General features: G+C 35.0%; 8 protein-coding genes and 1 long non-coding RNA gene across 20 annotated transcripts; 5 read left to right on the top strand and 4 right to left on the bottom strand.

Moving 5' to 3' along the window:
* Window positions 1-924: 924 nt before the first annotated feature.
* Window positions 925-2,228, top strand: LOC127798003 (probable aquaporin TIP5-1). The gene is made up of 3 exons (XM_052331270.1): window positions 925-1,180; window positions 1,267-1,517; window positions 1,803-2,228. Exons 1-3 carry the CDS (start codon window positions 1,003-1,005, stop codon window positions 2,175-2,177), a joined length of 804 nt encoding a protein of 267 aa, XP_052187230.1. The 5' UTR covers window positions 925-1,002; the 3' UTR covers window positions 2,178-2,228.
* Window positions 2,229-3,499: 1,271 nt separating this feature from the next.
* LOC127798506 (structural maintenance of chromosomes protein 2-1-like) lies at window positions 3,500-19,922 on the top strand. Of its 2 annotated transcripts, none has more exons than XM_052332116.1 (21): window positions 3,500-4,102; window positions 7,112-7,792; window positions 7,954-8,097; window positions 8,182-8,472; window positions 8,561-8,746; window positions 8,864-9,028; window positions 9,130-9,189; window positions 9,886-9,948; window positions 10,582-10,673; window positions 10,968-11,064; window positions 11,541-11,657; window positions 11,782-12,000; window positions 15,172-15,312; window positions 15,406-15,573; window positions 15,651-15,835; window positions 15,980-16,073; window positions 16,146-16,234; window positions 16,353-16,578; window positions 17,452-17,526; window positions 18,784-18,911; window positions 19,572-19,922. In XM_052332116.1, the coding sequence occupies exons 1-20, from the start codon at window positions 3,785-3,787 to the stop codon at window positions 18,901-18,903; spliced, it is 3,531 nt and encodes a 1,176-aa protein (XP_052188076.1). In that variant the 5' UTR covers window positions 3,500-3,784; the 3' UTR covers window positions 18,904-18,911; window positions 19,572-19,922. The 2 variants fall into 2 exon arrangements, with proteins under 2 accessions (XP_052188076.1, XP_052188077.1); XM_052332117.1 differs by having other exon boundaries at window positions 18,784-18,932.
* Window positions 19,923-22,587: 2,665 nt separating this feature from the next.
* On the top strand, window positions 22,588-24,237 carry LOC127797452 (NADPH-dependent aldo-keto reductase, chloroplastic-like). The gene is made up of 5 exons (XM_052330369.1): window positions 22,588-22,730; window positions 22,935-23,122; window positions 23,229-23,472; window positions 23,599-23,778; window positions 23,951-24,237. The coding sequence occupies exons 1-5, from the start codon at window positions 22,605-22,607 to the stop codon at window positions 24,179-24,181; spliced, it is 969 nt and encodes a 322-aa protein (XP_052186329.1). The 5' UTR covers window positions 22,588-22,604; the 3' UTR covers window positions 24,182-24,237.
* Window positions 24,238-26,748: 2,511 nt separating this feature from the next.
* On the bottom strand, window positions 26,749-44,289 carry LOC127797451 (uncharacterized). The gene is made up of 17 exons (XM_052330368.1): window positions 44,026-44,289; window positions 43,838-43,921; window positions 42,632-42,705; window positions 42,500-42,533; window positions 39,964-40,022; window positions 39,285-39,399; window positions 39,158-39,195; window positions 36,655-36,752; window positions 36,520-36,575; window positions 34,447-34,717; window positions 34,164-34,279; window positions 33,325-33,381; window positions 31,539-31,604; window positions 29,823-29,872; window positions 28,746-28,811; window positions 27,453-27,493; window positions 26,749-27,208 (listed from the first exon to the last, which is right to left on the bottom strand). Exons 1-17 carry the CDS (start codon window positions 44,173-44,175, stop codon window positions 27,165-27,167), a joined length of 1,419 nt encoding a protein of 472 aa, XP_052186328.1. The 5' UTR covers window positions 44,176-44,289; the 3' UTR covers window positions 26,749-27,164.
* Window positions 44,290-47,051: 2,762 nt separating this feature from the next.
* Window positions 47,052-49,715, bottom strand: LOC127796375 (F-box protein At5g51370-like). Its single transcript, XM_052328473.1, has 3 exons — window positions 49,026-49,715; window positions 48,160-48,904; window positions 47,052-47,599 (listed from the first exon to the last, which is right to left on the bottom strand). The coding sequence occupies exons 1-3, from the start codon at window positions 49,435-49,437 to the stop codon at window positions 47,332-47,334; spliced, it is 1,425 nt and encodes a 474-aa protein (XP_052184433.1). The 5' UTR covers window positions 49,438-49,715; the 3' UTR covers window positions 47,052-47,331.
* A 2,557-nt stretch (window positions 49,716-52,272) lies between these two features.
* Window positions 52,273-54,628, bottom strand: LOC127798531 (60S ribosomal protein L15-like). The gene is made up of 4 exons (XM_052332156.1): window positions 54,461-54,628; window positions 53,922-54,088; window positions 53,149-53,346; window positions 52,273-52,737 (listed from the first exon to the last, which is right to left on the bottom strand). Exons 1-4 carry the CDS (start codon window positions 54,462-54,464, stop codon window positions 52,492-52,494), a joined length of 615 nt encoding a protein of 204 aa, XP_052188116.1. The 5' UTR covers window positions 54,465-54,628; the 3' UTR covers window positions 52,273-52,491.
* A 4,642-nt stretch (window positions 54,629-59,270) lies between these two features.
* LOC127796781 (splicing factor-like protein 1) lies at window positions 59,271-65,738 on the top strand. 3 transcript variants are annotated; one of them, XR_008022097.1, is made up of 2 exons: window positions 59,271-62,682; window positions 63,214-65,738. XR_008022097.1 is itself a non-coding variant. In XM_052329163.1 (2 exons), the coding sequence occupies exon 1, from the start codon at window positions 59,518-59,520 to the stop codon at window positions 61,909-61,911; it is 2,394 nt and encodes a 797-aa protein (XP_052185123.1). In that variant the 5' UTR covers window positions 59,271-59,517; the 3' UTR covers window positions 61,912-61,945; window positions 63,214-65,738. The 3 variants fall into 3 exon arrangements, 2 of the variants coding, with proteins under 2 accessions (XP_052185123.1, XP_052185124.1); XM_052329163.1 differs by having other exon boundaries at window positions 59,271-61,945; XM_052329164.1 differs by having other exon boundaries at window positions 59,271-61,945; window positions 62,456-65,738.
* A 3,393-nt stretch (window positions 65,739-69,131) lies between these two features.
* Window positions 69,132-73,676, bottom strand: LOC127796452 (uncharacterized). Of its 2 annotated transcripts, none has more exons than XM_052328605.1 (4): window positions 73,162-73,676; window positions 70,694-70,895; window positions 69,774-69,867; window positions 69,132-69,624 (listed from the first exon to the last, which is right to left on the bottom strand). In XM_052328605.1, exons 1-4 carry the CDS (start codon window positions 73,578-73,580, stop codon window positions 69,344-69,346), a joined length of 996 nt encoding a protein of 331 aa, XP_052184565.1. In that variant the 5' UTR covers window positions 73,581-73,676; the 3' UTR covers window positions 69,132-69,343. The 2 variants fall into 2 exon arrangements, with proteins under 2 accessions (XP_052184565.1, XP_052184566.1); XM_052328606.1 differs by having other exon boundaries at window positions 70,694-70,829; window positions 73,162-73,675.
* A 9,629-nt stretch (window positions 73,677-83,305) lies between these two features.
* Window positions 83,306-101,778, top strand: LOC127796760 (uncharacterized). 8 transcript variants are annotated; one of them, XR_008022085.1, is made up of 3 exons: window positions 83,306-83,560; window positions 91,201-92,827; window positions 100,679-101,778. It is a non-coding gene; the product is annotated as an uncharacterized LOC127796760 (long non-coding RNA). The 8 variants fall into 8 exon arrangements; XR_008022086.1 differs by having other exon boundaries at window positions 92,081-92,827; window positions 100,679-101,777; XR_008022091.1 differs by having other exon boundaries at window positions 92,611-92,827; window positions 100,679-101,773.
* The last annotated feature ends 7,682 nt before the right edge of the window (window positions 101,779-109,460 follow it).

The following is a 109,460-nucleotide window of genomic DNA, read 5'->3' as shown; positions in this document are numbered from 1 at the left end:
TTTTTGTACCCACTTTTAATTTAAATTTAATTTAATTTTTACATGAGTAAAAAATACATTTATATCATAAAAATATAATTTTTATAATAAAAAATGCATTTACTTACCTTTGAACTTAACAATCTTCCCATTTTTTATGATGACAAAAATTTCATATTTTACCATATATAAACATAACTCCCCCTAAGGATATGTTCCCCTGAATTTATGCATAATTTTTTTGATAAAATAGTTGATTAATAAAATATTTTATATAAAGGAACATATTAAACTTATCAAATATAAGGTAATTATATTCATTTTGCATAAAATAGACAAATCTAAGAATACATAAGATGAAGATAAAAAATAAAATATGAGGTCCTTTCTTTATTTTTTTATTATAATCAAACTAAGATTCACTCTTGAGATGGAGGAGGGGGAAAGTAACTTTAGAGTTTTGTAAGTCGATTTATTGGAGCTAAAATTATGAATTTGGCTCCTTATAGACAATTTTGACAAAGAAAATGGTTGCTCGTTGGATATGGCCTAATGAAATTTAAGTTAGAGCCTCAAATTAGTTATTATTTTAAATTTTTTAGAATTAAATTAATTTTATATTCTTGGAAATATTTAATAAATTGTTATAATTTAAGACTTAAAATCAAATTAATTCAGCAGTACGTACGTACGTAGGACTCTTAGAGCCCACGGGGAGGCCCAATCTCAGAGATTATTAATTCAGCAGGCCCAAAAGAAAATGACGGGGGCCCAAATGGACAATCCATGGCCTACACTAACCGCCCTGAAAACCGCTAATCCCAAAATCCTCCAACCAGAAACAGCCACGTCTCGATTGACAGTTATGATATGAAATTCCATTCCGTTTGCCGAGACGCTGCGACCCCTCCTTCCTAACTCAGCATATATTAAAACACACTGAGCCGCCATCTCTCTCTCTCTCTCTCTCTCTCTCATCTCCGTTCTGAATTCGAATCCGAAACTCGCCACTGGAACCATCCGATGAACAGATTATCCGATAAGTTCGACGCACTGTCTTCTTCTTCTTACTCGGCAATGGCGTCGCTGACTTCTCGACTAGAGCACGCGGTTAAGCCCGACGCTCTCCGAGCCTACCTCGCCGAGTTCATCTCCACTTTCCTCTTCGTGTTCGCCGCCGTCGGCGCAGCCATGGCTTCAAGTAAGTCCTCTTTAGTTTTCTTGGTTTCGAATCACATCTAAAAAATTTAATAAAATTGAAATTATCTATACATTCTTCTTTTGCAGGGAAGATGATGCCGGATGCGGTAGCAGATCCATCGAGTCTGGTCGCTCTTGCAATGGCAAACGCCTTCGCGTTGACCGTGGCGGTTCACGTCGCCGCCAACATTTCCGGCGGCCATGTGAACCCGGCGGTGACGTTTGGGATGGCGGTTGGAGGTCACATTAGCATCCCCATGGCTATCTTCTACTGGATTTCGCAGTTGCTTGGCTCTGTCATGGCTTGCCTTCTCTTGAAATTCACCACCGTCTCACAGGTGCCCCATAAAATTTCAACGTCACGGTGAATCACAATTAATCTGTGATCAATAGTATTTAATTTTTCTTTATAGTTCCAATTTTGGTAATTCGTTTAGACAGAATATTTAATATATCCCTCCGTTAATTTTGAATTATTTTTAAATCTAATTTCACCAATTTAACCCGACGATAAGGACTAAATATTATTGTCCTCGATGGATCATGGCAATTTCATATATAAATATTTATAAATAGATTGAACCTTCAATTTTATGAAGCAAATATTTGGATACATATTGCAGCATGTTCCCACCCACGGTATCCCTCAAGAAATGACTGGGTTTGGAGCGTCCATCTTGGAAGGGGTCATGACTTTCGGGTTGGTCTACACTGTCTACGCGGCCGGGGACCCGAGACGCGGCCCATTTGGATGCATCGGGCCGTTGGCAATCGGGTTCGTTGTAGGAGCAAATGTACTGGCATCTGGGCCATTCACGGGTGGGTCGATGAACCCCGCTTACTCATTCGGGTCTGCTCTTGTTAGCGGGCATTTCAAGAACCAAGCGGTTTATTGGATCGGGCCCTTGATCGGGGCATCTTTGGCGGGTGTGCTATATGATAATGTTGTTTTTCCTGCCCAAGTACCCGGAATTGCGGATGGACCAATTGGGGTTTAAGCGAAGCATTGGCCACTAATATTGAATTGTGTATTATTCCCTTTTTTTGGTGCTTATTTGCTACTAAATTCGGTGATTATATGAATTGGATTCTTATTCTTGCCGGTAGTAATTTTACTTTCATTTTTAAATTTCAATGACAGCCTTTTATTCACATTTTACGTTGAATTCGTTTTCTTTTTATTTATTTTTTCAATTGTTTTGCTTTAAAAAGTGACACATCCATTACTATGGAATATAACAGAGCAAAAAAATAAATAAAAATATGGTTTTGAAAATTTATAAATTATTTTATCACCCAATACTTGTTAATAAGTAATTCAAACCAGAATGTTACGAGTTAGCAATTTTTCTATGTATATATACTATAATTGAACCAGATTACAATTTTTCTAACAGGTATTATTGAGAGTAAATTGCCCTATATCTCGTGTAAACTGGGGGAAATTCCTCTAGAAGATTTTATGATTTTTTAAAAATTCAATTTAACTATATTTCATTTGATTTTTATAGAAAAAATAACTCACTATGGACAACTTACCTTATAAAAATATACTAAAATGGATGAAGACTAACGGTTGTAATCTATACAAGAACAGTAGTTAAATCATATTAAAATAGTTTTAGGACCCTTAAGTTAAAATTTGAAATTAATTAGTTAATATTTTAATTTGTAAACCTTATAATATCATTTTTAACAAGAGTAATGTTAGAAATTATGATTGATAATTATTTCATTAATTATGTGTCGGATATTAATTATATGAGATGTTAGACAGATAAGATAATGTTACGTAGTCTCTTTAGTCTCTTTCAATTAAAATGTGTCACATAACTGATGACATCATTATCAATCACGACTCATAATATTATTTTTTTTAGCAATAATGCTAAAAATTGATGGCACATGAGGATTTTGGAATAATTATTTTTAAGAATTATTCCATCACTCTATTTGTCATTGTTTGGAGAATATTTAATCACCTTTGTATACCTACACAGTGGCTAATTCTCATTGTTTATTTTGGTAATTTTTTTTTTCTTCTCAATTTTTTATGGGTTATGGTGACTAGAACTATAACGGTGATGGGTTAACGTATGATTTATTTTTTAAATTTTAAATTTTTGTCACTATATTTTTCATTAAATTCATATAATTTAACTTAATTATTATGTTTAAGTAACACCGTGTATGATAAAAAGAGATGTTTGAGTAATAAAATTAAACTACAAAAATCTCTAAAACAAGGAGAAATCTATCGATAAATAATCCAAATGGCATTGGAGATAAGTGGAATTTACAGACAAATTTTTTTTTATTGAGAAACAGGAATCCATCGTCACCATCGCCAAAGGAAGCATTTCCCGCCTCATTGTTCCCAATGTCTCTTCAAATTTTCGGAACCCACAAACGACCAGCTGCCTGTGGACACGAGATCAAGCTCTGACCCTCTTTCCATTTCAGCAAATCACTTCCGGGGTTCCCCAGTCCTTCCGTCCAATTCTCTTTCCAGTGATTTCCCGGTTCGCCGAAACCCTAGCGCCAGTTTCTGGTTCTACTATCGTCTTGCTCAGTCCACGGCTTACGGTTTTGAATTGAAGTCGAAATGCACATCAAAGAAATATGCTTGGAGGGCTTCAAGTCTTACGCGACGAGGACGGTGGTGTCCGGCTTCGATCCTTACTTCAACGCCATCACCGGCCTTAACGGCTCCGGCAAATCCAACATCCTCGATTCCATTTGCTTCGTTTTGGGCATCACGAACTTGCAGCAGGTTCGGGCCTCGAACCTTCAGGAGCTTGTCTATAAGCAAGGCCAAGCCGGGATTACCAAGGCCACTGTCTCGATTGTGTTTGACAATTCGGATAGAAGTCGAAGTCCTCTTGGGTACGAGGACTGCCCTGAATTCACGGTGACCCGTCAGGTGCGCTCGTTTTGGTGTCTCGTTTTGTATTTGAAAGACGTATTGGCTTGAAAATGACTTTGAATTGCAAAGTTTGTTGTTTTTCCCATTTCGTCATGACCTAGTCGAGTGACTATTTCTTTCTACCTTGGTAAATCAGGGTTAAAATATAGGAAAGGCCTCTCTTGTTAGGATGGGGATATTGACACACCTATTCTGATACCAACGCACCAATATTTGTGAAAGACAGAATCTATCCTTACAATTTGTATTATAAATAATCTTTTAAATAATGAAAAAGCATTCGCTTATTTTGGTTTCAACATGTGTCATATACCCCTAATTCCAGACAGGGCCATGGGTATTGACATTCAATTGATACTAAAATCCGTCATTAAATTTTTCCTGCCTAGAAGTACAATGTCTTGAGATTTTTCTATATGGTCAAGAAATAGTGAATTAGGCAGCATTAGTTTGCTGCTGCATTGATGAAAAACATTTCAATCGTTGGCCTTCTCGTTGAGGGGAAAAACCAAGAGAAATAAATATAGTTAAATGTAGTCATTGATGATTTAGCTGGTACAGAGATTGTTACTATTGGGCCAAATCAGCATTCATGATGGAATTAACAATAAATTGATCAATAAAAATTACAACACTAACAACATATCAAGTCGTATTCCCTAGGTGGGGATGGCTACATGAAATTTAGTTTGCAAGTCCTTTCTATTTATGACCATATATTCTGTACTTCCCTTAGAACTCATTTATTCTTTGTTAGTATTGGATTGTGCGAGTAACACACAAATCAAGAGAAAAACATGTTGCTCAGTTAATAAGCTTGGGGGGGGTGTTGAATTGGCCTTTTTCAACAAAAGGTCAATTTAAGATTGAGATGAAATATTGGTCAATTTTGTCCTTCTTAAAAATCAATTAAATTTTGAGAAGAGGAGATATAAGGAAGCAAGTAAAACACATAAGCTTGAAGGTTTCACTATACTGCTGAAAAATCCTTAGCTTTTTTGATGGGAGCTAGTAACCTTAATACATCCCTAGCTTTCATAAGGAGCTAGCAGCCTGATACAACCCCTTGTCTAACAAGAACCAAACTTGGAGCAAGTAAAAACTCCCTCACAATAAATGTGAGAACCCTCTTAACTATAATGGTGAGTAAATACAACAATGAATGACTTACAACACTTCTCCAACCCCTGAATTTAAAAGTTTTGAATTGTCATAGCATCTCTTCCCTCTTCTTTAACACTTGAACAAGCTTGGAAATCAAGAACTTTTATATTTTTTGTTCATTCCAACTTCTCACATTTAAAACCCTTCTCGCTCAACAGCCATTGGACAGGAAAAAAAATTCAGAAGAAGGGTTTTCATAAGCTTGAGCATGCTTTTTCATGCTGATTTTTCAGGAGGAAAAAAGAGGCTGCAGAGAACTCAGAACTCTCTAAGCCTAATAAGAAGAGAGCACACCAGAGACAACATGTAAAATCAATTATGATAACACTCAAAATAGCCATCTAAGGTCAACTATGTAAAAAGAGAGAGACTTTAGTGATATAGACAATTCTGAGACATAAAGAGAGTTTATCTCGTTTGGGAAATCTGAAACTTCATCTTTAATAAGAAAATAATCAGAGAAAAACAGCCTTTCACAGAAATGAGTGCGAACTTAAAATCATTTTGAAGAATGGTCAGTTACAGCCAAACTCAGAGATGAAGGCTTATGAAGTATTCTCAAGTTAGCATTGACATTCAAACGTCTAAAGATATAGGCAGTTGTCTGAATTGTAACTCGCCTTTCCTTTCAAATCTTATTGCCCTGATTTAGACGTCTGATAGTTTCTCTTCTGTTGTCTGAGGTGGCCAGGGTCTTTGTTCAAACATTTCATCTCTGTTTAGACATTTGAGATTGTTGAGCTAGAAATGACAAAAGCTTTTGCCTTGGTTGTTCTTTTGAGAGGCTTCTTTAGACATTTAAAGTGAAGTAGCAGTTTTGGAAAGGAGAGAAGAAAATAGGGGAGGAAGAAGGAGAAGTGGAGAGGGAAAAAGAGGTTTAGCAAGGAAGCATGGGAAGAAATTTAATTGTATATTCCAAGTTGATCACCCCTTAATCACATCTATATTGGATATTTATGAGTTAAAGGTAACTCGATGTCCCAAACTAATGATACTAAAAATAAAGCAAAAATCTAATCAATCTTACCATAAATAGAAGAATAAAATCTACAATCTAAAATCCAAAATTTAAATGAAACCTAAATCATAATATCAGAAATTAAAACTTTACTTCCATGTATCAGGACATGGGGGAGATTTTGAGGCTTTTCGAATTATAATTGAATTACATCAATGATTTACTCAAGTCTTATCTCTTTGCCCTAGTAATGGATGAAGTCACTAAACATATCTAGGTAGAGGTGCCTTGTTGCATGCTATTTGCTGATCATATTGTTTGTGGACAAGACAAAAGATTGCATTCAGAAAAAATCAGTTCAAATATCTTGGATTAATCATCCAAAAAGATAGAGAGATTTGTGAGTTTGTTTCCTATAGAATTAAATTTAAGGCAAAATTGTTGAGACAGAAAAGTGCATCAGATGTTTAAGATTTTGTTAGAGTTAAAAGCAAAACTTTATAAAACAGTTATAAGGACAACTTTTTTGTATGGCATATCATGTTGGGCAGTAAAGCACCATGGACATGGCATGAGCATAGTGGAGATGAGGGTGTTACACATACAAGAAAAGATAGAATTAGAGATGAGGTTATTCATGATAAGGTTGGAGTAGCTTCTATCAAAGGTAAGATGTGTGAGATATAGTTTAATATGGTTTGGTCATGTGTGAAGAAGACCAATAAAGGCTTCTTGTGAGAAGCCCACTACAGTCATATGGGGCTGGACTTCACATCGGGTAAAGCCCACTACAGTCACTATGCATTTTCTCCATTGACAAATCCATTTTCCTAGGGGAATTTTTTACTTGAGAAGTATTGATAATTTGTTTGCTAATTTTGTAGATTGTGGTTGGTGGAAGGAACAAATACTTAATAAATGGGCATCTTGCGCAGCCTAGTCGAGTTCAGAATCTTTTCCATTCTGTGCAGCTTAATGTCAATAACCCACATTTTCTCATAATGCAAGGTCGCATTACCAAGGTCCTTAATATGAAACCCCCTGAAATCTTATCCATGCTTGAAGAGGCTGCTGGGACAAGAATGTATGAAACAAAGAAAGAAGCTGCTTTAAAAACGCTTGAGAAAAAACAGAGCAAGGTGGATGAGATCGATAAACTTCTTGACCAGGAAATTCTTCCAGCTTTGGAGAAGTTGAGGAAGGAGCGGATGCAATACATGCAATGGGCTAATGGAAATGCAGAACTGGATCGACTGAATAGATTTTGTGTTGCTTATGCATATGTTCAGGCAGAGAAGATTAGGGACACTGCAATTCACAGTGTACAGGAAATAAAGGGCAAGATATCTGAGATTGATGATAACACAGAAAGGATGTGCACAGAAGCAAAGGAGATGGAAACTAAAGTCTCAAAATTGACAGCTGAAAAAGAAGCAAGCATGGGTGGTGAAGTAAAAATTTTATCAGAAAAAGTAGATGCTCTTTCTCATGATCTTGTGAAGGAATCTTCTGTACTGAAAAATCAAGAGGAAAGTTTGAACACTGAGAAAGAAAATGCTGAAAAGGTATGAAGGTGTAGTAAGTTGACAACTTCTTCATTCTAAAGAAGAATTTGCATAGATCCCCATGCCTGGTGCAGCCTTTTATTTTGATTTTGTAGTTGTTGTCTCTCTGCTTTTTATTTTTTATTTTTCTCACATCTGCATTTCGTGTCCTGGGTTGCAAGATTGCAAGAAGCATTGAAGAATTAAAGCATTCTGTAGAAGAGAAGGCCCATGCAGTAAAAAATGCCGAAGATGGTGCAGCTGACTTGAAAAACAGAGTTGAAGAACTTCATAAGAATTTAGAAGAAGATGAAAAGGATTATCAGGTAATGGTTACTATACTTTTTAAGAATTTTGTCTTGATGTTGCGTGTGTTCATATCCTTGACTGTTATGTATTTTGGGGGGTAGGGTGTCCTAGCTGGAAAGAGCAGCGGAAATGAGGATAAATGTCTTGAAGATCAACTAGGTGATGCCAAAGTTGCAGTTGGAAATGCTGAAACAGAATTGAAACAACTGAAAACAAAAATTAACCATGCTGAGAAAGAGCTGAAAGAGAAGACACAACAGTTATTATCAAAGCGTGAAGAAGCTGTTGCTGTAGAACATGAGTTCAATGTGAGGAGAAAAGAAGTAGAAACTATTAAATTGGCTTTGGAATCTCTTGCATATGAAGAGGGGCAAATGGAAGCTTTACAAAAGGTGTGCTCTTACAAAGTCCTTAATTTGGTACAAATTGTTCTGTTTATTGCAAAGTTTAGGTTGTAAAGCATGTATATTGTTTGGGCAGGATCATGCAGCTGAGCTAGAGATGGTGCAGAAATTAAAAGAGGAAACTCGAATTCTCTCAGCACAATTGGCAAATGTGGATTTCACATACCGTGATCCTGTGAGCAATTTTGATAGGTCAAGGGTGAAAGGTGTTGTTGCTAAACTTATTAAAGTGAAGGATGGCTCTGCTATGACTGCCCTAGAGGTTGGCATTTACATGATTCTGTATACTTGCTTTACTTCAGAAGTTATATTTTGTTGCAAATTCCTGACATGTTCTAAACATAAATATTCAGACTGATTTTTTGCTGCATCCATTCAGGTTACTGCAGGTGGAAAGTTGTTTAATATTGTAGTCGACACAGAAAATACTGGAAAACAACTGCTTCAAAATGGGAATCTCCGAAGAAGAGTTACAATTATACCTCTGAACAAAATTCAATCCCATCCTATTGCTCCTAGATTGCAAAATGCTGCTGCTAGATTGGTTTGTCTCTGTAATTTCTGGTTCTTTTTTTTTTTGGCTTAAATTTCTCTATTTCCCCTTACTGTTTGTATTTCACTGAAGCTTATTGTGCTACTTTCCAGGTCGGCAAGGGAAATGCAGAAGTTGCACTCACTTTGATTGGATATGACCAGGAACTGAAGGTATCAATTCTCTCTTGTTATGCAGAAGTTTCCATCTTTTTTGTTGCTGACTGGATTGTTGATGCGCCATGACCCAATCCCACATCGGTAGTCTACTATGGAGGTTTTGGGTATATTACTTTGCCCTATGAGCCCATAAGTTACCTTCACTTAGCACTTTTGGGAGAGGACCAGTGGTATAAATGGTTTGAAAGCCAACCCAGGATTGCTACCGTGTGGGTGCTTGCCAAGAAAGAATTCTGAATTTGACTTCGGTTAGATTGATCAATGTGGGATTTTTGGCTTGGCTTGGATGCCAAGTATTAAAGGAGGGGGTGGGGGTTTGTCATGACCCAATTCTACATCAATAGCCTACTAGGGAGGTTGTGGATATATTACTTGGTCTGATGAGCCCATACTTTACCTTTAGCTAATACTTTTGGGTGAGGACTTGTGGTGTTACATGATGTGTTTGGTAATGCTGAAGAATGTAATTGTTGCTTTATTATGGAGTGTACTGTTATTTTCTGATAAAGTGTCTTTCCTAATTTTATGCCATCATAGACCATGTTTATTTGGCTGATAACTATAGGAATGGATGTGCCTGAAGTCTAACTAGTATATGTGCTTTTATTTTTGCTTCTGTAAGAGAATTTGGTCTTAGGTTAGTTGCTTCTTGTTTACAACCAACATAAAGAGGACTCTTGTGTGTTGCAGAGTGCTATGGAATATGTATTTGGTTCAACCTTTGTTTGCAAAAATGTTGACGCAGCAAGAGAGGTAATCTTTTCAGTAACCCATTTGCCTGATATGCTTTTATAGATGATAATCTGCAAGGATAATTGTTTCACAAGATGTCATTTTGTTTTTTTGTGTGTATTTGTTCCTGTTATGTTTATGGCAAGTTATATTTATTGTTGTTGGAAATCTTGCTTTCAAGTTTAGTTATACATGAATTCTTGTTAACTAGACAACAAAGCTCAAAGGAGCAGAGAAAATGCTGTGTTTGGTTTCTTACTTGGAAGTGTGAAATTACTTTTTGCTGCATAGCTCAGGATGACTACCTTTTGCTGTTGACCTCTCTTTTTTTTTCCTAGTTTTTTCTGGAGTTAAACATGCTATTACTTTTATGTTATGTTATAAAATATGTTCTACTTCATGTGAAATATATTTCACTCTTTGAACTTTTCCTTTCTTGGCATTTGTACTCGTATGAAACTTATTTAATGTTTTTGCCTTATTGCATTGACACTGCTATTGTGTTGACCATGCTTTGGGTTAATCTAGCCATACAGTTTGGGATTATTCACGTGGAACATTATTCATTTTCAAACTTCATCCATGGAATACTATTTTTTTGGTTGGTTTTTGGTTCATTTTGATCTCATTTTCACCTCAATGGCTGGTCCTTAGGTTGCTTTTAATAGGGAAATTGGCACCCCAAGTGTGACTCTTGAGGGTGATATATTTCAGCCGAGTGGACTCCTGACTGGTGGAAGTCGCAAGTAAGAATTAATGTCCTTGATCTTCAGTTAACAGTTTGGACGATGATGGTTTTGCCCAATCTTGAGAATGCAAATAATTTATAATGTCATTTAAGTGTTACTTCACAGGACTTTGCAGAAACATTATCACACTGACATGGAAACTAAGTTACATTTTGCTGCTCACTTGTATCTGTTTTTTAAGATTGCTAATGAGCATAATCATAGTCTCTGTTATTTTTACACAAGGAGATGCTTTGGTTTAGTTTATTCTCTTCTGGTATACCAACATTCTAAGGCAACTAATTTTTGCAGGGGTGGTGGTGATCTGTTAAAGCAACTTCATGCTTTGGCAGAGGCTGAATCTGAACTGTCTATTCATCACAAGAAGTTATCTGAAATTGAAGCCAAGGTGAATGTTTGATTATCCCTGTCTTTTGTGGCCCAAAATAAAATGAAATGAGCGAGAATAAAAGAAGAAATCTTTGGAGCTTTAAAATTAGTTTTTTTCTTTTCAGTTGGTGTATCAGAGTTTTTAATAATCTCAACCATGTTCTTTTATTGTCCATATTTGTAGCTGTTCTTTTCCTCTTTTTCCTAACTAGTTATGGTCCTTCAAAAAGCCACGTGAAGTAGAATTCTTTTCTGTCTCTTTTTTCCTCTTAATGCTAGGGGTGTGTGGCGATTGTAAACTATTACTGTCACTTGAATCTTTATTCCCAGGTAGTGATGGTGGCATTTCTGTATTTGATATATTACTTCTGATAGTCATTGTGAATTTTGCAATTGAACTTGACTATTGTAATCAATTTTAACAAGAAGCAATCCTGTCATATTTGCTAAAATTCTGATTTTGTTTTGTTGTCTTCTTCTTGCCTTGACATTCAGATCTCTAAGCTTCTTCCTGTTCAAAAAAAGTTTGGAGACCTTAAGGGACAGTTGGAGCTGAAGTCTTATGATCTTTCGTTATTCCAAAGTAGAGCTGAGCAGAATGAACATCACAAGGTTGTTTGACTTAGCCTCTAATTAGCAGTCTGAAGTGAGAGTTTAGCTTAATTTATTAGTTGGCATAATGACTCATTTTATGTTTACTGGTACGTTATTTTGATTTTCTTATTTTCTGGTGTAGCTAAGTGAGCTTGTAAAGAGGATTGAGCAGGAACTTCTAGAAGCAAAAGCTGCTGCCCACGAAAAGCAACATCTGTATGAAAAATGTGTCACTGCAGTGTCATTGCTTGAAGAATCAATCCATGATCATGCTAATAATCGAGGCAAGAGGCTTAAAGATCTAGAGAAAAAGATCAAGACAATAAAAGCTCAATTGCAGTCAGCATCCAAGGAACTCAAGGTAGGCACTGAAATTCCTTGGATTTATCATAAGTATCCAAGTAAACCCTGTGCAAGTATTTTTATTCAACTTCCTCCAGTCACTAAATTGGTTCATGACTTCTTGTTTACGCGAAGGTAGCTATGAAGAAATTCTTTTTCAGCATAATTTACAGCTAGATTTCACTTCAATAGAACATCTATATAGCCACCTCCCAACCCTGGTTCATTGTAATGTGTTCCACACAAGGCAGATAGGGTACTTTGTTGGTTCTGCTAGTGACATTGTTCAGTTACTGAAATTGCTACTATGAGATGAGAAGATGAGAATTCTGAGTATATGCCAGTACTATGACTTAAAGACATTGTTATTCTGGGAAGCATTCATATCAGGAGGGTGCTTAATCTCATGGAAATCTGCTGGGTATTATTCTATGAAGAAGTAACATAAGGAGGTATCTGTCTTTCAGGAGTTAGTAGTTAGGATTTGGGGTTCAGGGTATTATTCTATGAAAGAAGTAACATGAGGTATCCATCTTTAGGAGTTAGGGTTTACTATTTGTCCAAATTATGTTCAACAAGATTTAATTTTCTTGATGATATCCCCAGTACTTGGATCTAGAGGGGTTTTAAGGGTTATCTTTTAAGAAGATTAAACTCTGGAATGATTTTATAATAGTTTTCATCATGGGAGGATATATATGCATTTGAAAATACCAAGGCAGTCTGCTTTTGCTGGCAGTATTTTGGTGCCAAGCAAATCCTTCTATTTATGTGATTTGGAAGAGTGCCTATAGATCATGCCTTCCTGTAGAGATACCTAAGAAAAATAAACTTTGCTCTGATCCAATCATACATAGGTTATAGGACTGCATTGTCTGCTGGGCCCTGCAACCATGCACCAAGCGTGGGGATGTGACTGCACCAGTGAACAGGTCTAAGAAAATGACTTATGATGTAGGTCTGAGAACCAGATACCTCACAAGAGAAATTTGAAATTTCTAAGATTTTCAGCAAATGGCTATTTCTAGGCATGAGCATATTTATGCAAAAATTTAACTTCTACATTGTGTGAAAAACAGGTAGTATAAAGTGACTCGATTTATCCTTAAAAGTGCCATATTACAATACAACACCATGTAAACATACATTACTATGTCTTAAACAGTAAGCTCACAGCTTGGTAGCATGTAACCTTTTTGCCTTCGTGTTTCTTTGGTTTCAGCCGGATGGAGACAAGTTCCATTAAGGCAGGTTCTTGGCAAAACATTTAAATGGGTTGAGCTAATGCTTAGTAAGGAAAAGTACCATGCATACATAAAATACAAATGCTGCATCTTGAACCTGTAAGGACCCTGGAGCTTTTCATACAGATAAAAGGTCATAGGGATGGCCAAACAAATAGGGGACCATTAGGATGTCCAACATACAGATTACCATGCAAGTGTGCAAAACATGGAGAATTTCTGTACAAAATGTGCCGTACATACCACAATATCCATGCATCATCTGATTCATGAATGCATGAGGACTGTAGGGACTTTCGTACAGATAAAGGACTGGTGATGCCCAAACAAATATGGGACCTTGGTGATGTCCAACTTACAGATAACTATGGAAGTACGACGAATATGTGTGCAAAATACTGGAAATTTCTTTGCCTGAACTTGTGATGTGATGGTTTGTTCCTTGTGGTTTGAGGAGGACTCACTCAGAGTTCATCTTGTCCCTTGTTTCCGTTTTTTTGTTATTTGCAACTACCAGTTGACCTGTTAGAAGTGTGAGGTGACCAGCAGGTTGCCCATGTTGGCCACCTTTTCCTGGGGTGAAAGCAAGCAAGGATGCAACTAATTCAATTTCCAATTGGCCATCTGGCCATGTCTTGGAGCGTACAAATTGTACTCCTAACTTTTGGAGAATTTTGGGTGTAAAGAGGCATCACTGATAGTTCCAAACTAAAGCTGCCTATTGGTAGCTTGTCTGTCTAGGGGGTTTCAAATTGGATTTTCTCTTGAAGTACCTTGAATTTCTTCAAGACCTTGCCAGAATGTGTTTGTTGGTTGTTTTGCTGTGTGAACTTGGTAGATACAGTCTAGTTGCACAGCCTAAAGTCTTCAACATATCAATTTCATGCATTCTACTTGACCTTGTTGTCAAATATTAGTTTTTAGTTAACTGTGTTGGAAACTACCTGATACTTTAGCTTAGGTTGGGGTGGTATTGTACAGTAAGAAGTGTTTCTGATGCAGAACAGCCAGAAAAGAGAGATTGAAGAAGAAGAATAAGTAGAAGAAGCAAGGTTGAGAAGGAGAGAAATAAAATCAATAACTCTGTGTTGAGTATTTGAATAATCAAAATGTGAATTCTCTGAATACATCATATGCTTATTTATAGGCAAAATCCAATCCTAACTGTAACATAATTATAAAATCTTATTCAAACTATGATCATCTCAACAAAATAAAATAAAAAAAGAAAAGTCTAAAATCTAGAATTTAAATAAAATAAGAGAAATAACTAAACATCCTATCATAATTACACTACCTATAATTATTTTAACAAAATAAACAAAAATCATAAAAACCTTAAAGTAAATCCATATTCAAATAAAGTCTAAATCTTAATAGCAAACATTAAAATTCAATAATACTAACTTATCATTAGTTTCCTATGCTATGAATTATTATAGAACTGAATGCTCTTTAAGGTACCATAGTATTATATATAGAGGTTACAGATATGCTCAAACAGTAGGTTCAGGTAATGTTTGCTTCAAATTGAAGTTCTTTACTTTTATGGCATAATTACAGGTGGAAGTTCATTAAATATGGACAGAAAAAATGAGCCAATAGTCTTCAATTAGTTTTTTGATTTGTCTATAGTTATAAGGTCATGTGCATTAATGCAATGAATTTCTTGAGAATATTTTGTATGGACTTTCGATTCCTGCAAGTTTTGTGTAATGACTGAAGCAATTTTCTTCCTTATGTACTGTAATTGAGTTTCCTAGAATAATGATATGGCGTTTAAGACTGCTGTTAACAAGTTGTAATTTTTTAATACATTATAGAAGTATGAACTTTCATCACGTGTTATTTGGATAAGTGTTTCTCTTCTATGCCAACTTTACTTTCTAGTACAAAAATCTCAATTGAATTTCAATTTCTTTTGACTTTATTATGCATGTGATTAGGGTCATGAAAATGAGAAGGAGAGGCTGTTAATGGAAATGGAAGCTGTCAAACAGGAGTGTGCAGCCTTGGAGGTTCAATTAGTTTCTGTGCAGACACATATTAACAGTCTTACTTCAGAAGTAGATGGACATAGAACCAAGGTAAACTGCAAAATCTTGTTTTTTGGTTAGTGCTCACCCCAATCTCTTCCAGCCTGAAAATTGTTAAAAATGATTCTCCATTTTCTCTCCCAGATTGCTTCCATAAGAAATGCTCATGACCAGGCAGAGTCTGAACTTGATCTATTTCGTTCAAAGATCAAGGAGTGTGATACAAAGATTAGTTGCATTATTGTGGAGCAGCAGGTGTTGCAACGAAAAATTACTGAAACTAACATTGAGAGGAAGAAAATGGAAAATGAGGTAATGTGTCTGGTGCCTTGTATGTAAGCCCTGCACTTTTTGGCTCATAACCCATCATTTGCTTGTTTTTCTGGCAGGTAAAACGGGTGGAGCTGGAACAGAAAGATTGCTCCTCAAAGGTTGAAAAACTAATAGAAAAACATGCTTGGATAGCATCTGAGAAACATCTCTTTGGATGTAGTGGGACAGATTATGACTTTGAATCCTGTGATCCTCGTAAATCCAGGGAAGATTTTGAAAAATTACAAGCTGAACAATCAAGGTATGCATGAGACTGCTAAGCATAGCCTTTATATGAACACACCTATGTTTTATTAAGAATGTTTACATTTACCAAGTGGTTTCATAGTCATTTTCAGCCATTGATTATTTAGGAATTCTTCACACTTTTTCCTCATGTGTTTAGCCTTGAGAAGCGAGTTAACAAGAAAGTCACAGCAATGTTTGAGAAAGCAGAAGATGAGTACAATGATTTAATATCCAAGAAGAACATAATCGAGGTTTGTAGCTGACAACCTGCTGTATGTTAATTACAAAATTATCTTTACTTATTTGTGGTTTGTCTTGCATAGAATGATAAATCAAAAATCAAGATGGTGATTGAAGAGCTCGACGAGAAAAAGAAAGAAACACTGAAAGTTACTTGGACTAAGGTTAACAAGTAAGTTGGTTGGATTGAGATTGAGTTTAGCAAGTATTCATTTAATTCATTTTTGGTATGTTTCTACCATTTTTTGTCCCTAAAGAAGATCACACTCACTTTTATATTTTATACTTAGTGATTTTGGATCCATATTTTCTACCCTATTACCTGGGACAATGGCGAAACTAGAACCTCATGAGGGAAGTAGCTTCTTGGATGGCCTTGAGGTTCGTGTTGCATTCGGGGGTGTTTGGAAACAGTCCTTATCAGAACTTAGTGGTGGACAAAGATCTTTACTTGCACTTTCTCTCATCCTGGCATTGCTTCTCTTCAAACCAGCTCCACTTTATATACTGGATGAGGTGAACTTGTTTATTTCCTTGAAATAGAGCCTTTGACATGTCTAATCTCTTATTTTTAATTCCATTGCATGCACGTTAGAAGGATTCATGGCATTTCATTTCCAATTATCTAATTAGTGAAAGCATGTAAGAAACTTAGAAGATAAGGCATGCTGTCAAATAAATTTCATGATATGAACTTTCAGGAGCTTCACATTAGTAGGGTTATTAGGTTCTTTTTGTACACTGTTTTGGAATAGGCTCACCTCAATAATTTTGGTGTGGTTCATCATCTGCTTTCTTTATGACATGGCTGTGCTGTGAATCTATGTTATCAACGTGTAGCTCCTAAAGCCTACCATGTTCAACAAAAATAGTCTACCAGCAACATTTTTCTAGTATTATAAAATGGAAATATTCATTTCTCGGGATTATATTCTATGCTTTTGTTCCCTTAAAATAACAAAAGTTTTGCAAGACTAGTTTAAATGCTTTTTACCGTCAACTGGTCTTCAACCTGCTGAAAAACTTGGAAAAATCAACCTGATTTTTGCATTAGAATAACTTCAAAATATGAATTTGGATTGCAGAAATTCACACTTATTTTTGACATAAAGAAATGGATACAATGGAAACATCACCAAGACAGGCAAAACCAAAACCACATAAACGACAAACTAAAACAGTTCATCATGGCTTGTGGATATTCACAGTTTGGTTTTGTATTTTCAGTTATCCTAGAAATACGCATATAATCTTCTGTTTTAGTTTGATTTGTAAACAATTTTCTTCAATGGTGTTGTATGTTTGATTTGTTCTTCTTCATAATATTGTTTTTGGGATTTTACCGTGTAGCACTTCTAGTCTCCAATTATGTTGTTTCTACTGATATAGGTTGATGCAGCTCTTGATCTAAGCCACACACAGAACATTGGAAGAATGATCAAAACCCACTTTCCACATTCACAGGTTTGATGCTCTTTCATGTGGTCAGTGATGTTTTTCTGCTTTATTTTCTAACTTCTTTGAGAAAGACTACCAGTTAGTTCTCAAGCAGTTCAAATTTTAATTGTTCTTTTCAAAAGGTTTAGAAGAAGTTTGATTTTGTTTCCTTTTAATTCCAGCTTTTGTTTTCAACATTTTGAGAAAAAAAAAGAAAAGAAACCACTGTTTGGTAATCTGTTATTTTTTCCAGAAGCATGGGGACTGTTTCACTTTTCAGACCAAGGCCAACAAGCCAAATTGGCGTGTTAGCCTTATTATGTTTTTTTCCAAAATGGCTAACCCAGAACGATCAAAATCAAGCCGTCATGCATTCAGCTTTCACTCTCCCACTGCCTTCTACTCTTCTTCTGTTGTTACCCCTCCTTCCTCCTCCTCCCATTATGTAGGCCATTCTTCTTTCTCTTCTCTCCAGTCATTGCCTGCAAGTTTTTTGTGAATCCTTGCTGGCCATGAAGAAGAAAAATTAGAATGGTTGGCAAACCCCCAAACCTTTGCCAGCAGAGAATGGCCAGCAGCCAGCAACCTCACCTGATGGAAAAGAAGTAGAAAGAGAATAAAGTCAGATCCTTTTAGGTTGAATTATTACATTAATTTATTTTGTAATTTATTTTGTATCAGATGACTTATTACTTTAATTTACTTCTCAGATAAAGTAAGCAACATTTTGTCACACAACATGTTCACTTATTTTTTGGATTTTGAGAATAGTTAGCTTAACCAAAATAACAGGTACTTTCATTTCTTCAACTGCAAAAAATTGAAATAAATACATTAAAACTGTCAGCAAATTCAAATTGTCCCTTGGTTACTTTTGTTACACCTAATCATACAAGGACATGTTTGGATAAAATATAATTTACAGCTCTGTTGATGTAGTAATGTTCTATTAAATGACATTTAAGCAGTGCTCACCATCTGTTCCCTTTTATCAAAAATAGAACTGAGGTACTTTTTTCAAAAATGTTAGTGCTCCTGATGGATAGCTTTACTTGTTTCTTTATGATCATAGAAAGCAATGGAAATATTCTCTAGTAGCTGCACAGTTTGGGTCCTCAAAATAAATAAGATGGTTCTTGTAATTAACTAATTGTTGCAAGGGATAACTTTGATACTGATTCACATTAATATTTGGCACTTTGTATGTTTCAGTTGGCAAATTTCGTTACATCTTTTTGTTTTGTTTTTTTTTTTTTTTCATTTTATATTCTTTTTGTTCTGCAGTTTATTGTGGTTTCTTTGAAAGAAGGCATGTTCAATAATGCTAATGTTCTTTTCCGGACCAAGTTTGTGGATGGTGTTTCAACCGTGCAGAGAACAGTGGCATCTAAGTCAACTAAGTGATTGATTATGTAAGGATAATTCTTAAACTGGTATATTCTTCTATATGGCGCTCTCTTCTGCTGAACTCCTTTCAAGTTAGTTTTGTTTTGGTTTGCTTATGTTTGTTAACTCCATTTATGCTATTATATATACATTTATTACATCACATTCGGTTCTCTTTGTTGATGCTGGCTTGCATTTTGTTTTTCTTGAGACCTATTATATGTACATTTTATTTTTTCAAGTTAGTTTTGTTTTAGATTTTTGTCATAAAGTTTTGGTTGCCAGGTAGCTGGTATTTAGATCTGGAAACCTATTAATGCACACAAATGGTGGTCCCAAGACATTGCACCTTCAATCTTTGACCTGCTATTCCCGCAATCAGATCTGGTGCTCCATAACAAAACAAAAAAATCGAGGGTTACTATCTCATTGATTTAGCTAAAGAAAAGAACACTGACATTTAGTTTCTTCTGCTAATAATGCATGTCTAATGTAACTATAGTAGTTCTTGAGATTAATATTTACTTGTCTTTATTTTGTTTTCTTGTATAAAAAATACATCGCCTATTGGGATTCAGGTTTGAGATTGTCATTGTTGTCACATTAAAGTTTTCCTGTAAGAACATAGTCACAAAGAGGAGGGAGACCGGAGCTTTTCTGATTAAAGTGGTTTAATGTCTTTGCAGATTGTAGCATTTCATCTTCATTGATTCAGAGCTTCAGGCGCCTCTGCATTGATTCTAAGCTGCTGGCGTCAATCAATTCCTGGGTAACCATTGGCCTCTTGTTATATGTATATTGTGTGTGCATGTACATGTATGTATTAGTAGGCATTTTAAATATCAGGATCTTCTTCTATGTATTCTCATTCTGTGATTTAATGTCTGTCCTAATGATGTAATTTGCGCCCAGTATTTGTGGTCGCTCTGCAGCTTCCCCATCATCTACTCCATGTAGATCTCTTCCGGGAAAGCACTTTAGGCAATGTTGTTGGCTTAAACTTAAAAATCATATATTACTACAAGCTCTGAACTGTCATGGTGAATTATCTCTAGTATTTTTTTTTTTTGTCTTCTGAGCTGGGTTGGTTTCAAAGCCCAAAATGATGGATTTTGATCATTAAAAAAGAAATCAGGGAAATCCAAAAACAAGTGGATAAAATCAAAGTTGCCCAGTTTCAAGGTAGTGTTTGCAGGCGAATTTGGTAACAAATCTGACAAATATATTACCTGAAAGTATGCAAATCGTTAGATAGGCGCGAAGACAGCATACAAAATCTAAAATCTTTTCGGGAGAGGAAGTGTTTGTGAAGTAATTTACATGAACATGATATACAATCTTATTACAGCAGAGCGTACGGATACGTAGCATTGGAACAGCTAAAAACAAATGAATAAAAGGGGGTGGCGGTGGATACGGCTGTGCTCCAAAATCTCAAAACATCACATGCCTTGCCTTGACGTTACTTCCAACATGTACGGTCCCAATATAAAGGATCTTTTGCCTATCCAAGGATTCTTCTCCACATGCAATAAGATCTATTTTTCTTTCTTTCCCCTTTCTCCAAGATATTCTAGCCTCTATTTGTAGATACCATTTATCTATCTGTCTTATGAGATGGTGGTTTGGTTCTTAATCTTGTTAATATTTAGATTTGTTGTATGATTTTATATAAAAAGAACTCTGAATTTACATAGTGAAATTAATGATATTATTGATAAAATATAAGATTCATTAAGCATTTTAATTTGCTAATAAGACGATTTTGTGTAAGTCCTCTACTCCTATCATGATAAAGGAGAATAAATTACTTTTAAATAGATTATCTATATATATATATATATCTTGGTTAATACAAATGAAATTGGTTGTCATAATTATTTATATATTATATTAAAATTTTGGGCAAACAAACATACTATTGTTATACTTATTTGGACATTCAATTTTAATATTTATAATAATAATTTGTATTGATATTTTATATTAATATAAATGTATAAGATATTAAGATAAAGTATAATTAAAATATCAAAGTTGACTTTTTAAATAACATTTTTGTTTTTATAGTGACACAAACTGTGAATTTTGGAGGTTGAAGTCAACCATGACATAATATAATATATATATATATATATATTTTCTCTGTTTCTTGAAGGGAACAAAGTCAACTGGGTAGCGTGGCACACACAGGGAGCCTCACCCACAATACCCATTGATAAATACTGCTGAGGGAATTCTCCATTGAATCCAAAAAATAAATAAGCAAATAAATTTGTATTTTCTAAAATAAGAGTGATATATAAATTTTTTATACAAATGATGTCAACTGTTTGACTTTTATAAAATAAATATAAATGAAAACCTCCCCATTGCATAGTACACACCAAGTGTCCTCTGCAGGTTGGGAGATCTCTGTCTCTGTACTAAGGCATCATCCTCTCCACTCGAATGTCAATGTTGTGTGCATCATATTTGGCAATCACTTTAGTAATTTAGGAGAAGGAGAAAACATAAAAAAATATTAAACTATTGTTCATCTCAAAATTCTTCTTTTCTTAATTTTAAGCATTAACTCTTGTTAGAATATTGCCGCATTAAAATAGTTAATTAGTATTTATTGCAATTCATATTACAAATAAATAATGTATGTATACATATTAAAGCAAATGAGCAATTTAATTACCCATAGTATATTTATTTAATGATTATAAACCAAAGGTAATCAACTCAAAACATATATAAAAATAGTTTATGTAAGTAAAATACTAAAGATTTTACAGAAAATGACGTGAGCCATTTTTATTATACATTATAAAGAATGAAAATAATTAAAAAAAAAAAAAAAAAAACTTACCATGTAAATGGTAATTGTAAAGAATAATGCTAAAACGTCACTATCCGTCACGTCACTGTGGGCAGCACCAGCACCCCTATTTAACTTAGTTTATTAGCAAAATACATATTTTAACAGTTGGACTTGCCATTTTTTAATAAATATTTAAATTTTTTATTATTTTAAATATACCATTGGACCTATAATTTTAAATTAACTATATCTTTAAATTTTTTATTATTTCAATCACACTGCTGAATTTATTGTTTTTAATAAATTTGTTGAGATATGTAATTTATTTAAAATTATATAATTAAGAATGTACTTGAAATAATAAAAAATTAAAAGACGCAATTGATTTAAAATTGCATTATTAAGGAATGTTTTTAAAATAATAAAATATTTAAATAAAAAAACATAAAATTACAAGGGCTAAATATGTATTTGGCCAAGTTTATTTATTAATTAATTAATTGAGTGAACAAAGTAACTGTCCGAATACACAAACATAACCTGGCAGGCATATACTTGAGGGGATTCTTTCTTTTAATTAATGAAGGATTGTTGAAATCCCCCCAGACATGGAAGATCCCATTGCTTTGATCTGTTCACCTCTTGATTTAACTAATTCCTCCATTATTAACTCCAAAGTCCAAACTAGCACAGGATTGCACCAGTATGTTCTACTGTTTATAACTCATCCAGTATTTTATATATATATATATACATATTTATTTATTTTATAGGCGTGCAGTATCTTCAAGAAACAGTTAAAACCAGTTGACTTTTGTGTGTATATATATAGAGAGAGAGAGACACCAAGTGATCATCATCATCTGCATTGCGGAAGAAGATAGAAAGAAATATATCTAGAGAGAGAGAGATGAAGTTCAATAACGATCAAGGGAGGTTGAACTGTGGAGCAACCATTCCCGTCATGGGCTTGGGCACTTACTCCTCTCAAAATGACTGGGAGGAAACCAAGCACGCAGTTCATATGGCTCTCCAGGTATGGACAGACTACGTACACAGACATATTATATATTATATATATGCATGTAAATAAGGTTATTAATCTCGTGGGTACAAAAATATGGCGTGAATGCTAGATTTCATATAGCCGAGCGATATGACGTAAGAAGATAAAAAGACTTTGATCATGTAATGTTTTTCCAGGAAAATTAATTAATTGTTACAATATGCATGCGCGCAGATGGGTTACAGGCATTTTGACACAGCCAAAATTTATGGGTCGGAGCCAGCAGTGGGAGAGGCTTTAAGAGAAGCGATTAATGCTGCTGATGAGAGGATTAGGATTGAGAGAGAAGACATCTTCCTCACTTCCAAACTTTGGGGGAGTGATCACACTGATCCTGTCTCTGCACTCCACACAACTTTAAAGTTCGTTCTTGACAGTTATACTATTTTTATATTATAATCCATCATTTTCGTTTATGTACGTTGTTATATTAAAAATAACTAATTTATTATATATATATATATATAGGAATTTGGGGATGGAATATGTGGACTTGTACCTGGTGCACTGGCCAGTGAGCTTGAAGCCATGGGCGAATTATGCAGTGCCGAAGGAAGAAGACTTTGAAAGAGTGGACATGGAAGCTACTTGGGCTGGCATGGAGAGGTGCTTGGACTTGGGATTGTGCAGGTGCATTGGCGTTAGCAATTTCTCCCCCAAGAAGCTCCACCACCTCTTGGATTTTGCTTCTGTCCCTCCCTCTGTCAATCAAGTAATTAAGTAGTATTGATTTGTATATATGTCGACGAAAACTCACAATTACTACCATTCATTCATTCGAACCAGTTTTGAGTACTGGGTATATAAATTCATGAATTATGATTATGATATTTTGTAGGTAGAAATGCATCCGATGTTTAGGCAAAGAAAGGTGAGAGAGTTCTGTAGGGAGAACAAGATCCACGTCAGTGCATATTCACCTCTTGGTGGGCCCGGGAATGCATGGGGATCGACGGCTGTGGTCAGTCACCCCATCATCCAATCCATTGCCCTCAAACACAAAGCCACCCCTCCTCAGGTGATTTTCTTTTCTACAGAAATAATTATATTTTTATAATTGTTTTCTGAAAAAATGCATTCAAAAATGAATATGTAAACATAATAATTTAATTTATATTTATACTTAAGAGAGTGTTTTTCTTTTATATATATATAAATATAATAATTAATGTTTGTACATGATAAAATAGGTTGCATTAAGGTGGGGATTATTAAAGGGGGCAAGTATGATAGTGAAGAGCTTCAACGAAGGGAGGCTGAAGGAGAACATGGGAGCCCTTGATCTAAGATTGGACGATCAGGATTTACGTGACATTGAGAAGATGGAGGAGAGAAAGATCATGAGAGGCGAGGTCTACGTTAACAAAACCACAAGCCCCTACAAGACCCTTCAAGATCTATGGGATGATGATCACATTTGATATATCAACCGCTTTTTATATAAAAATTGTTATTCATAAACGTATTTTTATTTTAAAAAAATGGAAGAAAAAGACCAATTTAGCCTCTAATTTTTTTTTTGGGGATTAATTTTGTTTTTACTTAAATTTGCCCGTCAACTTATTGAAAAATGATTTAATTCATAGGTATATTTTAGCTAAAAATAAATTAATATTCCAACAGTATGAAGATAAATTTGAGTTTAAAATAATTCAAGACGATAAAAATAAAAAAACTTAAAAGTGTTCAATTTACTCTAAATCCTAAACTCTTGGATTTAAATATTTATTTGATCGACTATATTCTTAAAGTTTAATTTAGATAAAACTTGATAAAAAAAGGTTTAAAAGTAAATGAAATTAAAAAATCTAAACTAAAACAATTCAATTAAGTTAATTTAAATTAATTCCTAAAAATTTAAGCGAAACGTGCGCATGCATTGATCATGAAAATTAAGTATAGCTGAAATCTAGGTTGACTGTGCAAACAAATTTGTTTGACCCTCTGGAATTTAATTAAATTAAAGAAAAGAGATGAAGTCAACTGTTTGACCTGTGATTCCCCCCCTGAATTTATGTTGAGGCAACCGCCCAGAATTTAAGGGCACCCCTCCTCCCTCCAGCCACGTTCAATCCTAATCCGTTGACTCCTTTAAATTAGTTGTACTTAAGGAGTACAACTAATTAAAGTATTAAAATACTTAATTATTAAGTTATAAATTAACCAAATATAATATAAATATAAAGTATAAGAGGTTAGAAAAAAAATTGAACATAAGACCTAAAAGTTTTAAGGACTTTTTTGTTTTATTATTTGTATATTGATAGATTGATAATGAGTAAATTGTAATAATTATAGATGAGATTAGTCAACTTACAAAATAGCCTCAATATTTAGAAAATAGTAATGAGTTTCCACAGTTACAAAAAAAAAAAAAAAAAAAGTTCATTTTACCCATTATTTGTTTCTCGTCTTTTTTTTTTTAATTAGTGATCAATGAAAAATTTTAATATGCTAAAAGCCTTTATTAACTGTCCTCTGGGTTGTTTCACCAATGAAAATAAATCATCTCATCAAATTTTTATATATCATCAAACAGTAATTATTCTAAATTAATGACGAAAAACTTAAAGTTATTCTTTTTAAAATCAATTCTATAATTAATAAAAAAAAATTTATATCTCTCAGATGAGAAGAGGTGAGTTTTTTTTAAATATAATATTTTCAAATCAAATAAATAAGTTCTTTCCTTTAAAAGAGATAAATATTTTTTTATTAATTCAAAAATAAATTTTAAAAGAAAAATATTAATTTTTTTCTCCTTAATTTAAGATAATAACTGTCAACCAAAAGAATAGGAAGAGATGACAGCAGATTTGGACTCACATGTTAGGGAGAGAGGTGTCAACCAAAAGAAGAATAGGAAGAGGAGACAGCAGATTTGGACTCACATGTTGGGGGGTTGGAGGGGTTACCTCTCAAATCAAATCCTTTGAATCACCCAAATGTAGTGAATCCCTAGAATCAAAAGACACCTTATCAATGGGTTTAGATCGAAGCGGACACAATGGATAAAGGAGATGAGAGATACAGAAAGGGAAATCAAGAGAGAATATATGTGTGTTGGAAGATTGATATAAAATTAAAAAAAAAAAGAAATAAGAAATAAAGTGGTGAAATTATTATAAACAAAAAGGAAGGAAGGTGTGTGTTAAAATAGTACATTGTCAAAGATAGTCATTGCAATAAAAAAGAAGGCAAGACTCAATTAACATTAGCTAAAAAGTAATACGATCTTTCAAAACACATCATTTAATTAAGAATAACATGTCATAAATTAATGAGTTTTTTTGACAATAAATTGGTAACAGTATATATTTAATCTAAATTGAAAGTTTGAATTTAAATTAAAATCTCGCACATAATTAAAAATACAATAAAAGGGTAGAATTAACCCTAAAGCTAATTTGAAAATAACCTAACAATGTGCGTGAATCAGCTAGAATTATTTATAATGACATATAAAATTGCGAATTTAAAACTAACCTACTCACAAAAGAAAATAAAACTCTGATTGAATCTTAATTTCAAAATTTAAACTCCCATATAAAAATTTTATAATCTAAAGTCATATGGTACATCAATAGCACTATAACTTATATTTTACATGAATTTTGTAAAAAGATAACGTGCAACCATCGAATGAATAATATGTCAATGTTAATCTAGTGAATTGCGAATCCGATTTTCTCTACGCAAGAACTAAAAGTTAATTTGTAATTTATCTTCCCTAACATAATCGAATACACGAATATCGAAAACCACGCAAACACGGTCATCCCAAAATTAATTCTGAAATTAACATTCCAACAAATATGATTCAACACTTGAAAAGTACCCCCCCAAAAATTAACTACTCTTTGTCTCCAACAACAGTGTAGTTTGTTGTTTCAAAAAAATGTTTGCCTTTGGACGCAAACGCAATAGTCTAATTTAGACCTAACATATCGAGTCTAAAGAGATAGATCCAGATCACCAAATTGAAAAATACCATAAACCAAACCAAACCAAGCCAACCCATCACATTAAATTCAAATTAGTAAATACCCATGAGGGCCAAAATTCTATTGATTCATCAAAAATAGAAAAAATCCCTCAATAGTAAATACCGATAAATCGTTGCCATATTATTCTGATCAAACTTTCTACATAACAAATTATCTGGAGATATCAGTTTCTATCTAAACAAGAGATACACCAGCAAATTTCCCTCTAATAATCACCCAACCATTTCATGTGGCCTCTCTATTTCTGTAAGCGCAGCTGAGACTTCTTTTATTCTATTAAGTCCTAAACCTTACTGCAGCCTCCAGCCCGTCCTAGTGAACATTTTGATGCTCGGTCATGGCTTTTGCAGCATCAGCATTGCGAGTCTTTGTTGTTTAGTGCAGCACCACTGCAACTTTATTTCCTCATCTGCTCAAGACAAGTAACTTCTGAGGAGCTATCTACACCAGGGAACTATACAAGCAGTTAGAACGCCAAGAAAAAAACATTAAAATACCAACTGCTTATGCTAGGTGGGTATGACATGACACCACCAGGCACATATGCTAGGTGGGTATGACATGACATTAACACACCAACACTCAAGTCTCCCAAGAGGGTTTATGACTAGTAAATGAAATGAAAGGGCGAATTTGGACTCATGTAGGCATTGCATGTGCCGAATCTAATGTCAACAGGAAGCACCTAACATGCGCCTGTGGTTCTCAGCCTCATATTCTTTCCCTCTGCATTCACACAAAAGGAAATAACAGACATATAAAGGTTGTTTATGCAGATGGATCCAGTGATGATGGTACATTCTATCAGATCATATTCAGTTATTGCCAAATTTTAGTTCAAATTCAAAATCAAAAGCAATGCCACAATATCCATGGCAGGCAATTCTCAATTTCTGACAAATATTCTCCTGTTCACTTTACTAGCCCCGTTTCCTTCCTCTATCCTCTTTCCATCTCTTTTCTGGTCTCTTTGCTTTTTAGATAGGTCATTAAAAGGTTGTTTAGTTGTGGAAAATGTTCTCCAATTTTCTATCTCTAGTTATGTATAAAATCTATAATTTTCATTTCCAATAAAAAACTTGAAAAACACATTCAAATGTTAGCATTACAGAAAACTAATTTCCAATATAGAAAATTGGATCATACAGATAGAATTTTTTTTTTTTTAGTAAATTACCAATAAACTGCCAATAAAGAATTTTTAATTTTTTTTCCAATAGGCATACCAACCTTATCTTTTAGTTTCAATTATAGAGCATCATTACATTCCATTAAATGCTGGCATGACTCTCCTATCTCCCTCTCTTTCTTTCTCCTCTCTCTTGATATTTTAATAATAGAAATAATTTTTTAAGTAAATAAAAAAATAGTGGTGGGTTGGCGATGGCCAACCATCATGGCTCACCGCCACCACCATGACCCCTCCCCCCCTCTCGACAGTATCAAAATTGTTGCAGATGGATTGATGAAGAAAACTGAAGAAGAGAAGATCAGAGAGCGATAGGGGTTTCCCATTGCTGGGGGTTGAGGGTTGCACAAAGAACCCCTGGCCATAGGTTCTCCCATCGCTGGGGGTTAAGGGTTGCACAGAGAACCCCCAGCAATGGAGGTTCTCTGCAAGGAGTTGGGGGGGGGCAGCCAGGGTGGTGGCGGCAGCTGGTCGCCACCATTGTTTTTATAATTAGTTAAAAAATTATTTCTATTACTAAAATACTTAAGAGAGAGGAAAAAATTATTTCTATTTCTATTGCCACCTCATTGTCCAAGTCAGTTGGTGCCACATCAACATTTAACAGCAAAATTCAAGAGTACAATATGACTCTACTGATGAGATGTTAGATTGCATGAATGAGTTATAGTCATGCAATCTAACATCTCATCAGCATAATCTGACTCTTCAGAAAGGACAATCTGATTTCAGTGGGGAAATATGGGTATGTAATCATGGCTACAAGATGGAGAAGAGTGCTTTTGATACCTGTTATACCTCAGCTGGCCGTTTGGCACTTTCATTGGAGGCAGATGATATACCTTGCTCAATACACTGAGAGAGAAAGCAATGTCAAAGAGAGTATAAGCTAGCAGAAATGGATTTATAACATGACACAGCTTACAATAAGAACCAAAAAAGACATCCTTAAATGCCAATATTATGCTTCATGTTGATTGGAAAACACTTAGGGTCATGATTGAAACAAGGGTTTTTAAATGGAAAGGAAGATAAAAGAATATAAAATTACTTGCTGCCTGCTTGATTTGACTGCTGTCTCTAGTTTTCTATTTTTGTCTTCAATTTTTCTAAAAAAAGAAAAAAAGAAAAGGCTGTTTGCCACATCGTTTTTGCTTCCAAAGATAATGAACGAAGTTTTCATTTCACCAATTAGTCACCCCAACATCAACCTAACTTCTAATGACTGAGCAACCATTTTTAGTTGGAATGCTATTTTTTTAATATAAAATATTTTTTTTAAAAATTGAGTATTTTAAAAATTATGAAAAACAACATTATCAAATGCAATATTTAGTTTCTGCTTTAAACAAAGAACAACACATGAAAACCAAAAGTAAAATCAAGCCAACCCCGGTAAAGAAGCACCTTACAAGTATATAAGGACACATTAATTTTGTCTTCCTTTCATTTCTTCAACAGAATTTGAGTTACAAACATAGCATTGGAGAATAAGGTCCCAGGGAAACATCAGGTATCTCATATGTAATATCAGAGTAATGAAAATGAGCTCACTCTAGCAGTTTACAGATTTTATAAGGATTATATACAGAATAGACCTACCAGTCCCTTTAACCTATTAAACAACCTCTAAGTGACATATGATAAAAGAAAACATTCATTTGCAGAGGGTGAGATGACCAAAATTCGATATTTAACCTTATTTTCCTCCCACAGCAGCTTTTGTTATTGCTAATGACTTAAAAACAGTATTGCAGTCTTAACTGCAACTGCTGATGCTTCGATTAAAATCTTTTAGGTTAGAGAAATGCATTCATGGCCTAAACAGTTTAGGTGATTCAGAAGAGGGTTGGAATATAAACTTACCTGAAGAAGATAACTATGTAGCCAATCCAATGTTTGGGGGAATGTTGTTGCTGATATATTGACGACTGTTAGACCCTGTTCATGATATTAAGAAAAACACAAAAGAAAAAAAAATAGAATAACTAACAAGTTAATCATTACTTTCATATTTTTCATTGCCCTTCAGAAATTGCAAAAATGTTAACTAAAAAATCATGAGAATTCTGGGATTCTCTGGACCAGCAATTATGATGTGTAATACTCACACAGATTCAATAGAAAATAGGGGGTCAGGTAATGCAAAATTCCAAATAACAGCAAGGAGACAAAAATTACATGCCTTTTAGTATTTGCACAAAATTTAGGGGATAAGGATAAAAGTAAGTAAGAAGATCCCTCCTTACCATTCAATTGTTACAGATTTCAACCCAGAGAGGTCAAATATTTTGTCAAATAGACAGCTTATGTAAATCTTTACGGCCAAATGTGTTACATGTTAAAGTAGACCAATATCACGAGACAATTTTAAACATCTAGACAAATAGTTCAACAATTGTGCCTGTTAGATAACTCGTGAAATTTATATTTCATGGAGACTGAATCTCTCAGATGAAACTGATCTGAGTGTGAATCGGAGATAGAGATACAGATAGGTATAGGAGACTTAATTATGACTTAATTATGTGTTGTTCTCTATAAGTAGGCACCCCTAATTCAATTGTAAACGGACCACACCAGTAATCTCTTAAGGTATAGCCAGGTTACTGTGCTCGTGTGCCTCAAGTGTTTGCCTACAACTAGATAAGTAGAGTCCCTAGAGTATGTGTGACTAGTAATCTGAAGTAGTTGGGATTGAAATAATTTCCAGTTTTGTCCATGCAAAAACTCTATGGGAGGGTTTGTAGTTTCTTCATACAAAAACCAATTAGTGGATTGATTTCTGTGCATGCTGTGGCTATCCAGTCCAACAGAGCACCAAGGCATGCATGTACTTCTTTTTGTTGGTCCTTGGTTCAATTTCACTCTTCCAAAATGTTACTTTTGGAGCCATGGTCAAGGATAAGATATCCAGCAACCAGTGGCAGCACAAGCAATTGTGGAAACTTGAATAGAACCCTATATCCCATCGGCAAGTAGAGAAATGATAATAGTGAGAGAAAATTTCTACATCCCATCGGCAAGTAGAGAAATGATAACAGTGACAGAAACTTTTAGATTCATTTTCTGTACCTTATGACAAAGTATTGCCACAAGATAAACAAAAGAAAAAGATATGTATATTGAGGTATTTGAGTCAATTTGCTGTTTTCCTATTAAAGTTTGTTTTTTTTAATTCTCTGCCATTATTCAGTAGACTAACTAGGTCAGAGACATCTTGAAATAGACGTCATTCTCTTTTTGGGTTTTCCATTACTGCTTTCTCATATATAAGCTTCACTTAAAAATATAATGAAGGAACCTAATGCAATCATCCATGAAATGATTTTCTTACAGCAGCCTCCTAAACTTTACAAAAGATAAAACTAAGAAAAAAACAAATAAAGTAATAAATGCATCAAGCTCAGTTTCAACCATGTTTCCTTCAGATATTAATTAAGAATTGAGTACTTTGGTTGACTAAATGTAGCAAACTTGCACCTATTCAGACAACTTTGAACAAGAAACCAGTAGAACTTGATTCCGAAGTGCCCTCGGAATACTACTTAGTCATTAGGAAACAAATCAGAATGGCCATACCTGAGAATTAAAAGAGCAGAGATAGTCCTGAATTGTTTTTAAGTTGTTTATTAGTTTATCTTTGTCCTGCAAGTAAAAGAAAGAGAGACAAAAACAGAAAACATCAGAAGTGAAATTTGATATTGATTCCAGTCCATGGGCTTTATATATATTCACTGGCACTAGAAATAAATGAAACATAAGTCCTAATTGCAAAAGATTATAAAGGTGCAGATTCCATAAGCCACCATGAAAATAAGAGAGTTTACTGTGTTAGTCAAGTATGCCCCCAGCTAATGAGAGTCGTGATTGCCATTATTCATGTTTTAATGCAGACATCAGATACTAAATGTATCAACTCCAGTAACAAAACACAAAGTGTGACGTCTGTACAATGTCTAGGCCTCAGCAATGTTGCAAGGTTTAGGGTCTAGGGATTCAACACTCCATGCCTCAATCAACTGAGACAGCTTCTCCAAGTGCAAGAGAATGGGTGTTTCATTCAGTAAGAGTTGTGCTAAGATGTGATAGCCAAAATGAACTGGAAAAACATGTCATTTCTTGGTTCTCAAGGAAACAAACAGATGCAGAAAACTGCACAAAGTAATTAGAAAGTAAAATAAGAATTCATTGAAAATTGAAAATTAATAAGCATAAGAAAATATAAATAAAGAAATCCCATTTGAAGTGGACTAGGATGATTTGATGTGGAAACAGTATCATTGCAAAAAAGTAAGGTGAAGGCCATGTTCAAAGTGGGAAGCATCGTGCATTAGGGATTCCCTTTTCATCCAATTGCTCACAAAAAAAGGGAGCACTGGTAGCAACAGCAACGTTGCTCCTTTGTGAATACAAAGCTGCTGAAACAACCTTTTTTCCAAAAAAGCAAGGGCATGGCTGCATATAAAAACAACTCTCACAAAGTGGAGAGCATCATGAATTGGGGATGCCCTTTATTACAATTGCCCACAAGTCATGTAGACATTTCAAACTTTGAAACTAAAATGAGAAAATTCAAAGCCCAAAAACCATGAAACACGTTCAATCTAGAGTTTAAATACATCTCTCCACTCACCATGTGACATCTCCTGCTTTCAAACAAGGATTTCTTTACTAGCCCTTGGGTCCTAGTGAGGTCACACTTGGGCCAAATATTGTCAAGCTAAATTTAGCCCAAAAAGGTGACACCTGGAAAATTGATTGACAAGTGGTTAGTGCCTCACACCAAGAATGGCTCGAGTATTATCCTGCCTCGGCAGGGGGATCCCAGCTCAAGCCATTAACCTCCTAGAATGTGGTACCCTCAACCTTTGGAGCTTTGAAGGATGAGAAATTAACAGAGGAATATTTGTGTTGGCTAGTTAGTAGAGAGGAAGATTGCCTTAATGCCAGACTGCTGAAGGTCACCTCTGAATGACTATCAGCCATAATGTCACACGGCTCTATCACTTCAATAAGATATCATGCCATTAGAAGTGACTTGTTACAGTTCATCTGTCCATGCCCCATGATTTAATCCATTGCCCTAGACAGGATTTGGAAGCCTATAACGGGAAAGAAATTTTCTCCAGAGAGGAAACTCTCCTAGACGCATGCAGTCTCAGACACATCTGCTCTCTTTCTCTACCCTACCAACTGTCGATGATCCCCATCTCCACCTTTCTTTTGTTGGCCCTAGATCTGTCCAGCGACCATCAAGATAACCCAAAAGCTTCAACAGGCCACATCAAAAAGTTCAAAGAGATATGAAAACTGCAGTATGTAGAATCAAATCTTTACAGATGTAGAATCAAAAACTTCTGGATACCTGATTTAGCCATTTTTTGCTGAATGTACGAGTAGATATCCACTCCTCTAGTAATGCCTGCACATAAGAGGAACCAATAAATAATACATTGCAACAACAGCATATCAAGCCTTTATCCTCAGTATGTGGGGACAGCTACATGAATTCAAGCTCATAAGTCATTTCTATGGATGGCCTTGTCTTCTATGAAGCTAGAAAGATATCAAGACAAGAAATTTCTCTTTAAAAAAAAAAACAAGGACTATGTCAAGAAGTAGGTATCTTTGTAACACAAATAAAAAAAAGATAAGACAATGTCACCCCCTTTCCACCCAGGTTTTCCTCTCCTATGTTTGCAGCAGAACCAAAGGTAATTCAGTTCATTTTTTTCAAATAATTCTCCCCTTGTTTGAACATGAATAAAAGGAAATTCACCCAGCCACTTCAAAACATGCCGCTAGAAGCTACTACCCAAAAGATACAAATTCAGAAAATAAAAAGAAAACAAAAGTGACCCTGACTGCAGGCAATTTTATTGATCAAATCATTATAAATACTTTTGATAATGATACCAAACATAACAAAATACCTTTAATGATAATAATGCAGTAACATTTATTTATTTCTAATGATAGCAAGAATTGGAAGGGTATGCCAAAAGCAATTATGGTAATTCCGAATCCCCTCTTTACTGGTTTTATCTCTTGCCTTTATCTTTTCCTGCCATCAGGTCTATGCTGCGATAGCAACTACAAAATGCTAAAACAAAGGATGAAAAATAATATGATAGAGGTTTAAAATTTCAGTTCATTTGAAGATATATCAACAGCAATAGCAAATAAAAAAGGGTTTGTTCTTACCTTATGGTCAAACTCAGCCATCTTTAGAACAATAGGTATAATTATTGGTTCAGAACCAGACTTTTCTTTCTGAACAGGAGGTTTTCTGTCTGTCACTAGGTCTTTGATTGTTTCACCTACATGGCCAAAAAAGATTTAACAGTTCAATCCACCTAAGTTGCACGTTCAAGTCATTCTTGCCAAAGAAGTGAATAACTGAAAAATGAGAAAAACATGGTACCAGAAAGCCTAACACCCAACAGAAAACTAAATAAATTTTGCAGAAGATAGAGTTTGAATAAACCTTTGTCATCAGAAACACTTGCAGCAATGTCAACTGACTCTAGGCCAACAGAAACCTTGTGTAACATGTCCCCCTCCAGCGACCTGCAGTTCTGAGGAGAAAAGTCTGTATTCTCACTCTGATCGCCACAAGCAATAGAAGCGCTTTCTCTTTGTGTTGCACTTTTTTCATCTGATGCCACAGACTTTGGATCCTCAACTTTTGCTTGCATGTCAGTTGGCAATTTATTCTCATCATCCATGAGGTAAATACTTGGATCCAAATGTATCCCCTGCCATTTCATTAACAAACCAAGCAAATTAGAGAAACCATGCATGAAACCCTGGGGAAAGCATAACCAAGTAATGCCACTCTTCAATCAATAAACACTAAAGCAGAAGCTTTTGTTTTTTGTTTTTTGTTTTTTATTTTTTCTCTTTTCTTTTTATTTTTTCAGTATTTGCCGCACTGAGAAATATCAAGTTCCACCCTCCATGGTCTTTATACAACACTCTGTTTCTAGCCCTTTTTCTTCTACGTCTTCATTTTTTGTGATTGTTGCAGAGAAATCATCTTATTCCTTCTTGTAACTTCCTTTTTTCCATTGGCATATAGTACAGGGGGAAAACTGACCTTTTGGCCTCAACAAAATGAATAAAAGGAAGGTGGGTCCTCTTTCACCCGATAAAAAGGGGAAATGAGAATGATTCGTTTAAGGCAAGAAATATGCCTCTCTATACTCTGAAAAGCTCTAAAATTCCTTTCCTGCCAAATATATCACATAAAGCATAAAGGAATATACTGTGCAAAAACTCCATCACACAAATGGCATTAATCAACAAACACCAAAAAGAAAAAAGAAAAAAGAAGCACGCTCCAAATGTCCACATGGCAGTGAAGAAGGTCTACCAACTTCTCCCCCTGTGGTTTTTCTACAATGAAGCACCACTCAATCAAAAGCCTTACATCATCAAGACTCTTAATAAAAAGAGGTTCACTACAGCTAGGCCTCTGAAGTTCAGACCCACTACCTTTCAGGAACATACAAAAACACCCCTACTGTTATAAAGTTATGTTCACCAAATGAATTTCTAAAAAGGCAATAATGTCGTCATTAAATTAAAAGAAAATAAATTTCAAAGAAGATGTCCAACAATGTCATAATCCCTTTCACGATCCAACCCCGTGGGGAGAGGGATAACACCCTGCAGAGATATTGAAAAAAAAACAATAGAAAAGCCTATGCATCAAAAGGCACAATACAGATCATCAGTAAAATTAGCATAAGACCTGGGATAGGTAGGACTCTCCTCCCTCATCCAAGAAAAAAGAAAACAATAAAAAACCTTTCATATTGGGGGTGGAAGGAAGTTGTATGTTCTATCCAATTAAAACACTTTGTTGCACTCCCTCCACAGAGCCCACAAAACACAAAGAAGCGTGACACACCAGCCCCAGGTAATCCTTCTATCTGCACATCCCCTACTCTAAGCTTGCATAATGTTAACTTCCAAATCAATTGGAAATGGAATGTTACATGTGTATGCAAGGTCTTGAGTAAGCCACATCTAACAACAATTGTTGCTAAGATGTGAGCTTGTGACAAAATGGTATCAACGTTCGACACAAGTGTGTCATTCCTTTACTATCATTATGGGCCTATTGGAGACACCAAACTTGAGGTTTACTAAGGCCAAGGTGGGCCCCTCCACCCCTTAGGCCTTGGGAAAGTGGTAATTAACGTGATGAGGGTGTCACATAATTGAGTGTAGGAAAATGTTACATTCCACAAAAAATTGGAGATTGAATGCCAAATGAGCATATAAGATCCTAAGTAAGCCACGCCTAACAACAATTGATTTAGGATGTAAGCCCATGACAATAATGTCCAAAATAGCTAGGCGCCATCAAATGAATCTCAAAAGAGATAAAACCATGCTCAAAATCCCAGGAGCCACCAAGCAGTGAAGAAGATGTGCGACTCCCCATTCCTACACGTGAGGAGCCAATCCAATACGATCTGCTCCTCTTCCTCAAGTAATCCATACTGAGGTCTACAATGTATTTAAGAAGAAGATAAAATGTCGACTTTACCTCAATAATAATAGGTTTTCCATCTTTCATAGCTTTCTTCAGGTCACCAGCCAAACCTAAAAGGAATATCATATTTCTTAAAACCTCCAAAAAAAAGTTACAAGTATTTTGATTGTATACACGTAGTTTCATTACCTTTTCGAACTATTCTGCATTCTCTACAAAATTCAGTAATTAGTTCCTCAGAAGAGCTGAAATCTCGTGCCCAAACAGGGGAAGACGTCAAAGGGGCACTGAATATCAGATGAAAGCACCATAAGCATGCTGGATCGAGAAAAATAAAATTGCCTTATAATTAAAAAAAGAAGCATGCATAGGAATTATAAGGCACTGTAACTGAGTAATTCTATTTTAGTACTCAAAATGTAAAGCCAAAATATTTGTCATTATGAAATCAGCTTGAAAATTTTTCTAGAATATGTATCAACTAAGTGAACTAATTAAACCAACATATCCATATGGGAACAAAAGAATTATACAACAGTAAAGAATCAAACAATAGCAACAATTAGAAAAAACATTGGTATATAGTTTTAACCCCTTTAACTCAACATAGAATAACATATCTTAATGCCCAAGGATTGTGAATTCTAAGGAGGATGAGACATACGTAGCCTCAGTTCACATGCAAAATGGCTATTTACATGGTTTTAACCCCTTAACTCTAGGTCAAAATAGAACAACTATTATTCGGCTCCAGGTCCGCCCTCCTGTATGTACGCAATATATCAAGAAGAATTGGTATTCAATGCATTCAATAAATCAATCAAGAAACCATATGCTCAGAAAATGAACATCTAAAATATGAAACAATACGCTCAGGAAATGAACATCCAGATCATGCAATGGATCCACCTGAATTACCTTTAACTATATAGGCATTACCCTTGTTCAAACATAAAGCCAAAGAATTGCAAACTTTAAATGACACAGGAAACTTATTTTCAGATGTAAAATGCACAGAGAGAGAGAGAATAATGAAAAGAAACAAAGAAAATCATTTTCTTCCATAGTTTTCCAGTCAAAAACACTAGTATCATCGGCATCTTCTTCTTCTTCTTTTTTTTTTTTTTTTGGGTGGGGTGGGGGGGGGGGGGGGTAAATTTCATAGACCGCGGACCATCCTTGAGGCTTCTCTAAACTGTACTAACCACCCTTGTGTTTTTAAAATGGCACAAACTCCCATGATTCTTAAGAGATTCTATGAATTCCCTATTTTCTCCTTATATTTAAATTACCTATTTCTATTTCTCCTCTCTCCTTTCTCTCTCCTCTGCCCTTCCCCTAATCTCTCTCTCATCCCTAGAAACATCAATGATTTGGCAACAACCACCAATCACTCTACTGTATCTTTATCTCTCCTCCCCTCCCCTTCTCTTTTTCTCCCCTTTCCAACTCTTTGCCTGATTGGAAACTGTAGAAAAAGACGAACAAGCTGAAAGAACTATAGATGCTTGCTTGATATATTTTACATAACACCTAGGTTATCTCCTACATTCTAGGAACATATTTGAATATGTTTAGAGGATAAAATACAACAATAAAAATTTTAAAAACTGCTGAGATATCTTGAATTATCTGTTGCCTTATCCCTTTATTCTTGGAGTTTTCTATTCTCCAAACCACCTTATCACTTTATCCCTTTATCTCCTATTTTTCCAGCCATAAGATTAGGAGACAAATCCATCTGTTACTCGAGTTATCCCTCAAGTAAACTGTGATATTTCCAACAGAAACCATCTACACTTCCAACCAAAAACCCTTATGGTTCAACAGACCAACTAGGTTCCAATCAGACACCTAGATGGTTTGATCGGAAACAAGGGGGCGATAGATCTGGGTTTAGTGTTTCAATTGGCCAATGTTTAGGGTTTAGATCGATGGTAAGGATGCAATAGAGGGAATGGTGACCAGACCAGTGCTAAGTCATGAAGGATGGCAATAGATCTGCTGAAGATGATAAGTTCCCCACCTCCACCTCATCGAACAATGAGGATAGATCTGGGTTTGTCAAACGGCAACAATAGATCTCTAGGTTCGTCAAGCAGCAGTGGGGAATCGAGGTTCAAACGAACCCTAAATTCAAACATCTAGGTCCATTTGAACCTAGATTCTCGAACCCAAGTCATCTAAACCTAAGTGTTTTAGGTTTGAACCCAAATGTTTCAATCAGTTTGGGTTCGTTCAAACCAGACTGAATTTTGGGTCCCAAATTCACAAGTGGCCGGTAAAGGCATTTTTTCATTCTAACTTAACTTTTTTTTCTTTTTAATATTAATAGTGAAGACAATGGTATTTTGGAAATCTTAAAAAATTAACAGCCCTTTGTTAATGACAAAAGGGCAAGTGATCCACGTTTAAAGAACTCAAGAGACGTATGTGCCATTTTAAAAAACACAAGGGTGGTTGGCGTAATTTTGGCAAACCTCAAGGGTTGCTTGTGAAATTTACCCCCCTTTTGTGTGAATAAAGTATCCCATCAACCAAAAGTCCCACCAAAAGCATTTATAAATAAGCTGAAATGCAGAAAATATGCATCATTATTATTCATACCCATTGAGCTACTTATGTGCACAAAAAGCTTCTTAATGTCGTAGACATCTTGTAATTAGAAGAAAAAGTTAAACTAGTTACATACTCTGTTGCCGTTCGTAGCAACTCATAAACCATATCTGTCTGCAACATTAACAAAGAAAAAAATAAGCGCATACTTCTGTGTATATGTGCAAAAACAGCCTTACAGAAATATGATAAGACAGGTTTACCTGCAAGACATTTGGCAAGTTCAGCCTTTGTGCAAGTTGGGTAGCAATTGTAGACTTCCCAACACAAGCAGTACCACATACAAGAATGACCAAAGGTACTCTTTGATGGTGAAATCTAGAAAAAGGGCAATGTGAAGAAACAACATTAGAATGCGATGCAGGTTTTTTTTCCCTGCAGTATTTAGCCAACAAAAAGTAATTTTCACAATAGAAGAATATAAGGACTTATGTTTGCACATCCTATTTTCATGCATTACCGTGATTAAAAGAAATAAAAACTAAACTTCAGCTATGGAATTTACTTCCAAACAAGGTGCACATACCATGTCCTAGATTTTCAAAAAATTATAAGCAAATAAAAATTCACTTGGTTATCTTTTTTGCCTTTTTGTTTAGAGAATTTATGAGGCAAAATTGAAAAACTAAATTCGGAATTTGCTTCAAGATTACTGATAGCAACAACAATGAGATCCACACCAATGCATCAGCAGCAGTGAGCTTTTTCTGAGCAAAAAGATGGAAATCCATCGGTCTCTTCATAGACTTCGTATGTTTTTTGTTTATTTTATTTTATTTTGGGGGTGTCAAAGAATCAAATAGGAGGTCAAGGAGTAATAAAGAATCTGAAAACCAATGGTAACTACAAGATAGACATCAAGCAAGGAGAAAACTTACTGACCTTGTCATCATCTTGTAACGATTTATATACTCTTCTCCATAACCTCGTCTTTCCATGAGCTGCAAATAAAGTCCAACAATAAGACTTTGATCAAAATACAACTGCTATCTATAAATTTAGACAAGAGGTGTGGCCTGTGTTATGCACGTGCAAGTAAAAGAATGCACTCAACAGTTGAAGTTTAGTTTTCTAGTTTTTTTGGGCAATATTTAAGTCAAGATGAGTTTAAATATAGTGGCACAACTATTTCAAGTTAATCTATATTTGATATTAGAAGTCATGAGTTCAAACCAAGTTTACATAACTAGTTTTTGTTTTGTTAAGTAAAATGTACAAAGGGTATTTGAAAAATCACTTTATTGGCATGGCTTCATAACACCAAAATGAGGTGGTTGAATATATAATAGAATAGATAGATAAATGCTCTAGCACATATTATGGAATGTGCATAAAGACATCCAGATCAACCTTGTACTGCTAAAGAAATCTCTCTCCAAATCTCATCCACATCAAACTCGGAGACATTAGTGAGCATGATGGCAAGTTGCTTTCTGAATGAAACTGCATATGCTGGGAAGAAGTGCTAGTATCGAAACTGTGAAATGTTGGTACCATGGAAACCATGGAATGCCATCTTTTCAGAAATAGTAAAATAAGAGTCCCTCCAAGTCTAGGTCCTTCTCAATCTAAGGGTGGTAAAGTATATAACCATCTTAAGGTTTTGCCTGTTCATATTAGAATAAAAAAATGTTCATACTTTAGAAATAGTAAAATTTCAAGGTAACCTTTTCACTAGTTAATCAGCCACAAGTGTCATATTATCCACAACCTCATTTAAGAAATTTTCAGTATTAAAAGGGCTGTGAAATCTATCTCCTTTTGAAATTGCTTTAACCATCCCAACACTCGCAAAGCAAAACCTCATGCGCTCTTCAACCATCCCAACCCCTGCAAAGCAAAACCTCATGCACTGGGGGCACCCCTTTATCATAAAGGAAATGGTTAAGGCTTGAGTTTCAGCTTCAAGACATAATATAACTGATATGATTCCAAGTGAACACAAGCTTTTTTTTCTTAGATGTTCTATTAATCCTTTTCAGTCTCCTTTTTTTCCCTCACAAGTATGATCACATCCAATGTTTCATGATAGTCATAAATCTACGAAATACTAGCATGAGACATGTTCAATTGGAAATACTTTCAATAAGTATGCTAAAATGAAAATTATGTATAAAAGGTTCTATGACAGTTTGTTATAGTTAACATTATTATACATTACACATATCCACCCAACACTCAATAAATGGGATGGCAAGGGGTCAATCAATGGGTCCCATTTACCCATTTAAAGTCAAAATGTTTATGAAAAATTCATATTTGAGTCATAGAGATAAAATTTATTTGAACATTTACTAAATTAAGCCCTAATTTAAAATTGAAATAAGTTTGAAAAATTCATATTTGGAGGATATAGACATAAGACATTTCAGACATTCACTAAATGTGTATCTAAATGGGTAAATGGGTGACCCCTTGCCATCCCTACTCAAGCCCAAGTCTGGTCCATGTGGCATAGATAAAGTTTCAAGATTTGAAAGCTAGTAACTCCCCTTTACCATTAAAGCTACAAAAGCTAGTGGTCTTTAAATTGCTATTTTTTTCCTACAAATAATTTACTTTCACACACCAACAAAATTTTTGGAGAACATCAAGCAACATCTAGTCCAAGCTTCCATGGCATGGAAGCTCAACAATGGGTAATTAACCAAGTCTGAAAAGAGAATATCAGATAAGTTAGATCTCAATCTAAGATAGACCACCCAAAATGAAGCAGCATGAGACTTGGTTTGATTCATGTCCTTTGCAGCCTATATCATCCCACACCAAAGGCCCTAGGACTTGATGTGTGTCATGGATAAAGATGGTGCTACTAGAGATGTAAATGAATGGGCATCAAAGGAAACTTTTGGTCAAGGGGAAAAGAATTTAACCAAATCAAAATAAGATTTGCTCCAATGATGGAAATATAAACCCTCTCCAAGCCATCATGTGCAGCATATATTCTTGCCAATTTAAAATGTCACCAAGCAACAAGATAAACTCCTATTTATAAAAATTATCAACAATTCATATGCATCAATAGGAGGTTAAAAAATATACGGTCATGCAAAGTTGTAAAATTTACAAATATAAGTGAGTGAATGCCATATAAATGCACATGATATACGAAGTAATTAATAAACTTGATTCTCAAAACCAACAGAGCACGTCTATAGATTGAATACAATAAAGGTTGTATATCTTTTGATTTTTCAATATTAATCTTAGGTAATCAACAGTTTAATCGTTGCTCGGGTTTAAAGTGGTTTACATTTTTTTTTCCTTTGGGTGCTTAATTTAGCTCTAACTTCCTTATTAGTTAAATTTTAATTCATATGCATTCCCATCATTCAGCTTTAGAATCCAAGAAAATAAGACATATTCAATGACAAAAAGTTCAGAGAGAGAGAGAGAGGAAACAAGGGAATGGGTATACCTTAAACAAATTTGCTTCAAGATCAGATTGAGAGCTGCGGAGCATTCAATTAAATTTGTTGCCACTGAGAACATGGTAAATGAACTTAAAAGTAGTACAAACAATAAGAACGGATGCAACATGATGACTTACACGTCCAGCAGACTATTGTCTACGAGCAACTTCTTGAGTTCAAGAGCAATTTTAATGGCCACATGATTAGGTATCTGGAATGGAATAGACAATGATTCATGATTCCAAAGACTTCTGCACAAGAACTGATGATAAAGATGGAATCTTACAATTCCAAAGGCAAACTGTGAATAACAAAGACATCCATCTATACATCTAAAAAGTAAACCCATGAAACCAATGGGTTGAGACACTGCAATTCACAGGAACATGGATGGACAGGCACAACGTCAATCTTTCTCATTCCAAAAGTTGTCTCCCCTTTTATTCATTTTCATTCCTCAACTATTAAAACCCCTCCAATTCCCAAATAAAAGTGCAGTGAACTAGAGAAACACATAAAGTTTAAAAGATATATATAAAGTTATAAACCAATTAGCTGCATATGACACATTTCCCACCTAGTGGAATTAAGGCTTCTGATCATTGTTGTTGTTGCTGTTGTTGCATGACAACATTCACTACATAACATTCTTATAGCAGCCTACTGACTCATGGTACTCAGGTAGCAACCTAGGTCACCAGTCTTTTAAAGGAAGGAATGCCTTCGACCACAATTTAAAGCTTATAATGACAATATAATTCAATATAGCACGTAAATCAAGAAGGTAAATGAGAATCATCTCACCAACAACCAATACCCATCCACACTGCAAACATGTACATACAAACTAAAATCTCTCCAGGAAACAGGCTTTCAGATGTTTATCTCAAAAGCACCCAGAGAATCAAAGATATATTGAGATTCAGGAACTGGAGGTGGTTTCCTCTCAGAAACGAGCACAGGTAATCCAGAGAATAAGTTGGATAGTTCAAATGAAGACCGAAAAGGGGTCTCACATTTTACCTTGTTCTTTTAACCCAAACGGAACCTATATATACAAGGAAAATGACTTATATGAAGGTATCAACGTCCTGTATATATAATGACTTTTCCCCCTTTTTAGTGGGATGAGTACAGCCTTGCCTAATATGAAGGTGGGTATACAGTAAACGTATACCCAAAATTTGGGCGTGTGCGAATAACCAAAAACTAGTCTAACATGATAAAAGAAGAACTTAAAAAGTTGGTAATTGAAACGAACTGGGGAATAAAACGAAATCTCAATAATTAAGAAAATGAACAAGACACGATTAAGATGAGCAAAGAGGAAGGCTGCTGCAGACCTTAGTGACAGTCAACATTCTGCTGAGCAAGAATCTGGAGAGGACGTAGTAGTGATCCGCATTGTCGCCCAACCACACCTTCACCTGAGAACACAAAACCAAGGGACTGCATAAATGACCCACAAAAAACCTAAAATAGCATTTTAGGGTCAGGGTTTTGGCGAAGGGCGAGGACGGAGAACGGGAACCTTGACGAAATCGTATTTGGAGGAAGCGTTTCGGGTGGAGAATTTGGCCGTAGCCGGAGGGAAATCCGCCTGATTGTCTTCGACTTCGTATTCTTCGTCTGCATAGGCTTCGTCATGATTTGCTACTACCACTCCCTTGCCCTTCTTCATCTTCCTCGCTTTTCTGTTCTGTCCCTCCAATCCTTCCGCCTTCTGAAAGCGCAGGGGCAGGGCATCGCTTTCACTGGTGAAAGAAGGCGAGCGTTTTGGGGAATAAGCGAAAAAGCAAAGCCCTTTTCTGCAATTATCTCTAACGTAGACCCTTTCTTAAATAGTATTTGTTAATTAATATATAGATAAAAAAGATAAATATAAAAATCATTTTATACTTTTAAAGATTATTCTTTTTGTGATTTAATTTTTAATTTTAAGTTTTAAATTCATTTTCAATTTTGAATATCCCTTTTGAAATTGTTAAAAATATTTTTTTTTCTATAGCATTTTTCACATTTTAAAAATTTTAAACATATTTGTAATGAAAACAGTTAAAATGAATTTTTGTTGTTTTGAATTTTTTTTATAAAAAAATTTATTATTTTTGAAAATATGTTTTTAAAAATATAAAATTAAATATATTATATTATTTTAAAAAACTAAAAACGGGTTAAAAATAGCAAAAAGGGTAGGGCTTTACTTTTTTTAATATATTTGTTAAACTTATTTAGTAACATTTAAAAAATAAGTCACGTGATTTTTTATCTAATATTTTTTAAACATGATTATCTCTTTCTTTTTTCCGATAAATATATTTTAGACATTATATATAAAAAATAGAATGACTCATATGTCCTTCAATAAATTTTAAATAATTTAATTTTTTTTTTTTTTTGAATGTTTCACAATCAAGTGGGTGATAATCATATTGGTATTATGTGGTTCTAAATAAAATAAATGTTATCCAAGTAAATTATATTATATCTGCAAAATATCAGTATTTTTTCATAAAAAATTTAGTTGCTAGGGCACAACATTTTAGTTGTTTAAGGGCAGGGGGTGCCAACTTCCTAATGCCAGGGCACTTGGCTTTGAGCAGTAGTTTGCATTTAAAGTATTAAGCTTTTTTATTTATTTTTAATGACATTGTTTAGTTATTAATGAAAAATTGACCACTCTTTGAAATAAACTTCAATAGTAATGTATGCTCAAAGTGCTTTTTTACAAGCTAACTAGGTTCATTGTTTTGGTATTTATGTTGTGACAAAATGATTACAGTTAAGAGGATTTAATCTAGCAAAAACAAGAAGATTTGTCTACTTGGACATTGCATCAACCTCAAAAAACTGTTTAATAAGAATATTTTGTAAACAATAAATTGCACCTAAATCCCTTATTATTTGAATCATTTGCACATAAACCCCCTTCTAGTTTAGAATTGGCTCTAGAAATTCACGTGGTTTGCATTTTTAGCAGACACCTAATTTTCGTTACAAATGACATTATCTAAGTTTTATTTAAGTGGAAATTAAAAAAAATAAATATTATTTGAGTTAAAATTAACTATTGTGCCATAAAAAATAAGTTGAAAAAAAATAAGAATTTTGATAGAAAAAATAAAAAGGCTCGCGGCAGTGTGCCACAAGCCGACTTTCGGCAAAGGGTTTGTCACAAGTGTCTTGCGACAGTGTGCCGTGGGCCCCCTTTATGATAGCGACTTTGCAGTAGTGTGCCACGAGCTCCCTTTGCAAAAACGACCTTGCGACAATATGCCACGAGCCCCTTTTTGCGAAAGCGGTCTTGCGATAAGTCTTGTGGCAAAATCTTGCAGCAGTGTGCCACAAGGCCTTGCGACAAAAACTTGATTGTAGCCACACATATCGAACATGGTTCATTCAACAAACGACACATGTCAGCACCAATCATCATTAAGAATTTTGCCCTATAAATACCCATATACAAGACATTGAAAATGGCTTCCAATTTCAGTAAAATTTATACTCATTAACTGCATCTTTATTGTTTTCGTGAATAGTTATCTAGATCCAATATTGACTTAAGCATCGAAGAGTCTTCGTGAACCAGGATTCTCGCGAACCTTCTAACCAATTTTTGAGCATCAACAAGGCGAAATCCTTGTGGCAAGACCTTGTAGTAGGACAAATCCTTGCGACAATACCTTATAGAGAAGGCAAAACCTTAAGGTGAAACCTTGTGGTGGAGGAAAAACCTTGTGGTAAAGACAAAACCTTGTGACTATCCTTGTGGCAAAAACAAAACCTTATGGTGAAACCTTGTGGCGAAGACAAAGCCCCACGGCGATACCTTGTGGCTAAGACAAAACTTTGCGGCGAGACATTGTGGTGAAGACAAAACCTTACGGCTAGACCTTGTGATTGAGGTAAATTCTTATGGTGAAGGTAAAATCTTGCGACGAAAATAAATCCTTGTGGTGAAGGCAAAATTTTGCGTCAAGACCTTGTGGTAGAGGTAAATCTTTGCAACGAGACATTGTGGCGAAAGCAAAACCTTAAGACGAGACCTTGTGGTGAAAGCAAAACCTTAAGATGAGACATTGTGGCGAAGACAAAACCTTGAGACAATACCTTATGGCGAAGACAAAACCTTGTGGCGAAGACCAAGCCTTGCGGCGAGACCTTATGGAGAAGATAAAACCTTGTGGTGAAGGCAAAGCTTTGCAGTAAGACCTTGTGGCGGAGGTAAATCCTTATGGCGAGATCTTATGGCGAAAGCAAAACCTTGAGGTGAAATATTGTGGTGAAGGTAAATCCTTGCGACGAAACCTTGTGGCGATGAAAAATCCTTGTGGCAATCTTTGCGGCGAGGAAGATTCTTGTGGCGAAATCCTTGCAATAAAACAAACCCTAACCGCAAAACCTTTACGGCAAGTATTTTTGTGGCAAGCTCCCTTGAGGCAACTTCTCTCACGACAACCACATCGAGCTCACGTGAACTCCACATCATAAATTTTAATTGTATTTTTAGAACAACATTAATCAAAAAAACTTAGTTAGAACCCATGGACAATGGGTCATGAATAGTGACTGTAAATGCTATAGTTTATTCTTTTCATTCTTCCTTGTTTATTCTCCATCATTTATCTCTCTCCCTTCCTTGTTTGGGCAGTGTCATTGACATCATTAAAAAAGTTGCAATACCCAACTTGAACGAAGTAAAATCTTCACTGCTTAAGCACATGTTATCGTCTTCCAACGAGGATATACTACTATAATGGCTATGATGTCAGAGTACACATAATTAGTAGCATTTCAAGAGATTTCAAGCATCATCGGTTGGCACGGACTCCGAGTCTCAAGCCTTCTTGAAGAATCTCCCACCTTTCTTTCCCATGCCAGTCCCCACGAGGCTTGACAAAAGAAGAGATTTGGTATCTGGTCTCCACGTCAATTCTTTCAGATCAGAAAACAAAGTGGAAAGTGCAGGACTTGCTTCACTGTCCTTTATGTTGTTACATGACACAACTCGAAGTCTCTGAAGCTCCTTCCACGAAAGAATCACAGATTCCAGGCCATGAGTTGTTAGTACAGCACAGCCTTCCACAGATAGGAACTTCACCCTCCTGCAAAACATTCAAGATATTGCAATCGCAACTTAACTTCCCCATCAATCAAAGAACCTTTTAAATGAATTGCCTATTAAGATACCATTTCATTTGATCAATTGTAACAAAACACTGAAAATGGCATACGTTGACTAGTTTTCTAAGTTAATCGGCTAGGAGAAGAACATTTGTTGGGATTTGATCACACTCCCCACTCAGAAATCAAGAGAGAAGGACACGAAAATAGAAATGTGATTTATTCTCAATAGACCAAAATAGAGTTTTTGCACGAACAAGGCTGTAAACTTTCACAATTGTCACAACTTTTAGATAATTGGTCGCTCACACAATCCAAAAACTGTACTTATCGAGTCCTGGCACACTATTTGTCTAACCCTACTTGATCTCATATCTCTACTCAACATGGGATTATTGAAAAGCTTCTTCTCAATCGGACCAAGTTTACCAAAGGAGCTAACCCCTAATCTACATCTAGTTAACACAATTAGAAACTGCTAAAGCCCGAATCAAGAATCCAAACCAATTAGTGGAAGTCAACTGCAAAGAAAGTCTCAAACCTGCAGATGCCTGCGATTCCAAACATGTCATTGTCCAGCCCCCAACAGTTCTGGAGAACAATCTCCCTTGCAGCTTCACAGACAAGAAACAAAGCTCTCAGACTCCGCTTGTCCCGCAATTGGCACCTCTCCAAATGCAGGCGCTCGAGCGTCGGGCAAGAACCCAAATACTCATCCGCCCCGGGAGATGAATCAATCCTCTTGCAAGATTGAAACTTCAAAGTCTTCAGATTGTCACAATAGGAAAGAGCACACAACCACCCACCATCTATTCTGTGATCTGTCAGAGTCATTTCTTCGAGCATCTGGCAACACTGCCCAATTGCCTTGATCCCATCGTAGCTTCCCTCGCATCCACTCAGCTCGAGCTTCACCAATCTCCGGCAACCCTGCGCCAGTATCGTCAACCCAATGTCCGAAACCAGAGACCCGAAAAACCCGTCTAAATTCCCGACCAATTTCAGAATCTGAAGATTCTGGCACGCCGCGATTCCGCGAAGAACCTGATCGTTGCATTTATGCAGCTCAAGTTCTTGCAATGTGGGGCACTCTTCGGCCACACAGAGCAACCCGATTTCGCTACAATTAAGAACCATGAGCCTTCTCAAATTTGGGTACCCATTGGCTAAAAGTTTCAAGGCGGAATCGACTTCGGCAACTGACAAAACGTGATTCTCGACGAACCCATTTCGGGGGAGATTTGAATCGAGATGGAAAGAGCCAAGTTTGTGATTCAATGTAATACCTGTTCAAGAGTAAAAATTAATGCTATAAAAGATAAAATTAACCTTTTATCAATCAGTTTAAGCTTTTAGAATTTAACATACTACCAAAGCAGGCAAAGTTTATCAGTTCAGACCTCATACCTGTGCTCTTAGGCGAAGCGACACATCCGCGGACTAGATCGACGTGAATTAGGTTTGGGAATCGGACGAATATGCGGCCGGAGACAATGAACTTCCAGTCGAGGACCTTGAGGGAGCGGACGAGGCGGCCTTGGAGGTTCAGCCAGCGTTTGGAGACGAGGAAGTTGGAGTTCCGTTGGGATTGGGGGAGCTTCGAGAGGATTTGGAGGAGAAGCTCGTCGGAGAGGAGCGAGGTTGGGTCAAGGACGAGCTTGGAGCGGTCGAAAAGCTGGGTTTTGGCCGAATCGGCGGCGGATTGGAGTTTCATGGCGAAGAGTGCTTGGTTGAGAGCCTTCTTGTTCTTGAGCCAGAGCTCCGACCAGCCGGGCTTCAATGGCGAGCCGGGCTCTGGCTTCACCGACGGAAACGACATCCTGTGCTCTGCTTCTTCTTCTTCTTCTTCTGCTACTCTGCATCGGCTGTTTCTCAGTCTAGATTGTCGTCTCTCCGCATCGCTGAAAACTCCGTTGCTTTCTTCTTTCTCTCCGGTGAACAAAAGTTGTTCTTGCCGTTATGGGAAGATTTTGGTTGTCGTTTGGACTGGGTCTGTCTGAGTTCTCTCTGCAACTGCAAGGATTTCTCTCTCTAACTCTCTCTCTCTCTCTCTCTCTCAGCTCCCAACGCCAACGGGCTTCTACTGGTGATTTGTAATTATTTACTTGTTGCTGCCACTTTTTGTTCCTTTCTGCGAATTTGAATTCTCCACGCAGACCTCACACGAGGGAAAGTCTTACAGTGCCCTGCATGATGTTGTAATTTTATAAAAGTTACTTTTCCCAATTTGGGAAATTAACGTTCTCAAAATGTATAAATTGAGATTTTGGCAAGGTTTAGAGACTATTATGGTTAGTGGTTACATTTTTTCAGTTTTTCTCTTCTCTTTTTTTTTCTCTCAAATCATCAATTAACCTCACTTTTCTTTACTTAAAATAAAATTTGGTATTTTTATTTTTAATTTATTTATAATAATAAAATAATACGTAATTATTTTAGAATAACTAGAGCATTGCGGTCTTTTTCTTAACATATAAATTTAATTTTTAACCAAAATATTATCTTAAATAAGGCCTTTCGTCAAAAATAAAATTATAAAAAAATAAGTATTTTCAAATTACAAAATTTAAAGAAATTTAGTAAATTTTAGTCAAGTAACCTAACGTCACTGCTTAGTGCTAGAATTGTTGGGTTAATTCATCCAAAACCCAATGTGATTTTGATCTTAATTGTGAACAATGTAACTAAAAACTTACTTGTGAGACATCACACCATGTAGCGTAATTTTTGTTCTTTTATTATTGTTAATTGTTTTAAATTAATTTCACACGTCAAACCATTTACTAATAAAAAAAATCTGATTTTAACGTGAGATTTTGATCTCCACGTGGCTTTCATTATGGTCACGTGAATACTAATTATTTTAATTAAAAAATATCAAAGGAAGTCAAAATCAAATTGATTATGGGGTAGTGTACCATTTTCAGCATAAATTACAAAGTTGCTATCAAAAGTTGAGGCACAAGCCTTGCAAAGCAGGGAAGGTTCCTTGTTTTGAGAGAAGATGAGAGTGGAATTCCTAAAACTGGACTTGGAAGCATCAAAACCAAACACGGACTTGACATGTGGTGTGCTCACTATCATTTTCTAGTGTCTTACTTATTTTTTTGTTTTGTTTTCTTTTTTTTTATAATTTTTTTATATTATTTTATGACGTACATGACGTGCAGGCAGGCAGACATGTCTTTGACTGGATAATTTTAGGTGCAACTTGCATTTAAAGATTCGATGACTCGCCGGATTCTGTAATTTACATTCTTTTTTTAATAATGAATAGTGGTTATAATTTATAATTATGATTATATGTCATTTAATTATATAAAATAAAAACTCAGAAAAATAATTAATTTTAAATAATAATATATCAAATTTTAATCTCCAGTAGATTAGATGAATTTTAAATTATAATCATTTTTATGTGTAGTTATATATTTGATATAAGATGCTTATAATTGAAATTATACTTAAAAAATAAGTCTTTCTCTACTCCTTTTGTTAAATTTTGTATGTTAGTCTTAAATTTTGATGTTGGCAAACAAAATCAAGCTTCATCAAGTCATCAACCCACAATATCTGTTTACTCGAAGAATGGGCGGATTAGATTGGAGAGCAACAATGCAGTGGCATAGTTTAAGATGCTAAGGTGATTACTTGACTACATAATATCTCTCTCTTTTCAATTAAAATTAACCTACAATCCCATTAGCTTAATGATTGCTCAAGTCTTGATATCTAGTAACCGTTCATAAGATTATTCTAGATTATTCTTTTGTGACGAGAATGAATGGCTTATAAACTAATAACCTCTCTGCATTTGTGTTCAAAGCCTTCAAGAGATGGATTTGAATTCATCTACTTATTTTCATCTCAGACCTAACTTTATGGCTATTAATATTGTGTCAAGACTTTTAAGAGTACGGCCGTGGGAGTCTTGGACGGTATTGAAGCAGCTGCCATTTAAGTTTCTTATTAGTGTCAAATTCCAAGGATTTCTATTGTTGTGTGAGAGCCTTAGAAATGAGTACAAATGTAAGACCAAGCGTCCAGGTTCTGGCTGTTTTGTTTGAGAAACTGTTATTTTAGGGTTCTGCCTAGGCACATGAGAGAACCTGAGAGTACATCTAGCTCAAGGAGGAAAACCAAATCATTCAGATGATACTTCAAGAGAGTCGAGATCTGCTGTACTCAATTGGCTATCCCTTTCCTAGGCCAACGAAAATCGGTAACATCAGCCATTATTAAATAATAATTTTTTAAAAAAAATTATAAATGACATATATGTTAATTATATATATTATAATTTGATTTTATAACTTTTTTGTTTGATTTTATAATTTCTTTTAAAAAATTACTATTTAATAATGGGTAATAATGGGTGATATAACTGATTTTCAAGCTGGACAGGAAAGGGACAGCCAATTGGGGACAGCAGATCTCAGCTCTGCTTCCAGAATATGAACAATCATGAATGAACATAGAACTTTCTGTAACCCCCCTTCATGTGTCTGCGTTTACAGATTAATCCTCTACGCTCCTCGTCTTCATAAAGCGTCAAAACATAGAACGTTCCCACCAGATGAAGCACTGAGAAGCAGCATATTAGATTAAACAAACTGGATATAAGCCCTCCAAATGAACAAACAAAAGCCGCATCTCAAAATAATCAAACAAAAATCCAATAACAATGGCGAAAAGGTAGTCAAACGTGACCCAAGAATCCCATATTACAACTATGGCAATTGATATTGTTAAACCAAGTTCAACCAAGAAATATGAAACTGCTGGTCTTAAAGCAAGAACAAGAAATCCAGGAAAAAGAAGACCCAAAACTAGGATGATAATAATAATAATAATAACTCCAACATGACAAAAATCAGCGGTAGCGGCGGAGAGAGAGCGTGTTGTTCCTCTTCCAAGTAGCCCTCCTTGATGGTCTTGCCTTGTGGTGCAAATGTCCCTTTCCACGAAGGCCTCTGTATTTCTTACCAGCAGAGGTGAGTCCACGAAGCTCTCTGTGCTTGTGAACTGGCTTGCAGATCCATTGGATCCTCGGGTCATTACGGATTGCATTATGGGCGGCATCAACCAAGATTACCTCGTAATATTTGTAAGTGGAATCCTGGAAAAACAGATATATGGAAAAATACATGAGGAAAAAAATAAAAAGGGACTTCCATATTATACAGGTAACAATCCAAGTGGCTAACACTGACCAATTGTGACAATCAACACATGCTTATCAGTAAGGACAGATAAATGAAACAAATAGAAAGCAATGGTCAATCATTTTCGAAAGCACTAGCAAAAATTCCCAAAAATTTCAAGATGCAGCCATGACATAACATTTACTATAAAAGAATTCCCAGGTCACCATCTCCAATGTTCTCCATTGATAAATTGAAATATCTATCTATGGTGAAAAGATCATATTGGCCTGAGCAATCATGCCACGGATTTCTGCAACAAAACTAAAACGAGGAAGATGGTTCAAGGGACTGAAAGGACAAGTAATTATTCACACAAACCTCACCTCATTGATCCAGTATGAGTTGAGAACCTTCAGCCCACCTAACTTCCGACCAGCACGTTCCTCCGCAACTGAGCGCTTGCTGCGTTGGAATTTCAGCTGAGTGACACCTTGATTTGTGGGTTTACCGTATACGATACCCTTAGGAACAGGTCGCTTTCTCCCACCACGTCTTACACGAACACGATAAATCACATAACCCTGTGGAAATAATTAACTCAGTTAACATGCACAAACAGTAGCCATGGTCTTAAAGTAATCAGATATACTTCAAGGCTTCAAGCAAACCACCAATATTCGCAAAAAAACACAACACTGCCCATTCCCACTTGAAAAGGGCTAGAGGAAAATAAAAAAAGTTCAAAAATAAAAAGGCAAAAACACTTTAGGTCATCTATGCGTGTCTCATGTCCCACAACTGGTACAAATTTGAAATCAGCATTCCTTAAAAATGATCAAATGCACTTTAGATCTATTGTTCCATGCAACCAAATATCTGACGCAAAAATGCATATCAAAATTAATCATACAAAAGGGAAGGTTGAAGCGCAAACCCAACTACAGAATGATAAAAAGCAATTAAGTAAACCACATTTGACGTGATAGCTAGTATAGACAAAGCACCATTATAGTTATCGACCATCCAATCATGTAAATTGACAATGAAGGCAAAGTCTCAGGCACAACCTAATAGTTCTCAGATAAGTTATGGTAAATTACTCATCTATAAGACTCAAACAAACATCAAAGAAATACATACACACTCGTATAAATACCTGCTTGGCCTTGTAACCCAATCGACGAGCCTTGTCAGGGCGAGTGGGGTGAGTGACACGCACAATCGAAGAATGCTGGCGATACTCCCAGCACCTCACCCTCAGCAAAAACCTCATCACATCCGACTGCTTCTTCCTCCATAGCTCCGACACGTAAGTGTATGCGCCTAACATTATTACCCCATTCAAACGCCATATTCACAAATCAGAACAAAGCCAAATGACAAGCCCCGTACAAATCGACGTCCGACACAGATAAAATTCTTCTTAAACATAAAAAATCTCTATTCCGAAAAGTGATAATTAAATCGACAACGACTGGCACATAGATTAAACAAAAAAACACAAAGAGAACAGAAACATAAAAGAGAATATCCAAACTTCATGCCAAATGCGAAACACAGAAAGACCGATGAGGAGAGGGTTTACAGAAAACCCATCAGAATCGGCGGAAAATAGGGTTATAATCAAAAAGCATCGCGAAAGATAATGAATATAGAGTTGCAGAGAAGGGGCGAAACAATTTGGGATATGCGTACCCATCCTTGACCCTCTGGAGCACGCTCTCTCTCCCCCCTCGCTGTGTCTCCGCTGCTGCTTCGGGCAGAGAATCTGTCATATATGAGACTGCAGTATAAATTAGGGTTTTTGAAGATGGAGGTGAGTTCTATAAAAGGACCAAAACAACCCCATGCTACCTACATATTCTGCGAATTGCCCTTGCCAGGTCTTTTAATTACAGGTGGGCTTGGACTTGGGCTTGAACTGAAAGCTATCGAGTCCACTCACGAGACCGCTGGGTCTCTATTCATCTAAATTTCCAAATTACGATTAGTTTAAAATGTAAAGCTGGGGTTGTGGGAAATTTCCGTTTTATTTTGATTTTTTATTTCACTTCATTTGTTTTGTTTGAGTTAAAAATATAAAATAGTAAATAATATTTGATTTTACTGCTAATTATCAATGTCATAATGAGATTAAAGGTACACATGGAAAGGGTTTTGATATATTTCACTTTCTTATTTCTTTTAATTTTGTTAGGTCTTGTTATATGTGTCTACAAAATTAAATAATAATTCATTATGTGACCATTAGAGTTTACTCTTTAATTTTTATGTAAATTTTAAAATAAAGTATGTGTTTACCGTAATGAAAAGTCATTTAATAAATTAATTATTATTTAATATTTGATTTGAGGGTCATTTATTATCTATTTGGGCTGGTTTTTTTGTAAGTGAACAAAGGACATTTAGGACTTCAAATTGGACGGTCAGATCATTTATTTAAGTTTTACAATTATAGTTTTGTATTTTGTAACAGCAAGTTAATTTTGATGATAACTTTCTAGCCTCTCATTTGTATTATTTTTTAAGTTATTCTTGATAGAGAGCTGATATGAGATTGTGTAGCTGTTGTTACTATTGCTAAATAATCATTTGTGGCTGTTTATTATTTATAGTGGAGTTTTGGAGTAGACCACTAAATCCCATGATTTTTACCCTTTCATATTAGAAGAAGTTTTTCACGTTAAAAATTATTTATCTCATGTATTGATTGTTTTATTATTGCTTAACTTATTTTTGTGCTCTATATATTAGCGTGTTTATTGTGTTTGTTCATCACATATTTAATTAAATAGAGGGAGTATGTGAATATTTGATTATTCTCTCTCTTCCATCATTTTTAATTTTGTTAGTTCATATTATATTGGTATAAAAAATAAATAATCATTCATTATGTTACAAGAGTTTACTTTTTAATTATATTATTTAAATTTTTAAATAATATAATTATTTTTAATTTTTATGTAATTTTTTAAATAATCATTCATTATGTTAGCTCATATGGTATTTACTTGTATAATTGTAATACCCCAAGAGTCTAAAAAAGAGTAGTATATATCGAGGATAAAAAAAAAAAATGAAACAATACCAGTTGGATACCTTTTGGGTTGAATGCAAGCAATGAACTTTCAAGTCAAGCGTGCTTGACATGGGGAAATCCAATGATAGGTGACCCCCTGAAAAGTTCGTGTAGACACATCAGGATAAGTTGTTCTGATTTTTCCTATCGCTCGATACGAGATGTTATAGGTGGTATCAGAAACCGACCCTCAAGCCTCTGAGCGCGGTGGTGGGGCAAACCTCAACGAAAACGCTGAGTCCCCAAACGGGGTGGGTGTAGGCACTTTAGGCAAATCCCACATCAGCCATGCAAATGGGGGAGATATGGGACTGATTGTAATGTCACATGACGATGACGTCATGTGCTCAAGAAGAGATAATGTAATACCCCAATAGTACAAATAAAAGTAGTATATATCGAGGATAGGGAATAAAATAAACAACACCAGTTTTGATACTTTTTGAGCTGAATGTAAGCAATGAACTCCCAAGTTAAGCGTGTTTGATTTGGAAAAATTCAAGAATGTGTGACCCCCTGAGAAGTTCGTATAGGCCCATCAGAGTAAGTTGTTCCGGTTCTTCCTATCACTCGATACGGGATGTTACAATAATAATATAATAAATATAATATAAAATAAGAGTATAATATACATGTGAGAACCATTAATATTGTTAAAAGGAATACAATCATGAAAAATTATTAAATTGCGTGTGAATTTTTATTTTTATTTTTATTTTATAACCCTATACTATAAATTATTAAACATACAAATTATTTTATAAATATTTTTGAAAATAAATATTGTATTATTTAAAATACAAAATATTATAACACATTTAATTATAAAATGATGGTTGAAATAAAAAATATACAATTAAACATGTAATTTAATAACTAAGAATATTATTTGTAGTTAATGCAAATAGAGATTAAGACATTTGCCCACAACTTATTAAAAATCAAATATGAAGTCTAAAAAGAGTAATATTATCACTTAAAAAAGATTATACCTTATTTGAATTTAGGTGATATTATCTATTTATATTTCTATTATGTTAAGATATGATAAAATTATTTTAACCTTATCGGATCAATTTTTTAATTATATCAAATAATTTAATCATGACATATAAAGTCTTTAACAACTTTTTATCTATTCCAAACAATTATTTTTTATGAGAGTTATTGACAAGTCTTAAATTATATGAGAGTTTTTTCAATGATAGACGAATCATTTATCATAAAAAATGAAGCTCTTAAACTTATATTATTCTCTTGTTTACCATACGTTGATCATTCATATAACATATTTATCTACAAATATATAAATATTAAGTAGATTATGTTATATTATAAATTATTTAAATAATTTTCAACAAGATTAACATGGTTTTGAATACTCAAAACATTTCAAATATATATAGTTATATCTTATAACTTTGTCAATATATTTTTATATTTTTACAATGTGTGTTAATTACTCTTTTATAGAATAAGGTTATCTATATGCAATGCACGAAAGTTCATATATATTGAATTTATTTAAAACTGACAACCTTATAACCATAAATTTCAAGAACTACACATTTTTCACAAACTAATAATTAATTTAATATATGATAAATATAAATAATTTATACAAAATAATAAATATTATGACAAGATATAATAAATTAGTAACATAAATAATAAAAATATAAAACATAATAAAATTTTCAAAAGAAATATGACAACATATGATAAATATAAATAGCCTATACAAAATATTAATTTTGTCAAAATAACTAAAAAATACTTATTTAAAATAATTCAATTTTGCCTAAATAACTAATTTAATATAACCTACAAACTAATTATTTTTAAAATTAAGTAATAATATAATTACATAAATTATTTTTCTGTCATTTATTTTAATTAAAATTTTAAAATTAATAATATGGATTAGATCTTGTCTCTTCACATACCAGTATGTTTACACATTCTTCAAATACTATTTAATCATTAAAAAAACTATTTACATGCACTGGGTATGTCCCACCTCGGTCACCTAGAGGGTGATTGCCCAGAGAGTGACTAAGAGGCTCACAAGTGTGGCAGGACTCTCAGACGTCGAAGGGTGATAGCTTGAGCTAACCAGTGGTTGTGGGCCCATGATGACACAATGTGTGTAATACCTCAAGAGCCTAGATGATGGTAGTATATATTGAGAATAAGTAAGGAATAAAATAACACCAATTGTATACCTTTGGGGCTGAATGTAAGTAAAAAACTCTCAAGTTAAGCATGTTTGACCTAGGGTAATCCAATGATAGGTGACCCCCCTGGAAAGTTCACGTAAGCCAACCAGGGTAAGTTGTCCCGAACCTTTCTATCGCTCGATGCGGGGTGTTACAAAAATGTGTGTTAACATTTGACGCCGTACGTGGGAAACCCCATAATGGTCATTACAACCCTCGATAAGGAAGGGGCCGATAAAGCTCCACCACACCTGTGAGAGGGATGGTGTGGATGCATTGGTTATGTCCCACCTCGGTCACCCAGAGTGTGACTGAGAGGCTCACAAGTGCGGTGAGACTTTTGGTCATTGAAGGGCGATAGCTTGAGCTAACTCGTGGTTATGGGCCCACGATGACACGATGTGTGTAATACCCCAAGAGTCCAGATGAGGGTAGTTATATCGAGAATAAGTAAAAAATGAAATAACACTAGCTGGATACATTTTGAGTTAAATGTAAACAAAGAATTCATAAGTTAAGCGTGCTTAACCTGAGGTAATTCGAGGATGAGTGACGCTCCTGGAAAGTTCATGTAGGCCTATCAGGGTAAGTTGTCCGGGACCTTTTTATCGCTCGATGCGGGGTGTTACAAAAATGTGTGTCAACAAATTGCAAGAATTACACATTTTTCACAAATTTAGACTTAATTAATGACCTATAAAAATTATATTTCAGGTAAGTAAAAAATAAATAAAATATCAAAATATATAAATTAAATTTTAAACCTCATAAATACTTTGAGTTAGGAAAAAAACCAAGTAAATGTTAATTCTTAGGACAATGACCAATGCAACATATGTGAAGTCTTGCAAATTAATGTGCATAAATTTATAAAATAAATTATTAGCAACTCAAATCTCTTATTTTATTTTTAAAAATACGACTCGAATGTTTAAAAATAATAGTGATATTTTGGTATTAATATATTATATTATATATCAAATTAATATAAACATATAATACATCAAAATAAGAATATCTCACAAAAGATCACCTATGAGTGTGTAAATAATATTTTTGTTTTATTTTAAATAAGTTATTGTAAGATGTAAAATATAAATTTTCACGCACTCAATATATGTCTTTTTTTGGGGGGAAAAATTGGCCCATTAAACCGAAAATAAAAGCGGGAATCAGATGGAACCTGCTCAGAGACCGAGCCCACAATTTCAGCCACAAGTTCCAAATCTAACCCTAGTTCAATCACTCTCTCTCTCTCTCTCTCTCTGAGGTTCATTATTATATATATCTGTAAACGTGAAACCAAATCCAAGTAAGTTTAAGCGTTACATCGTCCGGTTGCATTATTACCGCTGTCTCGATTCGTTGGTTTGAGACCTTTTAACTCCAGTTCTCGGCGGCCTCCGGCGGTGGGAAACGAGCTAATCTTCGTGCAGTTGAAGTTGAAGGATTCTATGGAGTCTCTTGGATCGCACCTCACGGAACCGAATTCCCAGTTTCAGAACTCGGCCGAAACCCTAGGCTCCTACAACCATGTTTCGTACGAGGCTTTGGCGTCTTCCGGTCAACAGGCTCCCCAAGCCCTAGGTTCGGGAGAAAATCCTTTTCACTCTGTTGCTTCCGATGATCCGAAGCAGGCCGTTTCGAACGCGGAAAACGGGCATAAGGAGTTTGGAGAGAAGGCGTCTGAGGATGCTCAGATTCACAAGCCGTTGGTGTGTGAAAACGGTTTAACCAACGCTCACAGCGGAACCGACAGGGACTGCTCTGGCGGGGAGGAGGAGACGTCCAGCAGACGGAGGAGGCGTAGCCGCTGGGACCCCCCTCCTAGCGATTCGAATGATGGTGCTGCCTGCAGCGATGGTACTGGGACTGGCGGCAGGAAGAGGAAGTCCCGGTGGGCTGATGAAGAACCGAAACCGGTAATTCAGTTGCCTGATTTCATGAAAGATTTCACTGGAGGTTTTGAGTTTGACCCTGAAATTCAAGCAATTAATAGTAGGCTTCTTGAGATAAGTAGAAAATTGCAATCTGGGTTACCGCTGGATGACCGGCCCGAGGGTGCTCGATCACCTTCGCCCGAACCCATATATGATAACATGGGAATACGAATAAACACTAGGGAATATAGGGCCCGTGAACGATTGAACAGGGAGAGGCAAGAAATTATATCACAGATTATTAAAAAGAATCCCGCATTTAAGCCCCCGGCTGACTATCGGCCACCAAAGCTTCACAAGAAGCTTTACATACCAATGAAAGAGTACCCAGGCTATAATTTCATTGGACTTATTATTGGGCCAAGGGGGAACACGCAGAAAAGAATGGAAAAAGAGACTGGAGCTAAAATTGTAATTCGGGGTAAAGGGTCAGTGAAAGAAGGTAAATTACTCCAGAAGAGGGACTTAAAACCCGATCCATCAGAGAATGAGGATTTACATGTCTTAGTGGAAGCAGATACACAAGAATCCCTTGATGCTGCAGCAGGCATGGTGGAAAAGCTCTTACAGCCTGTTGACGAAGTCCTTAATGAACATAAGAGGCAACAGCTCAGGGAACTTGCTGCTTTAAATGGAACTATAAGAGATGAGGAGTATTGTAGATTATGTGGTGAAGCAGGCCACAGACAGTTTGCTTGTCCTTCTCGTACTTCAACTTTCAAAAGTGATGTTCTCTGTAAAATATGTGGTGATGGTGGGCATCCAACCATTGATTGTCCAGTGAAGGGAACGACAGGTAAGAAAATGGATGATGAGTATCAGAACTTCTTAGCAGAGTTAGGAGGGGCAGTCCCTGATTCTTTGTCTAAGCAAAGCAGTGGAATTCTAGCCCTTGGTTCAGGCAGTTCGGGAAGCAATCTTCCTTGGGCAAGTGGTAACGGTGCTGGTGGCACCACACAAGCAGGCTTGGGGACAAATGGAGTAAAAAAAGAATACGATGATACAAATTTATACATTGGTTACTTGCCACCTACTCTTGATGATGATGGCTTAATCAGGTTGTTTACACCTTTTGGTGATATAGTGATGGCTAAGGTTATTAAGGACCGGGTTACTGGATTGAGCAAGGGTTATGGTTTTGTTAAATATTCTGATGTTCAACAGGCCAATAATGCTATTGCTAGTATGAATGGCCATCGTCTAGATGGTAGAACAATTGCTGTGAGAGTTGCTGGTAAGCCCCCCCAGCCTGCTGTTCCTCCAGGTCCTCCCACTTCGGCTGTCCCTACATATCCTGTTCAAAGCCATGCTGCTGGTGCCTATCCATCCCAGCAGTTTACTCAAGGTGGTCCACTTGGGAATGCACCTCCTGGGAGCTATGCTGCTGCTCCAGTTCCATGGGCACCACCTGTACCTCCTCCTTATGCTTCTTATCCTCCTCCCCCACCAGGATCAGCCGTGTATACCCCTATCCCAGGTCAACCACTGCCTGCTTACGGAGTTCAATATCCCCCACCAATGACAGTTTCTTCTGCCACATCATCAGAGACTGTATCTTCTGGTGAATTACAACAAAGCTACCCACCTGGGGTGCAATCTCAAAGTACCTCTTCTGTTCAAGGTGTTCCTTCCAATGTATATGGGAACTCTGCAGCAGCAATGCCCCCAGACATTCAACCTGCTTATCCAACTTCTTTTGCTTACCCATCCTATTATGGTGTAGCTCCCCAACAACCCCCTCCTCCCCCACCTCCTCCTGTGTCTCAGCCAGCACTGGACCAGCCACCGAGCATTGGAAATGTCCCTTGGGCACCAAATCCACCAGTTCCTCGGCCTGTTACAACAGCTGACAAGACTACTTATGGTGCAGATACAGAGTATGAGAAGTTCATGGCAGAGATGAAGTAGTGAGGCTTTGTGAATACTGCATTTGGATTGACAGGTAAGATTGCTGGAGCCCGGCCTTTCTCTTATTGTCATTGCTTGTTATTTTTTGCTTATCTCCAGATAGTTTGGTTGGTCAAACAGTTGGTTAGTCCTATTTTTCTTCATCTGATGGTAACCACCAGATGCTCTTTTACAGTATGTCCCGGATTAGTCCTCTACGAGGAACCTGTTTCTACCTAAGCTGTAGCATCATATTGTTGGATCTTGGGCAAATTTATGCTAGTAGAGGCTAAAATTTATGACTAGTAGAAGTTCTTTAAAGAGAAAAATCAGACACCAGATCCCTCATTCTCTTGGTTTGATGTGATATTTGTCAATCCTAGCCAGCAGAAATGATATAGAAATTCTCCTTCAGTTCTTCCAAAATTTTCATTATATGTGCATTATTCACCATATCTTCTTATTTTATGATATATGCACGGAAGAAATTAAGACTAAACATATTGAGTGATCTGTAGCAATATATTATGGGTTCTTTCTAACATCTACTTATTTCAATGAACAGGGATGGCTTAGAAGTATATCGTGCCTAAAAAATCTAGCAGCAGAACCAGTATTTTCATCTGCATACATCATATACTTGGTTTAAATTTTAGTGAAGTAAAATAGATGGTACCAGTCCCTCGTAAGCCCCATAGATCCAATGAAATTTTTGTGGTTTTGCCTAACATTTTGTATTTGATCAGTGGACAAGTAGGGTCACATTCTGCATCAGCAATCTTCAGATTACAGGTTATCATCTCATGCAGATACACATATAGTTAAACTATTATGATTGTTGTTGAGCTTATGGGCAGAAATTTATTTTTAAGAATGTTGGATCGACACGTAGATTTCTGCCCTCTCTATGCATGTATGTAGCATATTCTTATGTATGAACCTATTGATTTATCTTTGGTGTGAGGGTATCCAAAATTAACATTCCACAGGACAAGTGTTTCTCTGTTATTTGTAGTTCTTTTGGCCCCAAGAAACTCAGTTCAAGCATATGGTGATGTATTTCCCATATAAATTGTTTTGAGCCTGGCTCTGCATTATTAGGCGATACCAGCCTGATAATATATATATATATATATATATGTTGATGTGCTACTCTTGTTTCTTTGAGTGATCCTCCTTTATAATGTTACCTTTTTGTCTCAAAAAATTAAGTGTCTTAAGGAAAAGTGTTATGCTGTCCTCTTTTTTGTTCCATTGCTTTTTGTATACTGTTTTCACATTTCTTAACATTATCTCTTTGTTACTGTTGCAATATTTTGACAGGCGTGAATCATTCTTGGAGCTCTTGTGAACCTGATTTCTTACCTCTTGCCATGACTTCTTGTTGGAAGTTTGGGACTCACATCTTTAACCTTGCTGTACTATTATTACATTTGCAGAGACATGGCCAAAGTGTTTAGTTCATTCAGTCTTTTTGATGGAGTAGTCATTCAGAAGCTTCTTAATTTTTGGCTCATCTATGTACGGCTTGAGTTCATCATTGGGATGGTTGTTGGCGTCCACATGGCTTCTCCTTTCTAATACTTTCTCTTCTGTTTTTGTGTGTGAGGTTTTTTTTAGTTAGTTACTAACTTTTGTACTGTTCTATTTTGGTTGACTTTTTTGGTTAACTATTTTGTTGGTCCTTTAACTGTGTGCTTTCTTCTCTAATTGATGCCTCATTTTCACTGTGACAATTTTCCTAAGTTGTCATAGTTGGCTCTTTGCCATGAACCTGAAGCAGCCAGATGTGTCAGTTCATTATCCCCTGAAGATTCTGGGGTATGTGAGATATGTAATTCTCATTACTTTTTGTATAATTCTGTTTAGCTTTTATTTTGCTACTCTGATGACCATTTTAGTTCATGTGTGACAGGTGAAAGAACTTCTATTTGTGCAACATTTGGCCTTTATCCATTCTCATAAGATTTCTAGTGGTAATTGTAGAAACTTTGTTAGACATAGACCTGAAAAATTAGTCTAGTTTGAGTTTAATTATGTTGGTCTAGATACAAAAGTGATTAGAGATAGGGAGTGATATATTGCAAATGCGGTTGTTAAGGAAAGAGGAAGGTATAATAAGGAATGGTAAAGAAGTATTTACAATCTTGTAATTGTTTGGGGCCACTCTCTTTAGAAGATGCTTGGCTACTGCAATTTTGATGACACAGCATTTGAAAATTGCATTTTTGCCGAAGAGAATTCCAGGCAAGCACAATTTTGTTTCTTTCAAGAATATATTGAAGAAGAACTTGAATTGGATTTTGAAGTTTGTCCTTGCACAGGTAGAATTAATACTGCTAAGCAAAGTTTATCCTTGTCTATTTCAAAGACTGGATATAAGAGAAGTGGTCTAGATAATAAAGAAAAAAATGGCCTCCTTGGGGGAAGTCCTTAATTGTTAAATAATCTCCACTGCAAGTACCACCTCACCCTGATCCAAAGAGCCTCGTGAAACAGTCTAAAGGAAACAAATCTCTCTGTTTCTATTATTATTTTATAGTTGGAACTGGTGAGACCTTGTTTTCATGTCTGGAATTTTTTCATGAATGCTCAACTTTTAGGCCATTTGGGTCTGTATTTTGTTATTTTTTCTTTGGCATGCTAAGTTATGTACAATTTCTCTGGTACATCGTGTACGACTTCTGAGTGCTTGCACAGCACTCAGCATCTGCTATGAGAGTTAGAGTGAATTTGGAAGGGTAGGAAGAGCATGACAGTACCAATCTCAGAGCCATAGGTTCCCTGATGGCTCAAAAATTTTGGACTATATTTTAATTGTATATATAACTAACATTATTTGTTCCTTAGAAGTAGTCTTATTTGACATTATTAGAACCTTATAGCTGATATATTTGGCTAGTACTTAACTGGGTCATGTGTGAGAGGAATAATAATGGATAAGAGTTCAATTCCTCTCCTGCTTTCATCTGTACTGTTCTTGGTGTGGTTTAATTAGGAAATATTGCATTTATTTTTAATAGCGTGAGTATTTATTTTCTAGGTTGTCTTTATTAGTATATTGTGAATCATTTTTCTGCATTATAATTTTGTCAAAAGTTTTCTTTCTTGGATCAGTCTGCAACAGGTAAAAATATGATTTTGTTTTCTTCATTGTTTTTGTATCACAACTTGTATACTTACTTCTTTGTAAATTATTGAATATAATGATTGGATTTCTCTCGTTTTAATCTCTTTGGATATTATTTGTCCAACTTTTGGAACTTTTACAGTACTCATAATGTGATACTTTTTCACTGACCAGGCAAAGTGCGTTGGGTTTTATATTTTTATGTCAACCTTTAAGCTATCAAAACTTGGCCAATCAACATTGACGTTACTTGTTCTTTTAACCTTCACTTTGAGATAGTATTTGTGGTAGAATCTAGTTTTGGTATAATTATTAAGCAGTTAATCTTGAGTGGTACTTTACCTGCTGACCATTCCATCTATCATTCTACTGATTGTGATTTGTAGGTTTCTGCATTTATCCTGCATTCAACAAGAATTTTCCTTTCTTGTTTTGATTGAATTCAACTAAAAGTAGATGTGCACGTAAAATTTCATTTTTGTGCATAGCTCCCTTTCTGCAAATTCTTTGAAGCAATATGATGAAATCTGCTCCGCTAAAAATCCTCTCAAGTTCCATGATATATTTATATTTTCTGAAGCTTGCCCTGGTTGTTTTGAGTTTGAGAAGAGTGGAATTCCAAATCTTAGGAGATTGTACCATGACTCTCAAATTGTGTTGAGGCCACTAGGCCCGCTACTACTACAACAACAGTACGTGTACAAGCCTTAATCTCGCTGTAAGAATTCTAGATCTCCATTCATTTTTATCCATGGACGGATCCTTTGTAAAGATATTATGTCCTATTTATTTCAAGTCTTTCCACTAATATCGTCTTTTGTTTTCTTTGCTTTTCTACAAACTTTGTTTATTTCCTCTATTAGCCTCACAGGTGCATCAATTAATCTTTTTCTCACATGTCTCAAATATTTTAATTTTTATTTTGGCCTTTTTTCTAAAATAGATGCCATTCCAACTTTTTACATATGATTTTGTTTCTTATTTTCTTGAAGCCACCATAGTCAATAATTTCTTATACCTGTATAAGAAGAAAATTACATGAAACTAAAAATGATCTCTTTAGTTTGGTGATGCCACTGCTGATGATAATCTTATTGATTGTGTGGAACTTTTATTTTGTTGTTTGATTTTGACATGTCTGGCCAGCACAAAAAAATGTCAATGAATGATGCCTCCACAAAGCACAGCAGCTGTCCCAATGTCATTTAGGTTCCTTCTTGATTCTTCCTCCCGTTTCTTTTATCTTGGGCATCTCACTTGGAATGTAAAGATTGTTCTAAATTTGTTTATGGAATTGCGTTAAAGTATTTAAGCTGGTGAGGTTTAATTTAAAGATTGAAGTGGTTCAGGGTTTTTATCATGTAGAGATTTGAAGTTCTCGGAGCTTTTTGTTTGCTGCGCCCAACATTGTGGGCAATCTTCGAAGAAGATGGCAGATGTTTCAGCTCTCCTACATTATGTTCCTTATGTTTGCTTGGGAGGAAAGAATTATGAGAGGAATCTTTTCTTTCTTTCTTTTTTTTTTTTTGGGGGGGGGGTTTGAGGGTAATCTTGGTTTTGGTTCAGATTCAGAAATTTATCTGCTGAGCTCATCTAGGCCTTTATCTCTTGCTCTCCCATTGGGTAGGGCAGTGCAATTTACTATAATAATAGGATTTTGCGGAAAAAACAGGAGATGTGCTAATTAATGAGTAGGCAAATTTGCTAACTTTTTGCATGAATGGTTGTTTAATAAGTGAAATGGTAATAGCCTTTAGTTAATATCCTAATATCTCATCTTCCGATTCACGGTTTTATTTCTTACAATTTGTATGGGCTGTGGCTTGGTCAGTCCTCTGCAGTGGGCGTCTTCTTGACCGAATGCTTTCTGAAATCTGTTGGCACGCTAGCTACTCTTTTCCCCTTGAAACATTTTTCAGGCGATACGTTTTCTCGACCCCACATTGAAGAGATATTGGTATATTTTACCTAATATGTTATTTTGATACTTGGAGTGACATTTTGCATTCATGTATTATACATTTATATTGATATAACACGAGATACAATACATCATTGCACGTGTGTCCCCATTAGTGTCAAAATTGAAAATACAGGTAGTATTTTCAATTATTGTATTCTTTTTTTTTAGAGAGATTCTTTTTTTTTTTTACCTTTTTCTAATTTGAAATTGGCATTAATAATTTTACATTAAGAGGTGATGAGGTTCCAGAATTTGGTGTGGTTAAGTGTTTGTTTGGCTACAGACAATAGTTTTATTTGTAGGCCTATAGAAAATATGTTTAGAGGATAAATTAAGCAGGCGTTGCCTGAACTTTGCTCATTCAGTTTCAATTTTAAAATTCACTTATTTAATATTTAAAATTTTAAAAGTTAGTCATCCCATCATATGAATTAGTTATGACATGTCTTGAATGTTGGTTTTTTAAGGGCGTTATGGCCTAGTTTTGAAAATTTTAGGAATTGATTTTAAAACTTAGTGTTGAATTGAAGCGCCAAAATTTGAAGCGAAGTGTAAATTATAATTAGCCAAATTAGGAGAGCGGTTAATGTTGATGGACCTGCTTGTTCTTGGGAGTGGGAGAAGTGTGTGTTAATTGTGACAGGTGGGTGATGTAAAATTCTTGGTTTGCATATAGAAGAATTCCATGAAGCAGCATGTTATGTAATTGCTAGGATTAGAATAGCACTGGGTTTGTTTTATTTTATTATTATTTAATTTTACTGTTTTTTGTGAGAATTTAATAAAAATTTAGGAGTGCGAGCAATTTCTGAAGGTGAAGGTCTGCATATGAATAAAATTGGATTTAAGGTTTTGATTTTGAGTTTAAAAATGGTTGTTTTGTTTGTATTGTGCTTGATGTTGAGTTGTGTGCTTGATCATATATATGGGTTTTGTAAATACTACTACTGGTTTTATTGTTAAACTTGCACAAAAGAGTGATTGGGTTGTTGGGACCAAAGTGAAATCTCTCATTTTTAAGGGGTCTTCGTAGCTCAGTTTCAAGATTTTTACAAGAGAGATAAATTACGAAACTTATCAGCGAGAATTGAACGCGAGATCTGTGATCGATTATATAGCGGCTAGAATTCAAGGCTATTGGGACCAAAGTGATTGGTTTGTTTGTTTATACTTTCTTGGTTGGAGAAAAAATGCAGTCTAATTTTTCTTAAATGACCATAACCATGTTTAATATAGTTTCGATACTAAGGTATTGTGCTAATGTTGTGGCTAATATAATATTATATTTTTAAAGACACTTGTTTTTAAAGTAAATGTTTAGTAAAGTATAATTTTATTATTATTTTAAAAAAAAACCAAAGTGTAACTTGGGAGATTCTTATTTATTATTTATTCTTAATATTATTAAGTATAATGTCACATGTAAAGGTCTGTTTTCACAATTCAATACCAAACAAATGGCATACCGCAGTCGGTATTTTTAATAAATTTAGAATATTAAATAATTTTTTTAACTAATTGTTAAGTATTTACAGTTTGAGTATGTATTATAATAATAGTAATATTATTTAATTATAATATAATGTGAACCTGAAAATTTTGTGTAGATGTTTTTGTTCTTAACGAAATTGTGAAGCTGTCTAAGGTGAAGATGAAAAAAAGGTCCTCCGTTCAACTCAACGGAGCTAAAAAAATAAATTGTTTTTAGTGGATTCGTTTGTTTTCATGTAAAGATTATTAATTTTTATATATAAAGTGCTTCATCTTATTGTTAGTACTCTAAATAAATTTCAATTAAGTAAGTAAATTAATTAAAAGTATTTTTTTTTTTAATTTTTGTTAAGATGTAAATAATGAATTGCTAGATTGGGCAAGTTTATGTTCACTTTTAGCCCTGTCGTATACTCTCCACTGCATAGAATGAAGGTTAAAAAGGAGAGAACAAATTTTAACTAAAGAAGACACATTTCTTTCCATACTATCTGGTTTTGGGAATGAGATTTTTAAAAGGCCTGAAAGGCATTGGTGGGCCAGAAGACAGATTGAAATGAAACACTTAAACCATATTAATAATAATCACAAGACATTGACCCCACAAAATAAGGTTAAATGGAATCAGAACACCCTCAAATATAAGAAGAAGAAGAAGAAGAAGAAGAAGACGACGAAGAATAAAGGGTGGTGAAATGAAATCCACAACAAACAACAAAAAACAACAAACAACAAACAACGAACGTCTGCTTGCCTTACAAGAACCAGCCAAATTACCATTTCAACTCTTTATCTAAAGGATCCTCCCTTGCACATTAATCAATCGAAAGGTCGATTCAGGTAACTTGACCCTTTGTGGTGTCGTCGAATTAAGATGGCACCCCATGGGCTCGGCTCACGACCACGATCAAGAGGACCACGATTGACAGCAGGAAGGAAGCCCGGAGCTTTTCCTCAAAAGGATCTGCTCCCCCCATCGTCTTGCAGTCGCCCTTTGGCGTCTGAAACAGATCGTTCATTACCCTCGCCAGTTTCTCAATTAGCTCTATCACTTTTGCCTTAGTCTTGTTGAAAATCCAGAGTACCACGTTTCTTGATGCATCAGAGGCATCTGACCCGTCACCTACAATCTCAGGAACGTCGCTGCCCGCTGCATGCACGAAGAAAACATCGTGATTATCAAAGTAGAAATTACCAGCTTCAGGATATGCTGAAGAATTTAGCAGAGTATAAAATGCTAAACATGGTATTCCACGCAGCTTGGCGCATTCATCAAAAGATTGGCTTTTACAAACAAACCTTCACTTAGTGATTCTCTAAGCTCCCTTACCACCTCATTGCTCAAAACAGCATCCCAAACAGCTTTATCAGACGACAACGAAATTACCATCCTCTACACGTAAAAATATCAACCAAGGTACTCAAATTAATATCAGAAGAAACTATTCTGGGTAAATTCATAAAACTTCAATGAAAATCGATTACACTATGTATGTCAAAAAGATAAGGAAAAATGTTCTTTTGTTGTTCCAAATAAATGTTTCTATCCTCTTTATGCCTTTGAAATATATAATCTGCCTATTAGTATTGCTAGATGACATTCACCGTCAATTTTGGGGACTGCAAAGGATGTCCATTTTGGAGCTCTTTGGGTTGTTTTTCACCTTCTTTTCCAACTAAAAAAGGTAGCAGAGGGAAACCAAATGAAAAGTTCTTTATGGTCATGGACCATCATGTAAATTCATTATGACAACATTTGATAGCAAGAAGTAAAGAAGAAAACCAAAACTCTTACAGACAGCAGCTACTGGTTCACCCCTTAGGAACAACTGCTGATCTACGCTTCATTAGGAAAATAGAAGTTTCTTTTTGAAACTTTTGACTGACCATTAGCCATTGTTTATGTCCATACATCCATAGCCAACATCAGAATTAAACAATCACAAGTAGTATGACTGATTGTGAACACCAGGTCATTTAAATCAGCTTATATAAACATATTCGCCTTTAACAATCAAAATTCAGACAAAATTGCAGGTCGTCCCAATTTTAAGCCTTTCTCCTCCCAACAGATTTCAAGTTTTTGGATTTTTTTAACTCAACAAAGTACTGAATGTATGTAGTAGTTTCAGTTTTAATTTTGTCCATGCTTAATATTGAGGCCTAGGCCACAAGCTTAAACCTTTCATGTGATTTCAAGAGTCAATCAAACAAGGCACCTGAATGCAAGGCTCAGTCTGCAGTAGATGGAAAGCATCATAAACTCTGTTAGTTCCATAAGGCTGCAACATTCTTGGATTATGCAGCTGGAGCGACGGCTCAATCCAATCTAACTCTGTCCCAGCCGAAGAAGCTCTGTTAACCAGATCAGTTGAGTTTGTTACTTTATTGGCAATACCCTTAGCTGGGTTATGAGCAAGTCTACACGCAAGAAATAAATCCATCATAACAGGCCTTTTTTTTTAGCATGTGTAATGATCCCAAGAAAATCTTGATACTCAACATTGCATAAATTTTTTATGGAAAAACAGATAATCATCAGTTTGCAATCATATAAATCATGTTTTAAGGATTCTTACAATAAACCACTTAAAATTAATTCCAGATGAGGGAGACTGGACAAAACAGGGGTATCTCTCAAAGTCAAAGATTAAAAGACTCTTAGTCTTCCATGGGATTGGTTCAGCTATGCGTACTTGAGAAGCTAAAGATGTAATAGGGGTTGTTCAATTGTCAAAATCACTTTAATCAACTACTTCAAATAAAAGATTTCAAGAAAGACATTGCAGCAATTAGCCCATGATCTAGAAGCAGTGAAGAAGATTGAACAAGACACCTTCTAATTTCAAATTTAAGCGGGGGGGCATTTGAAGAAGAAAAGAATGACTATTCTTTTCGTTATATTTTATGCTGGAACTACAGCTTTCTGCATTATCACAGAGCATAGAAAAGCCAGGGGTCAAACGCCATCCAACAAAATTGTGTTAGAATCCCCTCTCTTCAGAACTTTGATTGATCACTTACAGCAAGTTTGGTAAGATGTTTAGAATCTGAAGATATGTGGGGTAAACTAAACCATGGACAGAATTAACCCGCCAAGGTGGGATAAATTCATCCCAACCCTCCTCCCCGGGTATAAAATAGTCTGGCCCGGAGGGACCATTTTGCCCCTCCACCATAGAATCCTCTTTGTCTTCTCTCTCTTCATAAATACATTTTCTCTTCCAGCATATCTCTCTTTCTATCTCGGCAGATCTCACCACAGCCACCGTCCAATGCCATCATCTCACTTATTCTTCTTCCTCCGATTTTTCTTCATCCAAATCTAATTTTTTTTCTTCTTCTTCCACAATATATATATATATATATAATATAATGTGGCCAGTTAGCAGTAAATTGTTCAAATTGGCTCATACATATAAAAATGCTATCACAAGCACAACATTATCGTATTGACTTTTCTGCATAAAATTTTGGAATAAATACATAAATATTTTTTATTTGGAAGGCATACAAAGAAATGTTTTTATTCAAAAATGTTGTCCTCCTTTCACTGGAATTTAGCGGGGTCAAGGATCTGCTCAATGGTTTGTAAAAAAGAGCAAACAGGCAAATTGGTAAATTAGCAATTAACTTCAGGTAATAGCTCATTCACTATTTGATCAACCAAACATGGGATGGTTATAACTTCAGGTAATATCTCCTTTATCCAAAGTGGGACAATATATATATATATATATATTCTGTAAATGAGGGACGGTATATCAAGTCCCGCCACTATTTTATCCGAATACCAAGCAGGCAGTCAGCGATTACAGATGGGCTTGGGACGCTGAACGTTGACAGTTCAACCAGCAGGTTTACCGAGCTTGCATTTCCACGTTATCAGGTTCCCAGTATCCATCATGGATCCGGTTATTAAGATTCAACAGCTCTCTGCCCCCTCCCAGCCCGCCCCAAATTTTTCCTTACGTTTTCCATTTTGTTAAATGCAAACAACAGTAATCTGTCATTTTTCCTTGTGTTCTAAACAACTGAAGTTGGGAAAGTGACATTCATTAAAAAATTGAATTTATTGAACTAAGCGGATAAATCATCCTTTCTAGGAATAACCTAGTATTTAACACCCCAAGTCCCTATCTATTTCCCCCTCATCATCGCTATCATCCCGCTGCAAAAATAATTAACTTGGGACAACAATCATTGACGAAACAATCAGCTGCTTTAGAAATTTTGGTTGTTGGGGTAATAATCTAAGCCATATTTCATACTTAATCATCGTTATCTAAACAACAGAGACAACAAGAATAATGAACTCTAAGTGTTATTTGCCTCGTTATTTCCGCACTAAATTCAATTAAGTTTGAAATTAATATTAAAAAATGGTATCCTTTCGTATAATTTCTTCTCTTTACCAAACCTAGTTGAGCCCTAGCTTTTCCCATTTACTTACAGGGATTCCATCATACATACATTAACGACAACAAACGATGCTGTTCTTCGTCTACAGTTCACAAAAACTTTTCAAAAGAAACTTGCAGAAACAAAAGTTTTCTGTAAATTAAAGAGGCGGATTGGAAAGTGAATGCTCAAACAGAATCATTAAGATGATAAACCCTAGTAAAAAATTAAGTGATCAATAAGTTTCAGTGGATGACAGGAAATTATCGTAAATTAAAGCACTTACTGCTGAAGAGCAACGACTGCGCTTTGGACTTCGTCCGCCGAAGGAACTGTGCCGAAAACGAAATCATCACGAAAAGGGCGAGGAAGCCGTCCGAATTCGCTTCCGTCGACGCATTCCCAGTCGAAATCTTCGCTGGCGGAGGGAGAGGAGGGCCAAGTGGGAAGAGTGGTAGTGGCGGAAATCGGAATGGTGGAGGAAGGAAAGGGAGAGGAAGAGGAGAGAGAGAGGGCGGCCGAGGTTGTGGGTTTGTAAGTAGCAGTAGTGGGAGAGTTGGAGTTGGCAGTGGCGGTGGAATGAGCGAAGGGGTCCTGGGAAGCCGCTCCACCGCCGACGCTGGCCTTCACTGCTCTCTGGACCGTCCTTAGCATCCCCCCACCGCCGCCCATTCCTCCGTTGCCTCCAAATGACCTCCTCATCATCGTCGTCGTCGTCTTCTTCTCTTCTTTTCCTTCTTCTTTAAGAGCCCGTTCTCTTTAGCTTACAAATTATGCGGCCTATTGCCAACAAGTTCATCTTTTCTTTTCTTTTCTTTAGTGTTAACTGACTTCTTTAAAGGGCAAATTGCAAAAACACCTCATGTAGTTTAATTTATTTACAGTTATTACCCAACTACAACAACTAACTTATTATGAGTGTATACATTTGGAATTAACTCAAGTTCTACAATTCCTTTCATTTTTATTTTCCGTCAAGATTTAAAATGAATTTATATATAATTGAAGATAATCCATTTTAATTTGACGAATAAATAAATCTACAAAGTTGTAACTCTATTCCGAAACCATGTAAACAATAAACCTAAATTAACATGTAATACAATAAGTAATGCGTAAAAAATATAAAAATTATACAATAACATGAAAAAAAAAATGATAATCTATTTCTTTATTCTAAAACATGCATTTAAGGGTAGACGTTTTTTTTTTTAGATTTTCACGTGTATTTGTCTCGTATGTGCATATCACATGAACTCTCAAGACCTAATTTTTCTTAGTTGCATTCACATCACTCACTTGACAGAATAGTGTTGCTATGTTACACCAAAATACCAAATTAGGTTTAAAAAAAATGGTTAAAATTTATTAAATAAAAGTAAAGAAAAAGATAAAATTTGAAAATAATAATCGAGAAAGGAGATAAGAGGAAATGGAAGGGTTAAACGGAAATTGAGAGGAATAAAATAAAGAGATATTTACTTTTTTTTATTAATTTCTCTTCCTTCAAATTCTCCTATTTCTCTCAATTTATCAAATCACATGTCATCATTAAGTTTATCTTTTTTCTCACGCTTTGCCACACAATTTGAATCTTCCTCACTTAACATAATTTTCAAAATACAAATTTAATTTGTATTTAATTTATTCAAGTTCAACATATAGCACATGTTCATAATAGACTAATGAGAAAAAAAGAGAATTAAATAAATGATAATAATCAATTAAGTTAAAAAATAAAATTATGACATTTAAAATTATAAAAAATAAATTTAAATTAATTAAATTGTTTGTAAAACAAAGATAATTTAAATAATCAATTAATTATATAAATAATAATAATTAAAATTTTAAAATTGATTATCCATACATGACTTTATATATTTCTCCTAACAAATAATTACCACATTTAAAATAGGTCAAATTTTTAAGGAAGTGATAAAAAAAAGTTAAAAAATAAAATTATAACATTTAAGTTATATATAAAATTATAATATTTAAAATGATAAGAAAATTAATTCAAAATAATTAAACTATATATAAAATAAAGATAATTTAAACAATCAATTAATTATATAAATGATAATAATCAAATTTTCAAAATTGATTATCCATGACTTTACATATTTCTCTTGACAATCAATTACCACAATTAAAATAGGTCAAATTTTTAAGAAAGTAACAAAAAAAAAAGTTAAAAAATAAAATTATAATATTTAAATTATATATAAAATTATAATATTTAAAAAAATAAAAAATAAATTTAAATTAATTAGACTATATATAAAATAAGAATAATTTAAATAATCAATTAATTATATAAATAATAATAATAATAATTAAATATTCAAAATTGATTATCCATACATGACTTTACATATTTCTTTTGATAATTAATTACCATATTTAAGATAGATCAAATTTTTAAGAAAGCAACAAAAAAATAAAATAAAGTTAAAAAATAAAATTATAACATTTAAGTTATATATAAAATTATAAAAAAATAAATTTAAATTAATTAAACTATATAAAATAAAGATAATTTAAATAATTAATTAATTATATAAATGAAAATAATTAAAATTTCAAAATTAATTATATATACATGACTTTACATATTTTTCCTGACAATCAATTACCACATTTAAGATATGTCACATTTTTAAGAAAACAACAAACAAAAATAAAGTTAAAAAATAAAATTACAGCATTTAAGTTATATATAAAATTATAACATTTAAAATTATAAAAAAATTAAAATAATTAAACTATATATAAAATAAAGACAATTTAAATAAATAATTAATTATATAAATAATAATAATCAAAATTTTAAAATTGATTATTTATACATGACTTTACATATTCCTCCTAACAATCAATTATCACATTTAAGACAACTCACATTTTTTAAAAAGTAACAAAAAAAATAAAGTTAAAAATAAAATTATAACATTTAAGTTATATATAAAATTATAACATTTAAAATTATAAAAAAATAAATTTAAATTAATTAAACTATATATAAATAAAAATAAAATAAAAAATTTACTTGACAGTCGGTATTCGACAATATTACCTAATATCTTAAGATTTCTCCCAATTTAAAAAAGTATCATTTTTTTGTAATTTATTTCGATTAAAATTTTATGCTAATATTTAAAAATTAATAATATAGATAAATTAATAATATTTATCTTGGCTCTTCATATACCAGCATGCTTACACATTCTCTAAATACTATTTAGCTATGAAAAAAATCATTTACATGTTTTAAGAACTACATGTTTTTCACAAATCTAGAATTAATTAATGACCTATAAAAATTTCATTTCGGGTAAGTAAAAAAATTTAAAAAATATAATAAAATATCAAAATAGTAATTGGAAATGGGCGGGAAAAAATTTGACGGCTGTTTTGTTATAATATATATATAGATGAAAAAAAAATTAAACTTAAATCAATTAAAATTGAATTGGGCTGCTAAACAGCCAGCCCAATCTAATGGAACTGCGGGCCTTGCCCAGTCCAACAGCACCGGGTCGCCACCCGCAACCCGGCTATATAAAGGGAAACCCTTAAGTGTTTATCGTCCATTCTTTCAGCACAGCGGTAATCCCCGTTACCACCACCGCCTTGGCCAACAACACGACCACCAGAGTCACCATCTCTGCCCTCTCCGCCGCCGCCGCCGCCTTGCATCATCTCCGACCCCAAAGTCTCTCTGCTGACGCCGCTCGCTGCCACACCATATCGCTGTCAACTGTATATTTGACGAGGATTAATGGAGTCAGCTTGCAGAAGGTTGACTGGACTCGATTTTTCGATTTTCAGGCAAGTGCTCAGAACATATTGTGTAAAAAATATGTGTTTCCATTTATCCATATTATATTAATTACTATTTTCCATTCTCTTGTCGTTGACATTGGACTGTGATTTGGAAACAATCATTTCAACATATGAACTATTTTAAACCGACTGGGAAAGGAACTATGTTAAAACCTAACATGAGTTACTATTATCACATGACTAGATGAATATCTGTATCACATGTTTTTGTTCTAACATGATCGATTATTGTTATCACATGACTAAATGTTTGTATCATTATGCGTGGGGGTAGTAAATAAAATCCCTGGTTGTTCACAGCAGGGATTTGTGAGCCTTGGTGCATCATGTATATGTTTTGTTGGCGGATGCCAGATCCTTAAATCTGACAGAGGATTCTCACTTAATTGGTGAGAATCGGGGCAGGAAATTAGGGGGAAATTGGGAGAAAGCCAGGGGGAAAGGGAAGAACAGTGAATGAGAGAGCGAAAGAGAGAGAGAGAGAGAGAAGAGAGAGAAATTGAGCGGGAAATGAGAATTTCTCCAATTGATTCTTCGATGATTGAATTAAGATGGATCAGTTATTATATACTGATCCCAGCCAGGTATTGACGCCAACAAGGCTGCCAAATTTAAAATGGAGTACAAATGTTGCTGCCTTGTAAGTAACGACTTAAGCTATCTTCTAGAACAATCAGTTTGTAACTGCCAATACAATGTACAACCCCTCGGAGCCCTAGGTACACGGAAACCCTGTCCTTAAAAATTTATTGTCCTCAAGAAATGCAGAGAAGTTGGGCAGCTTGAGGAAGCTGTTTGAGTAGGTCTGGTAGGTACTTCTAGGTGGTGTTATCTTATCCGGGTGAAGGTGAGACCATTTTACCGGCCCTTGAGTCAAGGGAGTCCTCTGTTTGTAGATAATTCTCGTCTAATATGGCAGCTGGTTCCATAGTAGGGGTGGTGTCTTCAACAAAGGAGGGTAAGGATGGGCTGACCTGTTGTGTTCCCACTGACTTCTTGAGCAGTGACACATAGAATACCGGGTAGATTTGGCAATCAGCAGGCAGTTGGAGTTGGTAGGCAACCTTCCCAAATCTTGTGGTAATAGGAAATGGTCCATAAAACTTTGGGCTCAATTTAGAGACCTGTCCTTGAGACAGAGCCCTCTGATGAGAGTATTTTAGCCTTAAATAGACTTCATCTCCTACATTGAACTCCCTTTCACTCCTATCTGCAAACTGCTTCATCCGGTTTTTAGCAGTTGACAGTTCCTTCTTCAGCTGCTGTAAAACCTGCTGCCTTTGTTGCAAGTGGGTATCCACTGCTGCTACTATTGTAGGCCCCATGATGCCTGGTAAGAAGGGGGGCTTGTCCTCAAATGGTGACATCTTTATGGAACTTTGTTGGCAGGAATTATACCACCAATGAGCCAAGGAGAGCCATTTGTGCCAACCCTTGGGCTGAAGGAAACAAAGGCAGTGGAGGTAGGCTTCTAGGCATTGGTTAACTCCCTCTGTCTGTCCATCTGTCCTGGGGTGATAGGCAGTGGACATGTGTAGCTTAAGTCCCAGGGATTTCAACAGCTCCCGCCATAGTAGGCTGGTGAACGCCTTGTCCTGGTCAGATATTATAGACTGTGGGGTCCCATGCAACTTCACCACTTGGTATAAGATGATCTGGGGTACTTCTTGGGTCATAAAGGGGTGGGAGAAACTAAGGAAGTGGGCAAACCTTGTGAATCGATCCACCACCACCAAGATGTAGTCCTTCCCTTCAGATCTGGGTAATTCCTCGACAAAGTCCATGGTCACACTGGTCCATGCTTGCTCAGGGGTGGCCAATGGCTGCAGCAAGCCTGGTGCTGCCACTGTCTCATGCTTGCTCCTCTTACACACATTACAAGCCATAACAGATTCCATTACAAACTTCTTTAACTGATTCCAGTAGAAAAGTTGTTTTGCCTTGTGGTAGGTATTTTGCATACCCGAATGTCCTCCCAAAGGGGATTCATGCAGGGACTGGAAAATCCTGCTCTTGAGCTGATCACATTTTCCAATAACCAGCCTGCCATGGTACCTTAACAGCCCGTTAGATAGTGTAAAGCCCTGCCTTCTTGAAGGGTCAATAATCATCTGTTCCAACAGCTCCTTTGACCACCCGTCCTTCTCATAACTTGCTGTTATTTCCTGCCACCAGTCAGGAACAACCGATGTATTGACTGAATTGGCCTAGCCTGCCTCCTCTATTCCATAATCCTTCCCCCTTGTGACTGAATTGGAGTGACAGTTGGTGGGACTGCCAAACACCTAGAGCCCTGGTTGACCTTAATTGACTCCTTATTCTACCCTTTACTCCCCTGCTGTAAGGTACTGGAGCTTGGTCCCTTGCCTGCAGCCTCTGCTTCTTCATTAGAGCCTCCACTGATAACTCTTGCAGCTTAGTACTCTCAGCTGCCTGTTTAATCTTCTTGGGCTGCAGCATCTTTACTCTGGGCCTTAGTTCTTCACTCAAGCAACTAATGAAGCTTGAGACGAAGTAAGCCTCAGTTAAGTGGGGGTTGAGGTTCAACATCAATGACTTCAGCTCGTCAAATTTAAGTTGGTAGGACTGCACTGACTCCTCTTGCTTTAATTTGTTAAATTCCTCAACAATATCCATCATACTTTGATCTCCAAACCTCTCGCACAAATCTCATTGGCAGGTGAAAGGGCATTGTACTGCTTAATTGTTATCACATGACTAAATGTCTTTATTATTATGCTTGGGAGTTGTAAATAAGAACCTTTGTTGTTCATAGTAGGGATTTGTGAGCCTTGGTTCACCATGTATATGTTTTGTTGGCGGAGTCTAACCTTCTGTTGTTGGGTAGCATTCAATGGCCAAACTTGCTCTAGCATTGAATCAATGCACCATTCGTCTATATGTTCTTTTAATTATGTCCCACGTTGTATATTTGCATGTTCATATGACTTATTGTTACTACATCAATGGTTAAAAAAATCATCGCTATGGGTTTTCAGAGAAAAAGTACTTTGGCATGCGGACTCATAGGCAGTTGAAAGGGCATTGCACTGCTTAATTGTTATCACATGACTAAATGCTTTTTTCATTATGTATGGGAGTTGTAAATAAGACCTCGGGTTGTTCACAGGATGGATTTGTGAGCCTTGGTGCACCATGTATATGTTTTGTTGGCAGAGTCCGACCTTCTGTTATTGGGTAGTATTCAATGGCCAAACCTGCTCTAGCATTGAATCAATGCACCATTAGTCTATATGTTCGTCTATTTATGTCCTACATTGTATATTTACTTGTTCACATGACTTATTGTTACTACATCAACGGTTAAAAAAATCGCTATGGGTTTTGAGAGAAAAAGCACTTTGGCATGCGGACTCATAGGCAGTTGAAAGGGGATTGTACTGCTTAATTGTTATCACATGACTAAATGTCTTTATTATTATGCGTGAGAGTAGTAAATACGAACCCTGGTTGTTCACATTAGGGATTTGTGAGCCTTTGGTGCACCATGTATATGTTTTGTTGGCGGAGCCCAACCTTCTGTTATTGGGTAGCATTCAATGGCCAAACCTGCTCTAACATTGAATCAATGCACCATTCGTCTACATGTTCTCCTAATCATGTCCCACATGGTATATTTACATGTTCATATGACTTATTGTTACTATATCAACGGCTAAAAAATCATCGCTATTGGTTTTGGGAGAAAAAAACACTTTGGCGTGTGGACTCATAGGCAGTTGAAAGGGCATTGTACTGCTTAATTGTGCTCCCTTCTCCAAAGTTTTTTTTCTTACATGACTTGGTTATTATTATTATTATATATATTATACATAAATAGTGTATCAAAAATGTTTACCTACTATTTATATCACATAGTTACATCATTTTTTAGTGGTCATGACATGACTTTGTTACTTGCTGGTCTCCTGGCCCTCATACTGTTGATGTTAACATTTTTCAGGTTTTCTTCTGTGATTCTTGTGCATCTGGATTAGTTATCCAACCTCATCAGTTTTGTGTATATTCTCTTTCTAGACAGGCTCTGTGTGAACACATTGACACCTAGGTTTTTGACTTAGAGTTTTGTATTTAGTTTCCTTACAAGCATATGAACTTATGTATTTAATGAATGTTTGGATTTAGTTGTAATTTAATTATTGGATATTGGATATATATGAGACGAATCGTACTTTATTATATAATGTTGATTTCACACACTTGACTTGTTGGTCCCAATGCCTAGGGCCACCTTGGCATTGGAATTAATGTTGGCCATGGACCCCAATTTTCAGGTTGTAACAATAATTTAATTAATGTTGTCAACCCAAAACTATGCCCTTTTTGGCTTAGAATCGATGGTGTTAATTCCTAAGATTGATGGAGGGGATGTGTGCACAAATAATTGAAAATATAGGAACTTTCTGAGCCAATGTTAAAGTACAAGGGGTGTTCCATGTAAATGAGACAAACCACAGAAAATGCCTATACAATTTATATCCTTATTAGAATGTTTATATAAAAGAGTTCATTTCGAGTGAAGAATACACTCGTAGTTTTAGGAAGAGAAGAAAAACGAACAATACTTTGAAGTTTTAAAAATAACAATAAATTCACTTAATTTAAAATTTTTGTTATAGTTAACCTCATTTTTTAAAAAAAATTAACTAAAATATGCTCATTTCTTTCTCTCTCTTCTCCCCAATTTACAGGGGTTGCAAAGGCTTTGACCCGTTAGAGCCTTTTATTTTTGTTGCCTTTTAAAAATTTTAATATATATACTTTTAGGTGATGTACAAATATTGGAAAATATTAGTATTAGAAAAATATTATTAAACTTAATATTGCACATTTTAGTTTAGAATTTGAAAAAATATACATATTTTTAAACAAGAATTGGATTTTCTACATTTATTTTTGTTAAATAAAAAATATATATTTAGTTAAGGATTAGAAAATATTTCTTCATTAAATATTTTATGTAATTTAAAATATATATTATGTTTATAAATTGGAACTAATTTTTCAATATATTTTGGAGATTTCTTATTTTTCAAAGAAAAATTTGTATATATGTTTTAGAGAGAGAAAGAAAAGAGAGGACAGAATCTAGCGGTGAACTAGTCAATTTATTTTAATTTTTAGTATAAATCCCAAGCAGCCTTGAGATTTGATTAAAGTATACTGAACCCGTTGGGTTAAAATGACAATAACCTCCCTTGGGTTAAAAAGTGATTGTATGGACAATTTTACTCCTGAATTTAAACTCTCTTCCATCTATTTCTCTTTTTCCCTGCCCCCCCTGTCTTTTCCTCTTTCATCTATTTCTCTTTTTCTCTGCCCCCTCTCTCTTGCTTAACTGTCTCTCCCATCCTTCTTTCTTTCTCCATACTCTCTATATTTTAATCAAAAATAATATTTTTAATTACAAAAATATATTATAATTAAAACAAATGTGTATAAAATTAAACTAAAATTTATATAATTATATTTATAACAAATTTACTTATATATTAATGTAAACTAAATATATATCAATATATTTTTCTAAAGAAATAATAAACTAAAATATAAACAAAAACTTAAACCAAAATTTGTATAAATATATGTACAGAAAATATATTTATATAGACTAATTTCCAGACAAAAAATATAAACCAAATATATATAGACTATATATACATAAATCTAAACTATATATATATAACTTTGAACCTAAACTAAATATAAATTATAAATTTGTAAGATTTGGACATATATATATGCATATTTATTTTATGTATAAATAAATAATATAGCTGTGGTGCCTGGCCACGATGATGGACCCCACCGATTGTAGATGGGTTGTAGCAATCACTGGGGGTTGCAATGACCATGGTTGGGGTTGTGGTAAAGAGAAACTAGATAAGATGGAGAAAAAAAGAGAGAAAGGGAAGAAAGGGAAAAGAAAACCTCTTGTCGGCGCCATGATCATTGGAGAAGTAGAGGGGTGAGAGGGTTTTAGGAAGAGATGAAGGAGAGGAAAGGGCATTTTGGACATTTCAAAAAATATAGCAGTCGGTTTTTAACAGCAGGGAGAAAGTGACATGTGGGTTGTAAAGTTGAGGGAGGGCTTTGTCTTTTTTGAAAATTCAAGGGGTTCTATGTTTTTTTTTTTTTGGCCAAACCTCAAGGGTGCTTGGTGTAATTTCCCTAACTTTAAATGGCAAAGGTAATCCTGCCATTTGCAAAGGTAAGCTCTGCCATTTTCAAAAAGTAAGGAATGCTTTATGTAATTTGGCCAAAACTCAGGAATGATTAATGTAATTTCCTTTTATTTTAACTAGGATAAATTGAACACTTATTTGATGAATACTAACTTATTTTAAGATAACTTTTAAAAAATAAGCTTTTCAAAATCAGTTATAAAAGCTTATAGGCTCTTCATAATTTGTCAAAATGGGGAGGATTTTTTTTTCTAGCAAGTTATAAAAGCTTATATACAAGCACTAATTGTTTCAAAGAATTACTTCATATGGAAACTGCTAGAATTACATAATAATGCATAATAAATTTGATTTAATTTTACAAATATTTTGCAGTTGTGATTCTCAAAAGTTGTTTCGAAGAACTGCAAGCGGTGATGGAATGTCTGTGGAGGAGTTTGGTGGCTGATTTCCAGATGAGGGCTTGGAACTGACTATTGACTAGTCGAGGATGTTGCGTTCCAACTGTTTGATGAAATGCTTCACAATGCAATTAATTTTCTTCTCCGAGTTGTTGAAATACTAGAGTATTGGTAAAATGAACGGGCTCTATTGTTTGCTCTCTCATTGCAGCCTTCTTCCTTTTTTCAGGTAAATCTTTCATTTATATATTATGCATAAATATATCAAATCTGTTCCTTTTAATGAATTTTCCAGACTCCAAATTTGAGATAATGTTTGTGGGTGAATTTTGGTAGCATGATCTTTTTAGTGAGTCTGTATTCTATTTTTTAAATCACTGGTTTCGATTCACTGAATTATATATTGTTGGTCATTGTGTCAGGAACCCAAGCCTGACTGTAATTCCTTTGATTAGAGAATTTAAAAAGAGGGAGAAGTAGATAGAAAAAGGGGGAAGAATCAGCCTGATTAAGAGGGAGAACTGAGAACTGAGAGAGAAAGGAGAATTTTGACAGGGAGTAGGGAGAAATAGAGAGATCCAAGAGAAAGGGAGAATTGCAGAGAAAAAGGAAGATCTTTAATTCACAATAATCATAATGATTCTCACTATGTGGTTATAACTTTATATATAAGCCATCCACAAATTTTAAGGGGCAGTTACCACTCCTCCACTATCAATAACTGCTCCTAAATGACCCCATCTCCTCCTAAATCAATCCATAACCGGGAGTTACAGTAATAACTTACTCGTCCTGGAAAAATAAATTAAACTGCTGTAAAAATAAATTAATTAATTGTCCTGGTTGTGACATTCCCTCCCCCATAAAAGATTTCCTGTCTCCAAGAAATCACATCAACGGGCCACTGTTCTTCATCTAATCCCAGCTTCCACTATCTGATTTGGACCATTCCTTCGCTTTTCTTTTTCCTTCCTCTTTTCTTTTTCCGTTCCTTCCTTCTCCTTCTTGACCTTTTCCTCTTTTCTTTGGCTCTATCAAGTATAACCCCAAATAAATCTTCTGGTGTAGAACCATAAGTATTCAGTGCAACAACCTGATAAGGTGCGGAATCCTTGACCTTCATGCAATAACCACACCAATGAGTTTTAATAGTAAGTATTCCGACAACAACTAGCTCTTCTACCATCTTCCGTTTCACAACATTTTCGGACTCTAACAGTGCTTTAAAAGCATCTGTTGCTTCTTGCTTGCTAACGTACACCAAAGGTTTTTCTTCAACAAATTTCTCCTCCAATAGTGTTGCAATTACTTTTCCTAATGAATCAATATTTTTTTCCAATTCAAATTGTTCCTCGATTTTCTTGTAAGTCAGAAATCTGAGGAAGGACTCCCGCACCAGTTTCCTCACAGATGAATGATTTTTTGGTCAGAATTACCTGATCCAATGTAGGTACTTCATTAGCTTCTTGCATATCAGAGGTCTTAGGTAGGATTTTAGCTCCTGCTGGAATCAATTCTGCAGTAGATTCATAATAAAGTTCCACTGGTATATTGGTATGAAACTTCCTTGAAATCAAATCTAGTAAGTCATCCAGCTTTTGGTTGAGGTTAGCGAATTTCTTCTTGAATCCATTCTCCATCACAGTTCAAATTTGTCACATTGTACTTTGGACATTGACTGTAACTGCTTCCTAGAAACGAAATGCTTTGATACTAATTTGTTAGGAACCCGAGCGTGACTGCAATTCCTTTGATGAGAGAATTGAAAGAGGGGGAGAAATAGAGAGAAAAAGGGGGAAGAATCAGATTGATTAAGAGGGAGAACTGAGAATTGAGAGAGAGGAGAATTTAGACGAAGCAGGGAGAAATAGAGAGATAAGAGAGAAAGGGAGAATTGCAGAGATAAAAAGGAGATCTTTAATTCACAATAATCATAATGATTCTTGACCATGAGTCATAGCTTTATATATAAGCTATCCACAGATTTAAGGGGCAGTTACCACTTCACCACTAGCAATAAAAATGCTCCTAAATGACTCCATAACCTCCTACCTCAATCCATAATCGAGAGTTACAGAAATAACTAACTCCTCCTACAAAAATAAATTAAACTATTGTAAAAATAAATTAATTAATTAACTGCCCTGGTCATGACACATTCTTAAAAGATTCAATAATTTAAGTTGCATTTGTGGGTTATGGCTATGTTTCTAGCATGAGTTGCAATTGATGGCCAAATATACTAAGGTCTTGATGATCACTTGGTTTCACTAACTTAATATTTGGAATTCACGCTAATTTAAAAATGTAATCATTTATAGCTTCTTATTAGAACTTTCCATAATTAAGAATGTTTGAATTCTTTACCCTTGGGAATAATGAGTATTTTTTTCTGTAAGTGCGAATAATATGATTAGGAATCTTGAGAAGGTGAATTCATTTGTATTTGTAGGCTATTTAGGAATTGAACTAGGCTCAGATTTAGAAGCTGAAGATGGATATAGGGGCAATGCAATTTGTTTTGTTAGTGTTCTAGTCAATGTGGTTGTTAAACTTGTACTTTTTCTTGTTGCTTCATGCCTTTCTCGTAGATTTTGATGAGATTAAATCTAAGACTTTTTTACATGTAGAGTTGTGAAGTAAATCATCTTTGGCAATATGTACTTTTTTAGTGTTTTAATATTTTGCATGCCAATGCCATAAGACAGAGAGAGAAAAGGCACATACAACATATTATTAATTGATTCTGCATTGTCTTCACATAGCATATATAGTTAATAAGTATTCAAAACATTACAGAAGCTATTAAGTATTTGCTTAGAAAAGTTTTGAATATATGGAGTTTCAACTTTGTCTCAATAGAATAGATAGAAAATGTAATATGCCAGTTGTATTAAAAAACATATGAAATCAATGGAAGAGTACTAGAATACGATCAACTAACCAACAAATAATAGTAGCATCAACTATTTGGGTATGGGCATTGCCCCATCTCCACACGGGCGAAGAGTACTAGAATACAAATGAAAAAACACTCTATCGCCACATTTATGTTGGCATATTTCTTTAGCTCTCCTCTCAAAATCACCCCTTAAATAGTATCGATAGACTTTCTCCTTTGTAGCAACAAGCAAAGACTCCCCATTGACTACCTTGAAGCCGGCTACATCATAGGACTTGATGATTCCTATGTCTTGTGTACAAATTTTCAATACTCTAGTCCAAGAGCTTGAACAATAATCGCTTAATGTCCATATAGTGAAATCTCTTTCCGCTAGCTGAACCAAACAAATAGATTCTCCGTTTCCCCACTCGAATATACACATTTGACAATTTCGATCATTTAGACCTCTTGCATCTTTTGGTATTTGTATAAATCTTTGGGTACTCTTCTTGAAATCATATGCTAATATATACGGCCAATAGAAAGGGCTATCTAGATCAAAAGAAGGAGAAAAACAATTCAATAATAAGTGAACATTACCATTATAGCAGACAACAGATTGAGAGTATAATCTTCTAGGACCAAGACATATTTCACCAATCTCTTCCCAATTCCCTGTTGCTTGTAGTAAGTAGACTTTGCATGTTGCATTTGCTGACCATTCTTCTGGCCTCTTTATCATCATCAATAGAAAATCACATGGAAACTCAGGTGCTTCCTTAATGCTACATTGGAAGACTAGGTTGAAGTATAGGTCGAAATTTATTAAACTCATGGGGACTTTAATTCGTTTCCAACTTTGTGTTGTTGGGTTGCAAATAATCAGTTCATTTCTCTTTTTATACCTGCAACATAGCAACCCATTGCTTGAAACTAGCACCCGAGTGGTAGACTTTAAGAATTTGATAGATTGATTAGGCAACCCAGTTGATGCTTCTTCACCAGGGTTCGCATGAAATTCCAATTTGTGATAGCCTCTAGGGGACCATCTTGGTTGAATGAAAAAGGCTGAGTCATTTTTCAACCCCATGTGTATGTATTGTTGCTTGACAAATGACATGTCTGAGGGAAATTCATTGCATGGTTTGCAGGTTAACATGAATCTGAAAATGGATTTTGCAGGTAGCCAGGAGAATATTTTAAAATTTCAAGATTTGCATCAAACTCCTGCAATTCAAAGTAGAATTGAATTATTATCGAAGCCATAAAATATTATAAGATTGATATTGTAATACATTTAAACTTAAATTTAAAAGCCCTAAAGTAATTACAATATATTTTTAAGAATCCTAGCCAATTTTCTCTGCTCTTCCATTTTGCTGGGAAAAGAGGTCTATTAATAAAAGAAAGAGTAGATTGTACTCAAAACTCTTGCGGTTTGGTGTCATACTTCCTGTAGTATCTTGAGTATGAAGAGGTTAAGAATGTTGTAATGTGGAGACTCATCTTGAGATGTGATTTTGGCTTTTTTTAAGTGTTTATAGCCCCGCTCTGTATTTGCATTGATATAAATACAATTGGATGACAACAAAGAAACAAATATGAATATTAAAATTGTAAATATAAAGTATTTAAAGAGTAACACTAAATATACATACATACACACGAATTGTTGCTGACAATTTTGTTTCTTTTGACTGCTCGAGCCATAATGATCTTTCTGAGTACCCTTTTCAAGCTTTCTCTCATCCATCATATCAACGGAGCTTTCTACTTATCAACAATGGATATGTTAATTTGAAGGATCTCATTGCCAATGTATAAATGTTTGGCTTGAAATTCCATCCCATTCTTGATTGGTTTATGCTTTAAAAGATATTCTTAATTAGTTTAGCTGTAGTTCTATCATGGAACACCAATTTTGGAACGAAACAATTGTGGGTAATATATTACTCATATCCACGGGCCATGTAAGGGTATTTTTAATTGATTGACATATATTTTGAAAAATTAATTAATTATTTACACACTAATCTAATAAAAAGTTTTGAAAATTTTAATTAGATATTTAATTTATCAATAAAATCAATAAAATTAGAGTTTTAATAGGAAATGCCATGTTTATACTAGGAATTTAAAAAGTGAAAGATTTTGGATAAATTAACTAAAATAAAATTTTATTTTTTTAACATACTTGTAATGAAAAAATCTAGCAAATTCTATCACATAATTTGAAATAAACCTAACACACTAATATGATAATTAGTTCTATAAACATAAATATTTGTGAGAATGATATAACAATTATAATTTATCAATAAATTGAATGATCACAAATATTTTCTTTTGCAGTTTTTATTTTGGGTGTAAATAAAAATAAAATAAAAATTTTGAAGATGAAGGAGGGGAAAATAACTATTCTATAGGCATAAATAAAAAAGCTGTAATTTTTTTAATCATCAAAAACAGAAAAATTATAATGTCGGATTAGCCCAGATATTATTGATTTAAGAGGGTATAAGAATTGAAAAAATTGTAACCAAACCATTGTTCTAACTTCAAATGACCATTTTCTTTGTATTCTCATATTGTCTATTTTTTTATTCTCATACTCTATTAATGGGTGATTACTCTATTCTATTGATTTTATTGTTTTAAAAAATAAAATCTATTCTACACCCAACACAATTAGATTGTTAATTTTGTAGGTGCATCCATTGCAACTTTGAATTAAAATAAGAAACCTTAAAAACATTTTGACAAACTCCTTTTCTCATATTTGTCTTGAGGAAATTTTTTTCCCTACTATAATAAAATACGAAAAGAGAAAACTCGATTGAAGGGCATTAAGTAAATCAATGAAAGTATGTATGAAAGTACCAATGAATTAATCGTAGGTTCTCAACTTTTTTCTTGGGAATCTTTTTTCAAAACGGGGTCATTAAGATTGGTTGGGCTTGCTTAGATTGGCTTCCTGACTCTCAAGTTGATTTGATTTGGAATTGAAACTAGAAACTAGGACAGGTGCATGATATCTAGTGATTGTTCGACAATATATAAGAATGCACAATATTAGAGTGTTTTCTAGATATTACCTTCAAAGGGAGAAGAGCCCCCCTTTTTTATGGATGTCAGTTTGCTCGAGTCTTGTGCCCCCCATGTGTTTGAGTGTACATGGCAAGTGCGGATATGGGGGATCAAGGATGGAGAGTGGGGATTCAATGCAATCGTGCGTTGCGAGGCTCTATATGGTAGGTTTGAATGTGGCAGGTTTGTGTATGGTAGGTATGGATATGGCAAGTTTGTATGTGGTAGCTTTGAATATGGCTAGAAGTATTGAATGTGGTTAATCACTATAGGATATGTTTACGCATGATATGCACACAATCAACAAAGAGAGAGCTTACTTAGTTGAGTGCCACTAGGCCACGTGGGTGGATCTCCTTAGTTTTGAGTTGCACTATGCTTGGTACGCTAGAGACTATCGCAAACTGAAATTTCTTGTGAATCCTAGTGAAGAAGCATTATCTAGGTTGCCTAATCAGTCTCTCAAATTCTTAAAATCTACCACTTGGGTGCTAGCTTTAAGCAAGGGGGTGCTATGTTGCAGGAATACTAGGAGAAATGAAATTATTTGTAACCTAACAACTCAAAGTTTGAAATCTATTAAAGTCCTGATGAGTTTAATAAATTTTGACCTATGCTTCAACTTAGCCTTCCACGTTGAGGAACCATCTGAGTTTGCATTTGATTTCCACTAGATGATAAAGTGACCACAAGAATGGTCAGAGAATGTAACATGCAAAGTTTACTTATTTGAAGTAGTAAGGAATTGGGAAGAGATTGGGGAAGTATGTCATGGTTCTAGAAGACGTACTCTCAATCAATTGTTTTCCATAGCGGTAATGTTAACTTGTTATTGATGTGCTTTTGTCTTTCTATTGAAATGAGTAAGCTTTTATATTGGTTGCATATATTGGCATATGATTTCAAGAAAGGTGTCCAAAAATTTATACAAATACTAGAGGGTGTAAGAGGAGGTCTAGATGATCTAACTTGTTAGATGGGTATATTCAAGTGGGGAAAAAGAAAATCTATTTGATTGGTTCAACTAGTGGAATGAGTTTTCATTATATGGACATTAAGCGATTATAATTCAAGCTCTTGGAATAGAGTATTGGAAATTTGAACATAGGCATTGCTATCATCGCATCCTATGATGTAGTCAACTTCAAGGTAGTCAATTAGGAGTCTTTGCTTGTTGCTATAGCAAAGAAAGTCTATTTATACTATTTATGGGGTGATTTTGATAGGAAAGCTAAAGAAATATACCAACATAAATGTGACAGTTGAGTGTTTTTTTCATTTATATTCTAGTATTTTTCGCCTGTGTGGTGATGGGGCAATACTCGTAACTAAATAGTTGTTGGTACTATTATTTATTAATTGGTTGTTTTTGTCTAAAAATTGACTATATAGACTTTTCAATTCAAATGTTTCATATGTTCCTCACTCACAATGGATGCAATACTATTGGCACTATTAGATTTTCTATTTGTTCTATTGAGACAGAAGTGGAAACATATATTTAAACTTTCCTAAACAAATAGTTAATAGCTTTTGAAATATTTTGAATGCTTTATGTTAACTAGATGTGCTATGTGAAGATGTTGCAAAATCTATTAATATCATGTGGTATGCACCTTTTCTTTCTATGTCTTGTGGCATTCACAGGCAAAATATTAGAAAACTTGTACAAGAACTGAATTTGTAATACGAAAGATGGTTTTATTCATTACTCTATATGTTTGTGACTATGTGGGGTCATTTTGATTGGGGATAGAGTGGCATTGTTGATAAAATTGAAATGTTATTAGATGAAGTTAAAAGATATCAACTATAATGGTTAGTATGGCCTCGACTTTGAAAGTACAATTACTTATTTGACACTTTTTAAAAGTACAATTGTTTATTTGAAATTTCAGGCGCTTATTTGACCAATCTTAGGGGACAGTGACCAAATTAGCCTTGAGGCCAAACTATGGCTTATTTGGCACTCCATCCAAAATTTTGAGAAGACAACAAAAACAAAAGGCTCCAACAAGAGAGAGATAGAGAGATGGGGATATGTTAGCCATTTTCAAAAAATTTAACAAGGTTAAGTGTAACTGAATTTTTAAAATTGAGTGAAATTGTTGTCATTTTCAGAACCTCAAAGATATTGTCTACTTTTCTTCTCTACTTGGGAGTGTGTCAATCCTTCCCTCGAAATAAGCTCTTTTGTATAAACATTTTAATAAGGGTAAATTGCATAAACATCTCATGTGATTTGGACTTATATATGTAGACACTCTCTATACTTTAAAATTGGGCCTAAAAGTCCATGTATTTTCAATTTTTTGTGTAACACATCTCTTCCCTTAATTTTAATTGTTCATGCCATCTATTAGAAGCCAAATCAACGTAATTTTGTGATGCCAACATTAATTAAGTTATATATATAGACTGTATATATAACTATGAACCTAATCTAAATATAAATTATAAATTTGTAAGATTTTTACAAATATATATGTATAAATAAATAGTATAGCTATGGTGGCTGGCCACGGTGATGGACCCCACTGATTGTAGATGAGGTTCTAGCAATCATTTGGGGTTGCAACGACCATGGTTAGGGTTGCGATAAAGAGAAAATAGACAAGATTGAGAAAATGAGAGAAAGTGGATAACGGGGACGGAACCCTCTTGTCCTGACATGATCATTGGAGAAGTTGAGGGGACAGAGAATCTTAGGAAGAGATGAAGGAGAGGAATGGGCATCTTGGACATTTCATAAAATCTAACAGTTGTTTTTAACTGCAGGGAGAAAGTGACGTGTGGTTTGTAATATTGAGGGAGGTCTTTGTCATTTTTGAAAATTCAAGGGGTTCTATGTTTTTTTGCCAAACCTCAAGGGTGCTTTGTGTAATTTCCCTAACTATAAATGGCAAGGTAATCCTGCCGTTTGCAAAGGTAAGCTCTGCCATTTTCTAAAACTAAGGAATGCTTTATGTAATTAGGCCAAAACTCAGGAATGATTAATTCCTTTTAATTTAAATAGGATAAATTGAACACTTGTTTGATGAATACTAACTTATTTTAAGATAACTTTTAAAAAATAAGCTTTTCAAATTCAGTTATAAAAGCTTTTTGGCTTCTTATAATTTGTCAAAACAGGAAGGATTTTTTTCCTAATGAGTTATAAAAGCTTATATACAAGCACTAATTGTTTCAAAGAAATACTCCATATGGAAACTAGAGAATTACATAATAATGCATAATAAATGGGATTTAATTTTCCAAATATTTTCCAGTTTTGATTCTTAAAAGTTGTTTTAAAGAATTGCGAGCAGTGATGGAAAGTCTGTGGAGGAGTTTGGTGGCTGATTTGCAGATGGGGGCTTGGAACTGACTTGTGACTAGTCGAGGATGTTGTCTTCCAACTGTTCGATGAAATGCTTCTCACTTCAATTAATTTTCTTCTCCGGGATGGTTGAACTACTAGAGTATTGGTAAAAAGAACTGGTTCTATTGTTTGCTCTCTCATTGCAGCCTTCTTCCTGTTTTCAGGTAAATCATTCATTTATATATTATGCATAAATATATCAATTCCGTTCCTTTTAATGAATATTTCAGACTCTGAATTTGAGATTATGTTTGTGGGTGAATTCTGGTAGCACGATCTTTCTAGTAAGCAAGTCCGTATTCTATTTTCTGAATCACTGGTTTCGATTTACTGAATTATATATTGTTGGTCATTCTTGAAAGATTCAATAATCTAAGTTGTATTTGTGGGATATGGTTATGTTTCTAGCATGAGTTGCAATTGATAGCTGATTATACTGAGGTCTTGATGATCACTTGGTTTCACTAACTTAATATTTGAAATTCAAGCTAACTTAAAAATCTAATCATTTATAGCTTCTTATTAGTACTGTAGATAATTAAGAATGTTTGAATTCTTTACCCTTGGTAATAATGAGTATTTTTTTCTTTAAGTGGGAACAATATGATTAGGAATCTTGAGAAGGTGAATTCATTTGTATTTGTAGGCTATCTAGGAATTGAATTAGGCTCAGATTTAGAAGCTGAAGATTGATCTAGGTGCAATGCAATTTGTTTTGTTAGTGTTGTTCTAGTCAAGGTGGTTATTAAAATTGTATTCTTTCTTGTTGCTTCATGCCATTCTCCTAAATATTGATAAGATGAAATCAAAGACGTAAAATCTATACTTTTTTACATGTTGAGGTACGAATTAAATCATATTTGGCATTATGAACTTTTTTACTGTTTTAATATTTTGCATGCCAATGCCATAAGACATACAAAGAAAATGCATATACCATCATATTATTAATAGATTCTGCCCAATCTTCACATAGCTTACATAGTTAACAAGTATTCAAAACATTGCAGAAGCTATTTAGTATTTGCTTAGAAATGTTTCTATATATGGAGTTTCAACTTTGTCCCAATAGAACAAATAGAAAATGTAATATGCCAATTGTATTAAAGAACATATGACATCAATTGAAGAGTACTAGAATACGATCAATTAACAAACAAATAATAGTAGCATCAACTATTTGGTTATAGGCATTGCCCTATCCCCACACAGGTGAAGAGTACTAGAATACGAATGAAAAGACACTCTATTGCCACATTTATGTTGGCATATTTTTTCAGCGCTCCTTTCAAAATAACCTCTTAAATGGTATCGATAGACTTTCTCCTTTGTAGCAACAAGCAAAGACTCCCCATTGACTACCTTGAAACCGACCACATCATAGGACTTGATGATCCTTATGTCTTGTGTACAAATTTTCAGTGCTCTAGTCCAAGAGCTTGAACTATAATTGCTTAATGTCCATATAGTGAAATCTCCTTCCGCTAGTTGCACCAAACAAATAGATTCTTCTTTTCCCCACTCAAATATACACATTTGACAATTTCGATCATCTAAACCTCCTCTTGCATCTTTTGGTATTTGTATAAATCTTTGGGTGCCATTGTTGAAATCATATGCTAGTATATATGGCCAATAGAAAGGGCTATCTTGATCAATAAACGGAGAAAAATAATTCAATAATAAGTGAACATTACCATTATAGCAGACAACAGATTGAGAGTATAGTCTTCTAAGACCAAGACATATTTCACCAATCTCTTCTCAATTCCATGTTGCTTGTAGTAAGTAGACTTTGCATGTTGCATTCGCTGACCATTCTTCTGGCCACTTTATCATCATCAATAGAAAATCACATGGAAACTCAGATGGTTCTTTAATGCTTCACTGGAAGACTAAGTAGAAGTACATGTCGAAATTTATTAAACTCATGAGGACTTTAATTGGTTTCCAACTTTGTGTTGTTGGTTGCAAATAATCAGTTCATTTCTCTTTTTATACCTGCAACATAGCAACCCATTGCTTGAAGCTAGCACTTGAGTGGTAGACTTTAAGAATTTGATAGATTGATTAGGCAACCTAGACCATGCTTCTTCACCCGGATTCACATGAAATTTCAGTTTGTGATAGCCTCTAGGGGACCATCTTGGTTGAATGAAAAAGGCTGAGTCATTTTTCAACCCCATGCATATGTATTGTTGCTTGACAAATGACATGTCTGAGGGAAATTCATTGCATGGTTTGCAGGTTAACATGAATCTGAAAATGGATTTTGCAGGTAGCCAGGAGAATATTTTAAAATTTCAAGATTTCCATCAAACTCCTGCAATACAAAGTAGAATTTAATTATTATCGAAGCCATAAAATATTATAAGATTGATATTGTAATACATTTAAACTTAAATTTAAAAGCCCTAAAGTAATTACAAAATATTTTTAAGAATCCTAGCCAATTTTCTCCGCTCTTCCATTTTGTTGGAAAAAGAGGTCTATTAATAAAAGAAAAGAGTAGATTGTACTCAAAACTCCTGCGGTGTGGTGTCATACTTCTTGTAGTATCTTGAGTATGAAGAGGTTAAGAATGTTGTAATGTGGAGACTCATCTTGAGATGTGATTTTGGCTTTTTTTAAGTGTTTATAGCCCCGCTCTGTATTTGCATTGATATAAATACAATTGGATGACAACAAAGAAACAAACATGAATATTAAAATTGTAAATATAAAGTATTTAAAGAGTAACACTAAATATACATACATACTGTTAGAAATTAGGAGCACAATAGGATCGTTCTTGCCAATTCTCACACCCTCACCCGAGAAAACAACCACAATAGAAAATGTAAAACTAGAAATGAAAGAACAATAAAAGAGATTGAGTAAGAAACATCAAACCAAACAGCATTAGGAGCATATTTATCCAGTGATTGTTCGACAATATATAAGAATGCACAATATTAGAGTGTTTTCTGGATATTACCTTCAAAGGGAGAAGAGACCCCCTTTTTATGGAAGTCAATTTGCTTGGGTCTTGTGCCGCCCATATGGGGGATCAAGGATGGAGAGTGGGGACACAATGCAATCATTCCTCACAAGGCTCTTTATGGTAGGTTTGGATGTGGCAAGTCTGTGTATGGTAGGTATGGATATGGCAAGTTTGTATGTGGTAGCTTTGAATAAGGCTAGAAGTATTGAATGTGCTCAATCACCACACAATATGTTTACGCGTGATATGCACGCAATTTACGAAGAGAGAACTTACTTAGTCGAGTACCACTAGGCCACGTGGGTGGATCTCCTAGTTTTGAGTTGTGCTATACCTTGTACGCTAGAGACTATCATAAATTGGAATTTTATGTGAATTTTGGTGAATAAACATTATCTAGGTTGTCTAATCAGTCTCACAAATTCTTAAAATCTAGCACTTAGCTACTAGTTTCAAGCAATGGAAGCTATGTTGCAGGAATACAAGGAGAAATGAACTTATTATTTGCAACCTAACAACTCAAAGTTTAAAACCTATTAAAGTCCTCATGAGTTAAGAAATTTTGACCTATGCTTCAACTTAGCTTTCCAATGCAACATTGAGGAACCATATGAGTTTGCATTTGTAACATCTCGCATTGAGCGATAGGAAGGTCCGTGATAACTTACCCTGATGGGCCTACGCGAACTTCCCAGGGGGGTCACCCATCCTTGGATTATCCCAACTCAAGCACGCTTAACTTGGAAGTTCTTTGCCAACATTCAGCCCAAAAGGTATTTAGCTGGTGTTGTTTCCTTCCTTATTTATCCTCGATATATACTATCCTCCTCTAGGCTCCTAGGGTATTACATTCTCCCCCCCTTGAGCACATGACGTACTCGTCATGCGACCTTACAACTGGTCCTAGATCTTCTCCCCTTTGGAGGTTGCCATTCTAGAAGCCTGCCAGAAGCCGCTCCTTATACAGGCCCTCGAGCCCCGGCGCCACTCCCCGCCCTCATCGAACCGCCTTCGCCAAGGGTCGGCTTTGATACCACCTGTAACATCCCATATCAAGTGATAAGAAGGACCAGAACAACTTACCCTGATGGGCCTACGCGAACTTTCCAGGGGGTCACCCATCCTTGGCAAGTCAAGCACGCTTAATCCCGGAGTTCTTTGCCAACATTCAGCCCAAAAGGTATCCAGCTGGTGTTGTTTCCTTCCTTATTTATCCTCAATATATACTATCCTTCTCTAGTCTCCCGGGGTATTACAACATTTGATTTTCACTAGATGATGATAAAGTGACCTGAAGAATGGTGAGAGAATGCAACATGTAAAATTTACTTATTCGAAGTAGCAAGGAATTGGGAAGAGATTAGGGAAATATGCTTTGGCTCTAGAAGACGTACTGTCAATCTATTGTTTTCTATAATGGTAACGTTAACTTGTTATTGAATTATTTTTGTCTCTCTATTGAAAAGAGTAAGCTTTTCTGTTGGTCGTATATATCGGTATATGATTTCAAAAAGGTACCCGGAAATTTATACAAGTACTAGAGAGTGTAAGAGGAGGTCTAGATGATCTAACTTGTTAGATGGGTATATTCAAGTGGGGAAAAAGAAAATCAATTTGGTTGGTTCAACTAGTGGAATGAGTTTTCATTATATGGACATTAAGTGGTTATAATTCAAGCTCTTGGATTAGAGTATTGGAAATTTGAAGATAAGACATAGCTATCATCGAGTCCTATGATGAAGCCAGCTTCAAGGTAGTCAATTGAGAGTCTTTGCTTGTTGCTACAACAAAGAAAATCTATCAATAATATTTAAAAGGTGATTTTGAGAAGAAAGCTAAAGAAATCTACCAACATAAATGTGCCAATAGTGTTTTTTCATTTGAATTCTTGTGCTCTTCGCCTATGTGGGAATGAGGCACTACTCATAACCAAATAGTTGTTGGTATTATAAGTTGTTTGTTGGTTGTTTTTGTTTCAAAATTGACCATATAGACTCTTCGATTTAAATGTTTCATATGTTCTTCACTCACAATGAATGCAATACAGTTGGCACTATTAGATTTTCTGTTTGTTCTGTTGAGACAAAAGTGGAAACATATATTTAAACTTAATAGCTTCTGTAATATTTTGAATGCTTTATGTTAACTACATGTGCTATGTGACGATGCTGCAAATTCTTTTAATACCATGCGGTATGCTTCTTTTCTTTCTGTCTTGTGGCATTCACATGCAAGATATTATAAAACTTGTATGTGAACTGAATTTATAATACGAAACTTGATTTTGTTTGTTACTCTATATGTTTGTGACTATGTGGGGTTATTTTGATTGGGGATAGAGTTGGCGTTGTTGATAAAATTGAAATGTTATTGGATGAAGTTGAAAGATATCAACTATAATGGTTAGTATGGCCTCGAATTTGAAAGTATGATTACTTATTTGACACTTTTTAAAAATACTATTGCTTATTTGAAAGTACAGGAGCTTATTTGACTCTTCTTATGGGACAGTGACCAAATTAGCCTTGAGGCAAAACTATGGCTCATTTGGCACTCCATCCAAAATTTTTAAAAGACAACAAAAACAAAAGGCTCCAAGAAGTGAGAGATAGCTAGATGGGGATATGTTAGCCATTTTAAAAAATTTAACAAGGTTATGTGTAACAGAATTTTTAAATTTGAGTGAAATTATTGTTATGTACAGAACCTCAAAAGATATTGCCTGCTTTTTTTCTCTATTGAAAAGTATGAGTGAATTCTATTCTTCCCTCAAAATAAGCTATTTTGTATAAACATTTTAATAAGGCTAAATTGCATAAACATCTCATATGATTTGACTTATACGTGTAGGCACTCTCTATACTTCAAAATTGGGCGTAAAAGTCCATACCCATTTTCAATTTTTTGTGAACAAATCTCTTCCCTCAATTTTAAGAGTTGATGCCATCTATTTGAAACCAAAACAATGTACTTTTTGGATACCGACATTAATTAAGTTATATTAAAGTAATAAATAAATAAATAAATTGTTGCCAACTTGAATCTCATGCAAAACCCACTGGTGGGTTCTCTAAACCCATCACCGGTGGGACATCCAGAGTGTAGTGGATGCCAGCGTTGGTGGCTGCCCAGGACCCCTTCCCTCAATCCACTGCCACTGCCAACACCAACTCTTACACTACTGCTACTTACAAACCCACAACCTCAGCCACCCTTTCTCTCTCCTCTTCCTCTCCCTTTCCTTCGCCAATCCAATTTCTGACACTTCCACTTTTTGTTCACTTTCCTTCCTCTTGTCTCCCTCCGGTAGCAAAACTTTCGACTGGGAATGCGTTGACGGAAGCAAATTTGGATGGCTTCCTCGCTCTTTCGGTGATGATTTTGTTTCTGGCACTGTTCCTTCGGCGGACAAAGTTCAAGGCGCAGTTGTTGCTCTACAATAATTTCCTGTCATCTACTGAATCTTACTGGTCTGTTTTTCTTAACTAGGGTTTATTATCTTAATGATTCTGTTTGAGTATTCATTTTCCAATTCCCCTCTTTAATTTACAGAAAACTTCTGTTTCTGTATGTTTATTTTGAAAAGTTTTAGTCAATTGTAGACGAAGAACAACATTGTTTGTTGTCGTTAATGTATGTATGTTGGAATCCCAGTTGGTAAATGGGAAAAGCTAGGTCTCAAAACAAAAACTAGGTTTGGTAAAGAGAAGAAATCATATAAAGGATACCATTTTTAATATTAATTTGAAACTAAATTCAATTTAGTGTGGAAATAAGGAAGCAAATAACACTTGAGTTTATTATTCTTGTTGTCTCTGTTGTTTAGATAATGATGATTGAGTATGAAATACAGCTCAGGTTATTACCAGAACAACCAAAATTTCTGAAGCAGCTGATGTTTTGTCAATGATTGTTGTACCAAGTTAATTGTTTTGCAGCAGGATGATAGCGTTGATGAGGGGGAAATAGATAGGTACTTGGGGTGATAAATACTAGGTTATTCCTGGAAAGGGTGATTTTTCTGCTCAGTTCAACAAATGATATTAGAGCTTGATTTATGTAAAATCAACCATTTGTTCGAATCAAGGTCTAATACCATTTGTTAAACTGAGTGGAAAAATAATCCTTTCCAGGAATAACCTAGTATTTAACACCCCCATTTAGATAAATTGCCGCTAAAAATGCAGAATTATTGTTCTACAATTTCTACTAATATTCTCCTCTCATCCATCATTTTAAGTTTCTGTTTTTCTTAATCCTTCTCATCTTTCCAATCTCTCTTGATCTTCTCATCTTGTAAATCCTCCTAATTTTTTCTCCATCATCATCGTAAATTGAAAATTTTTAACTAGTAATATATATTGAATATTATAGTGTAGGTAGTTTTTTACGATTTATATCTTGAAATGTCAATTCTAGTAACAAGTATAGCCAGTCCAGATTTCTCACTATTTTGAAGATTCTTTAAAGAACATAAAAACTATTCAATCTGACATTACATTTGGCTTTGCATAAAAGAACACAACATTTCAAAACCAAAGCAACTTAAACTACTTGCTTACAAATTTTCAATTTGGAGTCTCAACTTTGGCTCCATAATACAAGTAGACAATCTAATAATAATAATAAGAAAATTATTTGGGTATGGGTATTGCCCCATCCCTGCATGGGCGAAGAGTACTAGAGTATGAATGAAAAAACACCTTGTTAATGACTCCACATTTATGTCGGCAAATCTCTTAGCTTTTCTCAAAAATAATCACCCCTTAAATCATGCTGGTACACTTTCTTCTTTGTTGCAGCAAGCAAGAACTCCCCATTGAACACCTTGAACCCTAGCACAGTCTCATCATTTGACTCAACAATCCCCATGTCTAGTGTGCGAATCTTCAATATTGTAGTCCAAGAGCTTGAATTATAATCCCTTAATATCCATACAGTGAAAACTTCATTTGCTAGCTGAACCGAACAAATTGATTCTTCTTTTCCCCACTCAAATATTCCCATCTCACAACTTCTTCGGTATTTGTAGGAATTTTTGGGCTTTCTTCTTGGAATCATATGCCAGTATATATGGCCAGCAGAAAGGGCTATCGCTTGATATATAAGGAAACCAATCTGATATTAGTTGATACTTATCATTATGGTAAATAGCAGACTGAAAGTCGAAGTATCTAGCACCAAGATCTATCTTTGCAATCTCTTGCCAAATCATTGCTTGGGTTAAGTAGGCTTTGCATTTTGCATCATTGTTTGACCACTGTGTAGTCTGCTCTATCATCATCAACTCAAAATTTTGCGAAACTGATAAGATGGTTTGTCGATATTGCAGTGGAAGATGAAGGTGAAGTGCCTGTCTAAATCTCTTAGATTTTCTGGGAGTTCAATAGGTATGCACATTTGAGTTGCGGGGTTGCAAACAAGTAGTTAATCTTTTCTTTGTGTTTCTGCAGCATAGCAGCCTGTTGCTCAAAGCTAGCACCCGGATGGTAGTTCTTAAGTATCCGAGTGACTGATTGGGCAAACCACATGATGCTTCTTCACCAACACAATGAAATTCCAGTCTGTCAGTATCTGCTTTTGCTATACTGGTATGGTTGAATGAAGAAGGCCGAGTTGCTTTTTGACCCCATGTTTTTGTATTGTTGCTTGATGAAGAACATCTCTGACAAAAATTCCTTGCATGCCTAAAGATGGATTTTGCGGGCAGCCAGGAGAATATTTTGAAAATTTCTCCGTTGAACCCCATTCTAGTCTGCAAGATGGAAGCAAAATGTAGTTCACAAGCTTGAAACTGTAACACAAATGTGATTGAGAAGATTTGGTGTCAATACTTCATCTGGTAACTTTGAGTTTGAAGGGGTTATGGATTTGCAATACGGAGACTAGACTAATGTACCGAAAGTTGAAATAGATTTATGTTGTTTTTGGGTTTTGTAATCAAAGTGTTTCTGGCTACTGAATACAAATAGAGATAGCAACAAAAACTGGTCGATGTTAATTAAAATTGTAAATATTAATGTATCTAGGAAGAAATCAAATATATGCTGACCAGTTATTGGCAATTTTGTTTCTCTGGACTTTATGAACCATGAAGATGATGATGGTGATGATTCCGAATTCCTTTCACAAGCTTGGCTGATTTTCTCTTATCCATTTTGTCATTACAACTTTCGAAATTTCACTACCGAATGTGGTGGTTGTTGGTTGGAATGATCTCAATCAATACCTATGCATAATTCTTGATTGGTCTGGGATAGTAATCATAGAGGTCATTTTCTTGATTGGTTTAGGCTAGAAATGAATTTCCTAGTTGGTTTTGTTGTTCTTCTATTATAAAATAACTATTATACATCGAGTAATATATTTGTGATTATTTTATTTAAAATTACGTAATTGATTTGTAATTAGTTATTTTTTTATTGAGATAAGATAATGCTCTACGGGGAGGGATAGAAATTATAAGATCTATCTTTTCAACTTTTTTTGTCAAATCTATTTTTTGGGGTTAAGTAGACTTTGCATGTTATCGCGGTATAGTTTGCTCTATTATCATTAATTTAAAATTATGTGAAAATTAATCAGATTGTTTATCGATATTATAATAGAATGTAATATCATTAACTGGATTTTACATATTTTATTACATTTGGCCTCATTAAGTGAGATATTTTTTCCCCCAGAGCTAATTAAGTCCTCCAGAGCTAATTAAGTCATTAAAATGGTAAATTGCATGTTCACTTAATGTTATTTAACTTGTTTGTACAAATATTCTCTATTTTAAAATTTCACATGACTTCAAACTTTTATATGCATACTATCTAATGCATTCAAGAATATGGAATGAATTTATTTTCTATGATCCTAATTCTTTTTCAGCTGGGCAATTCTTTTTCCTTATTTTTATGTTTTTATTTTTTACTTTTTTAAAATTTAACTTTTGATTTTCATATATCTGCAAAGACTCAAAATTTTGAAATTATTTTAAAAATTTGAAGTTTAATAACTAAAGGACAAATTGGTAGGATAAATAAATAAGAAGGGAGTTTTATTTAATTGTTTCCTAATCTTAAGTATGAATATAAAACACATTTATGCCTTAGAATTGTTGAAATGTAAAAGAAAGAGAACGAAACAAAAAAATTAAACTTAAATTAATTAAAATTGAATTGGGCTGCTAAACAGCTAGCCCAATCCAATGGAACTGCGGGCCTTGCCTAGTCCAACAGCACCGGGTCGCCACCCGCAACCCGGCTATATAAAGGGAAACCTTTTGTTTTTGTCCATTCTCTCCGCACGGCGGTCATCCCCATTACCATTTACGACCGCCTTGTCCAACAACACGACCACCACTGACCACTGTCACCATCTCTGCCCTCTCCGCCGCCGCCGCGCATCATCTCCGACGGTCCGACCCCAACGTCTCTCTTCCTGTGCCGCTGGCTGCCACACCATATCCCCTCGTCCGGCCATATCACAGCTGCAAACGTCTATCTTCCGACGCCGGGGTTTTTTGGTTGCAGGTATTACTGCATCCCTATTTTGGGTTCATCTGGTTCCGATTTGTTTTTATTATTCTTAATCCAAGTAATTTATTTCAAATGCGTGTGCATATTATATATATATATATATATAATAGAGGGGTTTCCGTGCACGTATAGAAAAATAAAAAAAATTTAAGTAAAAGTTAATTGGATGATGTTAGAAAATAATTGTTTAATTTTTAATTTTTGGGCAAAGTTTTAAACAAAATGAGTTTTGGTGTAGTGGTAAACTTGTTTCAGAAGTCAGTTATTATTTAGAGGTCATAAGTTTTAGTGAAGTGGTAAAGTTGTCTGAAAAATTATTTATTATTTAGAGGCCAGGAGTTTTAAGGTTTGTTAATGTAATTAATTTTTATTTTTTAAGCAAAATACATAAAGGATATTTTAGGAAAACACTTTATCAAAATATGGTATTTGCTTATATAATAGTATAGATAGATAGATAGATAGAAAATAGAGAAGGATATAGATATTAGAAAACCTATTGATTGATTATAAGAAAATGTGTATATCTTGAACTAAACTATACAGTTTTGGCTTCAATCCCAAGCCCTTTAAGAAAATGTGTATATCTTAGTTTGATGATAACTTGGGTCCCATTCTGATTTGATGATAACTCGATCAGAGGTCTAGTTTAGAAAAGATTGTGGCATTCTTTAATTCATCCAATAGGTCTTCAATGATGGGGATAGGAAACTTGTCCTTGATAGTCATGGCATTTAATTGACGGTAGTCAACACAAAATTGCCATGAACTGTCTTTCTTTTTAACAAATAATGCAGGTGAGGCAAAAAGGCTGTGGCTAGGTCTGAGAATGGATTTTTGAAGCATTTCATTAACCATTTTTTCAATCTCAATCTTTTGGATGGGAGAGTATCGATAAGATCTTATGTTGACAAGTTCAATGTTGGGTTTGAGAGTAATAGAATGATCAAGGGCTCTTTTAGGAGGTATGGAATAGGGCTTTACAAACAGGTCCTCAAACTCAACTAATAGCATGTTAAGAGAGTCAAGCTCATGTACCTCCAAGTTGGACTAAAGCTGGCTGCTGACAGTTAACATGAGTTCCCCTCCTTGCTCCAGGTTTTCCTAAGGGTTGTCCAAGGCATGAACAGAGAACAGCTGTGCCACTTGGACAGCTTGTTCTTGAGCATTTTCTGTAGCTTCCTCCCCATGAGCATCTTACATACTCTTGTGTCCATGCTGCCTGTAAGGGTCATTTTCTTGTCATCCTTTTCAATTGTCACTTTCATCCTATTGAAGTCAAAGCTTATAGGGCTCACATTCTTCATCCAGTCCACTCCCAGTACTATGTCACACCCTCCTAGCTTCAACAACCTTAAATCAGCTTCGAACTCCTCTCCATGCATCTCCCAACAAAATCCAACACAGGCAGATTTGCTCATAACCTTGCCACCATTGGCCACAGTCACTGATAGGGGCTGTGTGCCAGTGAGTTTACAACCCATCCTCTTTGCTGTGCCCTCATCCAGGAAGCTGTGGGTACTCCCACTATCAATTAGGACCATCAACTTACAGTCATGTACTCTCCCTTCCACTTTGACTATCTTGCTATTGGTCAATCCCCTTAGGTCATGCAGGGAGATCTCTCCATTATCCTCACCTTTAATTTCATTTGGAATTGCTGGCATCTCTTCTCCTGTGTCTACTTCTTCTTTCCCTTCCAGCATGAGCAATTGCCTCTTGCATTGATGCACGGGGTATATTTATCCCCACACCAGAAGCATAATCTGGCTTGCCTCCTCTGTTCCATAATCCTTCCTCCTTGTGACTGAATTGGAGCGACAGTGGTTGGGACTGCCAAACACCTAGAGCCCTGGTTGACCTTAATTGACTCCTTATTCTACCCTTTACTCCCCTGCTGTAAGGTACTGGAGCTTGCCCCCTTGCTTGTAGCCTCTGCTTCTTCATTAGAGCCTCTACTGATAACTCTTGCAGCTTAGCACTCTCAATCGTATTGGGCTGCAGTGTCTTTCCCATGGGCCTTAGTTCTTCACTCAAGCCTCTATTGAAAACTTGAGGAGAAGTAAGCCTCGGTTAGGTGGGGGTTGAGGTTCAACATTAGTGACTTCAGCTCCTCAAATTTAAGTTGGTAGGACTGCACTGACTCCTTTTGCCTTAATTTGTTAAATTCCTCAACAATATCCATCATACTTTGATCTCCAAACCTCTCACACGGATCTTCTACAAACCCTGCCCATTGGCAGCCATCTCCAACCCAAATGCAGCCTTGGAACCGGGGATCCCCTACGTCGTTGAGGTAGGAAAAGGCCAATGTGACTCTTTGTTGCTCTGGCACATTGTCTAAACTAAACATTCTCTTGCACCTTCTCATCCACCACCTTGGGTTCTGTCCATCAAACGAGGGGATCTCTAATTTGGACCTGGGAAAGCAGGGCTGATTGGATCCAGCCTGCACTTCTGGCCTCTTCTCTAGCATATTCTCCCCAACCACTACTGGATCTACCTCGAATTTAGAGGATGGATGGTCCCATTTCTTGGTAGGATTGGATCCAATCTCTCCCTAGGAGGGAGATCATGAGAAATCCTTACCAAATTTTGCCTCATGAACATCATCATAAATATGTTCACGAATCTGGCTGCTGACTTCTTCTCGAATACCTCCTACTTCTGCGCAAATTTGGCTGCCAATGTCTCTGCGCATCTGACTTATCGCCCCGCCCAACTTCTTCTCCATTGCTTCTTCCATTGATCCTACATTGATTTGTAAGTCTGACACAGAGGACATTGTCAGATCCTTGAATCTGACAGAGGATTCTCACTTAATTGGTGAGAATCGAGCTGGAAATTAGGGGAAAATTGGGAGAAAGGCAGGGGGAAAGGGAAGAACAAAGAATGAGAGAGGGGAAGATAGAGAGAGAGAAGAGAGAAATTGAGCAGGAAATGAGAATTTCTTCAATTGATTCTTCAATGATTGAATTAAACTGGGTCAGTTATTATATACTGATCCCAGCTATGTATTGGCACCAACAAGGCTGCCAAATTTAAAATGGAGTACAACTGAATGTAGCTGCTTTGTAAGTATGACGACTTAAGCTATCTTCTGGAACAATCGGTTTGTAATTGCCAATACAATGTACAACCCCTCAGCCTAGGTACATGACAGTGGAGTCCGACCTTCTGTTATTGGGTAGCATTCAATGGCCAAACCTGCTCTAGCATTGGATCAATGCACCATTTGTCTATATGTCCTTCTATTTATGTCCCACATTGTATATTTACATGTTCATATGACTTATTGATACTGCATAAACGGTTAAAAAAATCATCGCTATGGGTTATGAGAGAGAATACACTTTGGTGTGCAGACTCAAAGGCAGTTGAAAAGGCATTGTACCGCTTAATTGTTATCACATGACTAAATGTTTTTATCATTATGCTTGGGAGTAGTAAGTAAGAACCCTGGTTGTTCACAGTAGGGATTTGTGAGCTTTGGTGCACCATGTATATGTTTTGTTGGTGGAGTCTGACCTTCTGTTATTGGGTAGCATTCAATGGCCAAACCTGCTCTAGCATTGAATCAATGCACCATTCATCTATATGTTCTTGTAATTATGTCCTAAATTGTATATTTACATATTCATATGACTTATTGTTACTACATCAATGGTTAAAAGAATCATCACTGTGGGTTTTAAGAGAAAAAAAAACACTTTGGCGTGCAGACTCATAGGCAGTTGAAAGGGCATTGTACTGCTTAATTGTGCTCCCTTTTCCAAAGTTCATTTTCTTACATGACTTAGTTATCATTATATATATTATACATAAATAGTGTATTAAAACTGTTTACCTACTATTTATATTGCAAAGTTACTTACATAATTTTTTAGTGGTCTTGACATGTCTTTGTTACTTGCTGGTCTCCTGGGCCTCATACTGTTGATGTTAATATTTTTCAGGTTTTCTTCTGTGATTATTGTGCCTCTGGATTAGTTATCCAACCTCATCAGTTGTGTATATTTTCTTTCTAGACACGATCTGTGTGAACACATTGGAACTTAGGTTTTTGACTTGAGTTTTGTATTTAGTTTCCTTACAAGCATATGAACTTTTGTATTTAGTGAATGCTTGGATTTAATTGTAATTTAGTTATTGGATAATATGAGACCAATTGTACTTTATAATATAATGTTGATTTCACACACTTGACTTGTTGGTCCCAATGCCTAGGGCTGCCTTGGCATTGGAGTTAATGTTGGCCATGGACCCCATTTTTCAGGTTGTAAAAATAATTTAATTAATATTGTCAACCCAAAACTATGTTGTTTTTGGCTTAGAATTGATGGCTTGAATTTGTAAGATTGATGGAGGGGATGTGTGCACAAATAATTGAAAATATATGAACTTTCTGAGCTAATGTTAAAATACAAGGGGTGTTAAAATACAAGGGGTGTTCCATGTAAATGAGACAAACCACAGAAAATGTCTACACAATTTATCCTTATTAAAATGTTTATATAAAAGATTTTATTTCGAGTGAAAATATACGCATAGTTTTAGGAAGAGAAGAAAAACCAACAATACTTTGAAGTTTTAAAAATAACAATAAATTCACTTAATTTTACAATTTTAGTTATAGTTAACCTCATTATTTTTTTGAATTAACTAAAATATGCTCATTTCTTTCTCTCTCTTCTCCCCAATTCACAGGAGTTGCAAAGGCTTTGACTCGTTAGAGCCTTTTATTTTTCTTTCCTTTTAATATTTTTAATATATATACTTTTAGGTGATGTACAAATATTAGTATTAGAAAAAATATTATTAAACTTAAATATTACACATTTTAGTTTAGAATTTGAAAAAGTATATATATTTTAAATAAGAATTGGATTTTCTACATTTATTTTTGTTAAATATAATATATATATTTAGTTAAGGATTAGAAAATATTTCTTCATTAAGTATATTTTACGTAATTTAAAAATATATAATATATTGTTATGTTTATAAATTGGAACAAAATTTTCAATATATTTAGGAGATTTCTTATTTTTCAAAGAAAAATTTGTATATATGTTTTAGAGAGAGAAAGCGAAGAGAGGAGAGAATTTAGCGTTAAACTAGTCAATTTATTTTAATTTTTAGTGTAAATTACAACGAGCAGCCTTGAGATTTGATTAAAACACACAGAACCCGTTGGGTTAAAATGACAATAACCTCCCTTGGCATAAAAAGTGTTTGGACCATTTGACTCCTGAATTTAAACTCCCTTCCATCTATTTCTCTCTTTCTCTGCCCGCCTCTCTCTTTTCCTCTTCCATCTATTTCTTTTTTCTCTGCCCCCTCTATCTTGCTTAACTGTCTCTCCCATCCATCTTTCTTTCTCCTTACTCTCTATATTTTAATATTTTAATCACAAAATAATATTTTTAATTGCAAAAATATATTCTAATTAAAACAAATGTATAAAATTAAACTAAAATATATATGACTGTATTTATAACAAATTTACTTATATATTAATGTTAACTAAATATATATCAATATATTTCCTAAAGAAATAACAAACTAAAATATAAAACAAAAATTAAACTAAAAATATGTATAAATATATGTACAGAAAATTTATTATATAGACTAATTTCCAGACAAAAAATATAAACCAAATATATACAAACTATATATACATAAATCTAAAGTATATACATAACTATGAACCTAAACTAAATATAAATTATAAATTTGTAAGATTTGCACATATATATGTATAAATAAAAAATATATCTGTGGTGCCTGGTCACGATGATGGATCCCACCGATTGTAGATGGGGTTCTAGCAGTCATTTGGGGTTGCAACGACCATGGTCGGGGTTGCGGTAAGGAGAAACTAGATAAGATGGAGAAAAAGAGAGAGAAGGGAAGAAAGGGAATAGAAACCCTTGTGTTGCCACCATAATTATTGGAGAAGTAGAGGGGAGAGCAGGTTTTAGGAAGAGATGAAGGAGAGGAAAGGGCATTTTGGACATTTCAAAAAATATAGCAGTCGGTTTTTAACAGCTGGGAGAAGGTGACGTGTGGGTTGTAAAGTTGAGGGAGGGCTTTGTCATTTTTGGAAATTCAAGGGGTTCTATGTTTTTTTTTTTTTTGCCAAACCTCAAGGGTGCTTGGTGTAATTTCCCTAACTTTAAATGGAAAAGGTAATCCTGCCATTTGCAAAGGTAAGCTCTGTCATTTCAAAAAGTAAGGAATGCTTTATGTAATTAGGCCAAAACTCAGGAATGATTAATG

This window comes from Diospyros lotus, chromosome 3, assembly GCF_014633365.1.
Source record: "Diospyros lotus cultivar Yz01 chromosome 3, ASM1463336v1, whole genome shotgun sequence".
Lineage (NCBI taxonomy): Eukaryota > Viridiplantae > Streptophyta > Magnoliopsida > Ericales > Ebenaceae > Diospyros > Diospyros lotus.
The sequence above is the reverse complement of the archived record's forward strand: the minus strand, read 5'-3'. Positions and strand labels throughout refer to the sequence as shown.

Coding starts and splice junctions, on each gene's coding strand:
- LOC127798003 (XM_052331270.1), top strand. CDS start 1,003: ATGAACAGATTATCCGATAAGTTCGACGCACTGTCTTCTTCTTCTTAC. Junction 1,181..1,266: donor CGGCGCAGCCATGGCTTCAA/GTAAGTCCTCTT, acceptor CTTCTTTTGCAG/GGAAGATGATGCCGGATGCG. Junction 1,518..1,802: donor AATTCACCACCGTCTCACAG/GTGCCCCATAAA, acceptor TACATATTGCAG/CATGTTCCCACCCACGGTAT.
- LOC127798506 (XM_052332116.1), top strand. CDS start 3,785: ATGCACATCAAAGAAATATGCTTGGAGGGCTTCAAGTCTTACGCGACG. Junction 10,674..10,967: donor CTGACTGGTGGAAGTCGCAA/GTAAGAATTAAT, acceptor TAATTTTTGCAG/GGGTGGTGGTGATCTGTTAA. Junction 12,001..15,171: donor CAGCATCCAAGGAACTCAAG/GTAGGCACTGAA, acceptor GCATGTGATTAG/GGTCATGAAAATGAGAAGGA.
- LOC127797452 (XM_052330369.1), top strand. CDS start 22,605: ATGAAGTTCAATAACGATCAAGGGAGGTTGAACTGTGGAGCAACCATT. Junction 22,731..22,934: donor CAGTTCATATGGCTCTCCAG/GTATGGACAGAC, acceptor GCATGCGCGCAG/ATGGGTTACAGGCATTTTGA. Junction 23,779..23,950: donor ACAAAGCCACCCCTCCTCAG/GTGATTTTCTTT, acceptor ATGATAAAATAG/GTTGCATTAAGGTGGGGATT.
- LOC127797451 (XM_052330368.1), bottom strand. CDS start 44,175: ATGAAGAAGGGCAAGGGAGTGGTAGTAGCAAATCATGACGAAGCCTAT. Junction 42,706..43,837: donor GAATGTTGACTGTCACTAAG/GTCTGCAGCAGC, acceptor ATTCCATTCCAG/ATACCTAATCATGTGGCCAT. Junction 33,382..34,163: donor TGGCTGAGTTTGACCATAAG/GTAAGAACAAAC, acceptor TCTTATGTGCAG/GCATTACTAGAGGAGTGGAT.
- LOC127796375 (XM_052328473.1), bottom strand. CDS start 49,437: ATGTCGTTTCCGTCGGTGAAGCCAGAGCCCGGCTCGCCATTGAAGCCC. Junction 48,905..49,025: donor CGCTTCGCCTAAGAGCACAG/GTATGAGGTCTG, acceptor ACTCTTGAACAG/GTATTACATTGAATCACAAA. Junction 47,600..48,159: donor GGAATCGCAGGCATCTGCAG/GTTTGAGACTTT, acceptor AATGTTTTGCAG/GAGGGTGAAGTTCCTATCTG.
- LOC127798531 (XM_052332156.1), bottom strand. Junction 53,347..53,921: donor TGGGTTACAAGGCCAAGCAG/GTATTTATACGA, acceptor TTATTTCCACAG/GGTTATGTGATTTATCGTGT. Junction 52,738..53,148: donor ACTCATACTGGATCAATGAG/GTGAGGTTTGTG, acceptor CTGTTTTTCCAG/GATTCCACTTACAAATATTA.
- LOC127796781 (XM_052329163.1), top strand. CDS start 59,518: ATGGAGTCTCTTGGATCGCACCTCACGGAACCGAATTCCCAGTTTCAG.
- LOC127796452 (XM_052328605.1), bottom strand. CDS start 73,580: ATGATGAGGAGGTCATTTGGAGGCAACGGAGGAATGGGCGGCGGTGGG. Junction 69,868..70,693: donor AGACTGAGCCTTGCATTCAG/GTGCCTTGTTTG, acceptor TTTTACGTGTAG/AGGATGGTAATTTCGTTGTC. Junction 69,625..69,773: donor TAGAGAATCACTAAGTGAAG/GTTTGTTTGTAA, acceptor TCGTGCATGCAG/CGGGCAGCGACGTTCCTGAG.